This window comes from Manduca sexta, chromosome 28, assembly GCF_014839805.1.
Source record: "Manduca sexta isolate Smith_Timp_Sample1 chromosome 28, JHU_Msex_v1.0, whole genome shotgun sequence".
Lineage (NCBI taxonomy): Eukaryota > Metazoa > Arthropoda > Insecta > Lepidoptera > Sphingidae > Manduca > Manduca sexta.
The window spans coordinates 7,026,747-7,170,925 of NC_051142.1; the positions used below are offsets into that span (position 1 = coordinate 7,026,747).

Here is a 144,179-nt window from a genome sequence, read left to right on the forward strand (position 1 = left end):
CTCTCTGAGCCGATTTATGTGTAAGGATTAAAGAACCTTAGGGGTGAAAAAAAATTACGGTAATTCTCAGAGAAAAATAAACTATATTCTTGATAACTGCGTTTTTTGCGGTGCGTTCCAATATACTATGTAGCAATAATGATATTTCAAAAATAAAATAAAATCTCGAAATCGGAAATCTTAAATTTTTTTATTATTTCAATAAGAACGTTCTAGAAATCTAAATGCCAAGCAACCAAATCCTAGTTTATTTATAAACCTGTTTATTAGCTAAGTAGCCATTACTGTCGTGGAAATGTCAAATGAATACGTAAGACGGTACGACTAGACCGTATGGTCAAAAGACTATAGCCTGTCCTTTGGACGCTTTAAAAAAAAAGAAAATAATGTCAAATGTATTATTTTAGTTTGACAGTAGCAAAATAAAAAAATATATTTTAGGATTTGTAAGGAAAGGAAAAATTTTACATAGTATAATTGTAAATGGGTTGCAATTCATGCGAACTGCATTCACATTACAATGACAAAAATTTATTAAAATTATTTTACCGCTAAGTCTACAACAATTTAGTAAACAAAATAATTTCTTAAGTGTGAAATTAGTTCATTAGAAGTTGCATTGATTATAAAAAATGGGGGATCTTCACACATCTTTGGATCAATATCAAGACCAGGTTATTGTTTTAAATGTTAGCAGCATAATACAATATACTTAATGTTTTATAAATATAATATACCTATTTAAGTTATAGGCATATACTAGAAGGTTAAAACGCCTCAAATTGACATTATTACTGTAAAATAGAATACAATGCTCTTTGCTTAATATGTATATAAAGTATCAAAATATTTCTTTACTTATTAAATTTATATTTATTGCAGTTGTCAATGGTAAATCAAGCCTTAGAAAACACGAAAGATGGGGACGAACGAGAATCGCTTTTAACATTAAAAGCAAATTTGCAACAACTTATTCAATTGACGAAAGAAAGCTTGGATACTATGTGCATAAACTCTAAGCCAGTGGAATCATCAGATAGTAATGCAACACAAAATAAAAATGATTTGGATGATGAATATGCATTGTTTATGGTATCTATTCAAGATTGTTTTATATTATTTAAAAGAAATAAGAAATCAATAAAAAAGTATTACATATCAGTAATAGAACAAATTGGTCAAATTCAATGAATACTTGTAATTTTCCTGTCGTAGGTTGTACTGGCTATTGGTACTATTTTTTTTTTATTTCCAATGACATTAAATGATATTGCTTCATTGAATTTCAGCAAGAAATGGCTGAAACAGATGCTTACAATTCCAAAGACACACAGGAGCAATCAGAATCTGCAGATAATAGTGATATTGAGGTATGTGTTACTGTCATGGTTATCTTCATGCTTACATGTCCTATTGAGCCCATTGTATTTTGGAATGTGTTAAATACCACAACATGAAATAGATGAGCATTTAAGTGAATTTTTGTAGGACTAAAATAACTGAAAATATCAGAAATATGTTTCTCATGAACCAAGTTCGTATCCACTGTGTTAAATAAGACAATGTTGTGCAATGCTTAGACTTACCATACACTTTAATTCAAATGGTAAAAATAATAATATCCTTCAAGGATGAACTTTCAAGTCTGCCTGGGATGAAATGTGCTGTGTACTACACTCACAAGTGGGGTGGCCAGGCAAGCCTACATAATGCTATGGTCAGTGCCATTGTACCACGTCAAGATGATGACCAATTTACAGATCTTCAGGTTAGTAAATTTAAAACTTGTTACATTATTCACTAATATGTTTTACATTGTTGCTTTTTTATTAATACTCCAAGTTTGGCACACACACACACACACACACACACACGCACACGCACACGCACACGCACACGCACACGCACACGCACACGCACACGCACACGCACACGCACACGCACACGCACACGCACACGCACACGCACACACACACACACACACACACACACACACACACACACACACACAAATTCCACACTCTGGGCTAATAGTTAGCAGAAATATCTGGTATCACTTTGTCTAAACTATGTGTAACTTAAAACCTATGAGAAATCCTGATGAAACTATTATTCATAACTGTCTGCCCTAGTGGCATATTGTGTATGTGGTACAAACAGTGCCCTGAGGTTCTGGGTTCAAAGCCTGGGTTGGGCGAACTGATTTTGAGTTTTTCTGCCCAATATGGCGATAGAGTCGCACATATGTCATTTTTGTCGAAAAATAGGTGCACCTTGGTTGCACCTCTGTCTATTAAGGCAAGATGTGTGTTTGGTTTTTTTTTGTTATTTATAACAATCCTAATGTTAGAAATAGTATAAAGGTTGGCTTGTTATTTTAGGTTTGTGTGTTGTTCACGCATCCTACCCACGCCGAGATGTTGCCTTGTCCCTTTTTCTTAAATGGTGAATGCAGATTCGACAATGAACAATGTAGGTTAGTGAAACCAAGATTTATGTTTCAAACAAGCCATATGGACAAAAACTTACAAAATATTCATTATTCTTTCAGATATTCTCATGGCTATGTGACTCCATTGTCAGCTTTGAAAGAAGCTATTGAACCTAATTTTGCATCAGTTAAAGTTGGTAGCAGAGTGTTAATAAAGTTGAGGCCACCAGATGATGAAGTAAGTAAATATATTTCAAACTATAATATTTCAAGGCCTATCCAATAATACTTATAAAGAGTTTATTGACAACATTTAACTAGCAAACGGGCAGCATTTACAACGTTAGCCTCTAAATAATCAAAAAAATAATTAAACTGTAATGCTCTTTTACACAGAAAAGGTATAAACAAAATGAGTTTATTTAAAAGAATTGTACTTCAGATACATTTTTTTTTTGAGTTGTCATTTCAATCAAAATCTTATTTCCTTTCACATTTCAAGTCCTCTTTGCCCAATTTACCTATGGTATTTATGCTTTAATAGTGGTTATCCTATAGTGATAATACCATTTTTTATCTGTGTTCATTACATCAAGATTGAAATATTCATACAGGATATTAATTTAACAAAAAAGGCTTCAGAGAAATACCATTTATGGCACAGAGCTGTAATAAAAAGTATAAATTCAGAAAACAATACTTGTATAGTGAAATTAGAGCAGCGGCTCACAACTGGTGAAAAAAGGAAAGTGGATTCTAATGAGTATAATGTTCGTATAGAAGACATCTATCCATTATCCGGTATGTATTTAACTCCATAAACTGTAAAGTAATATGTAATAAAACTCAAAATAAATTATAACACCATCAGTATAACGTCATGATACACAGAACCCAAATACTAGCAGCTAGGAACCAGATACCTATCCTATATGGCTAAACTTTATTAAGAAACTACTCTAATATGAGAATGTGTTTTTGAGTTTGCCGCGCCATTCGCACATATCGTTTTCACCGACAACGCCCGAACCATGATGCTGGTACGATCTTAGAACGCTTCTTGCGAAAGGATCTTTGCATCTGGTCATAAAGAATTTTCCCTGGCTCCGATCCTTTCTACAATACATTCCATTCATTCTAATTCAAAATTACGTTAGACTGTCGCGTGAAAAATACACAAGGAATGTTCGAAAAGAAAACAACATGGGTACCAATCAACAAAGTAAACCATGTTTAGATGATGAACGAAGAGAAGATGTAATGTAGCTATTATAATTATTGCTGAATAGAATAAGGAAACCTGGGTCCATGACATTAGCAAAAAAAGGATTTCGTGAATATCATCATTTAGTTGAAGATTTGCAAGATCGTTTTTACACCTACTTTTTAAATCTAATCCGATTAAAACTAATCAAGTTTTATACAACACTGTATAGTGATCGCGGCGTCAAATAAAACTTCAGTATAATAAAGCGCCATATTGCCACGGCGATCACGCGATCACCGGCACCGGTGACAGAAATCGCAGGAGTTCGATCACTTGAACGCGATGGGAAGCACAAACGGGAAGCCATTGATTACAGAAAACGCATTCGTTCAGATCGTATTGGCGGCACGGATAGGGCGCTGTGGGTAAAGGCCCTTAATGCGTTAAGGGCATAGTAAAGGCGCCTTCAAAAGACCGCTAAGTGCAGCGTAGATCCAGCGCGCGCTCGGACACCACTGCACTCGCTGCGCCGCGGCCTCGTAGCAAAAGCATTCTACCTCGTAACCACGCTTTCACTCTGGACATACTAGATCTGTCCTGCGTACATATACTCTCGTATAGTGCCTTGTACGGACTTATATTTAAATTTGGTCAAGATCCCAGTAGTAATTAATTATTATTAATGTCGAATCTGTTTGTTTACCTCTCCAGAGAATCCATTATATTATATCTTGCTTGCATTTCATTGCGATCCACTTTGTTCTGTAAAATAACTACAATTTTTTTTTGTGCATTGTGTAATTGATAAATTTATGTATATTTTGCTATATTTTCAGTTGAAAATGAAGCGGATAGTGATTCCAGCGACGATCTATCCGATACCGAGTACCCTGATACGAAAACAGCACGAACCGGTGCGGATCAACGAGCTGCACTTGTTCAAAAGAGTCTACAAAACAATTCTCCCGCCATGGGAGAGTGGGAGCGTCATACTAGAGTGAGTATGTATTACATTGTTTGTCTGTATAACTTTATTTTATATAATTCACTTGATGGACTCACTTGCCGAATGATAAAGATAACAAAAGCAACACTCGACCTTTGAATTACCAACCTTTCTACGGCATCGGCCCTAACGTAGCTTCATCTTGACATGAGGTGTTAATGTCTCATACTAATATGTAATGTCCTGCAGCACAGAATATAACAATACTTGCAAACTGCAGCTTACGCAAGTTACGATGGAACTTAATACTACCTAACTTGTTTCCCGCATGTAGACAAACCTACCATGTAGTGACAAACGTCACACCTAGGAGATTCTGATGATGCTTTCACACCACCGGTCATACGTCACGATAAACCATCTCAAACAACAAACAGTAACTTTCCTATTTATATTTGAACCACATGTGGCCGCGACCTTTTATTTTAATAAAACTTGAACAAAACACATGTTATAACTTTTTATGCAGGGTATTGGCTCAAAGTTGATGCTGGCGATGGGTTACGTACCTGGTACGGGATTAGGTGCAAGTGGAGAGGGCCGCGTGCAGCCGGTTGAAGCTCGAGTGCTGCCCGTCGGCAAGAGTCTTGATCAATGTATGGCGATCTCAGAAAAAAATTCTGCGCAAGATCCGTTGAAGGTAAAAACTTTAGAATTCTTACATTTAAAACTTTTCCCTGTGATGCGTCCGCTATTTGCTACATTATTAATGTGTTTAATAATTATATTTCATATATTTGTCGTCGTATCGTTATAATTAATTTAATATTCTTTCCATATAAAAGGTGGAACAGAGGTTAAAGAGGCTTCAGAAGAGAGAAGAAGATCGAAATAAGAGAGCTTACGAAAGAGAAAAAGAGAGGGAGAGAAGAAACGTTTTTAATTTTATTAATAAAACACTAGGGGATAAACCTGATCAGGAGTCACCAGCTGTAGCCGCAGCCGCAGCCGCCGACGTAAAACAATCTTCAAGCAAAGATTTAAATATAGAACAATTTAAAATAACGGAAGACACGAAAAAAATTGAACGTGATATTATAAAACTTAATAATTCGTTGATTAAGTACCCGCCAGGTACCAACGGACATCGCAGTATAAACTTGAAAATTTCGGAAAAAACTAAAGAGCTTAGTGCTTTACAAAACCGCGAGCGGGATATTGTAAAAGAACAGAGACAACGGAAAGACAAACATAAGATGACAGTTTTTTAACAATGCCTTGAGTGCAAGTTTCTGTTTATTTGTTAATAGAAAATATTACTTTTATGAAACTATGCTGTTTCAACTAATAGATAAATACCTTTAGTAGACTAGATCCCAGGTAATTTGCGTAAGAAAACCATTCACCGAGTGTTGACCAAACTGACATTAGAACTCGGGACCTCACAACCTATATACAGGCAACATATTTTTCTCGCTGCTAATGTGTAAAATAAATTATTAATGATTAAATTTTGCATTACATTGTGCTAAGTCATCTCCCCTGGCGTTGATAGATTTAACTGCAAACACACTTAATAATTTATATTTTTTGGGCGGCTAGTTCCGGTTGGTATAAAAAAAGAAAAAAACAGACCCTCACAATCCCCTTCAAACGAAAAAATAATTTAATTTTATACCACTAGAAATATCCAAACGTTATCTCGTTCGTTTTGGAAGATACAGGACTCCAAATTTCCCTCAGAATGACTGCCAAAAATCGGCCTGATCTAACGTAATTATCGAAACTATTAATTATGATTTAGGACCAACGATAAAACGAATTCTGATTTTGTAATCATAAATTTAGGTTACAGAGCTAACATTGAAGCAAAAGAGTTGATGTTCGTCATGGGGGTATTTAATAATAAAACCTTTGAATAATTATATTTTTTATTTACATGTGTGATGTTTTAGTTTAAAATAAGCGTACATGGCATAAAATTATAATATATGAAATATTTTTCTATAAATTAGATATTTGTACTATCAATCGATATAAACAAAGTACTGATACATGTAAATGAGAGTGTGACTAGCAAATCCCATTTGCTTAATTTAATATAAAAATGAAATATTTCCGTGACAGTGGGTCGACCAGTATACCCAGTTATAATCCTATGCTTAATTAAATTATGGAATCGCGGCTACAAAAGCCCTGTTTGTGATTATTTGTTTGCAAGCATTAATTTTGATCACTATAATAAGAAAATTTAGTGTTGATCATATGAATTTATTACAACTATAATAAAATGAGTATAAGTTGTTAATTTAATATTAAAATTTGCATTACCATTACATTCCTCATAAAATTACTAAATCTCTTAAAATTGCTACGTGAGCAAGATATTTGTACTTTTTCTAAATTGATTCAGTAGAAATATATCTAAACCAAATCGATAAAAGCGCTAAGCCAATAAATTAGTACCTAATTTGAGAGAATTGGCTAAAAGAGACCCACTGTAAGTACATAGTAAATGACTCTCGTTATGTACCAATGTCGTAATCAGTGAATCGGCATTCGCTATGAGCTGTAACAGTTTAGTCACTGTGCCGCCCTGCTGGTCACTAGTCACTGCACACTGCACAGTACACACTCTCGCGTCTGCCGCTCGGACGCACTCGCCCACCACTACCCACTATACTTATTCACTGAACATCAAAATTCACAAAACAATTTCCTAAACGTCTTCATCACAGAGATTTGTTATATTCAATATTGAGACAAACTTGTTGCCTTCACCATACGTTCTCTTTCATATACCCTCATAAGACTTTTTTACAATTTAGTATCTACACAATACAATTATATTTATAGAGAGTGATGAATTAAAAGAGAGACAATCTTTGTACTAAACTAAACGTCTTGAAATTAATAAGTACACGCATTATATGAGACTCTTTGCCACGCAAATAAAGTATATCATGTTCTAAATGTTATGATGTATAAGAGTTGTGATGTCTTTATTACGTAGATTGTGATCGAGGCCGCTTCCCCGAGGTCGAATTATCAAATATAGAAAACAACGAGAGATCCTTTAATTTTTGCCAACTTTTCAAGGCGTCCAACAGTCGTGATTAACGTAGACTTATGTATAACGTGAGTGCGCAATCTACCCCTGTGTCGGGTATAAATTATAGCAAATGAGATTCCTCTTTATTTAGTCGTTCAAGTTATATTTCATCGCAGTGGTGGAAGCGGCCGATTACTGTATTATTTTGTAGGCATTATTACGGGTGTCAGACATTTGCACCGCGCCGTGCCGCGGTGCTCTGTAATTGTTTACTAGACATATTGAAATAAATAATTGATATAACATGTAGCGAGCAGGGCCGGCCGGCGCTGGAGCGTGCGCTGGAGCGTGCGCTGGAGCGTGCGCTGGAGCGGGCGCTAGAGCGGGCGCAGGCGCGCGAGCACGCAGGCGAGCGCCGCGTCGGGCGAGTCGAACACCGGCACGCGCGAGCGCCGCGCCAGGTCCGACAGGTAGTGCCGCCCGCGGTTGTAGTCCTTCACGGCCGCCTCGCTGTACTGTAAACAACACGCACGTTACACCCGTTACATCGCTGCTGGATCACAACGTCAATAAATAATTGACACGTATTATCTACCGTATCATTACTTTATATAAAAATATATAAATAGCTTTTTCTGTTAGCTTTGAAATATAATAACACAAAAACCTAAACAGATAGGACGATGAAGAAAATTCGACCTTAAAACCGCTTGTTTCAACAAACTTGGACGTATGTATATAATTGTTACGACAAATAAAGTTTGCATCCATACATTAATGCCTACTTTCATAACCTGTTATTCGAGCGTGTCAATATCCTTGGGACGTAGACATATCAATAAAAAACACACTTCGGTTCCTCACATTATTAATTCCAAACAAGTCAATTTTAAAATTAGAGCCAAGAAGCTAATAAATATGTAATTAATGCAAGATAAAACTGTCTTTTACATTACATTATTTCTTTTCTTGCCAATTCGCAAAAAAATCCTTATTTTTGAAATTAAGTCTCATTTTTGTCTAATACGATATTATAATATGTGCTGTGAAGAGGGGAGGATCTGCGAAATCCTTTAAGTGTGTTTCATAATATTTATATTACATAATATTCAGTCTAAAATTTATATTTCAATTTATCTTAATGTATTTCTACTTTATTATAATCCCCGGTAGTTTAGTTGCTTATGAGGGGCGGTAGTCACGACCATCAACGATTGATGAACAGACGAAAGATATTTTTGTGCCATTAGGATTCATAGATTGTATTTGCGGCTGGCACAATCTCTCGTCACAATATACCCACCCCGGTAGCCTTATTCGGGTCCATGGGCTGCACGATGAGCACGGTGTTGTCGGGCCGCAGCCCCATGTAGTGCGCCGCCAGCACCATGGCCGCGAAGCACGGCGCCTCCGCGCTCAGCGAGAACACCAGCACGCGCGACCCCAGCAGCAGGTCCTCGTCGTACGTTCCTGCAAAACAAATAATACCTTATCAATTTATGTTATACTAGCTTTTGCCCGCGGCTCCGCTCGCGTTATAAAGTTTTTCAGGCTAAAGTTTACCGTTATAAAAGTAGTAGTTTCCCGGGAGCCTATGTTCTTCCCAGGGTCCCAAACTGTCTCCATACCAAATTTCCTCTTAATACGTTGGGTAGTTTTTGAGTTTAACACGTTCAGGCAGACAGATGCAGCGGGGGACTTTTGTTTTATAATATATTTTTTAGAACTTTTTAAGAGGAACAATCCCGTCATACATCATTGTTGCATAACTTTAACCGTTTACGCAGCGCACGCAACGGAAGCTTTCATAACTAATAAATTGTCCCCGTTTTTGCAACATGTTTCATTACTGCTCCGCTCCTATTGGTCATAGCGTGATGATATATAGCCTATATCACTCCACAAACAAAGGACTATCCAACGCAAAAAGAATTTTTCAGTTTCGCCCGGTAGTTCCTGATATTAGCCATTACTGCTCCGCTCCTATTGGGTATAGCGTGATGATATATAGCCTATAGCACTCCACGAACAAAGGGCTATCCAACGCAAAAAAAAAATTTCAGTTTGGACCGGTAGTTCCTGAGATTAGCCATTACTGCTCCGCTCCTATTGGGTATAGCGTGATGATATATAGCCTATAGCACTCCACGAACAAAGGGCTATCCAACGCAAAAAGAATTTTTCAGTTTGGACCGGTAGTTCCTGAGATTAGCGCGTTCAAACAAACAAACAAACAAACTCTTCAGCTTTATATAATAGTATAGATTATTGTACAACAAAAAATTGTAAGCAATTCAAAAGAATCAGTGCAATCAATTTTAACTATGATCGCATAAACAGGTCGCTTCGACAAAGCAGTGCCATTGTAAGACTTAAATAGGGTGTTTGACTGGTATAACCAAAAAATATAAAACTGCTCCGGGAGAAAGAATAGTGAGCTAAAATATTTATCAAATACATATTTTCATTTTAAATGTATTGTAAATATGTTATTTTCGTAAATAAAAGTTAGAATTTTTAATCTGTAACCCTCGGGGCCTTAAACGTAGCGATGCCGGGCTCCATTGCTAATGACGTTATCGCACATAAACACTGCATCATAACTTCTCGAAGTGATTTACGTTATTCGAACTGTAAATTGTCATAACTGTCACGAATGTTTGGATATGTGCGATGACGTCACACAGGGATAATGTCACGTCACAACGCGTTTTAGCGTGAAATGATAAACGAAAAAAGAAAATCACGGATTTTTAATAAATTACAACATTGGACGCTATAAAGAAATAATCCTTTATCGTTGTACACACATTTAAAAAAAAGTCATAGAACCTATTATAAAACAGATATAAAGTATTAACTTTGGTTGCATTGTTGACATTTAAATAAATGTGTTGAAGGATATTATCACCTTTGAAGGGTTGTGGCGTGTGGTCCTCCGACACAGCGTAGAAGTCGGATGCGCTGAGGCGGTCGGCGCGGTCGGTGCGGTCGGCGCGGTCGGCGGGCGCGCGGTCGCGCAGCTGCACGTCGTCGGCGCGCTCGGGCCGCGGCTTCTTGTCGCGGCGCGGCGACTCGGCAGGCGCGGGGGCGGCGCGCCGGCTGCCCCCGCCGCCGCCGCTGCCCCCGCCGCCCGCGCCGCTCGCGCTCGAGAACATGCGCGTGTAATCGTTCGCGCGCGGCACCACGCACGTGAACCCCTCTCGCCGGATGATATCCTCGGGCCGCGGTGCCTCGCTCTAAACAAAACAACATCAATATTAGATACTACGACGCCAGGGTCGATGATTAATTGTTCGTTTGAAGATATTTCTGATTAAGTTTCCATATTGATAAAAGCACATTTTGATAAGAGTATGAAATTGATGATCTGGTAAAATCAAGAATGCAATGCATATTATTGTGCTCACCGGGAAGGCGCCGGCGAGGTAGACGTCGTGCATTGGCGCGCCGAGCATAGCGGGCAGCCGCTCGAGTCGGCGCTCCGTGCCCGGCGTGAACACGCCGTCGCTGCTCTCCGCCGAGCCGGGCGCACCCGGGGACTCGCACGACACGCGACTGCCACCGTTCTAAACATAACGATGACAAATATACATATTGTGATTATATTATAAAAGAAAAAGATTTATTTGCGCCAAAAGTAAATAAGAGAAGTATCTGAATTGCTTTTAAAATAAAAGGGGTTATAAGATAAATGATTTAACGAACCTTAGGAATGAATAAACCCAGCTTGCGTCCGTACGCTCTGAGACGAGCGTTGTACACGTGCCGCCCGTTGGAGTCGCGCGCACTCGAGTCGGACACACGCTCGGACCCGCTCCGAGCTCCACTCATATCCTCACCACCCTCCACGTTCTCCGAACCCATGCGACTTTGCCATTCTACAAAGAATATGTAAATTATAAGTACTATAGTTTATTTAATAATAAGTCGTCAAGAAAACATGATATCCAGCCTTAATTTTACAGCTAAAAAAATATTAGTCAAGAAAAAGAGCAAAAAAAAAAACGGACGCTGCACACCAAAAATACAATCAATAACACCATTAAAAAATGGGTGAACGATTAAACAATTCGATGAAGTTTCGATGGAAGTGTTATCAATGAAGTTACGTTTGACGCAGACCTTTCTCGCTTTCGCGCCGATGAAAACAAGCATAATCAACGATGAAAATGGAAATTGGAAACAAAAATAAATTTGAGTAATCATCGATTGATGGAAGGAGCAATCCGCTCACGCACCGGTGGCGGGCGGGGTGAACAAGTCCCGCAGCGTCCTGAACGCGCGGCGCACGCGCGACGCCATGCCGCGCCCCGCGTCCTCTGCTTGGGGCGACGGTGACCCTTCAACAAACACTGACCTCACCGCGAGCCCCACACTGAACCGTCGCCATTCACTCATATATTTATGTAATATAATGGAATATGCTCAGTGAGGTAAACGGCATAATGTGTAGTACCGTCGAAGGTGATGTCCATAATAATATGAGAACACTCAATCTTACCAGCATCGACTGCGAGTTCCGCCACCGCCGCGCAAAAGGTTTCAAAGTCGACGGTATCAAGAACTTGAGGTAGACATCGGTCTGCTAGTTCGCGCGGCGCCCTGGTGACGTCACGCAGCGCTTCCACAGCCCTCATGCGCGAGAGTGGAGCGTTCCTGCCGCCGGCAGCATCATACGCGCGCTTCAGTCGCAAGATGGTGTGGCCGAGCGAGTGTCGTGGATGCGTGCGGGCGCCGCGCAGCACAGCGCGTGCGCATCGCAGCGCTGCCGGAATGTCCGTGAAGGCGGGCAGGCCGCGCCGCTCTACTGCTTCCTGTAGCGTGGCGCGTGCTCGTGACAACTCCACATACTCGCTAGAAGAATTATGGAGAAATTCATAATTAGTCAATGCGACGAACAATATTAACATTTATATAAGGCTTGAGTAACAGATTACTGAAAAATTAAATAATACCTACGTTACTCGGTCCCACTATGCACCAGTATAGGGATGCCGTTTTGGTTTACTTCAAGAAAAAATATTATTAATCTAAACTGTAGTTGATTTTAATATTAAATATTAAAACGAATAGATACTGACTGGTCAGAGATGGTTTCATTCCCGATGGTCTGGTGGCGCGTGTAGGGCCTGAGCACAAGCAGCAGGTCTCGCGGCGCGGCGGCGAGGTTTGCGGCCTCCACGCTGGCGGCGACAGCGCGCGTCTCGCTGTCCAGTACGAACAACAGAGCACGCGCGGCGGCCTTCGCGCGGTGTTCCACCTCTATCAATTCTGTAGACCAGTCCTCCACTTGCTGTAGCAAACAATAATATTTTACTTTAGTTTCAGTGCATAAATATGCAAATCTATACACAGAATAATAAACTTAATGCATATTGGAGGAAAAAAAACCTTAATGTAAACAAGTGTCTACTGACTTTTCAATAACTATTAGTATGGTGTGTGCTTTAGGAGACGCAAGGAATCAACAGTTATACTGGTGTTGGGTTTGTAATTCACGAAAGAAGAACTTGCTAGTGCTAGTGACTGCATACCTATTTAGTTAGTCATTTGCTAATGCGTTTCATATAAATTCCTTACACATAGATTTATCGCGGTATCAATACTACTGTGACGTTATTTTTGCCTCGATAAACTAATCGATAGATAACATTCAAGACTTTCAATTGCTAGGCAACATTGAAAATATGGCCTATATTCCTAATATGGTATGGTCGATATTAAAAAATTGTATCTGTCTAGATAGCGACCTCCGTACATAAGGTGTTAAACTAGCCATGATCGTTCATGTCTGTCGCGCATTCCGAGATCAGCCTAACCATATCCGGTTTTGAACAAGTCAACAAAATTGTGTAGACTGGCGACAGATAACTATCTCTCATCAATTTATATTCTATTTGGTCGCCACTCTACTTACCATCAGATGCAGCGGAGTCACTATTTATGTATAATATTATTAATTATAATTATAAAGAGACAATGAAGGGTGGTATGCAAATGCAATTTATACGATCACCTTGACAAAACTGAATAAGAGAGAATTCATAATTTAAAATTATTTTCAAGGTTTTCATTGGTCATAGATGCTTGTACAAAATTTTGATTATTTTCTTATAAATTTATATGCTGATTTATTATACAGATTGATATGAAATAGTTTTTGAAACGTGTTGAAACACCATATCTAGAAAGAATAAATTGTGAACACGTTCCGTTCAAAGACACACATAATCTGACACGCATTATCGCGAACACTTTATCTGGCCGCAGATAATCAAGAAAAAAATAATTAAACGTTCAATGAGTTTAAAATTGTTATCATCTATCCTTTTACGACAAGCTATAAAACGCGACAGCAATCGTGTAGCGCCATAAAAATCTAAACTAATACATAAACTAAAAATGCAAGTTAGAAAATGGTATCATTGATTAAAATCATGATACGATAGGAGAACAAGGCAATATATCCAATGGACGACATCTTAAACTGAAATGACTTTATTTGAATCTGTAAAAATCTACCACCAGTTCGGAAAGCAGTTCTCACCAGAGAAGAAAGGGCAAGAAACTCTGGTGCTCTTTTCAAAATCAGTTTAGTCTTCATTGTATTCTAATTTTACGAAATCTCTCTGGCTTGGATTTCCGGCAGGCGAACAAAAACGGATGTTACCAATAACCACTTTTAAAAAGTACATTCTAAGTATGTATTGCCCATTTTTATCCAAAGAATCTATACCCTGAGACTGCGGAAGAAATAACGTAAGGAAGTCAAACATTCCTGAATATCAGTAATGCACGACTTGTTTATGTAAGTATTCTAAATATTTTTTTATTAAAAACAATAACATCTACTTGTCAGAGGAACTGAAGCCCTAGTTTATAATACATTTACATATCGTACGTACGAGCATCACGAACTAAACGATTGGAACGTGTACAGGCAATCAAAGTGCAAAACAATTGTTTCCTCTATTTGTTGAAATTAAAGAGTTAATAATAACTATTACATCAACTCATAGTAAAAATGTAGAATGCTTTGTGTAAAACATAAGTGCCAAGAGATATATACATATATATCAATAATTGCAAGATGATAATGAAGAGTGATACAATCGTACAATTTCACACATATTATGTTTCAATAATCTCAGGTACAATGTAGAGAACATGAAAATACCTACTCTGAAAAACTTATAGTTATCGTTACAGTACTGAAGATGACAAGTTAATATCACTTTATACAAGATACCTACTCTTGTAAAAACGTCTCCCGATACAGGCGTAGTCTAGTGACTAATGTAAGACGTTTAGAGCAAAACCAAACTGAAAACTGTGGAGAAGTAAGTATACAAATATGAAGAAGTAAAAAAAATAATTATAAATATATAGAGAACTAAAACTCTTCGTCAAAATATTTTATGGGTATATAGCTGCTCTTAGAGACTAAAAATGGTGTTTTTAAATTGTATGTAATTATATCATATTAAATCTATTATATATCGACGGTTGAAAGGCAAATTGATTTAAGCGATTTTTTTTTCTATGTTATGTAAAAACGTGCTGATTTTAAATAGGTATGAAACTTAGTGTCACAAAAACATGTTGCTTAAGTCAATCAATCACCAATATCAGTAATCTATTATAAACGATAATGAAACAATGATTTAAAAATCTATTCATACAGGATAATATTGACATTGCGTTATTAAATGATATAACATAACACTCTATATCTAGAAAATAACACACAATAAGTTCTCGAACAGTAAATGTAAAATAAAACTTTATAAATTTCGAACAATATAAATGTCAATAAAAAGTACCTACTTTATTTTAATTTTACAGGCCCTAATGCCACTACAAAGAGAATGCTTTACAGCGACATCACCCTTTTAGTCAGAAATACGCATGTGCCGTATTGGCCCTCAACTAAATAATGATAAAAATAAAACATAAGAGTAAAATTGGGATGTTTGATCAATCAGATGATGGAAAATCATATGATTTTTGGCGCAATGTTAGCAGAGATTAAGATGAGTATGTGGTTCTACTTACCGGATTAAAATATGTGATGCCCATTTTCTTCAGCATCGGAATGGCTATGTCTGATCTCCAGGTGGTCGGGTTGCAGGAACCGCCCAAGAACACCTCGCAAGGCGGCGGCGACGCCTCGCTGCCTGCGCAACGTCATACATTATAAATTGCCACAACATTTTAATGCTTAAACCTCAACATCGTCACAGCGCTCATGTAGCTACGAAAGGATAGGCACATATTGACATTACAATTAGACTAACACTTTTTTGGCTATAACCAATTTGTAAATTGATCACAATATAAATATTGTCTAACATATCCAAATGGTCTTATTTTGAGAACAAATTCACGTACTCCATTTTTACTAAATATGTAATAACTTATCATATTATTCTTAATACATCGCAATTAAGTAATAGTATTTATAAATAATAGAACCCAAGACACAATGACTTTTTTGCATACGCCCGCAAGTGACCATGTGATACCGTCTATAAACACATTTTAATATGATTCCAATAGAAACATAGATACGTTGCTATCTATAGAGAAAGGAATAGAGATTGGGAAGGCTGGAATTATTTGGGCTTTCCTACAAATCCATTACTACCTATATGAAGCGCTATCATCTAACTTTTTTTTTTTTTTATGAAAGGTGGACCCTTGCGTTCAATACGTTTCTCAATTATAGTGGAATTTGCTATTATGGAACTAATAAGTGGAACTCAACCAAGATATGACTCCAGACGAGTCGCTCTTTACGTGCTGAAACAAATATAATTTTAGTGTGATTTGAACGCTTCAGAAAATCACGAATAGTTACGTGATGAAGATAACAGGATTAACCGTCTCGTGAACATTGTATCAATTATAAAGAACAGGCTGAAAGTGACTGTTCAAAATGACTTTTGTTTGGAAGTGAGCGCTGACTGAGTTCCATACATGCTTCGGTTATCACGTGTTCGCGAGCGACACCCACGCTTTTCAATACAAACACCATATGCGTCTAACGTACTGACTACGTCATCTTGTTACGAAAAATTCCATAGACGATTCAATGAAAACAGAAAGTTATGTAGTTACTCCAGTCTAGGCGTTTATTTAACATTACGGCAATGTCGAGGCACAGACTCATTTGTAAAAGTGTTACTTGCTTTTAGCGCGCATAAAGTTCTATTTTCTCAATAGTCTTTAAATGTTTTAAGTTTAAGTTGATATAATGTAATACATAATCCAATGATATCTAACATTATAATAGATAAACTTTTGATAGGTTAATATAAATGTAGACTTTATGCAAATGCGTTTCCTTTCATAGTAGCAGCGATTATAACAAAATTCAAATATTAAAATCCCTTTAACTTGTAGGTTACCTTGCTGGCGACAACAGATAAGGAATCATGTCACACACACACTCATTTCGGATAGTATTATTAACTAGGTATACACTTAGGTTGAATCAGGGGCAAGGTCGGTCTTTTATAAAGATGGTTACAAGCAAAACCAATGTAAATGTTCTCGTATTGTAAAAGGCCATGATTGCTATGTGTACGTAAGAGGATCCGTTGACCCTATTTGCGCGATAGGCTGGAGGCACGCAAAAGAAGTACTGCTAATTGTTAACAATTGTACTTCAACACGCAATCCGACCGAATAACTAGAAGGACATTGCTTTAGCAAAAATAGTAAAAACACTTATTATCTTACGCTTTATGTTTAAACATTCACTTATTCGTGTTTGTACAAAACAAACGTATAGCAATAATTATATTGATCAGTAGAGTCGTGATACGAAAGTAATTTGCACGAAACAATGCCTGACATTGACGCTTAAGAAATTCAGTAGTTAAAAGTGTGCTATTTGTGTAGAAGATACAGCTAAAAACTACAAATCATCTGTTTTTGTAAACAATTTATAGACTCAATTACTTTAATTAATTGCTTCAAATATTTCAACAGTTTCTTTTTAATATAATATTTCAGTAAATATAATATTCTAGTAAATAATAATCTCAACATAAATGTGCCGAGCTCAATGGGGTGGTAACAATGATCCGAAGAAGGAAATTAGACCAAAGTAACAGCTTGACAGGGGCTTTTTAATAACGAAAATTATAATACTCTAATGTTATGGATTTAAAATTTCAATGATACTGGCATGATTGTGACTATCAAAACAAGGTATGCTCCCAGCAATCAGCTTGCATATTATAAATATTGGGTGTCACATCTCAGTTTTGTATTTGCGAATCAATCTAATGGAGAGCTCAATACCGCACAGCCCAATCCCTGTATTGTGAGGTTTACCATCAAGTGCCCCATATACGCGTATACCTGGCACTCTATTTTTTTTTTTGTCAACTATCATAGATTTCAAACAGATTTTAGCGTATTATCACGTACGAATTTTAACGTATTAATAGATATTTCAATCAAATAAAGAACCAAGCATCCATTTAGTTCGAGTGTCGTATGAAACATTTACACACCATAACAGTTTAACTACACATAAAATAACGATAATCACGTGTTTTAACTACTGTATTGTGTAGTGCAATATGTTTTACGTGTTAAAGTGAATGGTTTGTATGAGTATGGCACCTCGTGTAGTGCGGCATCGATGGTGGCGCTGGGCCGGCTCGGTCGCGGCGGAGTGCGCCGGCCGCGGCCGCGACGTGCTCTCAGCGGGCGCTACTCATAGCTAATGATTGATGAGTATCGACTGCGTGGGTTGCCACATCTAGGCCGATTGCCTTACTACTTATACACCCACTTGGATATTAACAGTTCCCCATAAATGGCAAACAATTCGTATCGTTCAAACAAATACATACATCACTTTAAATATAAACAATCTAAAGGACACACTCGGTGATGTTGTTGTTTGACTACAAACACGTTCACTGTGAAATGTAATGAACTGTTATTTGGACCGTAATGAAACATTATATCATTCGTTTACAATTTACACTAATACTATCTGTCCGCACTAGCTAGACTATCACAAGACATTTTTTGTAACAGATGTGAGCAAACATATTATAAGAATTAAAATGATATCACAAACGTGCGAGCCTCATTCACATTTCCACTGCAGCTCATAAACGTAGCAAACTAACACATCAATCCAATTCGGGAACCTCGTTCAATGCCAAGACTAAAACGTAAACACGGCGGCTGGTCAACAAACGCACTGAGCATCCCTTGCCACCGCGCGCACAAGGTGCCTCTGAATCACAGTCACCAGAGGAACTCGATGAATTGTCACAACTTGTAAGTGAACATTTACATGTGTCAAAATCCTTCAATATACGCATTCACGCCGTCCAATATAAAACATGAGATTGAACACATTGTGGGCGAAATATAAATTTTGTATAAATTTAACGTGGAAAATATATTATATATTTGCGTTGTAGTTGTAATATAGTTTCAGTTTACGTGTTACATGTGTGAACGAGTGGTATTGAGAACGCACAGGGCACTATCATCGTGGTCGGCGGCATGTCTGCAGTGTGGTGCAGGCGTGCAGACGCGCAGGCGTGCAGCACTGACAACACTCGCGGCGCGCGCTGTCCACCCGCGAGCGGTCGGCGGCCAACTGGCGGCGTTCGCGCTACTCAGCTCTACGCCCAAGTACTAGCCAATTCCGCATTTTAAATATTCCGTTATTTCTATAGCACTACAAAGACATGACACAAAGGCTTATGGTGATGCTTAATGCTTACAACTCATCTACAAACCAGTTATTCTATTTAATCCATAAACCACACGACGCGACGTTTATGTCATGCGCTGAGGCAACACTCCATAACTAATGAATGACGATATGGCCCATCTTCATGTATAGTCGTTGGTCATGACAAGATGCCCGTCGCTCATAGTACTACATTCAAAACTGAACACATACCTACTTTAAATAATTTTCAGTCATGAGACTTTAAAAGAGACAACGTTTGATAAAGTGTTTGTTTAAAAAAATATAAAGAAAATAAATGGCATTGCATGGTGATAAATTGAATCACGTTAAGTCTATTGCGCATATCGCCTACGTAATGTACACAGTAAAAGTAAATATGAGTTAGAGTTGCCTCAGTATTGGAGTTGTCATTTAACAGAATAAATCTTCCGGGAGATAAGGAAGGTGATGCGCGCGTTTGTTTACGTTGTGGAAGTGTTCGTGACATGTGTATTGTGTGCTATGTTTTGGTGTTCTTGGGTCGATCGCTGCGCAATAATAGCCCCGAGGAGCTCATATCTAAAGTTATACTTCCGTACTCCATTTATAGTTCGAGCGGAAGAGCCTGGAAGGTCGCGCGTTATCTTAAATTCTAGTTTTTTTGTTCCTTTATGTGGCTTTATTTAAAAAGATATTGCTTTTGTTGCTGAGACAATGTTTACTTTATGCCGCCGACGGCACTGAACATCATTTTGTTATATTCTCTCGTTGACGTTTAAAACAAAGAGCTAAGTATATGATGATTGTGAACAAATGAATGAAACGTGTCACTCTTTACATAAGTATCGTAAAGACTGCCATATCAAACGGGTGCTGACTGGTGTATAGTAACATATCTCTAATATTACACGTTAGTCAGATATGCGCTGCGAGATTGACGCAAATCCGACGCATCACGGCCATGCAGTACAAAATACACGATCGGCCACGACGGTTACATAAGTAGGTAACAATTAAACACAAACGCAATAAGCGATGATCTTACGCCCTGCGTATGTCGCGTGGAGTGTCGGTACATCCGTGTCTCTTGTTTATTTGGTGATCGAAGCCGGCAGTGATAAGCTTTCCAATGATAAGCTGCCAGACGATCAATACTGTATCCATTACATTACCTAATGACGTCAGTGTTTTACGGCGTCCAAATGTGATATAATTACTTTATGCTATTTATTGTGCAGCCCTGCAGTGACTATTCGTACAATGATAAATGACAACGGCTAATTAATTTTGTAAATTTATTTCAAACTGTGGACTATCATACATTATTTTATGTTTTTAAATACTGATATGTAGGAAATTTTAGAGATAGTCGTAACAAGATTGTAATGCTTTAGATTCATCAAATCAATCGGATGTGTCACAGAAAACGTAAACGAGGAAATTTGTTGTTTTTGCATATTATGAAATAATTTATTCTTTCAATCTGTTATGCCCGAACTTATTGATTACAATTCCATTACAAGTATATGTTTTCAGTTTTCACGTTTGCTTATTTTCCGTCACATATAAAAACTAATTTTACCTAGCGGTTTTTCTACCTAAGAGTTCGTTTCCAAAATAAAGAAATAGCCTAAAGCGTTCACGGATAATGTAGGTAGCTTAATAAATAACAATATAAGTGAAATGATTCTCAAGATTGTCAAATTGTTGTGAGAGATTATCAAACAACAAACAAAACAGTTTTATAATATTTGTATCTGATATGATGAAAGATCGATATTGTTATCACCAAGGTGTTTTTTTGTTTACTGAACACTTCATTCAATAATTTAAATAAAGATAAACAATATTAAACAATAGGTATAATACGTAACATTTAAACTTTGGACAGCAGCTAAGTTACTTTTTTTAACACTGACCTATTATATTCATAAATTCCGTTTTCGCATTATAAAAGTGATGTAAATCAACACAAATTTTCATCGCTAAAATAATGGTGAATGACTTGTGATAGACAGGCACAGCGTAGGAAGTTTACAAAGCCGACGCGATGTCTACTTATATTGCTTATGCGAGGTGGCTACAGTGGCAGCCCGGCAGACATAGGGACTACCGGCGGAGTATTTCTGGATTAGTACCGTGTGGAAAAATTAGTCACCATTTGTTTCATCGCGGCTCTGTGTCTCTGATCGACCTTCCGTAACGAAAGACTGAGGAAATATGATGTGAGCGCACTCGATTTACAACGCGCACGCCTCACGTTTTAGAGGCAGTTAAGACGTTTATCGTCAATTTAAGTGAACCACGACGGGACTGTACTTGGAAGGTCATCGTGGACATGTGCTATGAACAAACTATTTGACTTGTGGAATCTTACCGTTTACATGTCGACATATGGTGTCCTTATCCCGTAACTCCCGCAGCTCTTTGTCGACATTCCACAGCGGTGACTCGGGCTTGTTCGATACCCTGCAAATGAAAACACAAAATTAGAAATAAAATACACTCAATCATTATGAAGCTCACGTGAGTAACTCGCTTTGTCGGGGTAAACAGGATGTATTTTTCAAGGGGCAAGTAATTCATTTCGAGGAGTAAAATTAGGTGTTGTCATTGTTATGATTCAGTGCGTGACAAATACCTTATTGTTTGGCATTCAAGGGTCGATGCACGCGTCAGTAGCAGCAAGCGGTCCTCGGTTCAAGATCGGGTAAACGGCGGTTGATCATTTTTAACGTCATCCGTAAAATTATAATGATTCACTACGCACTCAGACGGAACGGACATGTGAACTTGGTCAAAACATTACCTACTGACCGATTAATAAGCTAGTCACACTGGTGAACAACTGTTTTCATTAATCGGGCTGCTTCAATGTCTGCGCGTTAGTAAAACCACGAAAGTTGGCTTCAAAACTCAAATAATAAAATATAAAAGTTATATAAACAGAAGTCGCGTCAGAAAGTATTGTTGGGCCCAAGAAAGCAAAGCAATCATTTAGAATTAGCCAATTTTTTCTGCCCTTTAATCACCATTAGACATTCGTTTTGTAATCTTATTATGAGTGACGTTGGACTGATCAGCTAATGTGAGATTACGATTTGAACCAATTTCAGGCCTAAAATCTATTAATGGCGTCTTAAGAGAAGTAGGTACTGCTATTTAATATTTAACTTATTTCAAGTGAAGATGTTCCACTTACTTTACTGCTACTATCATGCTGGATTATTTTAAATTATGCCTACGGTCAATTTCATAATTCGCAGGAAGATATACTATTGCACATTTTTATACATTCAATTATTATTCCCTTTTAGTACTTGATATTATAAATTTAGTCTAAAATATTATATTAACTTGTAGAATGAATCCTCGCCTATTTCCCCAGATAGTAGGTACTGCGTCAAGCGGTTTTTCGAAATGGAAGTAAAGCATTTGCAAGCAGAATTATTACATAATTCCTGGAAGTAATGATTTCACTGAGTTTTAGAAATGAGTATAATAGTATGGTGTATAGTAAAATTTAATTATTAATAAAATAAACAAAACAACTTTCGATTATAATCTTATTACCTATACAAAAATTTAAAAGTTCATAGAGATCTACAATTAGCGATGTCAAGTGTATAAACAAATTATTTGCAAGAAGTATCAATTATTATATTGTGTATATTGATTATTGTAGCAGTTCGTCATACGACTATGTTAAAAGAATAATCATTACATTTTCTTAGAAATATATCTAGTACCGAAGTCCAAACTAAGACACAAGTCCATATTCCAGAAATGGAACTCGGTACCGCGCCGGAAAGATATTGAGGTCAGTTAATAAATATTAAGAAAAATCTGATTAACCTGACTGACTAATGCGACACACAAGCCATAATATTGAGTTACCAATAAAAGTGTGTAATTATATACTCGCCACGCACTATATGTAAATAGTGAGCATAGTTTTGTACTTACTGCCTCGCTTGCCTCGAACATCGACGCAGCTCCGCGGCGAACACGCAGAATTCTCCGAAGGTGAGAGTGAGAGACTTGCGGCGCGCGCACTGCCGCGCACATACCAGCATTTCGAAAACTACAACAACAATATTATTGTAATAAATACAACAAGTTCATTATAAAAGCGACCGGAATCCCGACAAGGCAGCCCGACCGACCTGTATTTAAAATTACTTTGCGACCAAATTTGGACTTCACGTTGTGTTCGTACAGCGCGTATACCACGTGTCCAATCGACGTGTATGCTAAGTATTTCCGCTACTGTAATTGATTTAATCCTTCGCAATTGCATACTGTCTAGCCGTATAATTTAAAATGTGAAATCACACAGGTAAAGAATTTCACATATTAATATAAATTTAACTTAATTTAAGATATATAGTTTTTATTTTAGAGAAACAATCTCACTTCTCACTAACATTATAAATGCAAAAGTTTGTGAAAATGTTTAAATATTTGTTAGAAATAAACGCAGAAAGAGCTAAACAGATTTGGGCAAAATTTTGCATACGGCTATACCATGTCCTGGATTATCACATGGGTTATTTTTTATCCAGGTAATTGGCTCCAATGGGAAATAATGGCTTTCTGTAGGTGGAGCTATGAACAGTGTCTTACGGACTTTTGTAACGGGAATGGCTTTTCACGCGGCCGAAGCCCAAATCAAAACCTAGTTCATTATATGACTTGATGCGTGAATTTCGCAAGTATATATTTACAACTAGCTTCCGCCCGCAGCTTCGCCCGCGTGGATTTCGGGTTTCAAAAATGGAGAAGGTGCTCAATTTGTCGGGATGTTTTTTTTAATTTATGGTGGTATGCAGGTGGTCCGATTGTCCGGTCAGGGTCTGATGATGGGATCCTGGTGAAATCGAAGGAACTTTTAACCATTATGGTTGCACACGAAATGACGGAAGCTTAAAAATGGAGTAACTTCTCCCGTTTTCCCAACATTTCCCTTCACTGCTCTGCTCCTATTAATTGTAGCATGATGAAAAGTATACTATAACCAGCACAGGAGTATGACAAATAATTGTACCAAGTTTCGTTAAAATCCGTCGAGTAGTTTTTGTTTCTATAACGTTTATACAGACAGACAGACAAAAATTTTACTAATTGCATTTTTGGCATCAGTATCGATCCCTAATCACCCCCAGTTATTTTGGAAATATATTTCATGTACAGAATTGACCTCTCTACGAAAACATGCATTTTAAAGTAAAACAAAGAAAGAAATAATATCGTGAAGCCAACCAAATAACTAATGATATATTAAATTTTGTGACTGTTCAATTTAGTCGGGTCCGCGATATCACTTTTGTTGAGTTTCAGAACGCGACATTACATTATTATATTCTGTGCTCCAACGCACACTGCTTTGATGTTAGGAACACACCTACATTGCTTAGACAACAGTGAACTTTATACAATAGCAATAAAGCTCAAATTGACTCTACGTATTAGTTAGAAAACGTTTGTATGGGAAATAGAAAAATGCTGTTTTGAGGATTTTCCCGACAATTATTCGAATTTTTCTCACCTTTTAAACCTTCCCTAGACCTCCACGAATAATTCAAGACCAAGATAAGATAAATCCGTTCAGCCGTTCTCGAGTTTTAGCGAGACTAACGAACAGCAATTCATTTTTATATATATAGATAAGTAAGCATGTATTCGAATTTATAATAGTCATAAATAAAACAAAAGAAAAGTGGTGTGTACACTCGGGGAAAGCCAATCCAACCATATTAGCTACATAAAAAGGGAAACGAAATGACTATTCATACTTAGTTCGATAATTTCCATGTTTATGTATGTCAGGAACGTCACCAGGAAATGGTTAGAGAAGGCCGAATGTAATTATAATGACTAACGTATCGATCATAACGAGAGTAAGAATTCTTAGAAGCCGGCCATAGAGGCGTTGAACGCTTTGAGCACCAGTTGCCTACATTCTTTAAGTCGAAACGCGCGTTCGGCATACGAACACCATTATATGTTTAGTAGTCAACGCCGATCGTCTGTTATCTGAACGGAGAATCCTTATTTTAAATATGTTATTTAGAAATTACGTGTCTGCAACGTTCATTTACTTTATTGACACCAGGAACAAGCTTCGTAATATCCGCCATAAACTCAGTGAGCGTTGTAATGTATCAAGTATGAAGTACAGACCGGAACAACGTTTGTTTGTGAATGGTATAAAGGTCTAAATAACGGGCAATAAACAGTGCGGCCTGTGAACTCATTCGCTGGTAATTGGTCATCAGTGAGCAATAACGGTGAGATCACTCTACATGCGCAGCGCTCACACCTGCTCGCAATAACAATAGCTCGCGGATACGTAGCGGTAATTAAACAGCTACTATCTTATGCGAATTATATACGATCACACCTCTAATTGCCACGATCAGCATTGAACCTACGAATGTATCGACAAGTAGTAATATGCTTATTGTTTGTTACTTCCGCGTTCGATCTCTATTGTGTTGTTCGTGTATGATTCTTATTAAAAATATGTACGTTTTAAAACTTTAAAAAATTAACAGTTGTTAATCTTCGATTACCATTACGGCATAATTATTAACGATCTGATAAATGAATAAACTAAATTACATTTTACAAAGTTTTCGTAAACTATTATTTGTTGATCTATCACCTCCACTGACACACAGGTGGAAATATTCAAATTGTTTTTTCTATCCATTCTATCCTTAATTACATTATGACTGATACGTGGTGAACTCATCCTACCATGTGATCAGCTGCGTAGTCCGCAGTACGGGTGCAACTGACCCAATGACATTGGACATTGGCAGCTTACTTTGTTACTTCAATGATTTGAAATCGGGCGCGCAATTCGGAGGGATTATAAAATATCATGAATGTAGATGAGTGACGTGAAACATGTTATCAAAAATGTTTTAACCAAACGTCACGATATAATTAAGTAATTAGTTGTGATAAAAACAACATATTAATTACAAAAATTAAAAGACATTGTAAAAACGTTATTGTTTACATAATCATTATTATAATTTGATTTTTGTTGATGACAATTACATATTTAATATTGCTAGTGATATCCGAAACACTTCATACAAAATATTTATCATCTGGAAATATTTTAGGCGTTATAAGTTCTGCGCTATAATTATTATAATTAATACCAAAGAAGAGCGAGGCTCTACGTATCTTTTCTCGAAGAATTTCGTAATATTTTCAAATCGTCAAAGCTTAGGTCAAGATAATACTAGAGAAGTAGTTTATTTTTTCCTGGCTTTTATTTAGATTTATTAATACATTAAATATATAAATGTATCACTGTCTGATTTACATTTAAAATCACGATGAACAAAACCTTAAGGCTACTGCCTGGCGTCCTTAGAAACTGAAATTTATAAGCTCGAATTTCCACACTAATAAGAAGAAATTAAAAACCTTGTGACTAGCGCAATTTAAACTCCCATAAAAAGGATTATTTGTAAGTTGTAAATGATTAATTACTAGTTACTACCAGAGAATACAGAATATTCCTACGTAGTAATATACCGCCCTGATATACCTAAGAATCATTCGTTTCAAGTTATAATAAGCCCACAGCGATGAGAAAAACAGAATGTGGCTTATAGCAAGAAATAGAGGCGAAAAAACTAAATACAACTAGGACATCTTACAACAAAATTAATTCCTATAAATAATTGGCGAAATCGCTCAAGCTCGAGTGAATAAACCCTATATCTACTAACTCTACATCTTGATGGAAAAGTATAGTTACTTTAAAATATGGAATACTGATGGTGTGATCACACTATACACATGATAATACGAGCACGTATTGTGCAAAGCATTGCGCAAGTTACACAACATGCCTTCGTTAAATTAATGCTAGTGGTTATTAACTAAGTGATCTGTTTGTTAATTGAAAACGTGAGATTTATTGACGATAAACAAACAAAAGGGACGAAGCTTAACATACTAGGACCGTAAATTGTTTTATGTGACACGTACTCGTACATATTAATCGTGCGATAGACTCGTCACTTTGAGATACGATCGCCGCTTACTCGAGACTGCGTGGAACTCTGATTGAAACAATTTTTGCTTTATGTATTTTATGACTAGCTTTTGTTCGCGACCTTTCCCACGTCAACGCTCTTTCCCATAATAAAAGTGTAAACGCGTACTTTTCAAATAAAACCAAGGTCAATCCAGAATTTGGTATAACCCAAATTCATTCAGTGGCTGATGCGTTAATTTTATCACACGTTTTAACATCTTAACAACCATTAAATTGATTTTATAAAAATATTTAGGTTCCTATCTGTAATACGAAAGAAATACTCATCAATCGTTAACAATTCACAATATACTTACATAACTTGTTATTCTTTTAATTTTATTCAAACTGTGTACGTCGCCGTTAGTCACAACACTCCAAGTCACAAACAATTAAAATTATGATGGCGTTAACATTTCCTCATAAGTTATATACTACAATCACTACAGGCTGACGCGTAGTCAGAAAATTCTCGAAACTCTCCTAACTTCAAGCTTGGTAATGCAAACGCGACGGTTACCGACATGCGTTTTTGTTTATGTTCTTTTTAGTAAGTAATCACAGACAAATCATCACTTTTTTATTTTATCCGAATCCGTTAAAATTATAAACATGTCACAAAACTTAATGTCGAATGGGAATGAATACTTTGTTCGGCCAAGAAAAGGTATTTAATAATGCAACACGCAAATATTCAAACTCTGTATAACCGACGAATAAAATATAAAATCTAAACAAAATCAAAGAGTTTCCGTGATTTAGTAATAAAAAAATTTTAAGACTAAAAAGTAGCCGTACGACAATGCTTCCGTGGGTGGCTTGAATGTACTAAGCCCACCAATAGGTGGTTTTACGACAGAGTAGGCAACAACAAACACAAGGACTGTATAATATCGATCAAGAATAAAACTTTCAATGCCGTTGCGGTTTGAGGCTTTGAAGAGCCAAAGCTTTTCAGAAAGCTTACTACATTAAAACGTATGAATTGTGCGTAATTTGAGGTAATTCCAAGTGTCGATTATTCGTTCCTATATTCAATAATTTAAAACGCAATATTAGTATGATTGTTGTAATGTATCATATACCTTTTAACAGGAAACGTGTATCGAATAGCGACTCACTCTTGCAACACGGTGAAAATTAGTAATATATATTATATATGTAATATGTATGTATGTATGAGAAGCATATTGTTTTCATGAATCTTAGAGGGTGCCTGTCGCGCGTACTGTATTATATAGATTATAAGAAGAGCAATAAAATAGTTTAAACACGATATTCGCATCGGTATTTTTGGTCTTTATCACATTTCCAACTCGCTATTAAATTAATTTAGTAACATTACAATCGTATCGTAGGTACTTACTTGATTCTGCAACGACGCAAAAGCAAAAATGTATTTATTGATTGAAAACCGCTAGCAGTCCAATATTCCTTTAACAGAAATTGTGCCACAGCCGTGGATATAGACTGTTGTACGCCCAATAGCATCTGCATGAACTCTGCATCACAACTACTTAAATGCAGAAAAGACTACAGAATTGTGGTTAGATAGACGAACGTATACAAACTGCGACAAAATTGGGACCGTATCGTGTTATACTTGCGATCGCTTCGCTATTCAAGCGACCTTCCAAGTATAGTTCTTTATTAGAGCAATTATACTATCAAGTGCCCTTGAAAGCTCATTTATGTATTCATGTTAAAACGACTTTTTAATATCATGTTATTAACACAAACATAAAAATCCACGTTAGATTCTTATTTTCCTGGTTGTTACGAACTGGTCACTTCACGTTATATACCATAACATGATATTTTTGAGGTGCTGTGTTTTATAATGCTTTCACAATAAATACTAGTAAACAAACAACATGCAATCAAATAATATCTAATCAATGTGTACGTAATCAAATATTTTTTTAAAATAAGTATATCTACCAAATAAACATGAAATCATAAAACCAATCGTATTATTTTAAAATTTACTAATATGCGTTACCTACCCATGCGTTAAAAATTGTACTTTCTTAAATAATTACGTGATATTTCGACAGGCAACCAAATATTCCCGTCAATGAGTGAAGATGTCCATTCCGCCAGAATAACTCTTGTGAGTTAGGAAATTTATCGCATACTCAAAGTAAAAGACACACCTCTAATTTTCTAAAAAATATTTGTGCATTCTTTGTGAATTATCGCTTGCTTTAACAGTGACGGAAAACATCGCGAGGAAACCTGCATACCTGAGAAATTCTCTATAGGAATTTTCGAGGGTGTATGAAGTCTACCAATCAGCACTAGGCCAGCGTGGTGGACTAAGACCTAATCCCTCTCAATCGTAGAGGAGGCCGTGCCCAACAGTGGGACAGTATATAATACAGGGCTGATATTATTATATATAAATAAAAGATAAAGCATCACATGCTTACCCTGAGTCTTAGTTGGATAGAGCTCGATGTCGTTGAAGAGGCTCTGCACTCGGTCGGCGGACGCCGGATGGTCGGCCGGACCTACCCGACACTCCCACGCACTCGTCACCTCCCTGCAACAACGGAACAACAAACGTTTTATATTACAAATTGACTATACCACACATATTATGACATCACTTATAATATTAAATGTGTTTATATTGCTTACTGAATGTAATAACAATACTTATTTATATGTCAATGAGTTCAATGTAAACAATCTAATGACGTAATTTGTTTCCGCAATCAGTCGAATATTTTGTGTGATATTAGAACGATATACCCAATGTTTATTTTTAATAACAACGATCTTACATGAAACAAAAGCTTAATAATCACTTTAAATAACATACAATGAACGGGAAAATTCTAAACACCACGGTGTTATTGACGATGCAAGCATCATATTTAGAGCTGATTCAATAAATGAAAAACACCGATAAGACGGACTCCTTAAATACCGTCACAACATACAAGTTACCTAACTTCTAATCTAATGTCACACATGACATTATACCTACCGTTTAATCAGAGCGCCCTATATATATTCCTACGTTCTTAAGTCTTCATTTCAATTCCAGTTGCAATGCGCGTATGTGATAATTACATTTAGATTTAAAGCTTAATATTACATTGCAATTAATTCCCCTCGGGATTGCAGCTGCTTATACTCGATTGATATCGTTTACCATCTCGTGACCCAATTAAAAAATAGCCTACGTTTTTACTAAAAATATTGTATTGTCATAATATTAACTAAGTAACAGTTACAGCACATTGATCTACGCCATTCCATTGTTTACTATAAAAGGTAGTAAAGCTAGTTTCAATAAATGAATACTCATTTCACAATTAGATATTGTACATATTTCGGCCTCTAAAGTTTCACATAATAATATGTATTTCTACGAAAGTATTACACAGTACATGTTAAAGGAATGTGCAGTACGTGTCGACACACCTTATGTATCTACAGTAGACTAAATAAACATTGCGGAGTCGAGTTACCCGTGCTGGCGTTATCCCGCAGATAAAGACCTTTCCCACGTGAACTATTACACCGTGCCGGCTTACTTTCACTACATCACCATTCACCGCTGATAATCATCAAACTTGCAACACTTACTTGAATGATTGTAACCAACAAAGTGTACATTCGCATTTGGACGGAGAACTAATCGCAGTGTATATTAGAACAAAACTAAGAATAATTAATAAATTCATTACTTTTTATGCAAACTACGATCATTATAGAGTTACTTAACGTGAAGTTGTTATTACACTGCAAAATAAACAGGCAGTAACGATCGGCTTTGTAATTGGATACGGCACAGCATGACGTGAGTGACAAGTGACAGACTGCTTTTCGATCTTGACCCAAACGATAACCGTCTGACTTGCGATACTTTATTTGCTGTTTCATTCAACAACATTATCTAAAACATTTTCCATGCCAAAGAACAAAAAAAACAGGCTGAGAATATTATTTTAAAGGGGATCAATTTAAATGTGGAGTTCGGTAGCTGTTACGACAAATAGAAAAAATGTGTTTAGTCTTAATTTTTGCGAAAACGTTTACTTTCAAGTTTTTGGGAACTTATAAGTCGTAAATTATATAGTTAACACTTGTAAGTCACGCTATTTTGATAATCAATTCTAACTTCATTGGAAATTCTAGTTTTGAAATAACAAACAATCACCTGTTGTATTATAATCCTAGATTTCACCTATAAAACCCAAACAAATGAGTCACACGTTCAATTCATGCAACCTCAATGTGTTTAAGCGTAAGTAATTAACAACTTACGTGAGCTAAATGTTTATAATAATTGTTAAATGTGGATAGTTTTGCGTAGGTAAGCTATATGTTTGCACGCTTTTTCTTAATTAAATATAAAAGTGCCTAACACAACATTGTTTTAACTCATTAATAGTACTAGTGGACGTCCGGTGGTCAAAATTCAAGAGACGGCTTATATATATTTGTACCACATATTATACATAAATTAAATTTTCTGCACTTTTGTATAAGAACTTTAGATGATGTCAAGTCACACACTTCTCCCTGCGCGTAATGTGCTCATAGTGGGGTACACGTTTTCTCTTCGCGGATATATTATAGATTTGGGTTTTGCAAATTTACATAATTAGGTATACGTATAAGCATTATTTAGGGTAGGAATATATATATTGTCTGCCGGCACAATAATTAATATTTAGAAAAAAGATGCCGCAAAACAATGTTTTGCTAGTTAAATTAATATAAAAATCGATTTTTTGCATGAATACAAAAGATCCGTTATCGCTGAATAGGTATGATGTATTAAAGACGGACCTCATGAAAAGAACAAATAAATTGATTCACGACCGTGTCTATCAGTCTTAAACAACTCTAAACGATGAGCAATTCAAGCGATTCCAATCCATTAATCTTCTGACATGGCTTACGTATTGACATTAGTTACATTGATAAACCGCCAACCGACTATGTCATCGTCCATCCAATTTGGTGATCTCCTTAACCTGCTCAGTGCTCTTATACGGGTATGCTTGCTGCGCATATTTCCAGATAAATCCATGTGAATAATAAATTGGAGTACCTAGAATCCACAGCTGACCGTTAGTCACCTAACATTACCTCTTAGTCCCTTCAAATGAAACGATTACAAGGTGACTAACACTAATCATCGTAGGGGTGACATTCTTAGAAGATAACTTTGATAACATCTATTTCAAATGTTCCCCTCGTGTGATGTCGAGTGCCGGTTATTTTTGTTACTTTGTTTTTGATATGGTAGGCGTTACTGATAAAAATAGTCTCGATTCAACAAATCTCAACAATAGTGTTCTAAAAATGTGTCTTATTATTTGTTTATTTTGATGCGGTTGCGGCTTGCCGTAGTATGTAATCGAAACATTATTACGACAAAATAACATCACCTTTGCTTTTTTTTTGTTGCTTTGCAGTACCGAATATTCAAATCTGATTAACCGAGTGAACAATACGTAATGGTATTTAATTATGATTTCAGGATTATGTAAAAAAAATAACCAATGATAAGTCAAGACATGCTATAAACATCTATAATTCCAAAATAGAAAAGTTTAGAGAATAGATGTAGAATGCGGTATATGTGGTCCTAATTATATATACATTATATTATAATTGTACTAATCTTAAAAATATTCGAAACTGACGAAAAGAAGTGGTTAATATAAAGAGTTTCACCATATACTGGATGCCAACATGTAGTACCTGCCTAGGGACCCGAATATATCCTTCCTTTAACAATATCGGGTTAGTATGGCAAATATCTTAAAACATTTACAAATTCCACTAAGTACCTAATTAATACCTAATAAATTTCAATCTATTCATTTTTTATTGACCGTGATTACAAATATCCTCAATTCGATAAACTTAACATTATAAATCAAATTGATTAGAAAACGCAAGTGATAGTATATGTACATTTTTATTTCTTTATCTTGATTCTACGTCTGAAAATTTTAATGCGATGTGATCGTCTACGAATTACGCGAGAGAGGGTGGCGGAGAGGGACAAAGGTTGCGTAAACATGTTAAATGCTTTACAATGGCAATTATTTATAATCTCTGAGGTTATTAATATAAATAGTTTGTCAATTGATTTAAATAGATTTATAGATTTTGAAATTAAACTAATTTTCGGATTCTATCGCGGTGCTAGTATTTTATTTTCTCCCGACGTTTCGAAGACTTTGCAGCCTTCATGGTCACGGGGGGGACTGAGGTGTTGTTCATCCGTAAAGTCAAAGTTACAATATCTACCTACATTTTACAATTATACAACTTTTTAAATTTTTTAAATTTTAGCTGTTGGTAGTCCGATCTACGCAGAATGAGCTCACAGTGTCTTGAAGTCTGGCAGCCGGTCTTTTGGGTTCCGATTTAATTAAATGTAGAACTGGATCCCAGGCTTGTGCAAGCTTCCAACCATCTTCCCTATTGAAATTAGGATGTTTTTTAATTTCAATAGCCTCGCGAATCATCCTAGGCAGGAATCGGTGTTCTTTGGCGAGGATTTGTGGCTTGTCTAGTCGCAGATAATGATTGGCGCCTCCCTCAGAGTGTTCAGCGACTGCAGACTTCGTCGAGCGTCGGTGTTTCACGTCAGCTATATGTTCTTTTACGCGGGTCCCTATATTTCTTTTGTTTGCCCGATATAAGAGAGGCCACAGTTGCAATCTATTTTGTATACTCCCGGTTCTTGTAGAGGTATGTGACACTTGACAGGTGGTAAAAATTGACTAATCTTCTTAGGCGGCTTAAAATAAGTTTTTATGGAAGCACGCTTCAGGATGTAGCCAATCTTGTCGGTGACTCCTCTTACATATGGTAATACAACCGGAACACGTTCAACTGTGGCTGGTTTCACTCGGTTTCTGTGACGGCGGCGTGGAATTTGGAGCTTGTTGTCTCGCAGTACTTGCTTGACATGTTGCAGCTCAGCGGCCAAGTGTTTCTCGTCACAGATTCCTTGTGCTCTCTGAAACAAAGATTTGCCCACGGTAGCTAACTGTTTTGGGTGGTGATGAGATTCACCGTTCAGATATTTATCAGTATGGGTCTGTTTCCGATATACAGTATGACTTAAGGTCTGATTAGGATTACGGATGATTAAAACATCTAAGAAAGCAAGAGATTTATTGTGTTCTAACTCCATAGTAAATTGGATTTTATTGTTGATGGAGTTAAGGTGATTTAAAAATGCAGTTACTTTTTTTGTGTGACGAAGTCTGCAGTCGCTGAACACTCTGAGGGAGGCGCCAATCATTATCTGCGACTAGACAAGCCACAAATCCTCGCCAAAGAACACCGATTCCTGCCTAGGATGATTCGCGAGGCTATTGAAATAAAAAACATCCTAATTTCAATAGGGAAGATGGTTGGAAGCTTGCACAAGCCTGGGATCCAGTTCTACATTTAATTAAATCGGAACCCAAAAGACCGGCTGCCAGACTTCAAGACACTGTGAGCTCATTCTGCGTAGATCGGACTACCAACAGCTAAAATTTAAAAAATTTAAAAAGTTGTATAATTGTAAAATGTAGGTAGATATTGTAACTTTGACTTTACGGATGAACAACACCTCAGTCCCCCCCGTGACCATGAAGGCTGCAAAGTCTTCGAAACGTCGGGAGAAAATAAAATACTAGCACCGCGATAGAATCCGAAAATTAGTTTAATTTCAATGTCTAACATTCGCGTAAACATAAGAAATCATTATAGATTTATAGGTTGACAAACCACGGGAAATTGGATAATATGAAGTGTCCCTGGTATAAAGTAGTTTATATATTGCAATTATTCTAGGTGGCAGGTCTTTCGTATCCTCCGCCCTGTGGAATGGGGGCGTTTGAAGAATTCCACAACGGTATCCCCTGCCTGTCGTAAGAGGCGACTAATAGGGGCCACGAAGGGGGTCGTCGGCGGGCAGCAGGGGGCTGTCCGCCCTAGTGCATTTTTGTGCATCCTTGCACATTTTTCGGTTGACCCCGGGATGGACGGCAGTGTGTAGTTGGCCTCATGCTGCCGTAGACGCCGAGGGCGTCCTTCGGTGCGTGGGGGCTTCTGAGCCCCCCCACCCCCACCCCATAGGAGACGGGCCGCAAGGCGGCACCGCGCAGGGGCGGCTGCGGACGAATACTTAGACACTTCCGTCAGAGGAAGCCCGCAGCCGTCCCTAATGCGCCGAAGGGGGCCACCGCGGAGTTTTAGCTGGTAGGCCGTGCATAGGTTAATTGTACTCGGGTTAGGGACTCGGCCCGGCGGTCGCCCGAAGGTCGTCATCAAATCCGGGCGGCTCAACGCCGGGCCGTAAGGCACGGTTACCCCAGCATAACCGCTCAGTCGCCCCCCACGAAGGCTGGGCGGTAGTAATAAGGGACTTTCTCCGCGAAACAAAAAAAAAAAAAAAAAGGTCTTTCGTATCCTAGCGCAGTGAAGTGCCACGCAGTGCTTAGTTCAAGCCTCTAATGGTGTTTATATTGACCATGAGCAAACGTGGCGTTTATCAATCGAGTCACTTCCTTTCATTAATTTCTATAAACAATATATTATTTTATACCTTACGCATATTATATACAGTATAAACGATAAGCCTATCCGAAAATCCAGCAATAATATGACTTCCTAGCTACACGAGCTAATTGTATCCATTACATTGTCCCAGATAGACAGTCGAACCACCACGTTGATTGAGGTGGATAGATACCAATGTATGGTGACAATACTAGTATAATTTGTCGTGTTTAGCTATCGTATAAATAAAAGTTATTTATATGTATACACTTCATTAAATATTTCCATAATCAACACTAGAATAACCCGAATCGTCAAATTATCATTTAAAGTGTCTTGCTTTTAAATGATGATCAAGATACAAAATAAATATTCACAAGTTTTTCTCATCTACGTTATCAATGTCGTCACCGATACAAAAATAAAAATGATTCGTAAAACAATAAAAGAAGTAAAAATTGCGTAAGAAGTGAAACCGTACTTACATTCTTCAGTATAAGAGCACAGCATTGATATGAGAGATAATCTAACCCAGCGGTATTCAAACTTTTTTATATGGGCCACAAAGGCGTCTTAGTTATGCTACTCTGGGAAATATACACAACGTAAATTCATTGACCTACTTAGTGTCTAAAGAGGTAATTAAAATAAAAAGTTACATTGACTAACAAAATATATTTTTAGGTTAGCATTGAGAAAAGATTTTTCAGTTTTCGAGTTTTTTTAAGTCAAATGGGCCATTTGCAAAAGCTCTGCGGGTCCCACGTTGAGTATAGCCGATATAATGATAACTCATAAGTTAAGTGATTAGCTCAGTTCGCTATCATTATCTAATTTAGCGAGTAGGACTTCCCAATAACTTTCTAGCTCTCCCGTAAGCTTCTCTAACGCTCTGGTGTAGTAACATGTCGCTGGCTCACTATTACAAGGTGCTATGTTATATTTTATGTGTAATTTGTATTATATGTATTACATGATTCTGAGTCTGTTTCAGTGATTATTCTAATAGTCCCGAAATAAAATGGGAAGCGTGAATTATTGTGTTTTCTACTTTTTACCAACATCATTTTTTTATCTAATTTTTGCAAAATAAAGAACAAAACTAGGACAATGTACTAGTAAGCCAGCGATGTGTTATTTTAATAGAATTATAGTTACAATTCGAGGATTCTTTAAAAAAAAAATACGAGACTCATCACGATCTCAGATAACTTCGAAGTGCGTAGTTCCTAATTAATCATACACAAAAGTGCAAGAAATCTAGCCGGCGCCTCCATAATGGCTAATTAGCAATAATACACAGAAAAAATATAAATTGTTTTATATACCCTCAGTCGTTTATCAAGACAAGACACACGTCATCGGAACTCCGGTGCTTGGCAGTAAGTTATCTCTTATTAGTCACCGTTAATAAAATGATTTAGCCAAGTCCGAACCGGACGTCTCGACAGCGCACTGTGCAACTGTCACTCGGATCCTGGCTCTGCGCGGCACTTTGTAGTCAAATATTATGTTCGTGTGTTTTAAATGACACATTTTAATATTTATTTAAATTTTGTTAAAGGTAAAATTTTCAATAATCCTAACTAAATATCAATGTCCAAATGGTGACATTATTTATTCAATAAGCGGTACTTTTCATTTTTGGCGTTGTATCTTAATATATGAATAGCTTCTTTCGAATAATCGAATACCAACCTAAAAGACTTTCCACTATTCTTACAAGTATGTATAACAATTTTTTTTGTCGCAGAAACAAATATTAAGATAACCAATTTTATTTGCGTATTATGAATACACATATTATACAAATATTTTCTTTGTCTTAAAAATATAATATTATCATGAATAAACACATAAACGATAGTATATTTCCTTTTGATAAAGCATCTATAATCTTCAGTATCCGAATGAACTGCCATAGGCGATAAAAATCCTCGGAAATATCATATCAATTTCAGAGCTTATTAACATAATAAGCCTTAATATTTTAAGGATGAGCGTCACACACAAATCACATTTGCATAGAATTCGAGTCATCATTCTCAGAATACTATCAGACAAGAGGATATGAGGTACAATCACACGCAATAAAGGCGAGATGACTGGCCGATCGAAGCTTCATGTCTTCCGGTTGCTTCGTAAATATTTTAGCAAATAATTAACTTGGCCGCTTGAATCTGTGCCAACCTTATCTCATCACTCATTTTACGCTACAGAACAATGGGTTTATTGTACAGAGTACACACGCCTACTGCCTGTGTTTACAGTTTACACAGAACAGAAAAAATTTAAACATTTTTGTAATTTGGGTTCCATACCTCAAATAGAACAAGAGGAGAATATTATTTTCAGTTGGTGCAATAACTGTGTTTAGGAATCGAACTGAAAAATCAAGTTTGGCAAATTTCAAATTATATATTAAGCTGTACCTTAACCTTGGTGCACGAGTCCAGCTCGCAATGTCCGGTTTTTTATGGGACCACATTAAATCTCAAATTGTTTTATTCAGTATTATTAACTAAATAATTTCTGATATTCTTAATTATGTACTCCCAAAACTTCGCGGTAAGGTTATTTTTTTTTTATTTTAATGCGCGTATTAATTGTTTCAAAACTACGTGTATTATAATTAAAGACCTATATTATATCCTTAATATACACACACGACTTTTATCCCCGAAGGGTTAGGCAGAAGCGTAACTGGGAAACCCACATTCCGCCGTGTGTATTCGGTCCCATGATGTGATAGAGGGCAAATCTATCGCCATATCATCCACAAATTTCAGTATTCTGGCTGATACTGAGTAGGAAAACCCAATATAACTCAGCCCGACCCGGGATCGAATTGGACACCTCAGCACCGCAGTCCTACCGTAATACAACTACGCCACCGAGGCATTCTTAATATAGATAAAATAACGTAGGTACATTAAATTATATTATTATTTAAAAAACAGATAATAATTTATTATTATCTCAATATAATTCAATGCAGCTACTCATTTAACCAATATAACTAAATATATAATATGTATATAACTCGCATTGAAAAGACATGTTATACTTGAAGATCATACCAGAAAGTCGAAAGTGTAGTTAACCTCTCGCGTGTGAGTAAAACTGTTTACATCTTACTGCGTATATTTTTAAACACTACCTTTTGGATAGAGTTTATGTTTGAGTTGTTATAACAATTCATTCGACTATAACTGCAAAAAACGAAAATGCAACTCATTATTTGAAGTTGACTAATACTCTAGGCCAAAAGTCCTTTGTAATTCCTAATACTTTATACACCAGACTCGTTACAATTATTCACATGGACAGAATTATATGTGACTGCATAATTTATTTGTTTTTATTCATAAATTCCTGCAATTCGATATTAATTACTTCATCACTAAAGAATTCTTATTCACATTTCATAACTTGTCACCAACAATGTTTGTCTACAATTTGTAGTAATCAACTGCCCATCAATTTGTGTACTACAATGTCGTATACATCCTGGTATGGTTAATGACGAATACATTAAGCCTACCAGCAATACCAAGCAACTAAAACGGAACAATTAAACTATTATTTATACGTACGTTTTTGCTGATTAACTTTAACAATATAGTACTTATAGTGTATCTAAAAGAATACAATCTAATTTGTAAGCACGTCACAAACAATACAACATTTTTAGAAATGCAATATAATTATAATATAATCCTTATATGACACCATGTGCTTGCGAGGAGTACTAAAGTATTTCAGTTACACCCAGAAAGGACGGACATAATCTCGAAGAACTAATCGTTAATGCCAAAGTTGAGGGTAATCGATCGAGATATTAAAGTCCCATAAGATAGTTGCAAATTGCTCTATGTTTAGTACTAAACTAAAAAAAAGCGGCGATAGCCTAGTTGGGTGTGGAACGGACTGCCAAGACGAATGTCCGCAGGTTCAAATCCCAAGGGCACACACCTCTGACTTTTCTAAAATCATGTGTGTATTCTTTGTGAATTTATCGTTCGCTTTAACGGTGAAGGAAAACATCGTGAGGAAACCTGCACATTGAGAAGTTCTCTATAGGAATTTCGAAGGTGTGTGAAGTCTACCAATCCGCACTAGGCCAGCGTGGTGGACTAAGGTCTAATCCCTCTCAGTAGTAGAGGAGGCCCGTGCTCAGCAGTGAGCAAGTATATAATACAGGGCTGATATTATTATTAGTACTAATATTATTATTAGATCATGTTGGGCTTCACGATGCCAAAGATAGGAACAAGTAGCGCAACTTTATGAATACAAAGACTACTACATGTTCAGGGGATCACGACCCTTAGCAATGGGAAAAACGAAGTGAGGAAATATCCTTAACACCGATAATATTCGTGTAATAACACCTACTTTTTGCCAAGAAGTAATAATGTTTTTAGAAAAGATCTATGTATTAGTTCCAAGAATTTATCAGCATGGTGTCCGGTAGAGTAGAACAGCTTCTTTCTCCGTGGTAACGAAATGTTGTAGAAAGCGACTTAGAACTATTGACGTCAACGACTCAGGTATAGTGCACTATCATCTTTAAATGTAAATATTTGTTTTCCTCCTGAGCGTTATGTAATTGAACACGTGGTTCCGGATGCCTAATCTGTGTTTGTGCGTTGTTGTTGAGTATGTATTTATATATTTTTCTTTTGTATTCGTTTCCAGAGACTCGTCCCAGCTGTCGCCAACTACACTATTTTCCAGACGACGTACCATGCTTTTAGTCAGGCTACTTCACGCGGTAAAGCTGTTTAATTATATATCTATACGCTGCAATGAAACCTTCCGTAGTTCTGGAAATTACTCAAAATATAGCTAAATCACTTTCGTTCTTCAACTGGGCCAAGACCGTTATATTTACTATCCAATGCGATATTACTGTGGTGGTTTTTACCTGGCATTTCTAGAACTAAATTCACTTAAATTTGAAGAAATTACTTTATCATATTCATTTTTATAAAACTTATAATTTGTATAAATTTAAACCACGTAATAATATTTTCAGATACTTTAAGTAGGGACTGTGGATAGCCAATGTGCAGTTTTAGGACATATTTACACTTTTGCTTTGTCTACATTTATTGATCTGCGCAACAGCTACTTGCTAGAGTCATATTAATAAACTTCTAACCTGCACCATGATTATTTATGTCAATTGTCTGAACCCTTAAGGTTAAGATCAGGAAAATTTCATGGCTCGCTAAGCATCAAGAGAATGGAGTACACTAAATATTTTTTTATTATTATTTGCTTAAGTATAACATAAATAATATAGTATGTATAAGTGCCATATACGCTTTATAATATAAATCACTTGAAGAATTTAGTTTATAATTGAGAATACAAAACCTATCCATAAGTCGGATTATACTGTGTTTAACGGAAACTATAATATATGTACATTGTGTACTCAACATTTGTATAGATTTCCGATTACAAATTATCATAATAATTTGTATCTAATTTACCATAGTATATTAGAACCAGTAAGTAGTTTCGATCTCCATTAAAAGTACCGATATATCTATAGACCCGTTTAATCATAATATAACTTACTTCAAGGGTTTCGAGCGCCTAAATCGCTGATCCAAATGTCTGGTGTGTTTGTATAAGTCGGCCCTAACCCAAGTATTACAAGTACAAAAAGGGAAAATAAATATATAACATAAAAATGTAAAGTACTAGCTTTTGCACGCGGCTCCGCCCGCGTGACAAAGTTCTCCGGGATAAAATTTGCCTAAAGCAATCAGAAATAATGTAGATTCCTATTACTAAAAGAATTATCAGAATAGATTCCATAGTTACAGAAATTAGTCGCTATAAACCTTCCTCTTTATTATATAACATAGATATATCTTTAGTTTAAAATGGTTTTTATAGTGAGTACAGCTTTATATTCATTATCCTCGTTAAAAACGCCATTATGTTTATTAACCTTATGTTATCTCATAGCATGTTTGTTTATAACAAAAGAATGAGTATAACTAAATTATTTAATTGATTAAACTTAATTTTCAAGCAAAGAAATAGTTTACTTGCCTACATAATAAGAAAGAAATAGCATAAAATTATATCTACATTTTATCTAGCGAAAAAAGTACAACGATATTCATCTTTGGTAAAATAACATACATACCAAAAATATTAGTTATATAACACGTTTAAATCCATTTACATTTTATAAAAAGTATTAAACAGTACCTATTTGCATCAGTCAAAAAATAAGACAACTTTGCCATTTTCATAAACGATAATAATACAATCGTCTCTACATAGGTGACAATAAGATTCTACATTACGGTACTCAAAGCAAAACGTTGGCGTCCCACGAACGCGAATACATAACTAAATTTGATTAAAGGTTTCCGATACGTAAATGATAGTAAAACTACGAACGAAAAGCGCGTGCGACCTAAGCCATTAAGACTCTACGAAAATATACCATGACATCATGGTGTGCGAGCGAGCGCGCGAGACTCGTTTCTGCGTTCCCTTTCGCGCACGGGGCACGACTCGTTTATAAATATGCAAGTGCATTTACTTCATTCCTACTTTGATTATGTATCTATTTAGCAATAATGGGAATTTTCTTTTACAAGTCTGCACATTGTAAAACTCCACTTATTTTCTTAACACAAGAAGGCTCGGAAAATTAGTCCATTGATATTTTATCAGTGGACTAATAGCACAGAGTGGTTAAGCGATTAAGAAAAACTGCTTACCATAAATTATTGTATTTTTCATGATAAATTAAAACAGATTTAAATAACTAGCATATCCGTGTACATAAATGGTCGTGCTCTATTTCCGCATGGTGTTTAGTGTTTACGATTCCTTGTTATTTTGGTCGACTACCAAATGTGAGGTCATGCGCGCCAAATTAGATATTATAATGAACACCTATACTTAACATTGACATAATTTTGCATTAAAAGTTTTTATTAAATAATAATAAAGTTGGATTTGATATTTAGGCGTCGTATTAACAATGACTGCGACTTCACGTTTGACAAAATGTCTGTGTGATTCTAATAATATACTATTTTTAAAATGTATGTATTGGTTGTATCCATTGAACTTTACTTATTTTTCTAATTAGTTTATTCTTAAAAATGGAATTAATTAAAAAATAATCCAGTAAGTATCATCAACTAAAAAATCAATGGAATTAACCTTACATACGATAAAGCAAAATCCCCCGCGGCGCCTGTCTGAACGCAATAAACTCAAAAACTACCGAACAGATTTTGATAAAATGTGGTATGGAGATAATTTGAGACCATGGGAAGAACATAAGCTACTTTTTATCCTGGCAAATACATATATCGGAACATAATATGTCCCGGAAAAGCTGTTCCACGCGGGTGTAGCTGCGATATTTTTTTTTCTAAAAAAAAGGAAATCGCCTTGTTTACTTATACCGAGAATATAACTAACTTAAAAGATGAAATTATTCTTACACCCACGTTCCATAGTTCTAATGATTTATAAACATTAATAAATCATTACAAAAATATACATAAATATTAGTGGTCGTAAATTGATACGTGTACGATTATAATAAATAATGACATCAGCGGACAACAAAAATGTATGTCGTCTCATTAAATTTCATGCTTCAGATCTATAAAAGGGGATCCTCGTTGGGTATATGTATTTCGTGTTGAAAACAATAAACCGAGAAGAAGCCCAAAGTGGAGGCTCTATTTTAAGAGCATCAATCGACGCGCGTGAAAATATATTAAGTACTAATCCGAGATTTTATACAGATGTGTATGAAACGATGTCGTAAAACACACAAATTATATCCAAGCAAAAAATTATAACCACTAGCGTATATACTTAATTAATCAGCCATCACCAACCCGCGACCTGGGGAAACAGTCAACATGATGTCATGCTGATGTTATTGACCCAACGACAAGCTATATGGGCGTGAGGCGTCTGTCTCTCGTTACCAAACATGTGCTTGTGCTGCGAATTGCGACAAAAGAGCAAGGTTGGCGGATTTGCTAATCAATAATAAACATCATTATAAACAAATTTAGATGCACACAACCCACGTTAAACAAACTAAGACGGCAAAATATATTATAATAACGATGACACATTACGCTTTATAGACAACACGACCGGTACAAAATTACGAAAATTTCTTACCTGGCTAAAGTCCCTTTGAGCTTGAGTTTGTTGGACTTTTTGGTGGTGTGAGTGTCCGTGAGAGCGCAGGTGACCGGCTCGGGCGAGTCGTATGCCGTGGCGTGGTGCGGCACGGGACACATGAGCGGTTCCATCCGGCAGGAGATGGACGCCCGCTTGGGTGGCGTCGCTCTAGGGTACGTATGGTGGCGAGAGCTACTCGTTGCGGCCGGATCATTGCGCCTCTGCTTGGGCAGCGTCCGCGCGCAAATAGCACTAGCTGCGTTTTTAAGGTGCGTTCTGAATCGGTTATTGTTGCTTGTCACGCTGAGGACGGCGCCCTCCATCTTCATCTCATTGGCCGCGTGTCACCTCCACCTCAATGTATGTTCGAATCCATTTTTAACACTTCACCTGGTCACCGTAACATTTTTGTTGTGTTGAAATTTGTATTAATAATAATTACACTTTAACAATTTAACAAATGATACAATATTTCCATTTTTGTATTATTGTTAAAAACTCCCGGAACCTATTTTTGTATCACTTATATTGTGTTCGGCATATTTTGTTTTCATTTCACTCTTTAGCACAAGTAGCACCTACATTAGGAATGATGATAATTTATAAATAACACAGGTGAATAAAACCAGTTTAGAAAACTTTTGTCTGGCATAGTTTTTATTTTATTTCGCTAGCTCCTAAATAAAATAGAAACAATATTCTGCTCTACATTTAAAATGGTTTCTCATCAATCCAATAGTGAAACGAGGAAACTATAAGATTGAACCACAGCTATAGCTTACAGAAATTCCAACACAAAGGATTTCAGATTGTGCTACAATTTGAATTAAAACTTAATATACTACGTATTTTGCAAGGCACCTGAAAACTCCGCTTTATACCTAGTTAATTTATTATCTTGTGTAACTTGACCTTAATTTTAATAACTAAAAGGTAATGCAATTATATTCCAGGCCAAGAACTTTATAATATATGAATCGATTAAATGTATCAGCCCACCTAGTACCGACTATAAAGGGTAAAGAATATAATAAATAAACTTTAAATTATTAGCATCGGGGCCGAGACGACAGAACGCCACTCAAGTACATAATAACAAGAAATATTAGTGTTTTTATATTGTAGACTCTACATTGACGAATAACGACGAGAGTAAATTTGATTATAATATGAAACGGTTCAAAACTTAGATATATCAGTATCTTATGGCTTTTTATGGTATTTACATTTAAAAACGTAATGTTTTGAGCCAGTGTTTTCGTAAATATATTATGCGTGGAACGCAGGCTTGCGGAAGGCTTTGCCGTGGCAGGTCAGATGCGGGGAGGCGGGGGCGCGGCGTGGGTGCGCTGACATCACCGCCAGAGCCAGCCGCTCTTACATCACCGGTGACTGCCTCCCACCGACGGAATACCGCCTGCGTGGTCGCATTTACCGCTCCCCTCAACCCGCGCCGCGGCCCCGCCACCCCCACACACGTACCCGTACACTTCACCCCTCCAGCTGCTCACTACATATCAAAAACAACGACGCACACGCACAACGCTTACCAGTGAATTAATTACATTATAATGTCAAATTTAATTTACTTAATATAATATTAACTTTTTGTGGGGCTTTTTGACCACTTCACAGATTAACCATAATTAACAAATCTAACTAAATGAAATGAGATATAAGAATAAGCCCCAAATAATAAAGTATTATTAAAGCTACGTAATTCTCTTATTCTTACGAGGCTAAAGCCGTCATGACCGAACGACGAATCCTCTCTACTGAATAACAATTTTTATACAAATAACATTTTATTTTTTTATTTTGATTTCATTTGGAAGTCAGAAAAGTGCTTACTTAATTAACAATATCACTTTACAGATGGTTAATTTAAAATAAAGAATTTGCAGAATCGGAACAATACTTATTGAGTTTTACGAGAATTTATATATTATAATACTTGTATATATTTAAAATTAAATCAAATTATAAATAAATAATATAGTAAATAGAATAGTAGTATTGATGTAGATTCACTGCATTTTATTATTAAATTAATTTTAATTTTAAGAGATGCTATTATTACAAAATATTATATCTGAACAAATTCAGGAAGTGGAAAAGAATACAAGAGCCCAAAGTGATACCTCTGAGTGGCATGAAAGATCATGCAGGATTACTGCCAGTATGTTTCATTTAGTGTGTCACAGTAAAACATATAAGTACCAAAAATATATGTAATCGATATGATTTTGGTCCCCAAAGCTGTGCAGACTATGTCAGTTGTGCATGGTAAAATCCAAGAAACTATTGCCATTGCCAAATATGATAGAGATTATGGACTAAAAATAAAAAAAAGTGGATTCATTATATCATTTGAATATTCTTTTCTGGCTGTTTCTCCAGACGGTATATTAATTCAAAGATAGAGGCAAGCTTTAAGCCTATTTGTCTCTTAAAATATACAGCATGTATGAGATTTATAAGATTGGTGTTATAACTAAAGTTACTGCAAATAAATGTGATGTGGCAGTTTTGTTATTCCGTTTCAAAGTGACAGCTTTTTATCTGATGCCCAACAAAACTTCTATCATCCTTAATACCTATTCTATTCATAAAATATCAGCAGCGCCCCCGTGATTCATCAGGCATCTTATGTACTCGTATTATTTTCATGATAACTTATCATCAAGTGATAAATTTACTTGCTTGCTTTCCCTGAGCTATAAAAAGTTTCCTCCGCTTTGACTATACCAATAGAAAATTAAAGAACACTATATCCGAACAATCCGATTGCAGTAATTTACAATATGAGCTGTTTACATGCGCAAAAACGATTTAAATCGTAACCTGTTTATAAGAGTGTTTGTCGGGGCACAATGCGCTCTCTAGGCCACATTTCCCACGGCAATGATGTCAAATTGGTTTATCAATCACGGCAGGACGGATGCGATGCGGTGTCGGCGGCCGGCTGCCGAACGTGGGCGGTGTGTTGTATGGCAACCGTTGAGTTCATAACGAGATGTTAATCGACCGGCGGGATGTGCCGAGCAATTCAATACAACTACTACAGACAACGGCATACATTCACGCTGGAAATACGACACAAGTTTGCTACATTTACGTACGTAAGTATCTGAAATAATCGCCATTCCTCATCGACGCGACCGAATGCCACTATCAACTTGTGTTTGTACGTTGTGTAAGTACTTACGAATATTATTTGTGAGTGGAGAGCGGTCACTTGATGCGTAATGTTGAAATACATTAAGAAAGTACCTACTTCAAAATCAAAGTAACTAGACGTTCACCGTTAGGTGTTAACAATAGTTATAATAGTCGAAACAGGTTTAACGGCATCTCGTGACGTGTAGACGGATGTGGATGGCAAATTTTGAGAGCGACTGTAGCCGTCGGTACTTGGCCGTTGTTCAGTTGGTGTATTGTCCGTTTATTGCTAACGAGATCTGGCGAGGTCAGCCTTTTGTACATCGATTGTATTCTCGTCTAGAGAACGGGTTCAAGAATCTTCGTAATTTCGTAATTTCAGCTAACAAGAGCGCATCCATTTATTTATATCGTTCAAGTCTATGCAATAAAATCGTGCTGATTTCGCTACTGGGCGAATACCCGATAGTAATCTACGTATCTGATTAGTTAATAGCCTCATTATAAATAGTGAAAAAATTGCCGTAGTGTCGTTGTTCTGTGGTCGGCTATGTATATGAGGAATCAGAATAATTATAGCAACCGTTAAGATACGAAACGTCTACCATACGTCTGCACAAAAAAAATAACCTCTATCACAGGTAAAAATGTCAAACAATTAATTTTGATTTTGTCAATAAAAATATTTTTTTTGTCAAATATTATAAGTATTATGAATTCAGTTCAAATCAACATATATTTTAATTTGAATATATTTTTAAAAATAATATTTTCGTTTAACATTTATCTACATTGTGTACCAAAACAAACTGACTAATATGGAAATATTTTACGTAATTAAACATTAAAATTAAATTTAACATTAAAATTTTAGTGCATAATAATTACGTTGTAGTATAGTTACGGTTGCAAAGCTTGGGCGACTAAAGGTGTACAATGTAATCCAGCAAAAGATGTAGTACATAGATACCTATATGGAATGTTTTCGGTGGGTGTTTATTTATTGAAATGTTTATCAAATGTATGTCAGGCCCTTGAAGTGTTTAATCAACACACAAGACACATAAGGCAACAATCTGCCCTATTTAACAATCATACCCGAAACCGACGTAATGGTTAAGTATAATGTAATATCCATACTAAAATATAAAGCTAAAAAGTTTGTTTGTACGCACTAATCTCATGAATGACTGGTCCGAATTGAAAAATTATTTTAGCGCTGGATAGCCCATTTATAAAGTTAGGCTATAGGATATACAATAACATCACACTATGACCAATAGAAGAGGAGCATCAATGACATGTGCAAAAATGGGGAAAATTCCTTTTGAGTACTTCTGTTGCGTGCGCTGCGTAAATGTTTAAAATTACGCAACAATAATCTATGACGGAATTATTCCCGCTAAAAAGTTAAAAAAATATATTATAAAACAAAGTTCCCTACCGCACTATCCCATCCCTATCCTATGTCTGCCTGTCTTAATACTGTAAACTCAAAAAATACCCAACAGATTTCGATAAAATTGAGCATGGAGATAGTTTCAGACCTTGGGAAGAACATAGGCTGCTATTCCGGGAAAATATTAAACGGGACTTTTTACCGCAAAACTTTTTCACGCGGGCAAAGCTAGGATCAAAAGCTGATAATATAATAATTATTATATTAATTATAAGAAGATTCCTCAATTAGAATCCCTTAGCACCGGTGTCGTAGGTCGTCAGTCTCGCCATCGGAGGGTGAGTCAGTTATTTAATAATTTGATATGCATTTATATTTTAAAGATATATATAAAATGTAAAAAAATACTATCAAAATAAAGATAAATAATAATGTTAATATCAATTATAATAACGCTGTTCCAGGTGAGTTACGTAATGCCACGGACTTATTATTTAACATTTTAAGTCATCTATAACCAAATCGCAATATGCCATAGGATCACTTCAGCTGATGACATAAAAATGCTTACTTTTTTATAGTGCCGCATTCACAGTTGTTCTCGAAACCAACTATTCCGGATGTTACATGTGACCATATTAAGATATTTTTATTAGTCAGGGCGTGTGATGTGATTCAAACAATATATTCGTATTAGTTTACAAGCAGGAAGTTGTTGTCAACATTAAGCTAACGTTAGACATTATTAAAACGTTTTTTTCCTAAGAATACATAATAAGTTATGTTTTCATACGAATCACATTTCAATAATTTAGTGTATTCAGCTCATCAAACTATATACGTCACAAAATTTTATTTAGAATCAATGGCTAATACGATGAATATGAAAAACTAAACACTGACCTCGAAGTTATAAAACACGCTTTTGTACATTAAGAAGCTAGTGTTACCTACTACTAGTATAATAGTAGCATACATACATTAATACATTATACCAGTGATCGTCCCCTGGTCGAAATTAGATCGTCGATTTTAATATATTTGTAACACAGTTTATACATAAATGTAATTTTTTTGCACTCCTCTAAATGAACTTTCATCACGCCAAATTTCACACTGCTCTGTGCGCGCAATGTGCTTAAAAAGAGAGATAAACGTAAACGTTATTATGTACCCATATAAACAATATTATCATTTTCCCGACACGGAATCGAACCCGAGACCTCAGTACTGCAGTCATACCGTAACTTAACAACACCACCGACAGTCATTGCATGTTTATATACTTGTAATATAAACAAATTCTATGCTCATGTGCTAAAAATATACATTATCTCAAATGTAAGCACAGTTGTGTAGAAACATAATAGATTTAAGTGCTTCGGTGCCCCTTCAGAGGTTACTCAAATGGTCATACACAATATTTAATCTAGTACGTGTAAATATGTCATAGATCTGTTAAACTTGATAATACATTTTATTTTCCAAAGCGTTTACGCATTGAATACAGATGTGGCTAGACGGTGTTTAATAAAAGCGTTACTAAAGATGTGAATGTCCTACTACGTTTAGGTCAACAGCGCAAAACTACTGAATGGATTTGGATGAGACACACCGATAGACTAAGTTCCAAATTAACCTAGGGACTAATTATGTCCCGCAAAATTTGATCACCAGCGGAGCTATGAACAAAAGCTTGTTTTTATACAAATTAACAATGCAGAATAATCATTAATGTTTTTAGTAAAATAATATAATCTACTTTAATAATATGAATGATTTTTAGAATATCGTTACGGCAAGCTTTAATTTCTTTAATATTATATAAAATATGCAATGTAGGCACGTAACTACTCCATTTTAACAAGATAAAGGAGCCGTTTCAAAAGACACGGTAATACTTATAATTATAGGCGTGATGGATCTTCGCTTGCGTAAGTTTAGTTTGCTTGCTTAGGTGGAAAATTGTTTTAATATAATCATACTTATAACCATCTAAATGTTTGAATTATTAAAGTATTTATCATTTACATTTCCAGAATAATTCTTTAATATATAGTTTTTAGCAGATAAAATAAAACTACAAAATATTAAGAATATTAAGACCTTTAACAATTTTCCCGAGTTGTTAGATATTTAAGTATGTAATTGGTTACTTATTATTCAAGTATATATACGTAAAGCTAAAAATTCTTATTTAAAATAATAATGTTCTTAAAAACTGGCACTATATGTATTTACAAAATACCTTTGCAGTAGTTGGGTTACTAGATAGCCGAGTAGATGTTACATATGCCGATTATGGGAACTCTTCTAAAATATTGATGAAAAAAAATATTAAATATTATGTTTTCCCCATAAGGAGCAAAATGTCCTCCTTTAGGTCGAGTTTCTAGTACCATTTAGGTTTTAACATAGATTATAGACAGCAAACAGACGTTCTCTAAATGTGACCTAGAGCTAGCTAATAGTGTTATGAGTTGTTACATCTAGGTATAAATAATTAGACAAATTCTTCGCATTGTATTAACGATAGCTTACCAAAAGTGGCTAAGTCAAATATAATAGACCTTGTTCTATATCTACAATAGAACTGTGATTGCTGTGGTTCATTACAATTTACCCACGATACAACATAGTACAACCTTAATAAACAAAGGATTATAAATCCACAACCGTTCGTTACTTTCTACTATCATAATAATGAAAAAAAAAAAGGATAATATATTGCAAATGATCGTTTTTAACTTAGTTATAATTTATCAATAAACGTATTTTAAACAAAAACCTGTATGAGTAGTTTTTATAAGAATATTATAAATACATCATCTCTGTATTTGGCGGTGTAGGGTACAATAAAAGAATTGCACCTGAAATAATAACTTTTGAAATAAAAACTAAAAACTATTTAAACGGATTTTATCGCGGTTTTTTTTATATTATTATTTTCTCCCGACGTTTCGAAGACTTTGCAGCCTTCATGGTCACGGGGAAACGTCGGGAGAAAATAATAATATAAAAAAAAACCGCGATAAAATCCGTTTAAATAGTTTTTAGTTTTTATTTCAATGTCTAACATTCGCGTAAACATAAGAAATCATAATAACTTTTGTCAATTGAAAAGCTTTTGCTCGGTGAGCAGTAGTTCACACTAATAACCGAATGCTACTTGAGGACGCGAACGTTAAATGGAATTAGCATAACATAGAGCGCCAATTATAATTGTTGACATGTAGATAACTTTAACGGTACTAATTTAACAATAGTAATACTATGAATGTGGATTGCGGAGGAATGATTTGATTATTCAAACATACATTCCCGTATACCCTCTATGTCCGTGGTCACATGGTCTAATTTTTTTTACTATTATAATACCCGACACCTTGATCATATGCCAATCTTATGATGCATAATGTCTGTCAGTGGCCAATTAGCAAATGAAATATCAGTTTTTCAGTCACCTACTACCTGAGTACTTCAAATTGTTGTAAACACCTAAATTAAATGAAAAGTCCGCGACAAGAGCACAATATAATTCTCATAAACAGCTTACGTACAGAATATCCTTCAACACTGATCGATAACGTTTGGAAAACGGGGATCGATGAGAATGTAACTGCGATCCAAAGCCGATATATTGCTGGCCGTATTCTATTCACCTGTGTTATATTAGAAACCCATACGTTGTTTCCCACCAATGTATTTCTATAAATCAGTTTCACACAACGTCACTGTAAGTAAACTGGCATGTTTGTTCAATTAGCGAAACTAAAATAGTTTTGCGTCGTGTAACCGCACATGTACCACGCGCCTGAGCTGATCGCGCAGCACTGGTGACCGGTGAACGATAGCGACCGAACGACCCTACACCCGCTACCACCAACTCGCTTACGACGCGCACTAACGTATGTTTATCGCTAATGTATGAGTGAGCACCGAGCTGTGAGAGCTCCTCCGGCCACTAGTACGTTGGAACTACTACCTATATAACAAAAACGACACGACGCGACGCTACGAGAGCGTGGTGAGGAACAAGCTTTGTTGCCTCCACGTTGATAACAGTATACATGCTCGCCACATCATTCACACATGACACACACACACTCATACGAAATCTAGACCATACAAACACTAGGTAACTTCATAATGCCATTTTTTTTGATATAAGTATATATTGATCTCTGACATATAATACACATACCTGTAGATCATTATAAAAATCTTCCATATCACATCATATTGAATTAAAGAAATATTACCCGTTCCATCGTTATTTCCATTTAAGTGATGGTTACTTTCACATCAGGCATTGGTTTTATAAACAAAGTAACAACCAATAAGTATGTATATAGATTAATACATCATCAAAAACACTGAGCAACCAAATGGATCTTTCTTACAGAAAATAGCAACATTGTCGACAGGGACAAACAACATGAAGCACGTCATGTTCAGCATCATCATCTAGCAACCTCGCTTACTGACAACATAGTTGTCGCACACGTTGAATGTCACGTGTCGCATTTCAATGGTTGTCTAGTGAATTCGTTAGCATAGCATCGCGTAATCCATAGAAGTATTTATAGCATAAATACGAAATATTTCTCAAAATATTTTTTAAGCATTGAATTAAGGTGGTAGCTCAAGGTCCATTTTCATACATTTTGTTTCGGCTTTAATCTGGGTAACTAAACAAGTATTGGCAAGTAAAGAATTTAAATTCACGTCTAGTTAGTGATTAGTTCTCGCAGTTGAAAGAAAAACGTAAAAATAATTAATAATCATGGATATTTCGGCCTTTAAAATTTAATATGACGAAATTTTAAAGGCAGAAATATCCAGGATTATTAATTATTTTTACATTTTTCTTTCAACTGCGAGAACTAATCACTAACTAGACGTGAATTTAAATTCTTTACTTGCCAATACTTGTTTAGTTACCCAGATTAAAGCCGAAACAAAATGTATGAAAATGGACCTTGAGCTACCACCTTAACTCACAGTATTTCAAAAGACAAAAATACTGTCTGAGCATTTTTTTAGTTTAGTGTAACAAATTTACTAGGGTTGCGAACTTCGTAGCTTACATTCATTTTACTGTGCCAATGTGCAATACGGAATCAGCTTTATTTTTAATAAATAATGTCAGATATTGAAATTAAACTAATTTTCCGGATTCTATCGCGGTTTTCTGTTTTTTTATTTTTCTCCCGACGTTTCGAAGACTGCAGAAAAATAAAAAACAAAAAACCGCGATAGAATCCGGAAAATTAGTTTAATTTCAAATAATGTCAGATTAGAATTTCAAACCACGCATATTATGATGGAGGGAATTCTGGAGCAGCAGCCGCAGATTGTCAAATTCAGATTATATTAGTAGTTAGAATGTCCTAGCTGTGAATTAAAACAAAACAATATTAAGGAATATTTTTTTCCTCAGTCAACGTTTTATAGGGATTATTTATAGGATGTTTTGTTTACTGGATCAAACCCCATGCAAAACTTAATCCAGACTCTACCACTGAAACATTAGTTTGGAATAGAGTGTTTCCATATATCAATACTATTGGTGCTACTTTGTACAATACATTTATTTATCGCGACTCCGTCGAAAATACTGGTCATACGATTTATGTCAAATAAAGTGATTTTTTTTCCAATTCCTGAATCGTAAGTAAAATTGTGTCACTTATCAAATTGGCTAAATAGGTAATGAATTTGTTGAAATATATAACAAGACAAATAACGCTAACATTGAAATAAATAAGCAGTCATTCAAGCCCGGTGCCGCAAAAGCAATCAAATGCTTGTAATTCCTGCACAAAGTCTTCTTTACTGTACAAGTGAATAAGATCGATTTCGAGATAGGACTGTACGGGTGGGCAGCAGCCTCTAAAACGTTCCTAAAAGGCAATACCTACATTTTAAAGATATTCTAGATGCTCAGATTCTGAAAAATGTAGTCAACAAGAAAATGGGCAATTTAACCAAAACTTCGACGACGATTTATTAAAATGCGCTTACAACTCATTAAAGTAATTTTAATAGTATACTAAAACTACAAATGAACTACGTTGAACTTTGTATTACTCATAACAGATTTAAAACAATTTACATAACTACATATTTTCAATATTTTTGACAGGTACGTAATAAATATAGAATATTAAATAAGTCCTTACAAGCAAATAAAAAATGTTATTTAAAAAATACTGATCTAAGCATAGGCTTCAGATAGTTGTCAATGAAACAAGCCGATGTAAACTATGATGTGAAAGCAGTGAGCGTACGATACTGCATGGCGCTCTTGTGCTGATGCTATCACAACTTCAGCTAGCGAACAATGACCAAAATAAAGTTGACCGCGGCCGGCATGGAGGCGCAGAGGCGCCGCGACGGCCGCTGCACGACGTGTGGAGCGTGCTGCGATATTTTGGCAAGTCGACCGGTGCGTGTCGCGGCCGACCGATGGCATCATCGCCGTGGAGGATCGTGACGTCATCGCGCCTTTTCCAAACGTGGCCGCGAGACGAAAATAGTCCCCGCCCCACCAACCGCGGCCCCTCGCACCGTCACCGACAGATTTAGCGAACTGAGCGGTGGTCACCAGCGACACCTCACCTCATATCTAACTCGCCTCGCTTTTGTAGCCCGGTGATGAACTGTAACCAGGTCGCCTTAACACAATTCCTGACATACTTAACCAGTTTCAAATTAAAACTATTTTACTACAGGTCACATCATACAAAGTCCATTTCCTTACAAACACAGAACCTATTCTAGTGTTAAATTACAAGCCCGTCAAATGTTTAGAGTGTTTTATGCTATTTATTTAACATTTAAAAATTTATATTAAATTTTACTATAATGTAGATTATAAGTATATTTTATATTGCGAACGCTCGTAAAGTAATTTACAATGATCTGAAAATAAAAATATGATTTATTTATTTTTATATTTATCATTTTATTTAAGTTAAATTTCAACATTAGGTCATAACTCATGAGGAAGTTAGGTATGATTGATTGATATATAATGTATCGATATTCATTTTCGAAGAAACATATTTTTATTGCGTCACAGTGGAAAAATGTTTATCTTTGCCGAAGCATGAACCTATGAAAACGTTTACCATATTATCATAGGTTTCGACGTCATCTTGACATTTCAAACCGTTTGAAAAGAAGAAATGCGCAATGATACGTTTGGGTTGTAATAATTTTAAATTTATCAATTTATATTTATAAATAATATTTTATTTTGTATGTTGTTCTTCTTTGTCATAAGACCTTCCTTCGTGCCAAAATTCAATATTGTACGTCACCAGGAAGTACGTTTTTATCTCAATACTGTCTATCTGTCTATCTATCTTAACACTACTGCAACTCCCTTAAGTCAGAATAGAAATTCCAATTATGTATGCATTTCCCTACGAGATCGAATCAGAAATGAGGAGATCCGTAGGAGAACAAAGGTTACCGACATAGCCCATAGGATTAGCAAGTTGAAGTGGCAGTGGGTCGGGCACATAGCTCGAAGAACCGATGGCCGTTGGGGTCGAAAGGTTCTAGAGTGGAGGCCACGTACAGGCAAGCGAAATGTCGGACGCCCGCCTACAAGGTGGACGGACGACCTGGCTATGGTCACAGGAAGTCGCTGGATGCCGGCCGCTTCCAACAGGTCGACGTGGAGATCCTTGGGAGACGCCTATATTCAGCAGTGGACTTCCTGTGGCTGAGATGATGATGATGCATTTAGATAAACCTAACCACTACTCCATCTTTAACTTGAAATGTTACTAATCAAATTAAAGGCAGGAAGAACTTGAAACTTTAAATATTTTATTCATTTTCCGTATTAGTGCAACGCGGGAGACAAAGTAATGAGATCAAGAGCTAATAAACCCCAAACATGGAGACATTTAAAACTGGAAAAGCCAGATGCAAAACACGACGCGCAAAGTTTATAGAGTTCTATTATTCGGATCGTTAAACTAGATCCCAATATTAATGACGTCTGTCATATTATTCAGTGTCAGATTCTTAAATTTTTATAAAACCGCTATTTTTATTTCCTTTCAGGTTATGTCAAAACACTTACATTCAAAATGATGTTCTATTTCTTCCTTAATAAAAACTTCTTTCGTTTTTTACTGTATACAAAAAAATGTAGTTACACCAAAAAGCGGCTAAGTGTGAGTCGAATTCGCGGATATAAGTTCCGTACTTAGAAGGCTTTTTGCCTTTTTTATTATTAATAAATGATATTGACCGCAAAATTCGGGAAATATAAATGCAACTCACTTCCACGATTAATTTAAAACGAAAGTTTTTTTTTTAGAAAACCGAAAAAAATTAAATGTTTTTGGGGCAATAAATCCGTTGGCTAATTTTCAAAATCTTCGGCAACTATATAGATGACAACATTAGGCATCAATATTATATATTGATGCAGATGTAGATTAAATATATATAAGTAATTAAAATATTTAAAATGTTTAGTTTTGTAATACGTGAGTCAAATTGAATGAGATATTAATTATTTTTTTCATTGCTTGAGCAGGCAGACCAACGCGTAGGTACCGGGTAACCTGACGTCAAGTGATCTCCACCATCCATTTATTTACTTTTAATTCTGTAAGTAAATATTTTTTGAATAAGGTGCTGACTCCAAAAAAACATTTGCATATGTACATAATATCTAAACATAAAAAAAACATTCACATCGAATTGGTAACCTCCTCCTTTTTTTGAAGTTGGTTAAAAACACGCATTGCAGCAAACAAGATTACATTTCTTGTATTTTTATGTCTCTTTTTCGTTTTTTTTTTAATGGTTTTACGGTTTTATATTTTGTTATAAATCTTTTATTTTGTGCTATTAAGTTAGTTAAAAAATCGATTTAATTGTACCCTACACAAATATAATCATAATAATTCTTTTTGATTTTGAGTTCCCTTCAGGATCTCCGAAGGTCAAGGTTCATGTCAATGAAATTAAAACAAGTTCATTCCGAAGCTATAGAAAATCTATTGCATAAAAAACATGTAAATGGAACCACGGGCGTAAAAATTGTCGCGGAGCAAACATAAAAAAAAAAATGCGATGGATTAAGTAACTTAGAAGTATGTCGAAAACAGTACTGTCAAAAATGAATGCGCGAAAATAAGTGTATAATTTTCTTCATAAATACATTTTTTGTACGTTGTACGAATAATGGTAATACAAGTAATATATTTTACTCTTGCGACGGTTCAAGAGCCCAAATAATGTAATAGCCAAAGAATAAATGCTGTCGGTCAATTAATTAATGACAACACCTACACAACGAACAGCGAGGCTACCACAGTGATAAGATAATATGGTCGAGCGAGGTGAAACTTGGAAAGAAATAAAAATATTTGTAATGTTGCATCGGTCGGCCATTCATTGCTGAAAACGCGCGCGACAGTCAATCGGTTCTGAGAAAACTACTCGCGTTTCCTGGAACTGCTACTATGAACACTCACACGCGCGCGCACAATCCACTGCGTCTGTGTGGCACACATACTCGCCCACGGCCCTGATAACGCAAAGCCGTGACGGCGAGGCGTATCGGTGCTCTCATATTCAACCAACTCATATTGCGTGCCCAGCTTAGCTTACATACAATCAAACAATTTACCATGAGTGCTACCAAACGGCAGCACGCTAATAAGCATCCCTACTTGCATTACTACCATCACGAGAAAAACGAAAATAAGCGTAATTTACGTGGCATATTGTGGGTTATAAAGTAAACAATTACTTGCGTTCATATACGCGTCATTATTGAAAATGAAAAAGAACGAGCGAGTCACCTGCCTACTTCCTACTTCAATGCCAATTATACTTGCAAATTGTTTAATAAACAACGCTATCACCTAGTCGTCATCAAAATATATTTTCGGCTTAATATGATTAGATCAGTTATTTAACAACCTATCAATAGTTTAATAGAACGATCGCAAGAGCATCGGGGTCGGCTGCGCAATGCCAACGGTCAATAACGATGGCTTGACATGTGAACTGAAGAGCAATGAATCAATTAAAAACTCTTATTTTGCTGCCAAGAAATAAGTACTTTGTTTGCATGCGTTTGGTAGTGATTATTGTAAAATGCTACTTTATCGCCGATATAAAGTGCAGGTGGAGTCATTAATAAATAATTTGTTTTGACAACTGCTTTTGGAAGTAAATGCGAGTGCTGTAATGACAAATGAAAAAAAGATTACGCGATAAGATTAGTCATAGCTGTGGTAGACAATAAAGACATTATATAAACACAGAGTGAATTTTAATTGGCAAAAGCAGATGATTACTCACTTGGTGAGGCTGAAAGTAGCATCGCAGACCGCGGCAGCGGCAGCGGCCCGGCGCTCCGCAGCCGCGTCTACCATGCCTCTGCATCACCGCGACGGGCATAACTCGCGAGTCGCGCCACCTCGCCCCGTCACCTCGCCACCACCCACTACACCACTATCATCTATCACAATCACAACGTAAGTACCTACAACCCTCACAGAGTCACAGCCTCCTTGTCCGACACTTAATCACCCGAGGTTGTAATTAGATATTGATACGTGTGCGGTTACAACTTTTCTGCGAACTGGTAATATTAAACAAGTTTATAAACACGCGGCCGGACTAATTACAATATCTGAAACAAACAAAACCTTCCATATAACACGCCATTATTTTGTTCAAATGTGGATGCATGCCTTAAAAAAATAACATATAGCTCCCGATATCCATGCAAACGTGTATTATTAATTTACATTGTTCGTGCACTGCCAATTTACCGATAAACAAAGTATGTAAGCAATAAAGTATTTCATTATAATGGATTTTAGGTACTACCTAAGATTAGTAATGTAGTTTAATTAAGAAATATAAGACCGCAAAGGCATTTATGTAGACAATACATGCAGCTGTAAGATTTGTTCATAATTACGCAGTATTTAATAAGTATGGGAAAGTCATTCGCTTTAAAGAACTAAAGAGTGCATCTGGTGTACAAAATATTATGACCGACAAAGTAACGTGAAAGTGTACTACATTTTTACGCGCCTATCTATTCGTTTTTTCCTGCTATCGGTGCCATATTATCAAGATCGACATTATTGAGTGCAAATGTAAATACACACTAATTGATCACATTCTGGCCAATCAAAACCGCCTATATGCTTTTTATAATAACAAGTAATCACCTGTCTGTCACCGGGGAACTAGTCAGTTCCCTTGCGATTCTATGTTAAATTTTCTACTCCAACTGATAACAATGTAGGTAATTTGGAATATATTATTGTTATGAATGATCTCTATAGATGGTATTTCTTGACGCTACAATTTTCAAACGTTTATTTAATTTGGGGGTATTTTAGAGTTCTCCCACTAAAAGTCCGGCACCGCAAGATTCCTCTAGCATTATAGATGTTTGTGGACGGCGGTGATCATTTACAATTAGTTTACAAAATTGCTCATTAGCGCCGCCTCTATACACAAGAAAACGAAAAGGCAGAAAACAAAATATTGGCACTTTAATGTATTTTATCCATCGATGTACATGTACTACGCCCTATACATACTTTCGACAGATCCGTCTAGAAATCTTTGATGGAAGCCTATGTTTAGCAGTGGACTTTATGTGGCTGATCATGACTGACTGACTATACGTCAAAGATTTCGATCATATTTTTATGATATTTAATATATTACTTTTTGCCTCTACTCCTTGATAAATCCGACCATATTTTTTACCGTGTCAAAATAATAATTAGGATTTATGTAGGTAATGTAATTAAAAAAGCGGGGAAGTCGACCGCTTTTAGCACACACTAAGCTCTACTTTTAACAAAGAAAGATATGAAATAGAACTGAATAAACCTCCTTATTTTACTGAAATATTTGTGTTCCCGTAACTGGAGTCGGTGATCAGAATAATTACAGATTCACTCGAGGTACACATGAATATTTCGATGGAAATCGCATATAAAATCGGTAAATGCAGGTTGTTGACACCGACAATATTTGCATTTTTTATTTATCAATGCAATGCCAGCGGAAAAAACACTAGACCTTTATAATTATACACTACTGCAATAGTTACATACACAATGTTTAACGGGAGCCTCATAACATGGGGACGAGAGGTTTACCACGTGATGTATTTCTCGTACGCCGGGCTTCATCTGGATAGATGCTGTCACTGAGTTTGTACCGTCGAACAGCAGAGTACAAGTACTAATGTTTTCCGGTTTGAAGAACATTGTAGTCTCTATTGACTCCGGGTGTCACGAACAGTGGGATGCCACACAATACTTTATAATCCAACATTACGTTTTTTTGCTTACTATCAGGTTAGCGGCTTGTTCGTTCGTAGTTCAGTTGTAAAGAAAAATAGTTGCGGTCCACTGACATCGCTAATATGAGAGCGCACATAGGGCAGCAAAATTGCTTTAAAACATCTACAATTTGCTTGAAAGAATAGCATGAATCGCACTGTACCAACTCATCCAGATTATATGCACGAAACTTCTTTGGTTAACGGGATGCTGTCATGAAAATTAGATAGCGATATTATGCATACTATAAACCACACAATGTTTCGCCACGCGCCTAAGCAATCTAGAACATACGCAAGAGGGTTTTCGAATATAAAAAAAACTGACTGGCTAAATTTAAATTTAGTTATTTAATTTATTTCGATATATCTCAAAGATTAGAACATTTTTTGTTGACATACTTACAAATGACTTATTTTGATTCGTTGATTCTCTGAATCTGATTAAAGATGGAAATCGGGATCTTTTATTGATAACTGCTGTAAGATTTCTAATTATTGAATCAATTCGCAATTCTTTAATCGCTGTCTTTTCAGTTGTTTTTTTTTTCATAACGTAGAACATAATATTATAAGACTTTCCTAAGCATATGCGTTTCGAAATCGGTATAAAATTTATCTTTATCATTTCATTGCGCCTACGGATAAACCGGAACCTGGACAAATTATAGTGAGAGGATCAAGGGGATTCTTGTAATGCGCTCTCGAATTTTTTTTCTAGGGAAAAAACGCAAACGCGTGCGATACCGTAAGCCAAATCTTCAACTTGATTATTAAGCTTATTATTGACAATTGCAGGTTTTAACGAGACTATTAAATATCAAACGTTTAGTTTTATAGAAGATGCGCAATCTAGCATCCTCTTCCGGACCGCTCCTGAAAGACAATGCAGACCTATGACATAGTAAACTGGCTTTTGCCCTCATGTAGCAGTGTTACGGTTTTTCAACAACCCGTTTTCTAACCCTACAGCTCTAATTTATTAGTTCTGCTTTTACTTTTAGCAACAGGTTTTATTTGACGTATTTGAACATTGTATTCTAACTTATCAGTTGTGTGGACAGAGGCGTTCAATAATTATGAGTGTAATATAGTTATTCGGAGCTTTCGCATATTATAATATGGTATGTGTTTAAGACTCAGGCACACAGATTTTTTGTTCGAGTTAGGCCCTCCGACACCTGGTATTATTGATGGTGTCCTCTGTGTAGCCTCCGCACAGACGTTTTTATAACACATATTTACATTTCCGACACTCGGCTTTATTGTTCGTGTTAAAACCTCGGATTTATAGATCGTGTTTGTGTCACTGACTTCCGACTTTATGGGCCGTGTATGATCCACCGACACCCGGTTTTACATGGCTAATGGCGTGATAGAGCCTTGTAGACACTGTCTTATCGGCCGTGTTTAGTCCTCTGACACAAAGTTTAATTGGCCATGTTTGAGCCTCGGAAACAATTTTTTTATAAGTATATCTTCTTTAATCATTCGACATCCTGTTTAACTGGCCGTTTTTGGGCCTTAAAGACACTGTTTTATTACTCGTATTTAAGCCTCAAAAAACTATGTTTATTGATTATGATTGGGCCTCCGCCCCTAAGTCTTCTTGTTTACGTCCTTGACACTCAGTTATAAATTATAATGGATGGTTTAGGTTTTCGGTAGATTAAGCTTGACGAATACCTTGATGACTTTCGTTATTTATGTTAATAACAATAGGTATACCTCCTATACAAATAGAGCCTATCTGAGTAATCATTTTAATAAGTATAGGATACTAATAATTCAAATGAATAAATCATCACTTAAGTATACAATCAGTACAAATAAATAATACACCAAAACTGTACAATTGTACCCATTAATCTATTTTATTTTATCTGACACAATATTCAAGCATTGTAAATGAATAGAAAGTAGGTAATGTAGCTTATAAGTAACATATAGGTACTTACCTACCTACATTCTATAATACATACCTACCGGTTATTGTTAAAAGCATAGTAAGCATAGCAATGATGTGTAAGCCCCTATTACAATTTTATGTATGAGATCATCGATAAGTATATACAGCAAATGTAATAAATATAAATATGACTCACCGGTTATGTACTTCGCTAAAGAGGGATCGTGTAGGTTATCATTATCACTATTGATGAACGTCATACATAGCACATACAACAAACGCGTTGTCACAAATTGCACACACTTTAGCATTTCAGTAAGATTACGATATGATAATGAAATAAGTTATAGAAATTTAATGTATTCATCGTTATAAACTAACATCTGTCAAGCAATATCGTACAATTTGTAAGAAAGAGAAACAAAGCAAAATTCTGCAAAATCCAGTATTGAATTTCTGTATATTTGCATAGTGCTGCCATCTCGCGCAACGTATTTGAAATTCGTAGTCGAGCAAAACAACTTTCCTTGACATTACAAACTATCTTTGAAATGCGGTATAACATTGCTTATAATTTAACAAAACTGTCTTTAAAACAATTTAAAGTTCATTATTTGGTCATTGTTTGTGATGAATATTTTTTATTTTAGATTTCCATTATTTTTATCCTGTTATTTCAACAAAAAATATGAGTCGCCTTTCATATTTTGTACGTCTATACAAAGTTACTGCATTCAGACAAGAGCAACTTTTTTGTGACAATGTCTGCATCTGTTGATTAAAATTTGAAACATAATAAGCTTCTAAACAAGGTCAACAGTTTTCATCAACTCATAGTGGACGAAAATAATCAAAAATAAGTGTGTATTATGTTCATAATTCAAAGTATTGCATATTTTATGTGTCATCACTGTACATTCAAGACCAAGTGTCCGCGAAAATGATCTGTACTTTGTTTTTCGCAATCACAACGTTACATGAACATGGATGACCTAAAATGCGAATATGTGAAGAAAAAAAGATGTTCGGGACTCACAAGAAGTGCAAATTAAAGAAATGATAATGTTTTACACATTGATTATTGGTAATCACTGACATATTCAGACCATCGCATAACGATCGGTGCATTGCTCGGTCACCAAAGTGAAAATGTGATGTGTCAAACTGATTGTTTACCTCGCGGACAGGTGAGTGGTTTGTAGAAGTGGTACGCGAGGGCGGCGGGAGGCGGGCGGCATGTCTGGTCGGTCGAGTCCCGTGAACGGCGCCTACGAGGCCGCGAGGCTCACCGTCCGCAAGGACCTCTTTCCTGATGCGCGAGTGCCCAAAGTGGCATCTGGTACCCCTGACGACGACGACGACGACTCGCCAGGTTCCGGTAGCGCAGTCTCCTGCATCAAACTCGAAACCGATTTTGAGCAGAGCATCGATGACATCGCCAATCAGAAGCTTCAGGTGGCAAACGGATCGTTGTCGTCCCCCGCAAGGTCACGCCACAGGAAGCACAAGCAGCACTCGCGACGTGACACCGACAGCTCAACAGTGAATGGTTGTCTTCCCCCAGAAACCAAACGGAAAAAACACCATCATAAAAGACGTTCAATGAACAGCAAGTCACAAGTGATAAGTGGTAAAAACTTATATTTAGTGAGTAGCAGTGAGTGCCAGAGTGATGGTGATAAAGAGGAACAGAAGCCAAGCGAGGAAGAGGAGGAGGAAGAGGAAGAAGAGGGCTCTGAGGAAAGTGAAAGTTCAGATGATGAAGTGCTCAAGTACAGTGTGAAGTTACCTTTAATTAATATGCAGCGCCAGAGTGGCAAACCTTATAGCCATGAACTTAGTCAATTATCAACTAAAAAGAGCAAAAAGAACTCAAAAGAGAAAAGGACTCATGCAGTCACCCCATGTAGTGGCAAACCTCGGTCTATGCTGGACATTTGTTCACGTAGTAAAAAGAAATCTAAGAAATCAGAGTGTACAGCCACATATCACAGCCAGATAGTGGACACAAATACCATAAAGATTAAAATAAGAAGAACAAGTGTTCACGATACTGTAAGTAACTTTTGAATGTTATCTAGTTTTATAATATTTTTATTGTACATACATGCTTTGCATTCAGGATATGGGTATATACTAGGGATATTTAAATAGTTCTCAATGAATATTTGTAAAGATTCAATAAATTGGAACATTTTTGAAATATAGAAACCTTAATTTATGTAATTGGCACACTTTAATACTCCTTTAACCTTAATGGTTGGGTAACAATTTTAACTTTATAATCATGAGATATTTTGTTTATTTACTTGACATGTATGCCACTAACCTGTTTCTTGTATGGCCTATATCTAGATGGTGAGTGGAAACTTCTACAAGTTTTATTGGAACTTTGGTCAACATTCCTATATTACATTGTAAAAGACAACTATTTGACTATAAATTTATTTAATCTCTTTCATTTACAAATGTATTTTTGACTGAATAAGGAAAAAGAAAGAAAGAAAAAATTATAAATTAAACTTAATTAAAATATCATGTTTAAAGACACAGTAGCACTTGTTTATAAATTTTTCCTTTATATGTATCAAAATTGCATTGACTAAGTTTTTGTAGAGTTGGTTAATTGATAAATATTTGTATTCTTCATCCTTTGGTAAAATACACAAGTGAGGTAGGTTGAGGCACAGATTTTTTTTAACCATATATAATAAACTCATTATAACTAGTCTAGTATATTCAATGTTGAGATCACCTTGACCTGCAAGGATAGCTTTAGCTTGAAGTTTACAGCTGTATTCATTACAAGGTTCATTTAATAGGACCTAACAAGTAATTATCCCAAAAGAACTCACAGTTATTTCAGTGTAGTAAAGGCAGGTTTATATAGAAATTAGTCTGTCATTTAAGAACTTTCATTTCATTTATCATTTCAAAGACATTACATGTCTACATTTGAAAGTTTCTGTCCTTATTATAGACAATTTAACCTTTATAATGCATCTTAATATTTAAATGCTTCATTTCGAAACACGAGGTTTAAAAAAATAATTCACAAATTTGAATATTTTATATTTAAATACCTATTAAGTCCGTCAATAGGATATGTGTGGCAAAGTATTTAATAGAAAAATAAACCATGGGTATACCTATTGCAATGAAATTCATGGTTCCAATGCATTAATATTTAATTCAAAAAGTATTATTTTAAGGTGATCAGTTTTAATAAGTATTATTCTTTTGGTAAATATTATAAATATTTTATGATATGACAGAAAAAGTTAATATTCTTTAAACAGGTCCCTTTTATAATCATCCTCTTCAAATTCTAATTATAGTGTGTGATGCTAATAAAGTATGTAATTTAGAGACCTGTGGACACTAAACATAGGTGTATTGATAGATATAAAGATGTTTATGTTTTTGGCAAATCAATACCATCATAATCCATTAAAGCTAGTAAATTCACAAAATATTTAATAATTATATTTTTTGTACATACAAAACCTTAGTAATTTGAATTTCTATCAAGCCACTATAGTAATTAAATCAAATGGTATATAAAATTATTATAACACAGTACAGATAATCCTTCTGAAAGAACTGATTTCCATATTAATTTCCCTATTTTTTGTTTTATTATACATTATTAAATGATGAGACATGCAAGTCTTTCATCTGATGGACAGTATCAAGTAGCACATATCCAGTACTTAATTACAAAGTACTGCATAGCATTGCACTAAACTCATCCTGAAACATGTATGTATGATGGTTTTAAGTATCACAATGCCCAGTAATTACAATGGCCACAACATTTTTCAAATATCCGCATTGTGCGTCTTAAGCTAAAGCTAGGTCCACTCCTGTAATGGATTATGTTACTACCAGCAGTAAGCAGGCCTACCTGCCATCTTTGACGGCGAAGGCGTTCTCTAGCTCCTTATAACAACAGCTTGTTTATGCGATAAAGTGGCTCCGCAGGTAGCCTTATGTTTCTTCTCATAACTGTCATCTTGACATTACATAGGTATAATTAGTGTCTTAAAGCAGGCTACCACGGATTTTTATGTTAGTATGCCGCCTTAGAATATTGGCTTATTCCAGTGTTAGACCACCAGGTTGGTTTGAGATATAAGAATGATTTTACCGTGAAATAAAGCTTTAAGTATTGTAGTAAATACAAATGAATAGGGAAGGATAAAATTAAATAAGTTCAAAAGAACAAATTTTTCATTTTTATTAGTCATAATAAGAAAAATTAAACAACAGAGATACCTAAAGAGTGGGTAGTTTGTTTTTCCTTTATTTCTTCCTTTTTAGTACATATATAGGTTCTAAATAACCAATTGGGTTACTACGGTACGTTATGTTTATTTTAAAAGAACTTTTGTAGTTTATAGGAATCTCTCATGAGATTAAAATTAGTGGAAAGGTCTATTAGCCACCTATCCTACCTTATATCTATTTATTTAATATGTGAAATTACCGGTATTTTCGACTTAAACAGCAGTTAGTACTCCATAGCTACTTATTTGCGTAGTGAGCCTCAATATTTTTTTCGACGAAACAATGTCCGTATCTTTAAATTCTCAGTATATTATTCTAATTTTATTACAAAAAAAAGTTAAGTACAATATAATGGAATTAGGAATTAATAATTCGTCCTATATGAACGGCTAATTCACTTATTGGCGACATAAACGTAATAAAAAATATCTGCATAGAATAAGAAGTACTTTTAATTGTATTTCATAATCACATAACATTCTGGAAAAAAATAAATATAGGTTATTTCTGTTGGGAAATATTGTAGAGTACATAATATCAACTTTTCAGATAACTCGCTTAAAGTAGCTTTAGGTGGAATATCAAAGGTAGAATACGAAAATCGCCAGAGTTGTCTCAATTAAGTACCGTAACCAACAACGTCGAAGCGTCAATATTTTTTTATTAACATTGAGGATATAAAAAATAATAAATATTTAATTATAGAAATCCTTACAATATTCCTACTCGAAATGATTCGGATAAGTACCTCTTATAGTGATTACTCACTTAACGTAATCCTTTCAATGCAGTATGACTCACTTAAAAAATAAAATGCTTACTTTAATGAAATTTTACTACCTTCAACATTTAAGGTTTTCTTTCCTTCCGGTGACCAAGCTTTGTCCACATGAAAATGTATATATATTATAAAACAAAGTCTCCTATTCTGTCTGTCTTGTATGTATGATAACTATTTTTACATAATCTACTAAACGGATTTTTATGAAATATGGTATGGAGATAGTTTAAGACCCTGGGAAGGTTATAGGCTACTTTCTATCACGGGAAAATATATAGCGGGAATTTTATCCCGGAAAACTACTTTACGCGGGCGAAGCCGCAAGCAAAAGCTAGTATTATACAAACTATGCACTAATATATCAAGGCACGTCCTAATGTGCACCATGAATATTATCGCAATTAGGGATGTTTTATAACTACCATCTGGTGCAAACGCAACACAGCGGCCATTAGCACAACAAAAGATCTATCGTAAGATACTATGGGGATTTGCTATACTACTAAACTCTAGGCGATTCGACCGTATCCTGAGAAAATCAAATGACTTACAACTTCTGTGTTTGATTTTCTATAGTAATTTTATAATTTATGATTTAGATCAGACATTTATAATTTCCATTTACGAATAGCAGGTACAACTCTGCTAATCTTCCGATTTCTTCATAGGTATGAGATGTTATGAAATGGTGGATTATAATTTAAAGATTTATGATTTATTGCACTAGATTATATTTTTTTTTTATATTTATGGTTAAATTTTATTAATTATTACATTTATATTCTTAATCTTATCGATAAATAACGAAAGCAGTCATTATTATGACGACTTCTTACTGTATAACACTATATTGAAACAAGTGTTATAAATTAATTGTTTCCTCTTCTACATACTTATTAAAAATTTAAACCTATAAGTAATACAAATAATAATGATGTGTGAGATGCAAATGTTGTAGAATTCGAACACACTTTTAGGATATTGTAAATGTGTTGCATTGATTTTATGTATGTATACAGTAATTTTACTTTACTCATTGTTATTAATTGTCTTCATTCGCAGATAACACCGACACCAACTTCAGTTGCTGACATCGGGCAAAGAAAATCGAAGAAGAAGCGAGCCGCATCGCCCGTGGCCAGCGAGAGTTCTGGTGAGGAGTACGACCCATCCCGCGGCGACACTGCAGCGGCCATCAGTGTCGCTGCGCCCAAGTCACGACACGCACGTCCCAAAACTCCCAAGACTCGTAAATCTAACAATACTAAAAATAAGGGTAATTATATATTTTATTATTATAATAACAGTTAATTAGTACTGGTACAAATTTTATTATATTCTAAATGTTATGACTATGTAGTAGGAACGTTTCTTATATTTAGTTGTCGTCCATAAATTGATAAAAGTGCAAATCGACTTCCTACTCCTTTCACCTTGGATTAAAATTACAGATATTATTTTTTTAGTGATAAGTAAACATCTATACAATTGGTTTTTAATATTTTGCGAGTAACGATGACTAAATTAGTGAGAATTGAATCAAACTTCATTGAACAATAATTAATAACAATTAACAATAATAAATAATATAAATAATATAAAAATAATAATAAGAATTAACGAAGTAAAATATAGTTATAATTGTATGTATATGTATATGTATGTATTTAGATTTTATTTTTCACTAGTCTTTGTAATAATAATAATATTGTTTTGACCACAGAAAAAAATGAAAAGACTGAAAGAAATAGAATTAGTGCAGCGGAAAATAAGAATACTGGACCGCAGAGTCCCTGGGCGGCGACAATACCGAAAGAGATACTTGAACAAATTTTCGAGTATGTTGTGGCTTCGCAGGGGACTTTGCCTGCAGTTATCAGGTAAATTCACATTTCATGATACTGATTTTTAATATATTTAAACTTTGTGTTTAAAATTTAGTTTGGTAATCACTTTTGGTTAATATTATGTTATCAAACTCGGTCAAATGAATTAAATGCCAATGGATATATAAAAGTCGTAAATAGTTGTCTCTTTAGTTTTGCCATGTCAGCTGGGATTTTGTATGTTTATGAAAGTGGTTTCCTACTAAAAAGAATGTTGCGTATTATATAACATGCACTTTGCACGGCGATGACATATTGCCTATTACGATTTAATATGTAATACTATACCCATATGTATAATGCAGATCCAGACATTGCCTAAATGCTCTTTTGGTGGTACACCTTGGCTGTTAAGCTTATGAGGCCTTGAACAAGGAAGGCTTGACAAAAGTAACCAGCCTGGGTGGTGTAATAATTCTGTCGACCTCTCAGATATACAAGCGTGATGATATAATATCCTAAAGCAATCACAATTATATTTCAGGTTAGGTAGAGTGTGCAAATTGTGGCACAGCGTTAGTTGCCGGCCGGAACTATGGAAGAACGTCGATCTTGCGCAATACACGAGTGAGAAATGCAAAACTGATTACAAGCTGGTTTGGTTACTCGAAAATCGCTTATCGCTATGTCAGGTTTTAAACATTGGTAAGTACATTTATGCATTTGTTTTGGTACATAGATACTATTTTTTGACTGATAATCTTGTTAGGATAATCTTTGATAATACAATTATTATAGTTCACGTTTATATTTATTTTATTATTGCGTAATTTGGGTCACTTATTTTACGTGTTGCTCGCGGCTTCGCCTCCGTGGTATATTTTTGCCGGTAAAAAGTTCCAATGTGTATTTTACACATTAAAAGTTAGAAAGCAAACCATAATATGTTGGCTCAAATAAATCACCATGAAATCGAGTGTAATCTACAAGACGTTAAGGCCATCTATTAAAAAAACGATACCCAATGTAAAATTTGCCAAGAGAGCAAATTAACAGGTTACAAAGTAGCCAATATGTTAATCCAGGACATAATCTGTCAGTGTCCCGAAGAAAAATACTCATCTGTGTATGGCAGTTTATCCCAAATAATTTATTTTTTACTATAGCGACAATTACACACTACACGGAAGGTATAACGTACGTCCTAATAAATCTTTCTTTTTTATGATGTTTTCGTACTATTAAATATTATCGTGTTTAATTTGAGGTAAGTTCTGAAGAAATGTAGGCTATCCCTAGGGATTAGCGATATGATGGTTATCGATATTGATGGTCAACGATCATCAGAATTATAAATAAAAACATCGCTATAGTAACATTTCGCTATAATAATAATATGATATTGTGTCAAATATCGGTAATGAACGCGGTAGTATAATAATAGCAAAATATATGCGTGTATTACTTTACAAAACCGTATCATACAAACCAATCTACATATATAATATTGCTCATTTATTAAAGTACTATTAATATTTTTAACGAACGCAAAAATTTAAATCCTTTTAATGAGTGTTATAAATTCAGGCATTCTTATTTAATTTTAATTTGTCAGTGTTTACTCCAAGCGTTACAAGAACTTTCATTTATAAAATGAAGATATTATAAAAAAGCAATAGCCCAACGCAAATCGTCTACGGAATCAGCGCTTGCGTACGGTTCTAAACGGTTGGCACTCGGCAGCATTTACAATTGCCATAATATGTTCGTTGCTTATGTAGAATAATGATTGTAATGTAATGGTTTGTGTGCGTGCGTTCAGCTCAGTGGAAGGTGTGCAACGTGTCGTGGGTGCTGGCGTGCGTGGCGGACTACTGCCCGGGGCTCGTGGAGCTGAGCGTGGCGGGCTGGAGCCGCATCACGCCCGACCAGCTGTTCGACCTCATTAAGGGACTCCCCAAACTGCAGCGCCTCGACCTCTCGCTCACGGTAACATTTATATCATTTTGTTATCATTGAAAACCGGCGATAGCCCAGTTGGGTGTGGAACGGACATATTTCATACCAATAAGGCAATTCTTGTCTTATTTTGTAGATTTTGAGTTTTTGCTTGAATTTTTAGATTACTTTATAAGCAACAGCGAATATTATGGCAAAATCCTGCTGTGGCAAAAAAATATCGCGATAATTTATGTCTTAGGTTTTGCATGTTTTATCACCTATCTTACGATGTAGACTTTGTAAAACGTCTTTTTTTAAATCAAATGACGGTTATTACTTGCTCACCTACTTACTAAAAGGTATAGTTCTTATAGAAGTATTCAAACGGTTCGAGTGGTCTCCTTATACATATAAACTTTGTTATTGCAGTCAGAGACGGGCGGTTCGAGCACGTGCCTGTCGGCGACGTCGATGGCGCGCATCGCAGAGAACTTCGGCGACCGTCTCACGCACTTGACGCTCGCAAACAATAAGTTCACTGCGTTACCCCAGATACTCACCTCGGTTGCGGTACGACGATACTACAGTCACTTGGCATCTTATTATACTATTGTACAACTATATTAATGCGAATTTGTACTTATAAAATGTTAAAAAGAGTTGGTTACATGGAATGTCATTCACGGACATTTTGACCAAAATCTATATGTATGACTACGTTATTTTTATCTGCAATATACGCTTAGTTCACTATGTTTATTTTAAAGATAGTATAACAGTTTAAAAGTCTTAGTTGTTAAAGTGCAACTTAGATTGTGATTGTTAACATTAGAACAAAATACTATTTGTGATATGTTTAGGAGGACATATTATGACAGAAAAACCCACACAAGCTCGCGCCTTTTATTCCGGGAGCAATTAGTGCACTTTTCGCCATTTTCATTTTGTTTCGTCAAGAGCAAATACAATTAAATTATAAATATATTTAACTATGCAAGAGATCCATGTTTATTACTATCTCTCATAGTATATATTATATTTTTACAGGCGCATTGTCAAAATCTAGAAGTGCTGGACATCTCCGGCGCGCTGGCCACGTCGCACCCCGCCGCCGTGCCGCTCGAGGCGCTGCAGAAGGGTTGCCCCAAGATGCGCGTGTTCCGGGCCGCCAACTCGCAACTCGTACTCGCTTCAGCCACCACTTCACAACAGGTTTGAAATTTGACATAGTTTGTGTTGATATAAGCTATCTCTTGCTTAACGACAAAATATGCATTTTAAGGACTTTCCATAAGAATAATATCCGAACATAACATGTATCGGGTAAAACGCCTATCATCTCATTAGCGGAGGAGAGTCGAGTCTAACAGTATGCGTTTGACGCGTTTGGTAAGAGATGAGTTATGTTGCGCAGATGGAGACGAGCGGATGGAGCATGCTGGAGGAGCTGTCGGTGGCGGGCGAGGCGGCGACGGAGCGCGTGGGCGTGGGCGAGTACCGGCTCGGCGACGAGGCGCTGGCGCGGCTGGTGCGCGGCGCCACGCGCCTGCGCCTGCTCGACCTGCGCGGCCTGCAGCGCCTCACCGACTCGGGGCTCGTGCGCGTGCCCGCCTGGGACCTGCAGCACCTCTTCCTAGGAGGTAAACGCGAACACCCGCGTTACACGTTTCTAGCCTAATATATATGTTCGCGGTGGCTTTCAATAAACGATTCCAATCTTAATCTTCGTTTGTAAGCATGTCATCAAAACTTTATTCTGATTAGTCCATTTTCGTAATCAATCGAAAAAGAGTATTTGGGTTCGTTTATTGAAACCGACGGTTAGTTGCATGCCCCAAATTGAGAGGGAAGCATACTTACACTATTTTACACTAATACAATTAAAGCTTTCCAGAAAAAACGCTATCATTTTTGGGATAAAAAATAGATTATAAATGTGATATGTGAGTGTTTGTGACTCACATATACTAAACTGATCATCATTCTTTAATCTTATATCAATGGCATATGCTATAGATTAAGAACATAATATGAGGACTATATCAAAATGATTTTTAGTTGTAACTATTAATAAAATAAACTTTTAGTTTTAATTGTAATTTGTTGCCAATGTGAATACTTTAGTGTAAATTAATGATGACGTGTGTAGGTTGCAACGTAACGCGTCAAAGTAACGCATGCTTAGAGCTGATCTGCGAGAAGTGGTCACACAGCCTGATAGAACTAGACCTGTCGTGGGCGTCGGCAGCTAGAGTACTAGACGATGCGGTGTCCGCGCTCGCCGACTCGCCCAACAGCAAGTTAAGGTAAGCAGATAACTTACAAAATACAATAATTTCAAAGAGCTGTAGTAATGCTAATAGGGTATTTTAATGTATGTGAGAAAATATCCAAAAATATATAAATAAGATAGTTGTAATCAAAAAGCAATCGGAAAATAGTAGTTTCAGTTCATAAAATTATAAATTAAATTCTTAAATTCAATTCAAAGTTTTGACTTTTTTATCTGTTTTACAAATATGTGAATCGAGTGCCGCCATGACATGACGTCATCAAGGCAGTAAACTGCCAAAGATAATATAACCATTACGTGTAAGTAGACTGCTTGAAGTGTCAATACGCGTTCACTATTTCTAAATTATCGAAATATACAAATTTTTCGGACAATAAATTTGGATCCCTTCTCGCAAGTTGTAACCAAGTTTTCCTCATAGTTATATCAGTTGGCACTTGAATACACAATTTGTTCAGCGTTTTTGCACTAGTATTCTTAGATTCAGGAACAACACACTAATGATAAGGATAGTAGCTCATTTTAATAGTAATAATTTCGTCTTTCCCTAAACGCACTAAGGCACAGCGTTGTTACTTTATGTTTACTGTCGAGATGACGTCAGCAACGTGGCCTCTAGCGCTTTTGTTTGTTTACGCGGGAAAATAAAATGTAATATTTAAATGTATTTTAATGGCATTTATTCATTGAATATTTTTTTTATAGAATTTCTAGTGGTATTTTATGACCTTAAGATTAATTTGAGACATTTTCCAAAAAAGAGTGTAATACCCTATTCATTGTGATGTTTTTTCCAGAATACTCAACTTGTGTGGTTCGTCTGTATCATTAGAGCCAGTGAAAAAAGTGCTTCTTAAGTGCCCACATGTAGAATCCATAAATCTGAGTTCATGTCGCGCTCTCCCGAGAGGCATGAAACGCTTGTATACTGGGAAAGAATTAGAAGATTTAAAAGACAGTTTCAATCCCGAAAAATTGAAAACCAAAGAAGAAAAGGAAAAAGAGAAAGGGAAATCGAAAAAAGCTACGAAAAAGACAGAAGCCGATTCGAAATCCGAAACTGTTACTAAAGATTCTTCGGCGAATACAGTTGCTACAGATGTCTCAGACACGGCCGACACCAAAGGAGAAACTAAAACTATAGACAAGTTACTGGCCTCCCCATTCCAAGAACCCAGAAGTGTCTCAGACGCCGGATCAAACTTATCAGATAAACTACCTTCACCAATCGATAGATTAACGAAATCATTACCAGATAGTAAATCAATCGAAAGGTGTTACAATAAGGACTCTGTTGATTCAATAACGTTATTGCAGGAAGGTAAACGATCGACTAGGGGCGCTACTCCCAAACTTTTAAGTCCCGCTTCTCAATCTAGACCAGATTCTTCTTCCACTCCTAGATCTGAACCGGCGAAGTCAGATTTTGGTAGTCCACATTTTAGTCCCGTTCCTAAACCCGATAGTCAAGTACAAAATAGCCCTGAAGTGCAAACAGATCTGTTAAAAAGCAATAATGCGTGGACTTTAGGACAGTTAAAAACTACACCGACGCATAAATCAGAAGCTAGTCCTTTAAACAAATTCGAAACCAATACTAAAATTAAACACAGTAAAATTATCGAACAATGTAGTCCAACTACCTCACACGAAAACAAACATAGCCCAGAAACCAATAGTATTAAACAAGATATAAAGAATCCCAATAGTTGGAATTATGACAGTTACAGTCCAATGACGCGACAAGAAAACATATTTTCTTCCCAGAGAAGTCCATATTCTGCTCAACCTAGCCCCGCCCAGCCTAGCCCTTACTCAACGCAGCCCAGTCCTTATTCGACACAACCCAGCCCCTACTCATCACAACCTAGTCCCTATTCCGCGCAACCAAGTCCAGATACTAGTCAAATAATTAAACCGGAACTGCCCAAGTCGTCTAGTTGGAATACTGGAAATTATAGCCCCATGACGAAACACCACGCACCATTTTCGCCTCACCCGTCCACACACCCGAGCCCTGACCCAGGATTAGGAATGAAAGCGGATGCATTAAGAAACAATGCAAGCAAGACTCCTGGCCAGTATAGTCCTATGTCGAGGCAGGATCGTATGCATCACAGTCCTTATTCGCCTAGGCCCAGCGTAGACAATGCTGTTTATAGCAACAAGAAAAGCCCCGGAATAGGCAACTACAGTCCAATGATGCGCCCAGATTACCATTTGCCGAGTCCTGACAGAGGGCCGGCATCGAGAGCGGCAACGCACGGCAGAACACCCGAATTATATGGAAGATCTATACCGAAAATGACAGATTTAATGCATAGTGTGCCACCGTCCGATATTTCGTGGGGAATGGATAAGTTTAATCAACTGTCCACTCCCACATCGACTATTGAGTCATTAGTATGGGGGACTACATCATTTACCGCAGAAACACCGACGATGTCCGCGAGAGTAGACAACATGTCTAATACTCCACTGCTAAATACTCCGCCGCCACAAACTTGGTCCGAGTTGCCTTCTTTCGAAAATAGTGCTCGTAGATCTAACGAAGAACTGAGTGATCCGTGGAACGTAGGTCAATTCCGAGTGGAGCAGCCGCACCACATGCACAATAACTTCGTGGAGCAGAACGTGAGTTTCGAGTCGCTGAGCTCGCGCCACGTGGAGCACGTGCCTCACGCCTTGCAGAACTATTTGGACGACGGGTTCACAGAGACCTCCCGCGTAGACTGACGTTCATGTTCACGATTGCCATCTTGTGTCTCGAATAAAGTTTGTGTCGATGGACAATTCCTATTGAGAAATTGTATTTTTTTTTACAGAAGAGAATTAGGATGACGTAATTTAAAACAGATAATTAATTACTAACTTTGTAAATAAGATTATGTAGTTAAATATTAAGAGTAATGGAGCTAGGAATGTATAATAAATCTATTTCGCAGCGGATTCTATAAGTGTTAAAGACAGTTTAAATTATTAAGAATAGTAAAATGTTCATTCATCGATGTAGTTTTCTTGGGTATAATCTGCATTAGATTTTCAAGTTGTTTATTTAAATGCCAAATTCTGTTACTAAGGCCAAAATGTGAAAATTTATTTCATTGTAAAGTATGGAATTTGTTGGATACAGTTGATTACATGCTTAGTGAGATATATTCTGTTTTGTTTCCAACAGATACGTTTCAATCACAATGTCGGACAAATCTTACAGTGAATACAAACATTCCTTATACATGTAGTTCATCAGTTTTGAATATATCATTGCATGTTACATTTTCTAAATCACTAAATACGCAACAAAATGTTGCTTTATACATAATTAGATGCTTTAGATACTGTTAACATTGAATGAACGGATATTATATTGTTGGCGATGTATTAGAGTAGGCAATGAATTTAGAAATATATATGTATCTGTAAAACTGTTATTTAAACGGTTGTAATCCAGCGCAAGCATTTTTATTACATAACAGAGGATATTCTACCGTTGACCCATAGTTGTGTTGATCACCGATTACTTATTTCTATTTGTGAATTGTGGACCAAATGATTAAGCAAACGATAAGTCGTAGCAAACCCAAGCATGCGAAATAATTACTTTGTTGTTAAATCTCATTATTTATACTATAATGTTGATAGGTGTCTGAAAGGTTATATAGACTTTCATTGATGTTAATTATCGGCTGTTTACACGGTTAAAAGTAAGATATTTAGAGAAAGAATTCACCAATTTGGAGATATACGAAGTCTAATTAGTAAATCTTAGACCAGCTTCCTTAACAATACTGAATGTGAGATCTATGGACACTGGCACAGTTTAAAAAACTGTATTGATATTCTTATATATGTGATAGGCATAATATATGAAGGCAGTAGAAATATTTTTATATGTTCCATTATTTTCTAATTAGCTTTTTTCCTTTATTTATCCTGCGAGGTAGTTAGGATGACATAAAACAGTTGTTCATTTTTATTTTACATATATTATGTAGATACTAAATAATCAAGGTAATACACCTTAAAGTAATTATAAAAATAAATTAAACAAAGGACAAAAAATCGTGGGAAAGAAGCCTATTTTGAAATTTAAATTCATATAATTAGATATATTTAGTGTTGTTACAAGGTTATGGAGCGTTACACAAAAATGTTTTACATTGAGTACAATTTATTATTAAGATTATTAAATTAAAATTCGTTCGATCCTATTCCGTAAGCAATAATGTATGGTCGTGCGATACTATATCTATGGTATAATTATAGTGACCATGTAGGACGTAACTAAAAATTATAATGAAATTAAATAGGCATCATGATGCTAATATGTAGATACCGTACATAACTAAAATGTCTGGATAATGAGAGTGTAGATACTGATCAACAAAGAACATTTATTAATTCTGTCAAAGATTTGCTAGAATTTTTTACAAGCAACAATTTGTTTATTGAAACTTGAATCTGTTTATATAATATACATTGCGAAGTGCTTAGTTAAAACAATATTTTATTTGCCAGCATTATTCGCATAGTTGTGAAATGCATACAATAATTAAACAAAAAAAACCATCGTAACAAATTGGAGAGTTGTTTCCATATCCTATTGATCATTTGGTTCACAACATATAAATAATCCATGGCAAATTTGTTTATAAATGACTAGTTATCTTTTATACTAAGGTATTGAATTGTAGATCATGATGAGCAATCGAAATTAAGATTTTTACTGTAATAATTTAAATTTATTAGTGAGGTATGTAATTTTTATAAAGCCATTGTGTCTTTTATTTGAATTTTATGACAATGAAATGTTTTTTTGCACGAAACTGTAATCGTATATGATTTTAAATTTACGCAAACACAGACGACTATCTTTGGTATTTTGATTTTGGTTTTATAGAATCTCACGCACATATACGTGTTATTTAAAACTAAATTAGTCTTCCGAATTATGGATGTGTAAATAAATCGCATACCAATTGGACTTCTATTATGTGTCGATTATAATTATTTTAATTTGAATGCATTTTGAATTTATCTTTTTTATATTTTTATATGTGTTTTCATTAAAACTATAGTGAATACTAATTAATTTTATCGTAGTCACACCTAAAACAAGATCAAAATTTGGAAATGAAAGCAAGTACAAAGTGCTTTGAGTAAATTATATATTATGTAATTTGCCTAAATAGGTACATAATTCATGTTGTATTTGAAACCGAAAACAACCAAATATTGTTTCCAATACCTGCATTAGCCTTATGAATTGCCTAATGTTTAACTGAAGAAATATTTTATAGTTTTATTAACTTATTACAAAATGAAAAATATTATCTTCTATACATAGAATGTATAAATATAATTATTAGGTAAGATAATATGTTAATTAATCGTGTATTATAGTATGTATAAAATAAAGTTGACTAATATCTTTAAGTTCTGTTATGTAGATTTTTGTTTGTAATATTGTTGCAGTGCTGCGTGGACTTCTCACATGTGGTCCAATTTTTATAATCTAACCAATAAAATATCGATGTGGTTGTACATTTACATTTTGAATAGAATGTATTTATTAAATTTCTTTTGTTGAAACCATTTTATCCCATCATTCAACTCATCTAAACCCTCCTTTTGCGATTAATGTATATATATCTATATACCTATCGTTGACAAGATAGCCACTGGGTTCATATTGACTTCTTATTCTTAAAATAGAACTGGCTATTCAAACTATTACTCCCTAATCATTAATTCAGACTGTGATAAAATACAATAGCATGTTTATTTGTATAAGAAATCATAGTTTCTTGTCATGGCTATACCTAATAAGTGTATTTTTACGAACTGTCAGTCGTAAAAAAGGATGATCAGTGCTTATGAATATCTAGTTAAGTACTGGCACCTCCGCGTTCTCTTGCCACTATCTTCGCCGGACAACATCGCAAAGAGGACGAACTGGGATTATTACGATGATTAAGCAGTGGTGCAAAGGAGCGTCGATTACAAATAAACAATCACAGCGGTAATACGGGTCACCGTCTAATGTGCGACGAATATAAAACTGAATTCTCCAGAGAGTTTCCCTCTTACACTATACATCCCTAAATTAGAGAACATAACGCATATGCGATGGTATTTCCTATTAAACTAGATAATCCCTGGATGCAGCTGTGCCTATGAAGGCGTGATCTTTGTGTCTATTATCTACTATTTAAAATGTTGGCGTCATACAATGCATTTATTCAAAATGTGTTGCAAATTCATAAAAATGTTTCTTTATATTTTCATCGAGTTGCAAAACAAAGTTAAGATTTGGTAGGTAGGTACTTATAAGGCGCGTTGGGGTAAGATCGCAGGAGGTATAACATCGTATAAATCAAATAACTCGTAATTTTGTTATAATTTTTGTTTTCGGACAACACTACCTGCGACCCCATCTTGTACCCTACGTTCCACTAGTTCACATGAGTGAATCCGTCAAGTAAATAATGTGTACGGTGCTAACAAACAGAATATCGGTGTTTTGTCGTTCCCTGGCAGATCCGGATTAACCCCATGCAAGAATTTGCCTAATTTTAATTGAGTATTTACTGTTTTCAATTAATTTTGTAGGTATATACTATCATAAAGGAAATAAATCTTGTGACTTGTTTATTCAAATTTGTCGAAACACGTATATTCCCTGAGATCCGATCTTTACACATACAATTATTTGTCGTTAAAGAACGCATAAAAATCGTTCGATCTAGCAGTTGTAAAATATTGCAAGTTTTTATCAAAATTTATACACGAAAACGTCTGAACTCACTAATTGTGTATTTTTTTTTAGCTCAGATGAATGGTCGATTTGGTTTATTTATTGTTTATTTACACGTGTATGTACTATTACTTCGAATATTTTTAAAAATATCTACAGTGTCACTCATGTGGGGTATGATCGTATGCCTAGAACTATTAAAAAAACAAAGTTCGCTTCTAAAAATATCTTACGAAATTTATAATTTTTTTTTGAATGTTTATAAATGAATATCTAGATCAGAATATGCTCTTTATATGGATTTTAGAATCCCTGTATCATAGACGATTTTAGATAGTAGTCCGAACTATACCTGTGACGGTCCTATCTTTCTCACACATATCTAAAAGTATGGTACTTTTTTAAAGCCCTATAAAACATTAACTGTTATATATAAGGGATTGAAAAAATATATACCATTTAGTATATTTAATAACGTATAGCTAAGTGAATGATTCATTATGATAGCTCCTATAGACTTATTGTAAAAAAATAATTCGAGAAGACTGTTTAACACGTCGAAAAAGCGTCCGATTTAACCCCAACGCACCTTAATAAACATAAGTTGGCGAAACATGTGACACATTGAGTGCCTACTCAATAAATTTTTATTACTCGTATTATTTGACTTGTTTTAGTAGTTTTATACTTACGCAGGCGTAAAGTACGGCGGTCCTTTATAAGTATATTCTTTATATTATTATAATATAAAGTATACTGAACACAGGGAAAACTAAATCAGTTATTTCAAAACATTATTTTATTAGCATTTAGCACAATAAGTAATCTCATTAGAAATATCTATTACATTTATAACGGTCGTAAACAAAATACATACCTATGTTTAAATTGTACAATAGTTTATCATAGCTTGATCAAGAAAGTTAAAAAACCTGCTTTGTTGCCGCCACCAGTGGCGAAGGGTGAAATTTTTCAAAGGTACCCCGTTGCAAAAAAGCAATCGCCTTAGTTAATGTATCGCTGCCCTTTTTAACAGAAAACAAACACTAAGACAGTAATAAATAAACCTAAAATCCCTTTTAGGCCGATAGGAATCGGGTTGTATGGACACTTCGCCACTGGCCGCCACTAATGTTTTTTTCTTTTAAAATTAAAATTGTCAGTACATGAAATTAGTGGCATATTTTAACAAAACATAGATTTTTGTTTTCCTATTCAGGCTATGACAATAAAATTTAATTTTGTAAAAAGAAAATATAACAACAAAAGCTTTATGAGGCGGGACAATAATAATATGTAATGTATATATAATAGTGATATATTTTCAATACTGGCAATGGAACAGACAATAGAAAGGAGGTAGGATATGTAAGTTAATTTGTCCTATCACTCATGTGCTGGCCGTGACTTGACTACCTCCATCTAAGTAAGTGTCCATGACACAGAAATGAATGAACATTAATAAGAGATTAAAAAAATCATTTACATGTGCCTAATGTAATACTTACAAATATCTTCATAATCGATCAAGATCTAATAAAAATAATATCCCATCACCAAGTACAATTAAGATGCTGTTTCCGTACAAGGTACCTACAAGATGTTCTTTTCGAACAGGACTGCGGACCGCAAACTTGCGGTATTTAGTAATTAATATCATAATTCATAATTTTTATAATAGTTCAATTATAAGTACGATAGAAAATAGATAACATTTGTTGGAAGTTATTAAATCATTGGTCAATACATATTTACAAAGGAATATAAAACAACTATATTGTCTGCATATTCCAGCGTTCTATGAAATAGAAATCATGAATCTCGAAACTATTTATTTGTACAGGGCTTCTCGAAAGTAATGTTCCAAAGGAAAGTCACTGATACAGTGGGTTATAGCCTAAAAGAAACACAAATTTTAATCATGCGAAAGTTATAACCTTTTGCACACAAAATTGTTTTTACTACTGTAGCACTGTAGTTACTTCGAATTTAATATTTTTTTATGGAAGTGGTTAACAGACGATGTTTCTTACTAATAATATTATTAATACTTATTTACAACCAATAAAAAGGCAATAAAATATGTGCAAATTCCAAATCATAAAAAATGTACTGGGGCTTTGTGGAAATTTATTAAAAAAAATCTGCAATTTGTAACGCATCCAAAAAGGTATAACAATGTGCTGTGATAATCGACGCAAGTAATAGTAACAGTAATAAAGTAATTTATGACCTATGTCTTCCTGAAAGTTGAATAAAGCACTTATATTCCCGTAAAATTACCGGGCGATATTGTTGTTTCCGGCCAGCAGTCCTGTACAAAATAGCATCGTTATAATAAAATCAATTGCATACTCATACGCTGAAATTTAGAAAGAAAACTCGGTACTAAAACCTTATCCATATATTATAATGCGAAAGTAACCCTGTTGGTCTGTTACGGTTTCATTGCTGAACCACTGAACCGATTTCGATAAAATTTAGTATGAAGTTAGTTTGAGAATCTGAGAAGGATAGATTACTTTTATCCTGGCACAATATATGGCAGGACTTTTCAACGCGAGCTCAACCGCGAGCAATAACTATCCCGAATAAAAAAATAATAATGTCTATGTAACTGCTAGATACCTACCATACACACGTTCTTTCTAAAATAAAGATTACATTAATAATATATAAGAAAGTTTATGACAGTAACATTTCGAAAATAAAACGAGAACTACACATTTGTTTACGATTTTTCACCTCAGTTTGCTTTAAAATACCAACCTGAATACAATTTTTATTAAAAAATCAAACAGATCTATTTTTACTTACATAACATATTATTATATCTATAAATTAGCAACAATTTTAATGTGCATTAGAATATTCGAGTAATTCATATTATAGAAAGCAGTCGCGAACTTCGGATTTCACTAGAGGACATGACTTTCCATATTAACATTAATCTCTCCTCTTGGGCAGGGAGGGCAAAAGGGTTCTTCTCAGGCCAGTGTGGCACATCAACATTTTTAAAGCAGAGAATAAAACGAGCGCCTGCTTAAAATAAAACCCTACCAGGAATATCGTGTTTAAATTACACATTATCTCCCGACCTGGGAGTCGAACACAGAGCTCCTAGCCAGTTTATAAACGCTGCCACTAGAACAACGGCGCGTTCTTATATTTTACATTTTTTAAGGCGAAAACCGACAATGATCATTTTATATACGATATAATTCAAATGTTTTTTCGTGACGGAGCCACGCTGTAGACAGTATTGTCTAGTGGCACTTATCGCATTCAGCCCTCCTAGCGCTTACAAATTTTTATACTGGTTATATCTTTATCCTTTTTTTATTCTGTTTTAAAAAATTTACCTCTGAATATTAAAACATTTATCCACTTACACTCTACTAAAAGCATTTATATACTCAATATTATATTGATGCTATATACAACCAGTAACATCATAAATATGCAAAATGCAGGTGGGTTTATTGTTGGCCGTTTTACATGACAACCATCCAAACATGGCCGACAACAGTGGAAATTCACCAGTCTTATTTTTTCTGTTCATTAGCATTTAGTGCGTGACTGCGCGATATGCTCATCGCTAGTATAATAATTTTAAAACTACACGACTATATAAGTTGCAATATATTTCCGCGCCGCATAGCATCATACATAGTTTCAATTCGAGTGCTAGCACGCATACTCCGTGTTCGGAGCGTACATACACTAACGTCCTATATCATTGACCAATAAGCAGTCTCTATAGTTTGTGTTGACATGGAATATTTTTTGTCGTTGAATTCCGCCGAACGCATCACGATGACGCGCGCGTGCGCACGGCGCGCCCGCCGCCGCCACGTCGCATAAGTAAGATGCGTGCGAATAGTTGCCATAACTGCTCAAAAGCAGCACGTTCATTATATTTCTACATACGTACCCTTAATTGCTGCATTTAATGATCAACTTTACTAATTTATTTAAATAATACAACAATCGTTTTTCATCAACATCTACACATAACCTTGTAACAAGGGTACAGTGATTAATAATTTCTTACATGTAAAAATTTAGTTACTTTGTTTTAAATTTCTCCTTACCAGCGGTCGTAACTCATACAGTACATATGTTAAAATTATGTAGGTAATTAAATAAATATCATATTTTCTCAGTCATACTATTTAGCCCACTTATGACAGATTTAGTTTAGTTTTCCTTTTTGGTGAAATTTACTAGAATATCAATAAAACAACAAAAATATAAAACTGAATAATGTGGGAAAAGCCATAGTGACAATAAATTCTTGAATAATAATGGATCCAGGAATGTCAAGAAAATTTTATAATCTAACTTATCCTTCAAATAACGACATGACTAGGTTAGTTTGATACTGTGTAAATAATAATATTTATGTATGTTCGACTGGTGAAATAAGTAATGGATTTAACAAACAAATTGTAGTCTTATACATAAATGGACTAACCCAATTACACTATGGAATGTTGATTATCATCTGTGGAAGCCTTCATAATCACAGTATAAAAATTCATTATGTTAAATACTGTCATATTCTTCATAGTTGAAGTTTGCAGTCGATGGCTCCAGCAAATCTTGTTGTGGGTTAGACGGCTTTTTATCACTTTTAGATTTTTTGTGCTTACTCTTTTTCTCTTTGCGGTCTGACTTACTGCTAAAGTCTCCTCTGTCCTTTTCTTTTGACTTCTTCTTTTTATGTTTTTTCTCGCTCTAAAAAAATAAAAGGAAGGTTGAGCCATTATTACCCTAAAATTCTCAATCTATGAACTATAATGGTTCATAACGCAGTTACAATTCTGTTTCAAAAATGATACATAATTTTCATTAATGATCCTCATGATTATGAATATGTCTTGCTCAAGCGAACGTGTGATAGCCACTAACGAATGTACGAATATTCAATAAACCAATTAGCCTATCAACGACCGCTGTTGAACGTAGGTATCCTCAAGTATGCGCCAACCATCCCGGCCCGCGGAATATTCTGCTAGATGGGAAATGGTAATTTTAGATAAGTTCATACACAAACCAACATACTAAGTGTAGGTGATTTATAGGTTTGGTGAAATGAAATTAAAACGTAGCGGACAAACATTACATTTACGAAAAACAAGGTCGCGGAAGAGTACGTACCCGAGCGCGTGCGCATTTATCGATGTTCATATTGTAATTATCGTGATAGTACGCGCCGCGGCATGGCTACACGGGTGCCTCGCCACGCGTTCGTTTTCATTCAACCAATTTTTAAGACATAATGTTTCTAAGAAGTAGAAAACCAAACAATTAGAAATAATTCTCTATAAAATACCTTTTCTTTTTCATCAGGTTCATTATTCAAATCAGGGTCTTCACCACCTGTAAACAACAAATATAATTAATTTTCGACTGTTGGATATGTTGAAGGGTGAGGACTACATACAGACGATATTTACATAATATGCCAAGGATTGTTATAATTTCCTACCTTCAGGCGATCGTCTTGCACTGGAGTCACCAACCCATAGCGTAAAGTCATTGTCCAAGCTCATTGGTTGAATATGATTGTTTTCAAATATTGACTCATCATCATCCGTTTCCTTAACGATATCTGAATCTCTTGCGATTGTAACTCTACTTAATAAACTATTTATTTGATTCTCATGTTCAGTTGATTTTAATATATCATGGTCAGAAGTAATTTTTATTTCTGATGGGATTTCCGAGGTTGGTGTGATATCAATGTCCAAATCATCTTGATCCACTGTTACCATTGGATTTCTTGTATCGTCTTCCTCACTGAAATATTAATATAAATATTATGTTGCTTAATTCACTATAATTCCTAGGTACAAGGTAAATATGTATTATTATAATAATTATAACTAGCTTTTGCTCGCATTCCGCCCGCATGAATTTTTTTCCAAGATAGAAGTCCTGTTTTAAAATTGTCCATGAAAAAAAAATGGAGCCTATATTTTGAGTTAGAGAAATACATCGCTGTAAATTGCACTTACGTTATTTACTGTCGAGATGACGTCAGCAACATGGCCTCTAGCTTTTTGTTTATTTACGCGGGAAATTTTAAAATGTAATATTTAAATGTACTTTAATGGCACTTACTGATTGAATATTTTTTTATAATTTTTCTAGTGGTATTTTTCACCTTAAGATTAATTTAATACACTTTTCAAAAAAGAGAGTTGGACGTCGAAAAACTCATGACACCACCATAATATTACTAATGCATTTTTAGGTAAAACTATATCAGTATGACACAAATGTTAATTTTTATTACCTTTCAGAATCATAGTTCTTTTCATGTGTCTCAGATGAAATGGGAGCTAGGTCCTCCAAGAAGCTGCTATCCAGTGTGCCTGCATAAAATTCTTCCAAAGTTCCAGCTGGCATGGAGGTGTTAACTTCTGAAGCTTGACTAACACTGCTGAAAAGATATAAAATATATTTGACTGAATGTTCTTTACAATATAAAATTATGACATAATACTAACAAGTGCTGGTTCTTTCAGCGATAAGAGCTGCATGCATGCATATTATTTGTTGATAAAAATATTTGCACTCATACATATGTATATTTGTTTATTATTTATTAATTAAATAATAATCCTTTGTTAAGAAGATAGTGTTTATATAAGTAGGTTCCAGGAGTGAAAGAAACATATTGTCATCATATGAAGTGCTAAAGTATGTATAGGACGAAAGCATTGTGACATTATGTTATACAATGTTTCTGCCACGCTCCACTAACGCGAGAACTTTATATGTTAAACGCTACCCCTATAGCATGCAAATTTTTATTTAATCATTACAATTTTAATATTATCAAAAGCTAACCTGTCATTATGTGATCCTCGAGAAGGAGTGGTCTCCATGCTCACTGTAGGCTTCACTTTCAACAAGTCCGGGCTTACATATTGGGTCTGTTTAATTTCTGGAGTAGACAATTTTGGCGTTGTATTTAGCGATTGGGCCAACTAAAACATAAAATATTTTTTTTTTAATTTTGCTTTAAAAAATTAGTTGCCAGTCATCAAAGTTTTGAACTTACAAATATTTGTGTTGGTGTTTACACTTACCAGAGGATTAACACTAGTTGGTACGATAGGTTTTCCAGCCCCGAGCACAATGCTTGGAGAATGATCATTGTTAGGCTTAGTTTCAGTCTGACTTTGTCGTCGTTTATTTGCCAAACGATCTAAGAATAAATTGTAGTGTGACTCCTCAGAATTCTGTTGATTTAAAAAAGTATTTTAGATATAAACACATATTTATGTATGGACAAGGGAGTATAATTGTATTTTTTCGATTTCTCTTATAATCTATTAATTAAATCTGTTTTATCAAAATACAAGCATGTTAATTTAATACCAATTGATCACTCAATAACGTCAACACTAGCAGATTGTGTTTGTAATGATTTAAAAAAATATTGATTTTTATTAAACTTATAGTTAGTTGCATTCTTTTTTGCATTGCATTATTGCTTGATTTTACGCACCTGAAAATCATCAAGTTCTTTTGCGACCTCTTCCATATCTTTCTGGTTTCTCTGCAGTTGCTCTAATAAGCTTGTTTTTTGAAGACGCAGGAAGGGTATACTGAGAAATTTGTGAAGCAATCGCAAACCAAAACCATTTCTCATTGAGGATTCAGCATAACGAATTGGTGCAGTTCTGTGGAATATACAAGTATTATTTAATTTTAATAAACTTCATTTATGTTGCATACTCTGATGCTTAAAATGCTATGAACTTTATTTACTAAGTAATAAAAAGTTATGATTTTTTTATGTTTTACCTATTCATCTTGGCTTGAATTAGTGCTGTCTCAATGTGGTGGGAATGTACTTGTCTGTGATGCTGCATGTCACAATGATTGCCAAGAACCACAACTGGCAAGTCAGCTGGCACTTGTGAAAGCTCCTTCACCACATACTCAAATGTCCTAAAATCATGAAAATTGTTATTACTTTTCAATTTTTTTTCACAATCATATTATAGTTTTGACTGCTTTGCAACTTTATTAGCATAAACAACAATAAACATTTAATGGCACTATTAAAAACATCTATCTTCTTAGCTAGCTAAGAAAGCAATTTGATAGACGATGGTCTCTTTCAAGTACAATTTTTTTTATTTATTTATTTGAACAGCCAACAAGACATACACCTTACATAGTTATTTGTTAAGAATGGAAGTGGGGCCAGTGCCCTTGAGCGTTGACCTTGGGCGCTACACCAAAGCTAACTAGATGGCGGTACGTGTAGCTACACGGTATTGTACAATTACATCCCTGATTATCAAAATATTAGGTATGTCAAAGTTACGTTTAAAAATATTATGTACTAGCTTTTGCCGCGGCTCCGCCCGCTTTATAAAGTTTTTCGGGCTTAAGTTTTCCGTTATAAAAGTCACGCTGTATATTTTCCCGGGAACCTATATTCTTCCCAGGGTCTCAAACTGTCTCCCGCCCTGTGGAATGGGGGCGTTTGGAGAATTCCACCACGGTATCCCCTGCCTGTCGTAAGAGGCGACTAATAGGAGCCACGAAGGGGGTCGTCGGCGGGCAGCAGGGGGCTGTCCGCCCTAGTGCATTTTTGTGCACTTTTGCACATGTTTCGCTTGACCCCGGGCTGGACGGCAGTGTGCAGTTGGCCTCATGCTGCCGTAGACGCCGGGGGCGTCCTTCGGTGCGCGGGGGCTTCTTAGACCCCCCCCCCCCATAGGAGACGGGCCGCAAGGCCGCACCGCGCAGGGGCGGCTGCAGACGAAGACTTAGACACTTCCGTCAGAGGAAGCCCGCAGTCGTCCCTAATGCGCCGAAGAGGGCTACCGCGGAGTTTTAGCTGGTAGGCCGTGCATAAGTTAGTTGTACATAGGGTTAGGGACTCGGCCCGGCGGTCGCCCGAAGGTCGTCATCAAATCCGGGCGGCTCAACGCCGGGCCGTAAGGCACGGTTACCCCAGCATAACCGCTCAGTCGCCCCCCACGAAGGCTGGGCGGTAGTAATCAGGGACTTTCACCGCGAAACAAAAAAAATAAAAAATATAAAAGGGTCTCAAACCGTCTCCATACCAAATTAAAAATCCCATTTGTATAAACTTATAAAAATATTTCCGCTAAGATAAACGTGTCTAAAAGTTCTTGTGCAATATAGTAAGTACTGCGAAAACTTGCTAGTCTAAAATCGGCTCTAGTGTGTACTCGACTCTCGTTTTGTGGTCCAAAACATGTCCAGGTATCGACTTTAAAACGGAGCCCAAAATAATAATATTCAAAATGGTGGCCAGCAATACCAAATCTAACATATTTTTCTGTCTAGTGACCATTGATCCATAATATCAATATTTGTAATAAAATAATTCAAACATCCACCCACACCCAAATTCCAATTATTGTAATATATCGCAACACCGAAAATTACTCATAGTAACCGAGTGACAAAATATACATAGTTACCTAAAAATATTGTAGATTGTCAAAAACCTTTAGTATGGAAGGGTAAGGCATTTAATATAAATTAGACGAAGTTCAAATCACATGTTAATATTTTTTAGTTCTTATTTGTGTTTTTTAATTTTACATAGAGTGTATACAGTATTTTAGAATATTTTATGTTACTTAGTACATAATATACACATCCAAGATGAAATGATGTCGACATCAATTTGTGAATGCGCCTGACTGCGCCTAACTGCAAATATTCCTGTTACTATAAGCTGTTGTTTGAATAGGCGTTTTTAAAAATAATTAAATATTTTGTTATATAACGGTATTAAAAAAAAATAAGATGAGTGTATTTAAAAATAGAATATAGTATTATTTCAGAATATAGTTAACTCAAGTAAATAAGAGAGATATCGAAATGTTAATGATGTAAAATTCTTACCGTTGAGCGAAGTTTGGCATATATTAATTATGATTTTATTCAAGGTATCGTGTTTAATAAAAAAAATACGCCGCTGTGCAAAAGACCACAAGACAAACTACTTATTTCTTGAAAAATATTTACAAAGAATGCTTACATTATTTTTTGCAGGACGCTCAAAGTGGGCATAAAATTTAGTTTTACATATCTTAACCCCTTAAAATCAGTTAGTAATCACTGCAGTACTGTTTTAGTTTTATGATTGTTTAACTAGTTGGAAATGTATTCTTTATGGGCTAACTAGCCACTAAGTGTAAAAAATATACTTGGCAACAATACCTAAGTTTAGTTTCAATAAAGTACCACTTTTCAATACAAGAATAGAAATAAACTGTAGGCAACCTATACTTGTTTGTGTAAGTCAGAAATAATTAATATATTTACAATGATAATCTAATCAAGCCTGTTATTAATCGCAGACATTATATTTCTTGTAAATCCATTTCCATTAATTATTAGTAGGAAAATTGTTCTAGTCAATTATCAAAATGTTATACAAAATTATGTCTTACCAAGGTTTTGTGATGTCCATCATCAATATGACACCACTAGCATTCTTATACACATCCAAAAATGTTGCATCTAGAACTGGAGTCTCATAACCATCATCTTGTGCTGCGGGTACAGACTGATTCTCAAGTTTCAGTCCTAGAGGTGGTTTCTTTTTTGTTCTCCCTTTATCCACCACCTCCCATACTTCAACCTGAATAATTTGATGTATTTTCATATTAAAATAAAATTCATTTGGGATATTTTGCAATAGACATTCCACTACTTACATTTATTGTATCATAGTCCGACAACAGACTAGACATAGTTGGTATCGAAAAATAATACTAACAAATCAACAAGATTATTTTCTTTCAGGAAATCTATTCTATGTGAGAGAAAGCACAATACATTAGTGGCTATGGTAAAAAAACAGAATAAAATTGGCGTTATACACAATGTTATAAAACCAGCTTGACTTACTTTGACTATGTAATCCGTGTTTTTATATGTCCAATGTATGGGCGCTACTTGAATCTGGTCGGTAGGTACATATTCCTCAATAAATGGACCGCCTTGCAATCGTTGTAGTAAACAAGATTTTCCTACGTTTCTATCGCCTTTTATGAGAATTTTCACTATAAAACAAGAATATATAAATAATGAAGGTTTTTAATATGTGTATATAAAATGGTAGATAAAATAATATCTACTGTTAAAATGAACTCCTCTTGAGAATTTCTTCTGTAAGGAGGAAGACATAGGCATCGGAGCAGTGCAGCGATCATCATTGCTTCTAGCCAACTTTTTGAGAGCAGAAAACATTGTTAGATTTATAATCAGTTGGACACGCAAATTATTGTATCAAAATTTGCATACAAATTCCATTAGATTTTTTTTTTTTTTTTTTTTTCTATTTTAATGGCTACAAGCACTGGGTTGCTGTGCTACGCCAATGACAACAAAGTTAAGGAAACGATTTTTTATACATATACAAACGTTACAAAGAGTATAAAGAATTTAGAATACAAGTCAGTTAAGCTGAAAAAATAAAATAAATTATTGTAAAGACTCTTTGATTGTAAAGTATATAATAAATGTGAAAGTAACTACTTGATACTTGAAATGAAATTATAGTTTTATGTCATTTTCTACAATGAAAGAAGATATAGCTTTGTAAATATCAATATTAAATACGAGTAAATTAGAAATACAAGTGGGAAGAGGAATATTATGGGATATGAGACGATTTATGAATGAAGAACGATCATAACGTGGACAAGAGAAGAAAATGTGATTAAGGTCTCCGACCTCCTCACCACATTCACAAGCACTACTGCCAATAATATGAAGCCTGGCAAGGTGAGCTGGCGAGCATACATGTCCCAAGCGCATTCTTATAATACAACTAGTAGATCGCTTACCAAGCTTCAATTTGCAAAACCACGGCTTATTAGGTATGCTTAGTTGAACATTTGCATAAAATTTTCCTTTCAACTGTCTGGTTTCTTCCCAATACTTGTCCCAAGATTCTCTCAGAGAAGTTGAGGGAAGCGTAGCCAGATCGCTACAGTAATTTATGTATGGATATACATCCCCATCCATAGTCGCTTCGTTAGCTAAACGGTCAGCTTTTATATTCCCACTTATACCTGAGTGACCAGGTATCCAAGCTAAAACTACAATTAAACCTTTAGAAAGGCATTCATATAGCATTTCTCTTATAGAAATAATTATACTAGATGAAGGCTTAGTTTTGAATGGGAATTTTTCAATGGCCTGAAGGGCGCTGTACGCATCCGAAAAATTACTGTTTTCCTAAGTTTCAGGAGAAGAATGTATTCTAATGCCTTATAAATTCCATAGCATTCTCCAGTAAATACAGAGCTTTCTGGTGGAAGTTTTATTTTCTGAATAACATTGTAACGAGGATGGTAAACCCCTACACCACAAAAATCTGAGGAAGAATGTTTGGATGCATCGGTGAATATTAGATGGAAATTAGGCCATTTTGTATCTACTATTTCGTTAAATTGAGCATTTGGATTAGGATAGTCTTTTCAATACCCAATGAGTAACAGATTTCGGGTTTAAGTAAAAGGGATTGAAAGCCATACATATAAAGAGGAAGAGATATAGAACGATATGTTGGAGCTTGAAGGTTAGAGAATTTACGAAAACTAACAACCAAAGGAGGAGTTGACTTATTACGCCAAAAAGGAGAAGTTATAATATATTCAGAAAGAGTTTGGAGTTTTTGAAAGAGAGCATGACCAGAAAATTGAAAAGCTCTAAACAAAAATTTGTCACTTAAAAACTGTCGTCTCAACTTAAGAGGAGGCTCTACACACTCGACTTGAAGGGCATTTATTGGACTCGATTTCATTGAACCCGAAATTATTCTTAGAGCCTTATTTTGAATCGAGTCAAGTCTTTTGAAAGCTGATAAATTACCCGGCTCTAAGATAAATGTCCCATAATCCAACTGGCTTCTAATCAGTGCATTATAAATAAGTTTTAATGAATATGGGTGAGCACCCCACCATACACCCGAAAGACATCTAAGGATATTAAGATTTCGTTCACATTTAATAACTACATAATCACAATGCGAAGAACCTGTGAGTTTGGAATCCAATATGAGACCAAGAAATTTCACTTCTTTTTAGAGGAATGGAACAGTTATTGTATTTTATATCAACGTTAGATGTTATATTTTTCCGACTAAATAACACTGTAGAGCTTTTAGAAGGTGAAAGCTCCAGTCCATTTGAAGTCATCCAAGACTCTAAGGAGGTCATTGCCAATGACATGGTAGAGCACAAGTCAGTATGGAATTTACCAGATGTATAAAGGAGAAGATCATCAGCATATTGTAGAATTTTAACTGATCCATTTAATGATGATTCCAGATCATATGTATAAATATTGTATAATAAGGGACTTAAAACAGATCCCTGGGGTAGGCCTTTTGATACTGTTCTTAAAAATTTGGTAGCATCATCAGAATCAACAGAAATATATCTTATTGTTATTAAATTAGAAATAAAGTTAGACAGCATGTCAGGAATTTTAAGATCACACATTTTTTTCGTTAGAACCGATGGAACCACGTTATCATATGCTGACTTAATATCTAAAAATACTGCAATTAATGAGTCATTTTGAGAAAATGCCAAACGGATATCAGACACAAAAATACTGATACTGTCTAAAGTACTTTTCCCTTTACGGAATCCGTATTGGCTATCAGATAGCAAACGGTTGCTTTCGATATACCACTCCAATCGGTTTTTAAAAGATGTTCAGCAAGCTTCAACAATACTGTTGATAGAGCTATAGGGCGATATGATGAGCTTTGGGAGGAATCATGCCCTGGCTTTAAAATAGGTAACACAATTTGGGATCTCCAAGAGTCAGGTATGTTACCAGTAATCATTACAGAATTAACTATATTTAAATAATAAAGAAGGACATTATCATTAAGGTTGCAAAAAAATGAATAGGGAATTCCGTCTTCACCTGGAGACGAATCTTTTACGCTGCTTAGGATTCCTTTAAGCTCTGATAGCGAAAACATGGAGTTTAAGTTATGTTTGTCATGTATTCTTGGGGTACTGTAAAGTGGAAAATTTTCTGGAACAGAAGGGGGAGCCAGTTTATCCAAAAAGATTTCCGTTAAAGAAGAAGAAAGGGTAGAAAATGATCTTTCCTTAAAAGCTGATCTAAACTTTCTAATATTACTCCAAACAATTGATGGACAGGTATCAGGGGAAATAGATGTACAAAATAATTTCCAGCTTTCGATTTTCTTCTTTTGAAATAAATTTTTGTCTGTTTAGAAACTAGGACATAGTTATCAAAATTTTCAGTTGTCATATTTTTACAATAAGCCCTTTCACTTTCTTTTCTATTTTTGGCAGCTTTTGAACACTCTCGGTCCCACCATGGAGGAGAGGGGATTTTGGAAGACCTGTTTTTTTTAATGGGAAAAACTATATCCGCAACTTCAATCATAGCTTTAGCAAGAGCCTCAGAACATATGGCTTCGTCATTACACTCAATATCCGGAAGCTGAGAAATTTTGTCATCTAATAATCGTTTATATACCACCCAGTCTGCATCCTTCAGCATGTATTTTAAGCGAGGCGATCGAGTTATATTAGGTTTATTATTTTGAGGAAACCGAATAACAATAGGAAAGTGGTCACTACCATACGAATGAGAAAGGATTTCCCAAGTAAGTGAAGTTGCTAAATTTGGTGTACTAATTGATAAATCAATGGCGCTAAGACCTTCGTTAGGATTAGTTCGACGAGTAGGAGCGCCTGAGTTTAAAACACATAAGTTATAACAATCTATAATATCCATTAGGCCTCTTCCACAATTTTTGTAGTTGAACAGCCCCAAAACTGATGATGTGAATTAAAAATCCCCCCAAAATTAAAAAGGTTTTGGTAATATAGAAATAATATTATCTACTTCTCGAAATATAGAAGGGCATGGGCGAGGAATGTAAATCGAAACGAAGCAAATATTATTAACAGAAGCAGCAACAATAGAAAAATCATTATGGTGAGAAGGTAAATTTAAGGGAGAAAAATGTTGGGAGTTTTTTATGAGTATAGCAACTCCACCATACCCATCTGATCTATCTTCTCGAATGCATGAATAACCAGGAATTCGAAAACAAAATCCCGGTCTAAGCCATGTCTCACTTAAAACTACTAAACTAGGGCTATATTTGTTTAATAAATAAATTAAATCTGATTTATTTTGAATTGCACTTCGGCAATTCCATTGTAGGATGTTGTTCAAGTGAGCCATTGTTACTGATTAATTGTGTTATCTTTTTAAATAATGGGGCAACGTAGGACGGTAAAGTGGTTTGTGACAATGATTCAATTAGAAAAATAACTAAATCAATCAAAGGCTGAGACTCTAACGAAGAAGAGTTGAGATCGTCTGCTTTGGAAGGAGAGCACATCCATTGGAATAAGAATGCGAGTTGTAGTCACTCACTAGAGCTTGATGAGCTGCGCGGTCATACCCTTTTCCTGGCTTCAGAGGAGGACGGGGCTTCTGGAAAACAGTTTTCTTATAAGATTTGTTATGTGGTGATTGAGTAAATGGATATTTAAAATCTTCAGTTCCCGCATTAAGAGAAGGTGGTTCAGACAATTTTAAAGTGTCAGCATATGATTTTACTACTGGTGGATGAATTTTAGACGCTTCAGAATATGACACACAATTTTGCGCCATGTATATTTTTATATTAGATTGTCTAGTTGCTTCAGGACAAGACTTGCTAATAGCAAAGTGCTGGCCACCACAAAGACAACAATAACTGTCATCCACCTCACAGCTACAAGATGAGCCATTATGCTCATGACCACATTTATAACACCTAGGCTTTGATCTACAACTAGTTTTAGTATGTCCATATCGACAACAATTAAAACATTGAATAGTTGGGTATATATATAAATCTACTTTAAGTGCATTATAACACATAAATATGCGCGTGGGAAGAACCTGGCCGTCAAAAGTTAACACCACTGTTTGTGAGGGTTTCCATGTCACAGTCCCATCAACAGTACTCTTATAATTAAGGCGTCGAACTTTAATAATTTCTCCACAACCTAAGGGAACTCTTATATTTTCTTTTACCTCACTTAGGGACATATCACATGGGATACCTCTTACAAGTCCCATTCTTGTGATATGAAATGTTGGGATATATGCCTCATAGCCCTTTTCGGTTAATGCAGTATGACTTAAAAATGTGTTAGCCGATGTACAATTGGAAAATGCCATGGATATTTTATTGCGTCCAATACGCTTTACACTGCCTAGGACAATATTGTCTATTTGATATTTGTGTAAAAGCGACCAAAGCATATTGGATGAAAACTAACATCTTTATTTGTGTCTTCAGAAGATTTTACAATATGAACTACAAAGGGTGCTGCATCTGAATTGGAATATTGCTTTCTTTTAACCTCACCTAAAGAGTCAGAAACGATTGGAAGCGAAGAAGGAACAACTGGGGTTGACTGCACTTGTGAATATGGAGATGGATCACCAGAGTTCTTCTCATCACTGTCCACACAACAACAACCATGTTTGCCAGATTCAATTGCCATTGGGTTATTTCGTTTTTTTGTTACAGATTTTACAAATTCTATGCAGACGTGCCCGTTTTCTTTTATTTACATTGGATGTTGAACAATCAGTATCCATACTAGAGGCAGTATCTACAGTTATGAACTGTGAAGGTTCAGGAACAACACCCCCAGGGTCTGGGGGCTCCTTCATCCTGCTCATAATATATTAAATTTTATTAAAAAAAAAAACTTACCAATAGTAGTGTTTCTATTTATACACAGTAAAAATGAAAAGAAATAAGTAAATATATATATACAATATACAACTTAACTGACTAATTTTATATACAAATATTTTTTTTTCCTTTAAGCCAAAATAAAACACCCGCCAAGTTCGAACGTTTCCCGCGCTTTTCTAAAGAGAATTCTCCATTAGATTTATCAGCAGTCAAAGAGTTTTTTTTTTTTATTTATTTATTATGGTTCTGGACACAAGTTCATTGAGCCCTTCCATATTATAATACAAATTCTTAAAATTATTCAAGTTACAAGGTTTCTAGTTTCAAACTAGAAATTACAATTCCTCGATCGTAGATCGCACATACTGGAACAGTGGTCGGTAAAATATCCTCTTCTTCAATAAGAGAATTATTCAAGCTGCAGGGCTACCAGCACTTTTTCATAATATCATCTCATATGTACCTCATATGTAATGCTCTTTGCCCCAATTCTTTTCTAGTAATATTAAAAAATCTGTAAGTTTTTGTATTAAGGCGAAACCTCAAGGTCCATTTTCATACATTTTGTTTCACCTTTAATCTGGGTAACTAAACAAGTATTGGCAAGTAAAGAATTTAAATGCACGTCTAGTTAGTGATTAGTTCTCGCAGTTGAAAGAAAAACGTAAAAATAATTAATAATCATGGATATTTCTGCCTTTAAAATTTCGTCATATTAAATTTTGATTTTGAACAATTGCTTCATCTGTGCCAAAGCGATTCAGGATCCAAGTAATTCGGGTACAAGCTGACAACCGCGGGTTTGTGTTGTACGTAATGAGAGTACAAAAAAAAGTATTATGAATCTTATAAACACACGTTCTAATGACGTTGCAATGGACATTGCTTAACATTGAATTTCTTAACATTTTCACTTATAACTTTTTTATTTATAGTTCTACGACAAAAAGTTACTGGACCAAAGTTGTGGAGAATTTAATTTGCAACAAAAAATTTTTATAATTTTTTTTTGTCAGATAAATAGTTTAAGAGATACATCGTAAAAACCATTTCAACCCCTATTTTCAAGATGGCAGCCGTGGGACAAGGGTGGCGACCCCACAAACTTGGTTTTAGCTTTACACTGACCCCCCCTACACTTCAAAAAAATAAAATTGCGTCCTTTAAAAAACGCAACCCCAAATGTAACTTTTCAATGGACTAATGTTGAAAAATGCCTTACACAAGACTAGGCAGTATGGTCGAAAGACATACAGCCTATCCTCTAAATGAATAAAAAAACATACATTGAAGTTCTCGTTGTAGTTCCCAATTTACAGGATTTCCCCTAAATTTAGGAGGATAATTAGTTGGATTGGCTTATTCAGCGACGAACTATTGTAAGGAGCATGGAGGTCGTTTTAATTTTTTATATTAATTTCTGCAATATTTTTTTTGTTGAACTAGCGTTAAAATAACTTCTAGTACAATATCTCGCTACAAGAATAAGGAGTTACATAAAAAAATTAATGTTATAATATTTGCACCATCAACTAAAATTGTATTTTGCATACCGAAATCTAGGCTTCAAAAGTAAGAACAAAAAGAAAATTATTTTATGGGTTTTTTGACTTAGCGTTAGTGGTAAATATTTTAGGGAATTGATAACCCTCGATTCTTGGGAGGAAGTATCATATGGAAGTTGGTGTCACAAATTTTGTCATTAGTGTGGGTGAATGTTTTGTTTATTTTGTAGAGTAGTTTATTACAATATGAAGTGTGATGTGACGTCACAAAGAGGACAAGTCACGTGCCCAAGTGTTTAGCGCGATTATTGTAAGGGCTCATATATACATACGGCAACGCCGCCGCGCCGACATCGCTTTACGAAACTATGTATATTGAACGCTGAAGCGCGGCACTCCCGCCGTGGCTTGCGACAATGAAATAACTAAATCATTCAAACAAAATTAGCGGTGTGTTGGCGTCGCAGTGGCTGGTTGGCAACGTTGCGTATACACGGCTTAGAGGCGCGGCGATGGCGCCCTAAGTGCGCGCTTTTTATTAAATTTATTCAATCGGAATTTTGAGATATTATTTAAAGAAAATTTCACCTTATAATTCAAATTTAAAACAAGTGTTTGAAAAATATTTTTTTTTAATATAATATGCTTTTCTTAAAAGATATTCTCAAATATTTCTATTTTCTACTATGAAAAACATTCTGTTGACATATGCTTTTAATATTCTGAATATTATATAGTGACTTATGAGGTCTAGTGACTGATCTATTGAATGCCTGACACATTTGCACAAAGAGAAAAATCATTAAACAGCTTTTTCAATCAGGTAACATGGTTTTAAAAAGATATGCCACCCAGTGACCCACTCTTATATTAAGATTGTTACTGATCAACTTACTGTATATTGTACTTATGCCCCACCTCCACTGTTATGGCCAGCATGTATTTATCTTTGTGTCGACTATACTTACAATGGCATACAGTTTATTTAAATAAGTAGGTACTAAAATAATTATCAAGTGGATACACTTTTGTTATGAGAAATAATCTCTGGATTTTTTTCTAATACCATAGGTAATTTTAATGGGTTATAACTTGTGAATTTTTCAACAGATTTTCATGATTTCTGTTTTAGATTTTATTTGACATACATATTTCATAAAAATTATAAACGCAAATAAATCAAATACCTTATTGGTCTATGTCACAGGCTTGCAGAAGCTCACTAATACCATACTATGAGTTTTTCTAAAAGGGAACAGCTACGGGCCATACAGTTATTTTGTCTCATTCCACAGACTGATAAATTTGTGACGGTTTTGTTTAGCCTAAATTCGTATGATGAACAATGAATCTTTATATAAAATAGTTCAATAAAATTAACATAATTGTAGAAAAATACAATATCTTTTTCCATACTATAATGTAAACTTTTTTCTATTTACACATAAATAACTGGCCTAAGAAATAATAAATTACTCAACATCAATCCCACTTTGACTTCTTTTTTTCAAATATTTCTTTACCATTTTCATCAACAGCTGCGTAATAACCCATTCCTTCATATTTTTTTCTCATATAAGCAATGTACCCAAGTGTCAGACCAAAGCATGCAAGACCAATGCTCATAATGACTATGTTCTGAAACAAAAATACATGCAACACTCATTTATGACAATAAACAACAAAATTGTATAATTTGTAGATCCAGCTTATAATTATTATAACTACTGATATTATTCTTAGCAAGAGAAAAACTAATGATTTTCAGTGTCAAATATATTATGTACCATGTATGTTTTATATATTATGTAAGCTTATCTTGCAATTTAAATTTCAGATATACTGGTACACAACAAATTAACTTATTTATTTATTATCACTGCCACATGGTACGTACTACATATATTAACAGGTCTGGTAATTATACTGGGATTAACAGGATGTCTCCACTGATGATAGATTGTAAAAGTAACCATGTATGGTGTACACCACATTTTCCATTATCATAACTAGCATATTGATGGTTTATTTTGATTACCTCACGTAAGATATTGAATACAAAATTTGCCAGTTTCATAATTTTAGTATGCAGGTAAAACTATACAACATTGTCAATTATATTTTCTAAATAGCACAAAATCATTTATTATTTATTATTTTAACTTACAGGCTTAGCGTATAATTCAAAATTTATTAGTCTGAAGGCTGTTGTTGAGCGCACTGATCTCAATCCATCCCCTGGTTTCTCATTGTTGGCCATTATTGACGGTTGTAATATTTATTTTTTAGTAAATTTTCGTGATATTAAATATAAGGATTAAGATTTTCGCAACAGATATAATGGGTAGTTTAAATAACCAATTCTATTTTCAATTTTACAAATTTCCGTGTTAAACTTATATGTCAAATGTCAACGTTAGCCAGTGTTGCTAACTCTCTTTTGGGAACCCCCAAAGAGAATTATAATTTAAATGATACCCCCCTTTGAAGTATTGGTCACCTTTGTTCAGACTTATAACAACCCAATGATAAAAACTATGTTAGATTTTCAGATGTTTTCTTTTTGCTCATTTGTGACCATTTTCCATGCCTTTTTCAGTTTTAGATTATTCCCATAAAATAAAGAAATATCAAAAAGTAGGTTAATTTTTCTCTGTAGATGTATATTCTATGTTTCCTTTGCTCGCTTTAATTTTCTATATTCAGAAAATAAATGAGACGCCAATATGTCACGGTGTTTTTAGATATGGCTGTCGTAATCTGTCAAAAGAGATAATTATTTTCTGATTTTTCTGAAAATGCCTTTTGTTGATACATAATTTCTTGTTAGAATTCAATGTTTATTCGTTATTAATCAAGTGGTAATAAATATTATTGGACGATGGAGTCAAATTCCTCTCTTCACAGTGATGAACACGATGGCGCGGAAGTGTCTCCTGTAACTGAAGATCAGGCTACGGATACAGTAGGAGAAATATCTGAAAACAATGTAACCAGTCAAGACGAAGCCGCTGCTGTCGAAGAGTCGCGTACGTATTTGTTTATTAGAATATAGCATCATCGTTATACGAAAGAACTGGTGTCGCGCCAATATACGCCTTTACCGTTATTTCGCCTTACATATAAGTATGTCGGTGCAGTATTTGTTAAAAAATCGTGTAAAATAATGTGTAAAGTGTCGTTGCTTTGAATGTTAATGTAAAACCCTTGCTAGTAATGAATTACTCGGTTTTCTTCAGCTGCTAATGGAGGCCCAACCAGCAGTAGTGATGCACTGGGTATAGAACCATCTGCACCGCATGTCGAGGAAGAGCAACCGGCAGTAGAGCAAGGTAAAACCTATTCATTACCCTATGTTATCCAAAGGACATAAGTAACTTCAAAATAATGAAAATGTTCATAATTTGTCTAAAATATTGATTTTGTGTACCTTTACCTAATATGGGTAACTGTAGCATACAATACATTTTTAACTTGTTGCTTTTAATATAAGGTTATTAGAATTTTTAAGCAACTTATCTAACAAGAGTTACTTGTGTCTTATACAAATACTGTGTTTTTAGTATTCTGCATACATATTTTTATTTACACATTTTATAGTTGATATTAGATATTATGCTAATGTTTAATGAAAACCTTGCATAGATCTTTTTTTCATTGTGCTCTATATCAACTCTATACAGTTATTACCAGTCTTTATATTGCGCTCTAAAGGTACTACTCTGAATACTGTGAGTAATTAATAAAATATATTAAAAATATTTGTGTGATATAAACAGTAGAAAATATAATGATTTCTTATGTGTATGCAAATGTTAGACATTGAAATTAAACTATTTTAGGGATTTTATCAGTCTGCCCCATGACCACAAAAGCTGTTAAGTCTTTGCTGTTAGATGTGAGAAAATTATAATATAAAAAACTGCAATAAAGTCTGTAAAATACTTATGTTTCAAAGTATCAAATATATTTTTTATTATTTAATCTTCCTCTAGGTAGACAATTAGAGCAATTAGGCATGCTGTGTAGTTGTATTTGTTTCTAATATATTTCATTCAAGTTTCTACTTTTGTGAACACTGTCATTCAACCTCAAATAAATAAATGATTTGAATTCAGCCAATGCAGATGCTGAGGAAGAAATGGATATAGATGATACTACTGCAGGTACTGCAGCTGACGAGTCTGCTTACATTGGTGATAACTGCTTGTCTACTCCCGTAAGTTATTTGTTATTTGGTGTATTTAGACTATGCAAGGATGCCTTACAAAGTAATAGTGCATGTAGCATGAGTTATCAACCTAAATAAACCTATACAGACCCTTTGCTATCAGACTTAATGTGTCTATAGATTATAAAGAAAGTAATATAAAAAATTTAAATGGTATCTATCGGTAAAAAAATAATACCATGATGTTTTTCAGGATACTGAGAGCCAACTGGATCCAATGATGAAAGACCAAGTCCTTGACGAGGCTGAGGGCATGGGTGCTGCTGCAGAGGAATCTCCTGATCAGTCAATCAGTTCTGCCATGCCCACTGATAGTGGTGTTGGTGAAGGTGGCGAAGCGCCAATGGTGCAAGATGGTGAGTTTCAAAAATTCTTAAAAGTGTATGTCTAATTGTAAAATATTTATATAAACTTCTTCATAGCTCCATCGATCCATTTCTCTTAACAATTTTTTTTTAAATACTCTGTCCATTGAACCTTGCTCAGCTAAAGTATTTAACTATTACTTAATTTATCACCGAGTAAACTTAAACTTCAATATAAAAGACTCAATATCAATTGACCTGTTATTTTTTTAAATAGTTACATTGTATTATGTTTAGTGCTTAAATTGCAACTATACAGTCATATAATTTTTCCTATAACTGTTAAACTTTATTAAATTTCACAATACTCATTTTCAAATGAAATCTAAATCAGTACTTGCTAATACAGTAAAAGTAAAAGCTTCAAAAGTGGCTACGATAGTGTAAATAAAGATTTATCTCTAGATGAGTCAAGCACAATGGACGAGGACATGGGCGGCGGCGAGGGTGTCGCCAGTAGCGATGACGTGAACGACATTAGCAGTGCCGCGCAAGAGGTGCTCAGCACGGGTATCAGGTACATTATGGGAGTTAGGTCATTTGTCATAAATATATTTTAATTTTTTGTCATTGGATCACTAATTTTATATACATAATATTTATTTTCCAGTTTATTATTGAAGAATCTAAATTAATCTAACTTACTTATATTGATTTAGTTCACTGTTTACTAATTATGTGGTTCGTAATAAACAATTAGGTATGTTTAAATTTTCCGATACATTTATAGTTCAAGTACAGCAGAAGGCGGCGCGGATATATCGAGCAGCGGCCAGTCGGAGACGCCGCTGATATCGTCCACTGCCAACGGGCCCGCGGTGTTGCACTCGTTCTCTCTCACGCCACAGCAACACACTGCCAACGAGTTAGTATCATTTGATTTATTAGCGACACATGAACAATATATTAAATTTCAATAGATATTTGAAATTCCTATCGACCAGGTTCAGTGACGCTGATACATCTGAGCTGGAGGGCGGCGCGGACACGATGCCTACTGTCAGCGAGTCTATGCCGCTGCTCACAATTGGATCAGATCGAACCAACGGTTCCGCATTACTTTCGCCTAATTTGTTGCAAGGTATATAACTTTTAAACTTATCCCAAAAAATATTTTTCCTGTCACAGACGCCGTGGACGACACGAAAAGTTTCTTGCAGCAGCCGCGTGCGAGCTCAGATCTCACGAATTTTACTTACCAGGCAACAACTTTCAAATTCCTCGCACTCACACTCGTGTTGCTTTGCTGCTGCTCGAGCGATACGCATTCAAATGTTTTTTGCGGTTGTGAAGTGTGATTAAGTGACTGTTGCTGTTTTTAAACATCAGTTCACTCGGAAAATCTCATCCCTATATCAAATGTCGCTGGAATATATAATTTCGTGTCTATTTTCGTGAGATAGTGGTGCTATCTGGCCGAGCCGACGCCGTAATCCAAGATGTGTACTGCATGCCTCTACGGTGGAAGTATCTATTCAGATAGTGCAGCGGGTCCGTGGGCGGGCGAGGAAGGCGGCGCGGGTGGCGTGTCTTCTTCGGTGGCGGCGGAGGCGGCGGAAGCGGGCGCGGATGCGGGCGCGGGGGCGGAGGCGGGCGCGGGCGCGGGCGGCGCCACCAGCGAGGGCGAGAGCGCAGTGAGCAGCTCGGTGGCGGGCGGCGGCGGGTCCAACGGCGCGCCGCCGCTGCCGCCCGCCGACGCCGCGCACGCACTCGCCACACTCGCCAGCGCCGCGCTACACCACCACGAGAAGGTCAGCATCTAATATCGCTTAAATTGTTTATGTTCGACAAAGTTTCTAAATATCCAGAAACTCTAAAATTCTGTTTTCTCTAAAGTGAAACACATTATATTTATAAATATTTCGCTATCGACGATAAAACCATAACAAAGTGTATAGTGTAGCCCTATATCTTGACATTTTGATATTAGGTACTCCACTCGTTAGTGTCCTAGTTAAAATGGCATTGTGTGTGATACACTTCTATCCAGCAGTGACCAAGCGACTGATTAATACAAAAAGCGCACTAAACAGAATGAGCGCGAACTGCCCACAAACAGTTGCATCACGAGACTATCCCGTACTCACACCCGCCAATGCATCTCCTGTTAAAGCCATTTATGTGTGGATAATATGAATATAAATATTCTATATTGTGATAAAAAGTTGGGTAATTTTTTCTAGACTGAGCCGGAAGAGCCTAAGCCGCACGACGAGGATGCTTGGTACACCGTCGGCATTGTGAAGGGCACTACCTATACGGTACACATAGTTTACTCATTTGTTGACTAACAGTAATATTTTTACATTGCAAAAACTTTAATGTACATTTTAATATACTTATTTCAGGTTCAAAATTATTTATCAGATCCGAATGTGGATTTGTCTAATCTATCATTGGACAACCTGCCCGACCTGTCTGGACTGCCGACGACTCCGTTGGAACACGGAACCGCGTACAAATTCCGAATAGCTGCCATCAATTCCTGTGGCAAGGGCGAGTTTAGCGAAGTATGTGGTATCTTGAAAATGTATGATAGAGATAAAATTATAATTTATAGACGCCAAATTGAGAAGCTTTTCTTTAAAAGATCTGTACTTCGTTGAAAATGAAACCATTACAGGTTCACTGTGCTTTTCACTTCTTTTCTCGTAAAGTGTGGTTAAAATTACTGTCTGGGTGCTTGTTACGGCTAATACGCCTTAGCATGATAGCTAAAATATACTTCTACTGTTTTAAACTATTTACAACACTTTTATAAAATAATTTTCATATCATTACTATTAATAATTGAGGTAGTCTTGACTGATCTATAGTATTGATGTTTGTTGCATAACATAATGTAAGTAAAAGAATAAAGAAATATATTTTTTTTTAACTTTCATCCCTAAATAATATTACTTGAGTGTGTGTTGTCACTAATTACGATTCTTTCTCATTTAAAGGAGTCTGCTTTTAAAACATGCCTCCCAGGATTTCCTGGTGCGCCATCGGCTATTAAAATATCTAAATCAGTGGAAGGTGCCCACTTGTCATGGGAGCCGCCACAAGTGGCTGCCGAAGGCATCTTCGAGTACTCAGTCTATCTCGCAGTGCGATCTAATACGCAACCAAAGGTAAATAAGCCTTTAATACACTCATAACTCGTATCATACATGTTTCTTCAGATTTTTTCTAAGTTTTAAATAAGATGGTTCAATTCTTTTTTCTCTTTCATAAGAAATGTGTTCAGCTGTTTTAGCGTCTACTTCTTTCAAACATCCCATAGTTTTATTTACAAACTTCGCATTTATAATATTAGTAAAATTATTTAAAAAGTATATCCGCGGCAATAGTGGAACATATTTGATGTGTGCCCACATTTATGTAAACATTCTCTATATTAATTTGTAGGAAGCATCAAAATCTCAGTTGGCATTTGTTCGCGTGTACTGCGGCAAGGCGAACACGTGCGTGGTGCCGCAGTCGTCGCTGGGCGCGGCGCACGTGGACTCCTCCACCAAGCCCGCCATCATCTTCCGCATCGCCGCGCGCAACGAGAAGGGCTACGGGCCCGCCACACAAGTCAGGTGGCTGCAAGGTTAGACACGCATTGCCTTATACAATTAGTCAGAACTGTCTCGCCAGATTCCATATACTGGCATTTATAGCCAATTATAATCAACTCTGGGTCAATTATTTGGATACTTTACTATTGATGCAATTAACGCATTCCTTAAATTTGCCCAAGTTACTTCTAATTTTATATTTTTTATCCTGAAATGTTATTGTACACCTGTAATGTATGGGTTTTCACCTTATTATTAGAGGGATCATTTCTAAAAGGTCCAGTATTAATTGCTTTAAATAATTAATAAAATAAAACGAGCAGAATATAGTGCGACCTGATGAAATACCAATTACATTGATTTTTAAATTCATCACTCAATCCTTTTTTATTTTTTGGAAGTAACCTGTGTTTTGTTGTAAAATTAGTTTTTTTTGCGAATGAGATGACTCTCTTGCAGACATCAAGTCGACCGGCGTCAAGAGGGCGGGAGAAGGGAGGTTACCCGGCGCGTCGCCCTCAAAGCAACCCAAACAAATTCTTCACTAAATGTTAATATTTCCGTGTATGCATAGCATTCAGTAATTACGAACAGATCTACAAATGACTACGCGCATAAAATTCGTATATAAACCTAAGCACACACCAGCTCTTTATAATTAATCATTACACTTTTTTATTGAATTGTGAATGATTCTGTTTCGTATATTTTGCCTCATTAAGAATAAATGTTGCACGCGAGTGGTTTAAAAACTATTGTAATATGTATGTGCCTGATTCCGTCACGAATGTATTTGACGGTAACAAATGACTGATTATAATGGAATGATGTAGATGGAATGAATAATGATATTGTTAAACATATCTACACGCATAAAATAAACTATTAATGATCCAATTAATTTTTTTGTGAGACTATACTCTGTAGTAATGAAAAACATATATTGTTATATTAAGATTCTATAGTTGTTATTGATGAGAAATAAAAAAGGTTAAAAGATAAAACAATCAAAATAATGTCAGGGTCGTCTGTAGGTGTTGAAGAAGAAAGCATAGAGGATTTCCATTTGGTTTTAATCCTTAATTATATTTTATTGAGTACACTATTAATTTGTTTCATTGCTATAAAATGCTATCTAATCAAAACTCCGGTAGGCATTCAAAAAGAAAAATACAAATCATTATTCTTTTCGTTTTATAGAAAATTTACTATATTTAAGATATTTTGCGTTTTATCATGATATTAAAGCAGTATCAATAAATGTTATTTGGACAAGTTTTTAAGGTGATATATTTTCATCATATAGCGCCGACACTGCCGCAGGAGTAGTTACTGAAAAAAAAAGTTCACGATTAGGTACTCTATTGTAGATAAACAACAAATTATAGTCAATATATTATTTTTGATTTTTAAAATTATAAGTATAAACAGAATTTGAAGTTGTCTGATCCAGTCATTTTTAATAGCGATACTTTTAACCTAGCATGTAAACTTTGTGGTCAGATTTAGGTTTTAAGATATGTTGTGCGTCCCTGACAGTTAGGATACTCAACAAATATGATTAATTAACGTACCAAAGACGTCGTCCCGAAGAGTTTGTACCATCCAATAACAATGTTGGATAGGTTTAGGTCATCGAGCATGATCTGTGCCACGCCCATGAATACCTTTTTCCCTTCAATGCGACCATAGTCACCCCACACTGTGACCTGAGAAAAATCGAAAATTGCTTGTTACGACTTATAACTTCAGTCAGCTTTTGATGTAGACATTGTGGTTGATTGCCCTTAATTTAATAATTTCGTACGTTTTTCGGGGAACACACTTTTATTTTCGTTTAAGTTTTTACTTACTTGTAGGACACATCCTTTGAAGTTTTCTCTAAAAGTAAGTGTCTGTTGGTAGAGCGGGTCGAGAGTGCGGCGCGCCGTACTCGTCTTGGCTTTAGCTATACAACGCTTGCCGCTGACGAGGTACACCTTAACATAAGGCGCCGGTAATGTCCGACTGCCTTGTCTAGCCTGCAACCCGCGTGCACGTATCACCTCCACCTATAAATTATAACAAAATGTTTTACAACCTATTCCAAAACAATTCAAAATGCTAACTTCAGATGCATATTGAAAATGGACCAATCTAAGTATTTTTGAGTAACTAACGGAAGCCTTTAGACTGGTTTTTTCTAAATGTTCGTTCAAAGTTCGGGATAGACGTTCATTATTAACGCCCGAAATTAATAATGTATCTACTATCCAAGACTGAAACCTATCTTAGATTGCCGACTATCTTTCGATTGGTCTCCTATCGGCATGCCAATATCTTAACTCGCCTATCCGTGCTTGCCTTCAACGATAGATCGCTGGCAATCCTTTCAAGATGCGTTCCCTCCTGACCATGGCATTTTATGCAGAATAGTCCATTCGTAAAAAAATACTTCTTGTATTTTCCATACAAACTATTCGTTTCAATATTTGCCTAATTGCGAAAAATAAGAATTGGAGCAATAAAAAATATTTTATGTATTTTAGCCCTCAATAGAAACAATTAACAATTAGTACATGTCATATTTAAGATACAAACTTTTTAATTACTTTCAAAATGGAACGTGAGTAATGTGGTTGCTAACATATTTTGACACTGAAGTTTAATAACATTGTTCATAATATATTAATAAATCTTTAAAGGATTTAGTTTTAGTATGAAGTACGCAGTAAACTCGGTGCCATATAATAATAATTGGACTCTGTACACATTATCCAGTGTTATGTAACAAATTACAATTCCGTTATACATAATTGTTGCATAACTTTAACCGTTTATGCAGCGCACGTAACGGAAGCTCTCAAAAGTAATCAATTTTAGCCGTTTTGGTCCCATTGGTCATAGTGTGATGATATACATATACCCTATAATAGCCATCCTCAATAAATGGGCTATCCAATACTACAAGAATTTTCAATTCGAACCGGAAGTTCCTGAGACCAGCGCGTTCAAACGAACATACTCTTCAGCTTTATATAATAGTATAGATAATGTATGGAAATTTTGTCTGTTTCTATGTTTTAACTTTCAACTAATAAAACTATGTTAATTTGTAATTATTATTTTGAATTACACATGTAGATAAGCAATAAAATAAATAGCAGTGATTGTAAAGGTATTTTATTTTACTAAGTAAAGAAGTTATTTGTTAATGCTGTTCTTTCTCCAACATCTTGATTCTCTATATTGTTCTCATAATTAATAATATCAGCAGTTGATAATTCCACTTCAGTTGGAATTTCCTCTAGCCTGTGATTCCGACAAATATTGTGCAAAACTGCAGTTACAATTATTATTGTTTGAACTTAAGGTAAAGATAAACGCAATGTCAATGCAATCACAGGGAAGCGACGTTTCCATGTACCAAATGTCCTGAAAAAGATAATATAAATATTTCCTATTCCTCAGCAAAAGTTGATGGAATGGAGAAACACCATAGTTCCTGAAAAAACGAAACAATTGTCCCTTGTTTGTACCTATCTAATAGTTCGGTAGGTACGGTATTTTTTGTAAATAATGTCAAAAATTATTTACCTTGTACATAGAAGTAACACGAATATACGAGATCAGTTTAACTAACACTGATTGGCAAGCAGATTTCGAAAGCCTAATCCAAACGTGAAATCAAACTCATCCAGGGTCTGCATGTAGTTAACTCTTTTCATTACCCGTGATGAACCGCGACTTCAGTTTCGCTATCAGTATCGCTAGTCCCTCCAAATCACTGTCGTCACTGTCACTAGAGAATATGGATATTTCCATTGCCTTTTCGTTTCCCTTAAAATCAGTGTAATCGATATTCAAAACATATGGAGTAAACTGAGGAATTGGTCCGATTGGAAAATGCGATTGTTTACAACAATCAAATCAAATGTCAAAACGGGTAGATAGAGTATTGGCAAGCGTAAACTGTCATTTTCAAACAGAGGGTAATCTATGATCTGTAATCCGTCCTCTCAAAGATTGATTATTGTTAGAGATAGCTTACTCAATCTATGGATTGGTTATTGGCATGCTTTATCCATAAAAACGAATGAATTATCAATCTTAGATGGCATACATTGGATTAGGATTGGTTATTAATTTCGGGCGTAAATCGGCCGTTAGGCGTCTGTCAGATGTTTCTATTGTTCCATATATTATTTCCGAATGCTTATAAATAATCTGTGTTTGTTAGTATAGTAGATGATAATAATATGCTGCCTGGGCTAAGTTACAATGTTACAAATTAAAAATTATTTAATTGAAAACGGAATATTTTGGTTCGAAAATAGAATAGAATATTTGAAGGCAGATAAATTAGTTTTGTGTAATATTTCAATTAGTATAAATATAAAGTTGTAACCTCTAAGAATCCTTTTTGATAGCACATAGAGAGCTGTACGTCTCCCAAGGTAGGGGCGCCGAGTAACTGTCTGCCCACAAGTTGTCCCGGACCTAAGCCGTCGATAAAGTCCGAGAGTCCGCCGCCGTCGGAAGAACCCGAGCCGCGCATTCCAGGCGACCATCTGATATTAAAATTATTAACATTTTCTTAATATTCATGGGGAAATTTAAAAAAAATAATTGTAAGTTTATAAATTTTCTTATTAAATACGAGAATATTAAGTCCAGACGCTGGTTTGTTTCTAGTTGATTAAAGGAAAAGTATATTTGAGTTATGTTGATTTCCTTTAAATTTTAATTTGAAAAAAGATGAATGAGAATAATTTATAAATAATGTGCACGGCATTTAATAACCTATATTATATTAAGCATGTAACAGGTTTCTTACTTAAATAATAATATTATTTGTCTCTAAGAGAATTCTATGGGTATTTATGATACTGATTAATGATAGTATATAAAATACAGAATTATATACTTATTATCTAAGGTATTCTATTTTCTTTAAATTAAAAAGTAAGGGAGAAATTTAAAAGTGATCAAGGGTGATTATCAAATAAATGGATCTATAGTTAACAGCATAACATAATTCACAATTTCTTAATATTCGCAACTACAATAGATGGCCATAAATACAACTATGTTATAACAACATTGATACAATAGTGAAAAAGGGCGGTAGTCTTCGGATGTATAAAGTAGTAAGTTGGATAGTAAGGTAATAAACATACGTGGATTCAGTTGCTATGTACTATAGTAGAATCATATAAATTCTTTTGACTGTAAAAGGTGCTAGAGAAACACTACAGAATGATATTCTGCGTCTAATTTAGAAGTTTTGTATTACACAGTGTGGTGCTAATTGTATATAGTCGACAGTTTCGTTATTTTGAAAATTGTTAGTTTATATTTGGTATAAGAAGTACATCACTCACTATGCCCATTTAATATATAACTTTTGTAGTAATAATTATTATTGGTGGTAGAGTTAGGGTGCTCAGTTTTACCCATTAGTTAGGTGGCTGGTTACATAATATAATATCAGAGTTAAATAATGTTATGATGAATGTGTTGTTAAAAAACATTAAGTTATTTACTTAATATGGGTAAACTAGAACATAACTTGTTACATTTAGAAAATAAATTATGGTCATTAATTTTTATTATTACATTTTCATCCAATTGTATGTTCATAGGGAAATTTTAAATTCTGTTGTGTTTCACTAGTTCAAAATATTATGATTAATTAGTTGCTAAAGAAAGCTCTAGGTTTTATTCCTGGAGATCAATATTATTACATTACATACTTTGTGCAGTACAAATATTGACCCGGCGATTAAGTAACAAATTAAAATACTGTAAAGGCAAGTATGGTTTTTAAGTTATTAGGCGACATATTTATATCATAAAAAATGTAACAGCTTACAAATTATGAAAAATCGTCTCGATCCCCATATCTAGAACACCAGTATAAGACATTGGCTTCACTTTGATCTGTAAAAATGCCTAACTTCATGTGTTAAGGTTTTTTTAAACATTGGACTGCATACTGTCAAATATTTTGTAATGTATAATATTACTGCGATAAGCAGATAATTATTATATTCTCTGTATTTTTTTTATGGAACGTATAATTTTGTGAATCTATGTCTGTGGGTGTGAAACATGCAATATGGCAATTGTGTACGATGTGTCCGTAATGTGTAACATCGATTAGACAAATGTATATTGACCAAATAATCCAAATAACAAAAATGTGCAAAACATCGCAATCTTCCAGGCAACATTTATCGTCCAATCATACTGATTAATATGTCTTTGCTAAAGCGTTCCCTGAATACGACATCGACCTGTGAACTTCATGTAGCCCATAGGTTATTGAAAACTTTAACAAAGTAGATATCGTTGGAATGTACCCGGAGATAAATGTAGCTTTTGTAATGCATGGCAGTCGAGAGGGTGCTTTGCCTATGCTGTTACCGTTGCGTGCTCAACAGAAAAGAGAATGAGTGAGATACATCAATACAGACCGTCATGCGTTTAAAGACGAAAGGCAAACAGAGAGGAGAAGATAAAAAGACAAGAGCAACATCGATGCGCACATAGAGGATTCGAGTCGAGGTTGTCGACGAACGGAGCGGACGAGCGAGCGACTTACGAAGATCCCTCCGAGCTAGATATGGAGACGAGGCTGGCGGCGCACACCTCGTGCGAGCGTTGGAAGCTCGTGGTGGCGGGCCCCGACCGCTTGCGTCTCGCGCCGCTGCCGCCTTCCACGCGACTCGCGCGCGCTGTCGCCGCCACACGCCACACATCACCGCAATGTACATTCAGTATACACCAAACAGATATACCCTATGTCATACAACTATATACACCTTACGCAATTACTTCAGTTCCGTTCATGTACACTGATGTCTGATACACGGACCTTGTGTTCACATCCTATAGTCTGTGTATAGTTTCACATATATTATAAGTTTTTGCTATCAAATAATACGAAATACAGCTCGAGAAACCTTTTTTAGTTTTGTTTGATGACAACTTAAAAATGATATAAGATGGTCCAAAATTAAAAACGAATGGAAAAAACTGACGTAGAATCCTAATTTTAGAAATTGGAATGTGGATTGAATTTATTTGCAACATCAATGCACTGCTCATTTATAAAAAATAGTGATTCAATTAATTTAAACGTTGTATGTAAAAATTAAGTTTCACATGAGAGTCTATTGTGGATTGCGTTCTGCTTTCATTTACAATAATTATGTATGAACGTGTTGTTAGAACGCCTATCCTACCTATCTAAAGAAACTGCTGTTGTCATTTAATTACTTGTTCAATTACCAATATCGACAAGTAAAGCTGACTACATAGCTAACTATACAAAGCAACATTCCACATACAAATTAATATGCCTTATTTGACCGGCATGCTTTACTCTTCCGTATGAGTTTTTCATGCAAATCCTCTCGCCTCTATTTCATTTTGGATACGAGGGGTGTGTCGATTATGGTTATGAGACCGCGTGATCTACCGCCCGGCCGCCGAGTGCACTATTGTTTCAATGTCGCCTGTTTGTATTTGTACAGAGTGCACCGCGAACCTGTCATCGTCGTTTTCGCTTGAGGCGGACGACGCCCGCGAAACTCCAGCGCCTCCTCGCATTTCGCCGGGTACCACTTCTTCGCTGCGTTGCACCGTAAAGGAATTTTTGCCACGTTTACCGAAACCTAACCTCCGCTTTCGTCCTGTCGATGATTTTATTTACAATATACTTAGTTTATTCTTAGAATTGTTATGAACATATTGACTTCATTCTAGATATCACGAACGCAGTCACTGACGGTGTGTTGCAGCAGTGCTTAAAACATGTACGTAAATGTGGGGATAAAAAATAATCAAGTGTAGGTAATATTAATGTCGGTAGTGTAGAGTTCACCTGTGGCTGAAAGCTGCGAAGTAGAATTACTCTTCTTGCCCATCCCGGGACCGAAGTAATCACGCGGTTCGGCCTTGAGAAGCACGTCGTCGCTGGCGGGCTCCAACTCGCTGGTTCCGCCTAGAGCCGTGTCACTTAGACTTCCATCTTTAAAAATGTAATAACACATAGCACATTATATTTTGTAGTATCTACAAATTGTAAAGGAAGAATAATCTAATTATAACCCACTTACATTTACAAAAATAATTTTACCTGCTTTCTCATCAGGTGGCACGTCGGCATTGCTGAGACTGCGCGTGAATTGCCCGCGTCTAGACTCGCGCCTTTCCAATGGTTGTTGCTGATTGTTACGTCCATTTTCCCGACCACCGTAATCGTTGCTGTGGTTTGATTTCCGTCGCCTCATCGATTTGTCGCATTGTTTCATTGATGATATCGGCGAAAGTTGATTATTATAATACCCATCACGTTGGTTGTATTTCGTTGGCGACATTGGTGGCGATTGAGCATTATAGTATGTGGTCGATTGTTCCGGAGAAGGCGGTGTCGTTGCCTCGTGATTATAGTGATGAGTGTCGTCAAGTGGCAGGTATGAGGCGGTGGGAGTGAGCGCACGACGTTGACGCGAGCCAGGGGTCGAGGGAGAAAGAGCAACAGACAAAGAATTAGCTATTATACGAAATTCATGATCTAATTGATTACTTGACGCTAAAGATCGTGAACGAATCCGAGCTTTTTTTATAATGGACGGTAATGGTTTTCGTAATGATAAATCTATGCTAGGTTGAGGTGATTGAGAATCGGGTGAGTAATATTCTTGGAAGGTTGGGACTTCGTTTATACTAACAGAATGGCCATGTTTTTTCTTTTCGATACCATCTTGATTAGACGTATCCTTTTTAGACATATGAGTCATTTTTTTAAATATATCTTTAATATCATCTTGTGTTGTTAAGGCAGGAGAGCCTTTTAATACGAGTAATGAATCTGAATATCGTCTTTGGGAATCAACTTTGCGAATAAGCTGTGGGCTATTTTGCGATTCAATTGATTTTTTAAGAGACGGTGTATCTTTTTCTATACTCTTTTGTATTTCTGTAGGATGTGCAGCATCATCCGATTCGTATGAACTTTTTATATCCAATGATAAATACTTTTTCCTATTGTTATGTTCTATTTCCAACTCATTTTGATATTCAGCTTGCGTATCATCAATAACTACTGTTGTTTCGCAAGGTTCCTCGGTGTCCGTGTTACTTTTATTGTCGTAAATACCATGTTCGGATAATATTTCGTTATCTTTGCTATTGTAAAATATATCAGATTGTGGATTCGGATCCGTGGCTTGAACTAAGTCTACACATTTATTAATGCTCATTTCAGTATTATCATCGATTTTATGATTTTTTACCGTATTGATAACCTCATTGAAAGAAGGAATTTTAGGAAGAGACCGTACTATAGATTTACGAAAACTTTCTACGTTAGGTAGTCTTCGCTGTGTTTCATATAATTTTTGGAATTGGTTACTATGAGGATTTGTTGTTAGTGGATGTTTGAAACTGTACGATATTCCGTTTGGTAAAGTATGGATCCTATTTCTCAAACTGTGCTGCCGGGATTTTATTTGACTTATTGGTGGATCATGATACGTATTTTTTGTTTGAAATGTATCTTCAAAATCTAAAGAATTAAAATAGTCGTAATTGATATTTTGATTTTTGTGTGACATTTGGAATACACAATCTTTTCTGTTTTCTGCAATTTTATGCGTATTGTTATACATGGGGTTTTCAGGACAACTATTACTTCGTTCATAAGCGTGACGATAAGAGCATTCTCTACAGGCGCCAGCAGAACGGCTGCGGGCGAGTATGCGCCGTAATCGGCGGGTGGGGCGACCGCGGTACGACATCGGCATTGACACCATATTGATATCTCTTCGAGATCTTAGTCGTCGTCGGATCACGCGTTCCCCGCCAGCCGACATGCACACGTGAGGCAACATACGTGGGGATATTCTATCAAAATGATGAAATGTATCAGGGACGGGAGTAGCGCTATCGCACGAGGAAGACGTGCTATTGGGAGGGAGAATTCGTCTGTGGCTGTAAAATTACGTGAATAATCAATGAACACATAGTAAATATTCTGATAAGTACCTTAGAAAGCTATCATGCCTTAGGTATTTTAATATTTGTTATGTACCTTACTTAATGTTACATGGCGTTGCAAGAGGTAGGTAATTTTCAACCGTTTATTGATTTCATCAATTGTTGTGTATATAGTTTTAGATATAGCCTACCTGAGCATGCGAGTTGGACGTGGTCGTTCCGATTGTGTGCTGAAGGCGCTGGAAGTGACGGAGGCGACTGATTCCAGGTCGGAATCGGCGGCGGCAGCGTCAGGGGAGAGCCGTCGACGCGGAGCCCACGCACCGCCACTGCGCGCTGCTAGTTCAGAGTCTGACAAACCAGCATAGTGACGCTCCCAACCTGCACCGCCAATCACCGTCACATTCTCGTTGCTTAAAGATCCCGAATTTTTATTATAAACTATTTTCTGAATAAAACTGTGTATTGGATGGAACAGAAACAAACATAAGTAGGCATCTTCTACTCACCACTAGTTTTTTCTTTCCCTTATGGCAAATGATTTTTTTTTGGAAATAATTATTTTTGCGTTCATACCGTTCACAATATTTTATTATATTAATTTTAATAGTATATCTTTGTTTACACTAAGATTTACTATAAAAATAAATATATAAAAAGGCCACACAACGTATCAGAACTCTTGTGTGTGACATGAGCATCCATGTTGATTTTGATCTTTTTCTTACTCTAAATTAGAAGCCAACTGTGGTACAAAACGTTTTTACTTTTCATGAAGGTCATTGTTGCCTTATTCCACCCAATACTTATTTAGAGGCGTGTGGATACGAGGGTTTTTTCCGTGTAGTTGGGGCTTGGGATTTACTAAGTATTCTAAAAGCTGGGCAATGTTTATTTGAGAGTGATGTGTATTCACAGGTAAGGCTATGCGTGTATTGACCTTGCGGGGTGCTGCGGTACGTGAGAGTGGCGCCAATGTGGTGCGGGGCGATCCACTTACGTTCTTCAAGGTCCGCCGACACCTGAGCTCGCACCGCTCTTTGGGCATTCTGTTTTAACATTAGAAAATATTATATTTACACTGCAGCTTAAACTTTTGCCTATAGTATTAGTTCGGTGAGCGTATTTGTTTAGTACCTGATGCGGAATTTGTGGCAGCTGACGTTTCTTAGGGCTAGTGGTCGGCGTCGCGGTGGCGGATCGAGACTGGAATCGTGGCGTGTACGCGTGTGTCGGGAGGCGCGCGGTGTCATTACCACGTTCTTCAGTTGCTGCAATATTTCCATTCTCCTTTTTATCTTAAGAAGTGTAATGTGGTAAACTATCGACATAAGATACCACAGTGACAAACATGAAAAAGATATCAAGTAGAAACGATGCTTCAACAGCTGCTGTATAAGATGAGCCAAAAGGTAAATCATCTTGAACAAGGTCACATGCATAACGAGTATAATATGGAATGAAAAAGTAATGGAAATGTCGACATATAGTATTCGTGGACAATTTGTCAATATGTATAATAAAACTCTACATAAATGGCAAAGTGAACACCTAAAAAGAATAGCGTGCTCTTATCTGGTAGATAAGGATGAGGTTAGTGGAAAATGCGTGAAATATATGTGAAACAGAACGAGGAAGTCAAACAGTAAGTGGTAGAGTGAAGTGGTGATGAGCAAACGCGACGAAAATGTGCACGTTTCAACAGTGTTCCGTGCGGGGTCGGAGCCCGCTATCAACTTCGACGTCCACGGACCAATCTGGAATTGGTCAAAACGCCGATGTGATCTCATCGCTCATTGGCGTTTCGTATAGGGATTGGTTGGTAGAGTCGAATCGGCGCCGGGTGCGGCACCTGTGTAGCGCCAGGCGTCGCGGTCGGCCGGCGGCGACAGCGAGCGGCGCGGCGACTTGCTGCGCGCGCGCGCCGGCCGCGCCACGCCCGCCGCCGACTGCGACCGCGCCACGCTGTACCCCGCGCTCTGCCACACACATCATATTACTATTATAAACTAGTCCTATGTATCAACTATTTTTAAATGTTATTGTTTTTTTTTTAATATTTGGTAGCTAGCTATTAGGTAGGTGTTAATTATATTTTATAGATCCTGCAATAAACTATGTATATTGTATATACATAATATATTTTTTTCATTAAGTGGGTAAGTATCGATACAGGAAACAAATGGATGATTTTAATCTAATAATTATGCTACGGGGGTAGTCACAGCCGTTAACTCAGCACTACAGCTGTTGTTTAGTCTTAGGTATGTTGCAAACATTACCAGTAAGTATATAGTAACTAACCCTTTCTCTAGTCATGCCAGCTACACGCACGCGGCCTGCTGGAGACATGTCCCGGCGGCTACATCGCACTCCTTCCATTTCTATTCGCTGCAAAGAAAGAGATAGAGATGAAAATGGATTAATTGATATAAGTACATATACGTATGTTAATTTTTCATAAATATTTGTCATGGGTTTATAATTTAATTTAACTTGAAATTTCTTTTACTCTCACTTCGTTTGAAGGTGGAGGACTGGAACTTGAAGCAAGACTTGAAAGCGAATGGTGCCGTCGTAAATCGCACTCGCTGGGCGTATCCGAGTCCGAGAGTCTCGATGTAGAAGTGGAAGGTGGCGATAAATGTTCACCGTCCGCTTCCTCCTCACGGTACCTCTGTGTATTTGAATACCATTAGAATACAGAGAAAATAGAAAACTATTAATTTTTTTACATATCGTCCAAACTTACACTATAACCTGACGCCTCTTCGTGTGGTTTGAGTGTGTACCAGTTCGGCTCATGGTTAACGACAACACTGTCAAGATCCAGTAAAACCTCGCCCAGAAAATCATTTGGACCGTAGCGGTTTAAGTCCCACACAGTAACCTAAAAAAATACACCTATAGTAAGAGTAACATACCCAAACACAGTTACATTATAAAATATAATAGCAGTTACCTCTAATGTTCTTTTCTTTATGTCAGTAATACGTATACCGCAATAAACAAAAGTTTGATTCCATCTGGGCTCTAGAGTGCTGGCTAATGTTTTCGTTCTCCGTTTACTTTTTTCACTTTTGTCTGGTAATAAAAATATTTTGGCATATGGACATCTCGGGGAGCCGTCAGGGCGTGGGTTAAGACCGCTGGCGCAAACAACCGTCACCAGGAGTTGCAGAGCAGTAATATCGAAGTATATTTTCAGCTGCGTAAGAAATGTCGATGATTAAATTTATAAAAATTATAAACCTCTATCGTGTGGCCGAGTGGTAATAACGTAATGTAGAGATAGCTACGGATAGATATATTTTACAGGAGAGTTTTGATACAAATATACATACTTTATAAACCTGATCTAGATAATTTTTAAACCTCTTAAAAAAGTTGAGTTTTCATCTCAATGTCATTTTGAACAGATCATGCTTATCAAATGTAGTCATCGGTTTGCACTTTATCTATCGGTTCGTGTTCAGAATGTAATATAAATAGATGAATTCAAACTTCGTACTTGTATGCGTCCAGCCACATTGGCGTTGTGGTGATTGTGTCGCGCCATTCGACGACGGGAGTGCACATCGGGGGAGCCTGGAGATGTCACAAGTACACTCGGTTTTTCGCCACACCCGCCTATAACTTCCGTGTATACTTCTGTCCGAACATATCATAAATGCGTTATTGGAATTTACAGTTTATTGTAATTATAACAGAACAATGCGGCACCTTTGTGAGTTCTCCAGGGCTGCGCCGGCGGCCGGTTGGGCGGGAGTGGCCGAGACACTACCAGCTCTACGTGAGAGTCGTGCTTACTGTCCGCTACCACAGCAGCAACTTCTTCTGCACTTCGGTTTTGCAACGGCACCCCGTTCCATTGTAACACTTCATCACCTGCGAAACAAGATAATATGAAATAAAATCAAATTGATTCACTAAGAAAACAAAATTACTCACGAGTTATGACTAGTAACTACCGTCATGTGTATAAAGATCTGAAATTATTGTAACGAAATATCAATATAATCTCTCGAGTTTTAAAATCCAACAATTTTGTGTCCTTGCAAATTTACAACTCCTCAAGGAATTGGTGCACTGTAACTGCAAAAACTTAATTATATTCCTTACATTCTTCATGTTCTCATTATTGTTAATTTATAAAACAAAAAATAATATTGTTGATTTTGTCGCAACTCTTAATAGAATAAAGGAGATACTCCGCAATCTCGTCTGTTTAGAACTGTATTAAGGAAGAATTTATCATATTGCCAATATTAACCCAGACTGGCTCTACCACAACTGCAAAGTCGCAAGGAATTTTGCCATCAACGACTGAAACATAATATTAAGTGCTTCCATTTAACTAATCTTTCATTGCGTTTCTAAATTATTTTTTTATTTAATAGACATATTTTTGATGTTATTTCTTGAGAAATATGTTTTAATGCATTTTATAAGTATATTGTAATGTAAGTGTAAGTCAGTGTGACCGATGAAAGCCCGGTTTCTAACAACCGCAACCATCCATGATATTTTTTTGTGCTGTTAACTTATTTTTAATTAGGAGTTCTAAACAATCTGATTGGAATTTAACTCTCGAGAGTTTATTAATAGGATCCGTACTTACTAATTCTCAGTTGTCCCTCTAAATCAGCTATAGATCCTTTTTTGACTTTTTCAACCACTGCCCCACGTGTGCCGTCGGGTAACAGTTTACCTCCTACGACCTTAAGTCCCAGGATTGCCGCTGAAGAATGGGAACTACCTTCCACCACACTTTTTCGGAGCACCATGTGACCAATCATGCGTGTCCCGTCAACAGACATTTGCCAGCTCAGCGGAAACTGTTTAATGGTAATAAATATTAATTTATAGTCTGTAGTAAGGCAGCTAAATTAATCAGAATGTGATTTTATATCCACGGTAAATATAAAATTGATCAGAAATATCAAACCGTTTAATACACGTACGTCATTGCAACAGTTCCATATAAGTTTATAGCATCCACATATTTTAGTGAAAAATACACAGGTGCACATTCAGAAGTAGGCAGCCAGAGCATGCTTAATGCTATCATGCTTCAGCCAAACGCAAACACATTTACTGTATACATACTTATTGGGTTATTACCGTATACATAGTTATAAATGATATTGAAGACTATAAAAATAAATGTATATATATCGCTATAGACACTATACAAATGTTTACGCCTACACTTTTGTAAAATCATTTAGCTATTTAGATTTTTTTTAAGATTTTTTTAAAGATGAAAAGATACAATATTCATCAATTATAGACATAATGCACATAAAATTATTAGGTAATATGTATGTAGGCCTATACCTAGACTATAACAATGTTTATAAAGCAGGAATATTATTTTACTATGACATGCGAATACAATAGATATTCATGACGGTTAGTGCCATTACATTAAATTACTTTTGAGACTAACCGTAAAACTTATTATGTAAGAGTAGGCAATCATTGCAATATGAGTTGTATACCTTTGGGCAATCGCCTCTGTTCGAGTCTTCACTGGAGGTGAAGGTGCTAGAGGTATCAATACCCGAGTCTTTGGTCGCAGAGTCTTGGCTGGTCTGTCGTTCGGACTCCCAGCGCAAAGACGCCCAGTCATGGGGGGCGCCTGACGCATCGCGTCCGCCGCGTGGAAATGTCGCAGCGCCTTCGTGTCCATCGAAACGAACAGTTTTTTTTCTTCTCTCCGTAAAACGTCTATTGTCTGCGGAGTCTTCCCACAAATAGGCACTCTTATACACGGTTCTATCAGGGCGCGGTCCCAAATCTGGTGCGTATGGGCGTAGATACGCGCCCTCACTATCGTCGCGAGCTCTCCATCGACAATCAGTCACTGAATCAAAACTGCGTCCCCCCGTGGGAGCTCTTGCTTCAAAATGACTGCGCGGCTCCGTTTCGTAACCGACCGGCGAATGATTAGTCAAATTGTAATAATTATTGGCAGCCACGTTGGCGCTGCGAAGATGCGGGTGCCGAAGAGAAGCACACGCCTCTAGTTGTCCTAAGAACGATATTCTATATATAGCCAAAAGTTTTGCATATGTCTAAAGGTTCACGTAACGAATTGCTTTAATTATTTGTTTGCTATGTTTATTATCCCGTTTTTACGCGCCCGGAACCGTTTTTTTAAAGATAATATGTATTTATATTCATATTCACTGTATGTCTCGAAATCCGTCATGCAACGAGATAGACTAAACACGGCTTACGTACTAATGCATAAACATTTTTGGGAAGATGTTCTTACCGTACCGTGGCGAAGGGTGATCAACTATAAACGTATAATCCAGTGCAATAAGGTTTAGTTAAGCATACCACGGAACACAGTCAAATTAAATGGATATATATATATATATATATATATATATATATATATATATATATATATATATATATATATATATATATATTAGGTAAGTACATGTAATATATATTCAAAATTTCAATCTAGTCTCCGTCTGAAATCTTACGAAATATACGAAAACAGTGTTTAATTTTTATTAGTGACCGACTACAAAATTGGTAACCAGTAGACAAATATTTTTTTGGTTTTAATTAAGTGGTTTTTGAACGCGGTATAATTTTTTATTAAAAAGTTTTTAATTTTTTGGTTTTTTTGTTAGTAAAAATCAGTACTTATGCGTTGACGATATTATAGTGAACGACATAATTTTAGGAAGTTTTCTGATGTGTCTCTGAAGTCAAGGGTCCAACAACAGTGAAATTTATATGGGACCCACAGGAAGAACTACTTAGATTTGAAATAAAAAAGAATTAAAAAAAATAATTCATAAAGTTTATTTAAAAGATAAACCCTATATGGAAGATTAAAAACCTATAAATGTTATAGTGTTTAAGTATAAGATTAAAAATACGTTTAAATATCTATTTTAGTAGCCGAATCACGTTGTAGATGGCATAAATAAAACCGAACTGGCTGGTGACAATGCATTTATAAAGTTGTGTAGAGTCCCTGAGATGGCAGGAATCGTTCATTGTCATGAAAAAAAAAATACAGTTGTGTAAATCAGACATAGTCCGTCGTTTGAGCTTCAATCCTGGTGACTAGTCAGTAAATCCGCAATTGCCATAGGTTAAAAGAGACGAGGCTATGTGCCCACTGATGTTTTCTGGGGATATTTTCAGTACAGCGTACTGTCCTGCCATCGATTGGATTCTTCAAAGATGTGATTTGGAACTTTAAAATTCGTTCACTATAACTGTGTTCCGTCATTTTGCATTTTAGAATATTATTGCACATGATTATGAATGAAGGTTCGGAAAATATTTAAGTAATAGGTATTGATTGTTAACACAGTAAAATGTCACGTTTGTTCTAAACAAAGTTGAAGCGGTGATCACGCACAAGCGGAAAGAATGTGTCAGCTTATCCAAGAAACATAGACAACCACCATAAAATTAATAGAAATATGCATTCACAAATCTAACAGTTTATAATAGACATATTAACAAGTAAGTACACTTCTTTTCGCCCAAGCATGCGTTTCATGTTTGAACCATAAATATCGTGCTTTTACTGCTTGGTTGGTGTAACTTGTATAGAACCCATAAATATAATGTGGTTAAAATAAATAGTTCTGAAGATAATAATGTACAAAGTAATCAATTTCTGAGAGGATAGATTTGGTTCAAACTTCAAATTAGAAGTACATTCACTATTCACTTTAAAGATATTAAAATTATGTCGATGGAGTAAGTAGTAAGAAATGTTAAAGTGTATTTTTAGATACCTAATTAGTGAATATTGTAAATGTACTCTATATAATATAAAAAATATGAGGGCTTGTAGCCTTCCAAAATTATTTTCAATTAGATAAGAGCCATCACAATTTTCAGAGGAAGAGAGATTTTGCGAAAACAGTAATATAATAGTTAATACTGACATCTAAAAACCAGCAATATACTTAATTACAAGTAATTAATACAACGCATAAATACATATTAATATGTTCCCGAAAAAACACGCCCTCTCAGTCTCTCACCGATAAAAACTTATTCATTTTGTCGTTTAACATCGCCTGACGTTGACTTCGGGAGCTGTCGGAACTGCTCCTATCTCTACTAGGACCTGTAAACAGGGGACGGTCAGGTGAAGTTCTGGGAATCCGTGGTAAACTCTAGACAGTGTAGGTACAGAGCAGCGCGCTGCGCGGCTACCGGGCGCGTAACTCGGTCATGTAAAGCAACACGTACGCACCAACACACATTATTTGGAAAATGTAGGAACTTTCTTAATATATTATGTTTTATTTAATATTATTTAAAAATAGATTTGAATATCTTAGTGGTTGAGTGTCTGAAAAACTGATTAACAATGTAGGTACAGAGGGCTATCTTAATATAAAGTCACAAAACAAGTGGACTGACGCTACATGGACTGATATGAAACGAAACTAAGCTACGTGCTTTATATATCTTTTAGTGAATGACGAAATTAGATGACCTGAAAAAAATCTGAAACTATTACTAGTGTCAGTAATACCTCGCACGGAACACCGTAATTTTACCATTTAATACCTACTTGAAATGTGATTGATGTGCCATTGTACGCATATTGTGATACACCTTGCCATTACTCTAAATAGATTACATTAAATATTGTTTTTGTATTTTATGTGTTTATGCCTGTCTGTGTTGAGTGTATGCTGTTTTTGTTTGTGTTTACTTTAACTTGTGTTTGTGTAAAAGGATCAGAACCAAAAAAATTATCGGGTGGGTAGGATTTTAGTATTATAAGTGGCAGGATTGGACCATGGGTGATCGGCAAGCGTGCGTAGGTACTTACCGCGGTCTCGATATTCGTCGTTTTCGTCAGATACACACTCTGGAACCTCGTCATCTGACGAAGACGACCGAGGAGGTAGAGTGGGATGTGTGACAGGTCCGTGCGGAAGAAGCTGCGTCGATGGTGGAGGAGGTGCGTTGGCGTCAGCTACTCCGTACGCTGCCTTTTGTCTCGGATGTACCAAATGCGGGTGTGTCCGAGCCAGGCCTTCCAGTTCCCCGTAGCATCTCGGCTCCTGTTGACTGTACTGACGACGGAGAGCACTACCTGATCTTTGAAATGGCTGGTTTTCCTTTTCGGCAGCGCTGTGTGCTCTTTCCAACTTTGGCCTTTTGTCAAGAGAACCGTCGGGCTGCGGTGGTAAGCCGCGCATATCAGATTCCATACGCCATAACATTGAATCTTGACCGGCACTTTTATGTATCCACTGTCCAGTTTTAGATAATAATTCTTGTTTTTTACGGCACAATATGCACACCCATATAACCTGTAAATATATTGAAATTAATGTTGCAATTAAACTGATGATTTCTTAAAAGCCAATGTTACACCATTAGAAAAAATAAATAGGGAATTGGATAATAATTAATAGGTTGCTTGCATCACTTCACAAAAATATTATTAATATATTGAAACCAACCTTGTTAGAACGTAAAGTGACTTTCCCACCACACCGAGCGCAACACCTCACCCTGCAGTAATGGCAAGAGTGACCAACCCCGTCTGCAAACTTGGTCTTCAGACAAATGTGGCACGTTGCAGCTAATTCGACGCCTGCAGCGCGATGCATCTCGTTCCTCGTACGAATCGTCTGTTCTAGTACAGCGACTTCGTCTTGCTTGCGCCTGTCAATGAGTACTTTAATAGCTCTTTATTTCTGTAGATATTCCAGACTCTAAACTAGAAATAATAATCTCGGGGTAATCTATGCTGAAAACTCTCTAAGTATCTCTCTATCACTTTTTTGTACAAGTGATTTTGTATTTCATTTCTCAATAAAAGAATAATGAGGAATCTAATAAAAATTAATACTTATATATAATACAAAACTTTCCTTTTGCTTATAAAAATTCGCATTGTAAGTATGTAAATTGTATATACTTGTTTAATATTACATAACAATAATAATACTATAAGTATTCTCTAATGATCTAATTAAAATTAAGTAATAAGTATATCATCACATTCTATTATGCTGAATGCTGATGTTAAATATATTATTGCCTATATTTGATATAATGTCTATCAAAGTAGGCACTTATGTAATAAAATGGTGATTTTCTTTAGATACTTTGGTATTACGCTACATTTTAGCCCTTCACGTTATATTAATATTTATATTTAGAATCCCCATTTGTACTGGACACTTCTTATTTCAGTAAAAGTTTAATATACCGCAAAAAATGATTATTAATTACACATATAAAAAGTTTTGTTTGTCGCTATATATATTTTACGCAGAGGTTTTCCATAAGAAGAGATTTATGCGCTGTCTAATTAAATTATTATGCAGCAATGTATGTACGTCATCAGAAATGACATTTTCTATCATGACTCATCCGATACCCTCTTTGTAAATTATTGATCTTGCTATACAAAACATAGCTTATTATCTACTGCAACAGATTACGACAATTGGAGAATGCGCAGAAGGAAAAATGATTGTTTTGTCAGTTACGACAATATGGACGAGATTTCTTTTGTAGGCAACTTTAAACCGGTCCATAACTTTACCGAGCTGCACTAGACGCTACATTATGTCTTATGGAAAATATTTTTTGTGAAATTTAATCTTTCTTGCCTTGTACTCGGTGTACAACTGATTTTCAGTAACGGGCGATAACACGAAATAGCGTTTTGTTGCATACGTGTAACTAGAGAGAGGGCGAGGCTGAAGCACTAGGGGCGATGTCTGTTGGCGCACCTCATGATTTCGTGTTCGCGCTGCTCCTCTTGCCGTTGACGCATAATGACTCCCTCGATGATGGCGCGCTCTTCGGGCGTGAGGTGCGACAGGTCCGGCATGTCGGCCATGGCGTGCGGCGGCGAGCCGCGAGCGGTGCGCGGTGCGCGGAGCCCGGTGCGCGGGCTCGCCGCGTCGCGCGTGCTGCGGTGCTGTGCCCGCCACTCCGACGGAGGTTTATTTAATAATGCCGCTCGAGCCAATGGCGCGCGCTGACCTGCTGACGTCAGCGCCTTTATTGATCTCTGTGTTGGTGGACTGCCCGCCCTGACGCGCCGCCGCGCTGTGCTCCTTATCGCATGCGTGCGCATATCCAGTGCTTATTTATGTGAACTCTTTATGTAAGTATCTATCTATACTAATAATATGTCGCTCAACACAATTAGGTATATCATTTTAAATACCTAACAATAAACATTTTTTTTTAATTTGGTTGAACTTAGATACAGTGTAGATCTTAGAGGTCGATAATACGTAGGTATTATGGGCGTACTAGCCTTTGAAAGAGAGCATAATTATAATTTATTTCATTACTAATATCAAACCCGGAGTAGATAAGTATAGGTAATCATCTCTACTCTGGGAGAAAAGGGATAATTGATTTTTTCCAAGCAGACGTCTTTAAAGTAGGTAGGTACCCACAGGTACCTAATTATAAACTTAAGACTTAGGAATTCACAAAGGATTGCCCGTACCTGCACTTCGTCGCGTCGAAAATGATTTCGTAATATAAATAAATTATTGCTTACAACCTGTAGGTATTATGTACATATGTCGAATTCTTCGACTAAGACTTTAATGACAAAGCCATAATGGAAGAAACCCAAGATCATTAGCAATACATATTATATTTAAAATTAGAACCTCATCAATCAAAACCTACAGGGTACTTTCCGTGAACTCAGAATCTTGAAATTTGGTATGAAGCAACGTCTTATAGTACAGATAAAAGAAAAATTGCGGAACCGTACATTTTTAATTACATCATATAATAAAAATATTTATAATAATTTTAAAATTACTACCCCGTTCCTCATGAACGCGTAGAGGTATAAAATTGAAATTCATATCAAATACTCAAGTCTATAATATCTTTATGCTGTAACAAAATCAAACTTTTATGTCAACGCAATCAAAAGGAACAGCAACTTAAGCCGCATATTTTCAAACTCGCAACTAATCGCAAGGGAATCAAAACCTATAGGTTACTCCCAGTCGACCTAGAATCTTGATATTTGGCATGAAGCCGTGTTTTATAGCACATATAAAGGAAAAACTCCGAAAACCTCGTTTTTGTAGATTTTTGTCTTTACTTTATGCTTTCCATATATGACTTGATTGTCGTGATGGGTGAACTTTTAGTTATATACTTATATACCTACAGGTTAGTATGGAACCCTCGGTGCGCGAGTCCGACTCGCACTTGGCCGGTTTTTAGACCTTTGTCTTTAATATATGCTTTTCCAGCTTTCCATATTGCAATGTTATGGATTTCATTTTTTATTGTACCAAGTGATTTTTGTAGTCCGTTTTTTGTATTTTCCCTTTTCTGTTATTTATAAAACACATAGAAGTTAATTGATTCCAGTATAAAAAAATATTCTCATCTTACTTGATTTGGAGGAGTTCTCCTCTGCATCTTCGAAGTCCAAGGTCCAGTATACCAATAAAACTAAAATGAGACCATTCCGGACCTATACGAAATCCAACGCAAAAAAATATTTTACTTTTAGTTTATTTAATTATTTATTTTGGTTGCGCCTCTGCATACCCCTTCTGAGATAAATACGTGATTTGTTTTGTTTAAATATTAATTACATTAAATATATTTTAAAATAATTTATAAAAAAACAGTTTGTTATTTATTGAGATATGCTTAAAAGACAACCGAAAGACTGCGTGGTGCAACTTTGCGAACCGTCTCAAATGTTATAGGCAGCGATCAGAAGCCCTCGCGTGCCAAATGATGCCCTCGACGTCAAGAGCATTGAGACTAAGCATTTTCACTACCAACTAATCCGGAGCGCACAAAACATCCTTACGACGATTAGGTCGTTGTACTTAGGAGGTTGTAACTTCCTCCAATAAAGTGCCTCCTAATCGGATCCCCTGACGGAGAATATTATTTTCTCTTACGATACACTGAAGACGATATGAATTCTAAAAAGCCCTCAATTCACAGGGCGAGAGACGCTGTTTAATCGACCAAATTGGGCCAGTTACTACTCTTCTGGTGGAGAAAGGAACTGGTACGCCGCTAATACCTATCTCTTAATACTTTGTTTTTGGAGAGAACCATCTCTGACTGAGACCACGCCCAGTAGCGATCAGGATCTGACAACCTAAACTATATTTGTGATGCCTTCCCGACTCATTTCACTGTAGCAGTCTAAAAAATCGACGCTGAAACTTCAAAAAGTTCGTCGTCTGGTGTACCTGATAGTATTTATTGACTACTACGGGGCCTCAAGGCTTTGTCCGGGTACAAAGTTTCTAAGTCGCTGTAAGGATCCACAGCGACTTCTGTACGTCATGTACGCAATTTATTTAAATAATTATTAGACAAAAAAAACGCAAATATTTCCTACGGGAGCAAATTACCGGAATAAAAAGTAGCCTCCTATAATATGATGTTTCCAGGACTTTGTATGTAAAATTTCATCCACATTTGTTCTTATAATTTATAAATATCCAAATATTTTTGCAAACACTTAAGTATATAGATTACTTGAAATCCTGGGTATAATGTTTAACTCTATAAATAATTGCCATCTGCAAAGAGCTTTCAGAAACTTATGATTTTTTTATTCACATTAGGTAGGTCTACCAACTGAACAGAAAAAATGTAAAGTTTTATTTACGTCTTAGTTCTCATTGATATAGCAGGCCAACAAAAGTAAAACTTTTTGATACTAGTAGGTAGGTACCTACTCGTAATATCAATAAGTTGGTGCAAAGATATAGTGCAGCCTTAATAAAACTTTCAAAGGCCTTTTCGGCCCTCTAACAATTACCATGTTTAATTTCCGTTACAATCAACAGTTTCTCTGCGCTTGGTCAGATTGTTAAATAAGGTACCTATTTACCTAATTTATACTTATTCCACGATAGCCACACTTTACAACAATATTAAGATACTTAGTACTTAAATAGTGGATTATAATCATTTAAGTAGGTAAATTCCTACCTAAATAGATATGATTAATACAAATTATTTAACGTTCAGGTCACTTTATTGCACGTATCAAGACTACATGGTCGAATATTTACCAATATCCGAAATCATTAGTCGCAGTCGAGTGGCGGAAGCTCACAATCTCCTGGTAAATGATTTACGCGGTCATTGTGGAAAAAAGTTTTAATTCCATCCCCCCACGGAAACCGCTTCGTTCGTATACGCATGTACTCATAATCACGACACTCTGTTTTAGATGGCACTTCATGATTAAATGCGTAGAAAGCTTGTATTATGATGAGTGGAAAGAACAAAAAGAATGTCAAATTTCTGTATTTCTTCCATGTATCCTTTCCGTGGTGGAAGCGAGGCACGCAGGGATTGGGCGGAATGGGTCCAGGCCTGCAATCAGCTGGTGGCACGATCTTACGACCACCCCCCGGGACTTGTGGTGGACAGTCGCTCTGCCCCGGTGGATGTCGCGGTGGGCAACAAAGGCTATAATGTTGTCCCCCGTCATTTCGCCCTACAACTTTTAGTACAGGGCGAATGCTCAATATCTTAATGGACATTTTACTTTGTACTTTTTTTGTTGTTTTCGGAGTGTGTTGTTACATTTTTCTGTTTTTGCTGAATGAGTATTATGTCACAATGACTAAAGGTAATGACATGTACAATTTCACAATAGATTTTCCAACAAATTTTCAGTCAAGTATTTTCAATTTAATATAGCTCGATCCAGAAATGTGAATAATACCCATATTTTAATATAATTAATTCTTATTTATAACTAGGTGGATACCAATTATTTTTGCAATTTTTAAACACGTTTATAGATGTGATTATGTAAACACAAAGATATTAAACAGTATTTATAATCTTAGAACTCTTTATCTAAACATGATGCCACGGTGCAGAAGCTCTTGGACTAATACCTAGCATGCGGGAATGCGTGTGTTTATTAAAGATCCTAAGCTGCGATAAAGTAGGTCTTTACCTACTAAGACTAACTATAAAAGTGAGCAAACTGAATAATCTTATGTGCTTTATACATTCGATAAACGAAAAAGAAAACAAGTTCTTCAGCTTTATATAGTAGTATAGACCCCGGGAAAAAATTCCCGCTATATATTTTCCCGGGATAGCAAGTAGCTTATGTTCTTCCTAAAGTCTCAAACTATCACCGTACCAAATTTTATCGAAATCCGTTGAGTAATTATTGAGTTTATCCCGTTCAGTCAGACAGACAGAAGTTGCTGGAGTCTTCGTTTTACAACATATATTTTTGATTTTTTTAAGAGGAACAATTCCGTCACCCATTGTTGTAGCATAACTGTAACTGTTTACGCAGCGTACGCAATTTAAGCTCACAAAAGTAATAAATTTTCCCCGTTTTTGCAATATTTTTATTACCACTCCGCTCCTATTGGTCATAGCGTGATGATATATAGCCTATATAGCCTTCCACGATAAAAGAGCTATCCAACACCAAAAGATTTTTTCTGTTCGAAGTAGTTCCTGAGATTAGCGCGTTCAAACAAACAATCTCTTCAGCTTTATATAATAGTATAGATATAGATTATATTTTAATTTGATCACTATTTCAATATTGATCTTAAGGGCTCCAGACTGATTTAATATTAATAGAAAAATTCTTTGTAACGTGTTGCGTTTGTTGATTAAAGGTGTATTTTATGTAGAAAATAATCTCTTTTCATCATTCAACTTTAACAACTAAGCTTTCATTACAATTTGACATTTAATTACTAAATACTAACTCATTGGCGATATCCATTTGAATATGTCCGATTTTTCTAATATATCTTCAAATAACAGAAATATCAAAAATACCGGAATACCGGAATTTATTTTAGGTCAATTCCGAAAATACCGGTTTTGAATAGTCCGGTATTGCGACCCGTAGTAATAATGCTGCCTCGCGGCCGAGACATCAAAGTAACAGTGTAGCAACTAGCAACTTTGTAATAGCTTAGTTTAAGTTTCTGCCTACCCCGCTTTGTAAACGGGGACATGTTATTCATAGTAGAATTTTAGATAATAGCGAAATAATGGCCTTTATACAACGTTTGTTAAGGTAATTTGTTATTTAGATGGAAATAACTGTTTTTGTATCGCACATAGGCTTATTGTTTGTGTGTTAAATTAAACTATTTCTTTTACCTATAAAATGATGTATAAATAAATAATAATAGCGGACTAGAAAAGTCCTGGTTTTAATTGTAAAAACGATAGAATAGAAAGTGAAAGTTAGCCTTCAAAAACGCTCTATTTTTTTAGGCTCTCTATGGGATAGCTCCGGAGTATTTAAGCAATCCCGAATTTCAAGCCAACGTAGGTCCAGCCAGCAGCGCTAGAAAGAAAAGGAAAATCAACAAGAAAAGGAAAACATCAAGAAAGGAAGCCCAGCCAGTGCGAGGGAGAGAGCGACGTGCATGCCGCACCGCTCACACCGTGCTACTGTGACTACGCCTCTACGGTGCCTGCAATTAAGGCGCTACGAAGATAGTGTTACGTATATTGTAACTAATAACAATATAAGTTTTTATACAGCTTTTCAAGACTTTGTTAATTGGCATTGCCACCTTCCCTCACGCAATCCAGCACTCCTTAAGTGAAGGGTGAAAAGTGCATCGGTGCGATCCTAGCCTTCACACAGGCGCTTCACTAATAAGTGAGTGATGAGTGGGATTATTTATATGCATAATGTTTTAAGTAGGTTTGATAAATAGTCAGTATGAGACAAACTCATAGGCTATGAACTATATTATTGACTGTGTGGAGGACACCAATACATTTTCCAATTAGAAGACATCATCCATAAGTCTTATATAAATTCATCAAGACTCCAAGAAGATTAAGTTAATTACAGAAAGTGTAAACTTTGTCAAATTTGTTAGAAAATTTAGCTTTTTATATTGCAAAATTACAAAAACAAGGATTTAATTTGAAAAGGTACCAAATACAGTTCACTTAAAGATAGGTTACTAACTTACTTTCATCCCTGCACTTCATGAGGATCTAGTTAGGTAAATATGTACACTCAATTAAAGATGTTGATGAAACTTTGGTTGTGATAGAGTTTATTAAGTGTACGTAATAAAACTACCTGCTGTGTTCTGCTACCTGCTCTCATCCCAATCCAATTTAGGGTTGGTGCGACACCTTTCTAAGTACAATCCACTAATAATTGAACTTAATTTTTTAACTCGCCATCTGCTTGACATAAACACTCTTTTGAGGAATAGCCAAGGGTATAATTTTCTTGGCCGGCACTCTGCCATGGAAGTAGGATGTCAAACACCTCACATCAGTATTGTTCTGGCAGGAAAAAGTATTCCATTTCGGGTGGAGACTGATCCCGGGGGAGGTTACGGCTGAATTGGCCTCTATATGCCGTCTATCTAACGCCGCACTGTAATAATGGCATACCAGACCAGTGAGTCCGAGTACAGACCTGTGGGACCGTTGAGGCAGTGCGGCCTGTCTTTTTAAACTGAATTGAAAGACGTCACCGTGCGCCGAGTCCGTCATTCTGTGTCACTCAGGTTAATTGACAGGCCTCAGGTGTTTCGGCTCGTTTCTCGGTCGGATTGAATAAGAGGACTCCGGCTCATGGCCTTACTATAGCAACGATCGTGGGGACATTGTCCAATAGTCTCGCAAGGTGTACCAATATATGGATCTACTCCGTAGTGCTCTTAAAGCATTCGTCGCTAGAGATATTTCGCCGATCGTTGTGTTCGTCATGGTCGGCGGTTGGAATTCATAGAGAGCGCCGGTCTCCTTCTTCGATTGCGTCATTCCGTGGAAGGAGAACGGCGAGCGGGATCATGAGCTGATCAATCCCATCCACAGCCGCAGGAGACCTAGAAGGTGCCAAGAGGACGACTGCCCGATGCTTTGTGCCCGTGGTCCGAGTGCATCTAGAGAATTCCGCCACGACATCCCGTGTCTTGTCGTAACAGGGGAGTAATTAGCGGTTAGAAGCAATCGCAATGCGAGCATTGGGGAGCTGCTTGCTCGACTACTTCTATTAAGTGTCTCTGCGGTCGACAATACGGGTCCTATAATCGCAAAGGGCAAAGGCCCTCTTCAGCGATCCAGGGCTCTTTTGAACCCCCTCATAGAGAGGGACCATAATGCGGCAAGGTGCAAGAAAAGTCCCGCGCAACTATCTTATTATAACACGATACCCAGGGGTCTATTGTGTTAAAAACATTAAAAAAATATTGTCCAATCCGGAATTCCAATCCCGTATCTCTAGACCATGAGTGCTATTGTATTATACAAATATAAACCCATATGTGCAGAGTCCATTATAAGCATATATCCATAATACATCACACTAAAATAATGACTTTACCTTCTGCCGCTCACCAAATGCTCATGGGCGTACTTAGTCAATATCCAAGGGGGCGGCTATATTCTAAAAAAAACTGCGTATATTTATAGTAGAAGTAATCTGCCTCAAAATGTTTTTAATAGGAACTTCTGAGGTGTGCACAGAACTCCCTCCTCTATACATTCCTGAGCATATGCCAGGCGTATTTGTCTGCGCTCACGTAGAGATAAAGAGCGCTACGAACATGTGAGTTGCGACCACCTAAACAGTGTGTCCATCGCCTACACAAAACACAGCATATGTATTTCGCCGCACTGGTGAAGCGCTCATTTTGACACGCTTTGTGTGCGCTTCCGCAATGTTTCGGAGTTTTTCACATTTCACACTTAAGTTTCATTACATACTCTAATCTATGGGATGATCCCAAACAGTAGTTATAAAAAGAATAAGATTTTTTTTTCATAATTAATGATACACACATATGCATTACACACTGACGCGTTTTATTCCCGAAGTGTTATGTCATCTGGGGGACGCGAAAAACAAATGAAAAAAAATATGAAAAAACTATAAACATGGATAGAATAGACTTGGCCACCGATATAGACTCTTGCTTAGATATCAATTGCAAAACTATTTCACCAGAAACATGTTCTGAAGTAATAACAGAACTACATGGCTTTAAATTATTAACACTCAATATTAGAAGCATAGAAAAAAACTTTGACGCATTTATGGTCCTATTACAACGACTAAACACAGTTTTCGACGCAATAATACTAACTGAATGTCGTTTAAACGATTCCACAATTATCGGTCATTTACTTAGCTATTCATGTTACTCTACCTTTAATAACATAAACCAAAATGGCGGAGTAGTGGCATATGTTAAAGATACTTGGACTGCTAATGTCTCAGAACCTACTTTCTGTGATGCGTGCTGTTTATTAATAGATATTCCGAATGTAATCGCGATCCTTGGGATCTACAGATCCCCTTCAGTCAGATGTTTAAACAACTTTCTAAACTCTTTAGATAATATCCTTAACCAACTTCAGAACAAACCCTGTCTAGCTATTGCAGGCGACATTAATATAGATATCTTACCCTCTAACAAAGTTGGTATAGACAAAATAACTTTAAATAATAGACAATTTAAAGTTATTTTGTCTATCTAGTGGTAGATAGGATATAATATTTTGTATGCGTCAGGATAGCGACCACCGTACACTTAAGTGTTCAAAACCCGCTACAGTGGCCCAAGTTAGTTGAGACAGAGTTTATTTTATTAAACATACAGGGTAAGTTGAAAACAGCAGTCCACAGTCCACATGGAGGAGAAGGGCAACACGCGTCCCGCGGGCTCTGTGTTATGCAGATGTGTACCGGGAGGTATACAAAAGAGTCGTGATAGATCTAAGTGCACGCAGATGAAGTTTTAGCCAAACCAAGTGTATCATAAATGTCTTAGCGGCGTAGTTTTATTGCGGAACGATTGGTCTCGGGTTTGATCGCTAAAACTATATTAAGTTTTTCCACTAAGCATCAGCTAGGAGTCTAGAACTTGTACCAGATGTGGCAATAGGCTTCCCTAGCATAGCATTTGATAGAATACACATGATGAAAAGTGATGACGAAAAAAAATTAACTCGGGTTGAAAATTTTCGTTTAAGATCGAATATAGAAAACGGCAAATAATAGAACGATATTTAGACTATCAGCCCCGGTAACGCATTCTTGTGAATTTGTGATTCACAAAACATAGCGCGTACCGGTATTGTGTAGTTGCTAGTTTGGCGTCGGTGGGCGATGCAATGTCATGAAATAAATATTCAATTGCGATAATTTTTTCCTGTATAAGTTTATTTCTGTTATTAGGGTCGTCTTAATAAGGTTGCAACAAGATATGTGTTTTCCGTCCTCGATACCTAGTCGAAGAGGTCTAATTATACTTATTGTGTTGTTCACAGTTCCATTACTCTTAATACAGTTGAACAGTTCAGCCGCAAACATGAACGCTAAAGCACTCTCGTCTGCAGTTGCCAAATTTTCTGCGAAGTTCTGTAATGTAAGTATTTATATTTCTTAAATTTTAATCATTGTTTTGTGGATCTTTGCTTGCTCAACAATTGACAATAAAGCATTAACAAAAAATAAAATTATAAACATTAAAACTCTAGGTTCTTACCATAAAATTATTCTTTTGAATTTAAACACTTATCTTGCTTTTGCTCAGTGCTCACGACTCCGCCGTAACGTGAGTGCAGCTAAGAGTCAATTTCCAATGTGCTTCAGGAAATACGGTTGCCTTACTCGTCGTTATCGTAGTACATTTGATAATTTATGGATAAAAAAAAATTACATATTACGTGTTTCATAATGTATAATAGGATATAAAAAGTTTCAAATGCCACCGTACAAATGGCTAATATAAGAAATTTTGTGTTCGAATCTTCGTTCGCATGAAAGAGGGTTGCGTCCTATTGTGTACTTTCCCGGGTTAAAAAAAAGTTGCATTCTTATTAAATGCTAACCCAACTAACCCACCGTAGTGTTCCATTGCGCCTTGTAGCTCAATAATATAAAAATCAGAAGAAAAATCCAAATACTTCCAACGCAAGCTAATTTGTAGGTAACAAAAAAGGAAGCCTGTTTGTTAGTATGGGAAATGATCTATATGTGTGCCAAATTTCATATAATCCGTTCAGCGGTTATTGTTGTATTCATTCTAACAAATATCTAATAATTTTGACAAACATTCGCACTTCAAAGACACTAAGATTTTTATGTAACACTAGCTTTTGCTCGCAGCTTCGCTCGCGTGAAGGGATTTTCCGGAATAAAAGTCCCCTGTTTGATCAAAGTCCCGCTACATATTTTCCCAGGATAGAAAAAAGCCTATACCCTTCCCAGGGTCAACTATCTCCATACGAAACTTAAAAATCCATTCATTAGATTTTGAGAAAATCGATTATCTTTATGGCGGTCCATTCAAGTCAATCGTATTATCGTGATAACTTTTAAACTCATCATTTCAGCCCTTGAATCGTCCACTGCTGGACATAGGCCTCCCCCATTGAGCGCCACAGGGACCGGTTCTGGGCCGCCCTCATCCATCGGACTCCGGCGACCCTGACCAGATCGTCGGTCCATCTCGTGGGGGGCCTGCCTACGCTGCGTCTCCCGGTTCGTGGTCGCCACTCCAGAACTTTTCTGCCCCAACGGCCATCAGTTCTACGAGCTATGTGCCCTGCCCACTGCCACTTGAGTTTCGCAACTCTAAGGGCTATTTCGGTTACTTTGGTTTTCCTGCGGATCACCTCGTTTGTGATTCGATCCCGCAAGGAAACTCCGAGCATAGCCCTCTCCATTGCCCTCTGAGTGACTTTCAACCTTCTGACAAGGCCCATAGTGAGCGACCACGTCTCACTTCCATATGTCATCACTGGCAACACACACTGGTCAAAGACTTTCGTCTTGAGACACTGCGGTATTCGGGACGAGAAGATGTGTCGGAGCCTCCCGAACGCTGCCCAGCCGAGTTGGATTCGACGAGTGACCTCTTTCTCGAAGTTGGACCTACCTAATTGGACTGTTTGTCCCAGGTAGACGTACTCGTCGACAACTTCAAGTGTAGCGTCTCCTATCTTGACAGGGGTGGGTCTGACATGGTGGTTAGACATGACTTTTGTCTTATCCATGTTCATTCTGAGACCCACTTGTTGGGAAACGCTATTGAGGTCATCGAGCATTGCGCTAAGGTCTTCTAGGGTCTCAGCCATGACTACGATATCGTCGGCAAATCGAAGGTGAGTCAAATACTCGCCGTTGATGTTGATGCCGAGTCCTCTCCAGTCCAGAAGCTTGAAGACATCTTCCAGTGCAGCGGTGAACAGTTTCGGAGATATTATATCTCCCTGTCTCACGCCACGCTGTAGCTGGATAGGTTTCGAGTACTGATCCTGGAGGCGGACTGACATGGTGGCGTTTTCGTATAGGCACTTCAACACTTCAATATACCGATAGTCAATTTGGCACCTCTGGAGAGACTGAAGCACTGCCCAGGTCTCGATCGAATCGAAGGCTTTCTCATAGTCCACAAACGCTAGACAGAGGGGCCGGTTATACTCCTCGGACTTCTGTATAACCTGCCGCAGCGTGTGTATATGGTCTATGGTACTATAGCCTTTTCGGAATCCGGCTTGTTCGTGAGGCTGGAAGTCATCGAGACTGTTAGCAAGACGATTCGTGATGACTCTCGAGAACAGCTTGTAGACGTGACTCAGGAGCGAGATGGGTCTGTAATTCTTTAAAAGGGTTTTATCGCCCTTTTAAAGAAGAGCACCACCACGCTCCTGTGCCATGCCTGGGGCGTGGTACCCTCGTGAATGACGGAATTGAATAGTTTTTGGAGAGCCTCTAATATTGGCTGTCCGCCCGCTTTTAGAAGCTCTGCTGTTATTCCGTCATCACCCGGAGCCTTGTTGTTTTTCAGCTGCCCGAGAGCCATACTAATCTCGCACAGGTCGATGTCCGGGATGTCTTCGGTATAGTGTCGGATTAGTGGGGCTCTTGGATCTGTGGCCGCACTGCAAACAGGTCGTCGTGTTGACGTGTATAACTGTCCGTAGAACTTCTCTACCTCACCCATGAGCTCCGGTCGGGAAGATATAATCCTGCCGTCCTCGGTCTTCAGTTTGGTCAGCAGGCTTTGCCCAATGGACAGATCCCTGGCGAACACCTTAGAGCCCCTGTTCCGCTCAATAGCCTCTTCAACACATTTAGTGTTGAATTGGCGTATATCACGTTTCAGGGACTTACAGATCTGTCGATTGAGCCTCCGGCAGACTGTCACGTCACCAGAAGACTGCAGGACCATCTTGCGTCTTTCTACCATGAGCTGTAGGGTGGGATCTGAGATCTTTTGAGTTCTTTTTGGACGCTGGGTCTTAAAGAACTTAGACCCAGTCGTCTGGACAGTTTTCACGAGCCTGTTGCTATACTCATCCACATCTACGCACTCACCTAAGCACTCGAAGCGGTTCCGGAGTTCGAGCTGAAAGCTCTCGGGGTTTTTGATATGGGCAGATGCTGGTCGGAGCATGGACTTCATCAGTCGAGACCTCTCAAGCGATACGTTAAGATTCAATGTGCCTCTTACCATTCGGTGATCACTCCCGGTTTTCACCGCATTGATCACAGAGACATCATTGAATATACGCCGTTTGGTCGACATGATGAAGTCAATCTCATTTCTGGTAGCACCCTTGGGACTCAGCCAGGTCCACTTGCGCTGACTACGCTTTTTGAAGAAGGAGTTCATCATAAAGAGTCCCTCCCTCTCCATGTAGTCGGCCAGCAGCTGACCCCGCGCGTTCCGTTGCCCATACCCAAATTTCCCCATTTTCAGCTCGTTGCCGCTACGTGTGCCCAGTTTCGCGTTGAAGTCCCCCATAACAACGGTGAAGTAGGTCTGGGAGCTATGTATAGCCCGAGATATATCCTCGTACATAGCCTCCACCTCATCATCGGAGTGTGCCGAGGTCGGGGCGTAGACCTGAATAACCTTCAGCGAATACCGTTTGGTGATTCTGAGTATCAGGTACGCCACCCTTGCCGACACACTCTCGATCTTCACGACGTTGTTTACGAGGGACTTGTGGATGATAAACCCGACACCACCTTGGGACTGCTGGTCGCCCTCCCGGAAATAGAACAGGTTACCTGACTTGAGGATTATCGAGTCCTCCCCCCTGCCTTCGGACTTCAGATAATCCTATAACGTCCCACCGTAACCTGCTCACTTCTTCCTCCAGTTCGACTAACTTCTCGTCGGTCCGCAGTGTGCGCGTGTTATATGTTGCCAGGGCCAGTTTTCGTCGGTTGTGGTAGCCTGGTCTCTGCCGGGGATTCTTAGCACCCCTTGCCCCGCCGTTACCATGACCGCTACCGTAGCCAGGAATAGCGGGGCCGCCGGGGACTAGGGGCCGGTTTTTATGTGGCCTTACCATAGGGGGGTTTTGCCGTAATCGCCACGCTTGGCAGGCGGGTTGGCGATCGCAGTGGCGGAAGTCTCATCGCAAGACGCTGCTGCCCGTCTTGTGTCTTGTCACTTCCTTCCGCCGTGTTGGAATGGTTTTACCGCCATTAGTCGGTGGACTACTTGCACTAGTGGTAGTGAGCACCACTAGTGGGCGGTGGGGGTCGTCACGCCCCTACGCCAAATACGTATACGTAACTTTTAAACTATTCGGCCAAATTACTTAGTGTAAAAGACAAAGTTTATCTATATTAAATACTCGATGAGATGAATGTATTTTTTTTTGATAAATATTTTAAAATGTGTATTGTGAATAAAATATCCGTTTTAATCTGTCTATATATATAAAAATTAATCCCTATTTCCCTTGGTCACGCCATCATGCGTGAACGGCTGGAACGATTTCACTATTTTTTTGTTGTTGTGTTTGTTATTGTCAGGAGTAGGTTCTTATGAAAGAAAAAAATCAAAAAATTGCGCATTATTAGAAAATTTAAGAAACTTAACGATAATATTAATTTTATATAACTGTCAATTGTAAGAAATAACTGTCAGCGACTGACAGAATGGACGCTGAAAATTCATAGTTAAGACGGGACAACGTTTGTCGGGTCAGCTCGTTATACATATTTATGGCTCATTCTTTTGGTCATAGTGGCTTCCACATAAAAGGTAGATATATGCTGTCGCGGACTTTGTTTGTCTTAAATAGTTCTAAATAAAAGTAAATCCTACGCTACATTATCTTCGTTTAACTCCAACGGTTTAAGCAGCGTACACCAAGATGGCAATTTTTTTTCTGATTTATTTGATATGTATCGTTATATTATACCAAATTACTCAAAATCATTATAAATTGTAGCCTATGTGTTATTCTGATATATAACCAATATTATTGTAAAGTTTCATCCAAATCCTTTCAGTAGTTTTTTTGTGAAAGAGGAACAAACATACATACATACATCCATACATCAAGTCATCCATCCTCACAAACTTTCGCATCTATGATACCTATAAGTAGGATAGAACTCATTCTTATAAAGTGTGTTTGTTGTTGGATATATATAAAATGGTATAGGTAACTCTTGCAAAGTACAATACTTATTGTATGTAGTTTTTGCGAGGTTTAAATGCAAAAGATACCTAATTCTATTTTTTTATTTTCTTGCACCTTTATAGTAAGTATTAAACCTCGAGCAAACGGATTTGAACATCCGTTTAATACATTTATGGTGCATGAGTTAGGGCGGGAATATGCAAATATTTACGAATCATTTGAAAAAAAAAACAATTGCTATTTGTCTGTATCTGTGGTTCAGAAACATTCTTTAGATGTAAAGAAATTCTTAGAATAGAAAATTATTGAATAGAATAGAATAGAATCTCTAATACTCTTCGGATACAAACCGAGGCAGATTGAACGTTAATGATTCAGAACAGGATACTTCTTTGTAATCAAACGTCAACTGAATTAAATTTAATAGTAGGTATTGCAGTCGTTTCGCAAGCCCATAAGTATGTTGCTATCGAATAATATTTGAGCACGAGTTCTACAGGTACTTGCTCCGCTTTAACTGACGGAGTTGGTGTGAGTTATGCAAGTAAAGCTAGATTTATAGCTTGTTTCTATGAAATAGTATTATCATTATAATAATACTTATATTATTTATCGTTCAGCTAATTAGGTATTTAAGGTATATTTTTGGATTAAAAAGCATAAGTAAGTAACTCATGAATTATGCTAAATAATAATAAAGACTGTAATTTTTATAATGAAAATTTAAAAGTTAAGTAATAAAAATTTGATATAATTATTTTCAGGAACTAGATAAATCGAAGAGTGTGGTATCTTCGCCTCTGTCTGCTGAATACTTGCTGGCTTTGCTAGCTCTTGGCGCTATGGAGCCTGCCCATAGCGAACTGCTCACGGCCCTCGACATCCCTGATAATGATAGCGTAAGTCAATTTTAATGGTATCGTATATAGAAACAGTCTACACCTATACGATATACCGATATCTGAAGGATAAATTATAATGAGTTAAATGTAACAAGGTAAGTTATTATCGTTTGCTTTAACGGTTGAGGAAAATATCGTGAGGAAACCTGCATACCTGAGAAGTTCTCTACAGCGATTTTGAGGGTGTATTAATCCGAACTATGCCAGCTTGGTGGACTAAGGCCTAATCCCTCACAGCAGTAGAGGAGGCCGTGACCAGCTGTGGGACAGTATATTATACAGGGCTGATATTATATTATTATAACAAGGTGAGTACATGTACTTCACCAGTGAATACAATGGCATAGTGACTTTGAAAATTTATGATGTTGCAGGATGCTTTGGGGATCTTTTGAGATCTTTCTCAGGCATTTGAAAGCTTCACTATTATAGCATTAGGGGAATAGGAAACTTAAACTCATATTTATCAGGTCCAAATCAAAAAGTATTTATCGACAACGTCTCCTCTGCCGGATCCACAGTTAGAATCG

General features: G+C 36.2%; 8 protein-coding genes and 1 long non-coding RNA gene across 25 annotated transcripts in view; 5 read left to right on the forward strand and 4 right to left on the reverse strand.

Annotated features, from left to right (window-relative positions):
* The first annotated feature begins 386 nt into the window (after positions 1–386).
* LOC115445780 (zinc finger CCCH-type with G patch domain-containing protein) lies at positions 387–6,506 on the forward strand. Of its 2 annotated transcripts, none has more exons than XM_037444333.1 (10): positions 387–689; positions 883–1,092; positions 1,290–1,370; positions 1,631–1,768; positions 2,382–2,476; positions 2,552–2,669; positions 3,046–3,232; positions 4,475–4,635; positions 5,114–5,284; positions 5,430–6,506. In XM_037444333.1, exons 1-10 carry the CDS (start codon positions 633–635, stop codon positions 5,853–5,855), a joined length of 1,644 nt encoding a protein of 547 aa, XP_037300230.1. In that variant the 5' UTR covers positions 387–632; the 3' UTR covers positions 5,856–6,506. The 2 variants fall into 2 exon arrangements, with proteins under 2 accessions (XP_037300230.1, XP_037300231.1); XM_037444334.1 differs by having other exon boundaries at positions 387–674; positions 5,430–5,915.
* A 77-nt stretch (positions 6,507–6,583) lies between these two features.
* Positions 6,584–63,472, reverse strand: LOC115445777. 9 transcript variants are annotated; one of them, XM_037444325.1, is made up of 15 exons: positions 63,191–63,472; positions 59,069–59,402; positions 44,158–44,550; positions 29,856–29,968; positions 23,322–23,439; positions 21,733–21,824; positions 15,695–15,816; positions 12,721–12,932; positions 12,141–12,493; positions 11,878–11,979; positions 11,345–11,517; positions 11,047–11,205; positions 10,548–10,875; positions 8,940–9,106; positions 6,584–8,151 (listed from the first exon to the last, which is right to left on the reverse strand). In XM_037444325.1, the coding sequence occupies exons 3-15, from the start codon at positions 44,487–44,489 to the stop codon at positions 8,014–8,016; spliced, it is 2,409 nt and encodes an 802-aa protein (XP_037300222.1). In that variant the 5' UTR covers positions 44,490–44,550; positions 59,069–59,402; positions 63,191–63,472; the 3' UTR covers positions 6,584–8,013. The 9 variants fall into 9 exon arrangements, with proteins under 9 accessions (XP_037300222.1, XP_037300225.1, XP_037300228.1 ...); XM_037444328.1 differs by lacking the exon at positions 59,069–59,402; XM_037444331.1 differs by lacking the exon at positions 44,158–44,550.
* Positions 63,473–63,710: 238 nt separating this feature from the next.
* LOC115445776 lies at positions 63,711–79,720 on the forward strand. Its single transcript, XM_030172199.2, has 10 exons — positions 63,711–65,049; positions 69,128–69,341; positions 69,789–69,945; positions 70,436–70,596; positions 71,714–71,880; positions 72,262–72,402; positions 72,880–73,044; positions 73,247–73,472; positions 73,982–74,138; positions 74,923–79,720. The coding sequence occupies exons 1-10, from the start codon at positions 64,231–64,233 to the stop codon at positions 76,859–76,861; spliced, it is 4,146 nt and encodes a 1,381-aa protein (XP_030028059.2). The 5' UTR covers positions 63,711–64,230; the 3' UTR covers positions 76,862–79,720.
* Positions 79,721–81,663: 1,943 nt separating this feature from the next.
* On the reverse strand, positions 81,664–92,244 carry LOC115445778 (rab-like protein 6). 2 transcript variants are annotated; one of them, XM_037444435.1, is made up of 11 exons: positions 92,039–92,244; positions 91,809–91,963; positions 91,349–91,539; positions 88,707–88,853; positions 88,408–88,582; positions 87,986–88,138; positions 87,744–87,883; positions 87,187–87,330; positions 86,377–86,687; positions 86,221–86,267; positions 81,664–85,622 (listed from the first exon to the last, which is right to left on the reverse strand). In XM_037444435.1, exons 1-11 carry the CDS (start codon positions 92,148–92,150, stop codon positions 85,431–85,433), a joined length of 1,767 nt encoding a protein of 588 aa, XP_037300332.1. In that variant the 5' UTR covers positions 92,151–92,244; the 3' UTR covers positions 81,664–85,430. The 2 variants fall into 2 exon arrangements, with proteins under 2 accessions (XP_037300332.1, XP_030028063.2); XM_030172203.2 differs by having other exon boundaries at positions 87,187–87,333.
* Positions 92,245–92,276: 32 nt separating this feature from the next.
* LOC119190934 lies at positions 92,277–97,689 on the forward strand. The gene is made up of 2 exons (XR_005113289.1): positions 92,277–92,687; positions 97,498–97,689. It is a non-coding gene; the product is annotated as an uncharacterized LOC119190934 (long non-coding RNA).
* Positions 97,690–100,289: 2,600 nt separating this feature from the next.
* On the reverse strand, positions 100,290–101,615 carry LOC115445788 (small integral membrane protein 8). The gene is made up of 2 exons (XM_030172219.2): positions 101,344–101,615; positions 100,290–100,814 (listed from the first exon to the last, which is right to left on the reverse strand). The coding sequence occupies exons 1-2, from the start codon at positions 101,434–101,436 to the stop codon at positions 100,659–100,661; spliced, it is 249 nt and encodes an 82-aa protein (XP_030028079.1). The 5' UTR covers positions 101,437–101,615; the 3' UTR covers positions 100,290–100,658.
* A 278-nt stretch (positions 101,616–101,893) lies between these two features.
* Positions 101,894–108,425, forward strand: LOC115445758 (host cell factor 1). Of its 4 annotated transcripts, none has more exons than XM_030172160.2 (13): positions 101,894–102,205; positions 102,416–102,508; positions 103,295–103,395; positions 103,601–103,763; positions 104,166–104,289; positions 104,503–104,637; positions 104,693–104,853; positions 105,252–105,523; positions 105,956–106,033; positions 106,121–106,282; positions 106,718–106,888; positions 107,166–107,352; positions 107,780–108,425. In XM_030172160.2, exons 1-13 carry the CDS (start codon positions 102,058–102,060, stop codon positions 107,866–107,868), a joined length of 1,884 nt encoding a protein of 627 aa, XP_030028020.2. In that variant the 5' UTR covers positions 101,894–102,057; the 3' UTR covers positions 107,869–108,425. The 4 variants fall into 4 exon arrangements, with proteins under 4 accessions (XP_030028020.2, XP_030028022.2, XP_030028021.2 ...); XM_030172162.2 differs by having other exon boundaries at positions 104,717–104,853; XM_030172161.2 differs by having other exon boundaries at positions 104,178–104,289.
* A 117-nt stretch (positions 108,426–108,542) lies between these two features.
* LOC115445757 (regulating synaptic membrane exocytosis protein 2) lies at positions 108,543–128,272 on the reverse strand. Of its 4 annotated transcripts, none has more exons than XM_037444343.1 (22): positions 128,074–128,272; positions 126,790–126,994; positions 126,150–126,636; positions 122,812–123,344; positions 121,929–122,145; positions 121,031–121,195; positions 120,819–120,958; positions 120,270–120,515; positions 120,060–120,197; positions 119,826–119,984; positions 119,612–119,698; positions 119,160–119,286; positions 118,445–118,578; positions 118,248–118,356; positions 117,499–117,688; positions 115,446–117,301; positions 115,191–115,337; positions 114,855–114,999; positions 111,708–111,870; positions 109,174–109,371; positions 108,895–109,029; positions 108,543–108,652 (listed from the first exon to the last, which is right to left on the reverse strand). In XM_037444343.1, the coding sequence occupies exons 1-22, from the start codon at positions 128,181–128,183 to the stop codon at positions 108,650–108,652; spliced, it is 5,694 nt and encodes a 1,897-aa protein (XP_037300240.1). In that variant the 5' UTR covers positions 128,184–128,272; the 3' UTR covers positions 108,543–108,649. The 4 variants fall into 4 exon arrangements, with proteins under 4 accessions (XP_037300240.1, XP_030028019.2, XP_037300241.1 ...); XM_030172159.2 differs by having other exon boundaries at positions 115,446–115,573; positions 128,074–128,270; XM_037444344.1 differs by lacking the exons at positions 122,812–123,344; positions 126,790–126,994; positions 128,074–128,272 and having other exon boundaries at positions 126,150–126,336.
* Positions 128,273–137,603: 9,331 nt separating this feature from the next.
* Positions 137,604–144,179, forward strand: part of LOC115445759 (serine protease inhibitor 3/4) — a 14,670-nt gene continuing 8,094 nt past the window's right edge. The window contains exons 1-2 of the mRNA XM_030172164.2: positions 137,604–137,718; positions 143,512–143,646. Coding sequence (XP_030028024.2) covers positions 137,662–137,718; positions 143,512–143,646 — 192 coding nt within the window. The 5' untranslated portion in view covers positions 137,604–137,661. The remainder of the gene's footprint in view (positions 137,719–143,511; positions 143,647–144,179) is intronic.

Bases quoted from the DNA above. Each gene is read 5' to 3' on its own strand.
- LOC115445780 (XM_037444333.1), top strand. From the start codon at position 633: ATGGGGGATCTTCACACATCTTTGGATCAATATCAAGACCAGGTTATT. The intron at 2,477-2,551 runs GTTAGTGAAACC...TTATTCTTTCAG, and splicing joins TTCGACAATGAACAATGTAG to ATATTCTCATGGCTATGTGA. The intron at 4,636-5,113 runs GTGAGTATGTAT...CTTTTTATGCAG, and splicing joins AGTGGGAGCGTCATACTAGA to GGTATTGGCTCAAAGTTGAT.
- LOC115445777 (XM_037444328.1), bottom strand. From the start codon at position 44,489: ATGAAGATGGAGGGCGCCGTCCTCAGCGTGACAAGCAACAATAACCGA. The intron at 23,440-29,855 runs GTAAGCATGTGA...TTGTTGTTGTAG, and splicing joins CTATCCAACTAAGACTCAGG to TTTTCGAAATGCTGGTATGT. The intron at 11,980-12,140 runs GTAAGATTGAGT...TGTTTGTTGAAG, and splicing joins GGAACTCGCAGTCGATGCTG to GGTCACCGTCGCCCCAAGCA.
- LOC115445776 (XM_030172199.2), top strand. From the start codon at position 64,231: ATGTCTGGTCGGTCGAGTCCCGTGAACGGCGCCTACGAGGCCGCGAGG. The intron at 65,050-69,127 runs GTAAGTAACTTT...CTTCATTCGCAG, and splicing joins GAACAAGTGTTCACGATACT to ATAACACCGACACCAACTTC. The intron at 74,139-74,922 runs GTAAGCAGATAA...TGTTTTTTCCAG, and splicing joins TCGCCCAACAGCAAGTTAAG to AATACTCAACTTGTGTGGTT.
- LOC115445778 (XM_030172203.2), bottom strand. From the start codon at position 92,150: ATGTTTTCTGCTCTCAAAAAGTTGGCTAGAAGCAATGATGATCGCTGC. The intron at 91,964-92,038 runs GTAGATATTATT...CTTGTTTTATAG, and splicing joins AAGAGGAGTTCATTTTAACA to TGAAAATTCTCATAAAAGGC. The intron at 85,623-86,220 runs GTATTTTATAGA...TTATTTTTTTAG, and splicing joins AACCTGATGAAAAAGAAAAG to AGCGAGAAAAAACATAAAAA.
- LOC115445788 (XM_030172219.2), bottom strand. From the start codon at position 101,436: ATGGCCAACAATGAGAAACCAGGGGATGGATTGAGATCAGTGCGCTCA. The intron at 100,815-101,343 runs GTAAGTTAAAAT...TTTTTGTTTCAG, and splicing joins TTGAATTATACGCTAAGCCT to AACATAGTCATTATGAGCAT.
- LOC115445758 (XM_030172160.2), top strand. From the start codon at position 102,058: ATGGAGTCAAATTCCTCTCTTCACAGTGATGAACACGATGGCGCGGAA. The intron at 103,764-104,165 runs GTGAGTTTCAAA...GTGTAAATAAAG, and splicing joins AGCGCCAATGGTGCAAGATG to ATTTATCTCTAGATGAGTCA. The intron at 104,638-104,692 runs GTTAGTATCATT...AAATTTCAATAG, and splicing joins CAGCAACACACTGCCAACGA to ATATTTGAAATTCCTATCGA.
- LOC115445757 (XM_037444343.1), bottom strand. From the start codon at position 128,183: ATGGCCGACATGCCGGACCTGTCGCACCTCACGCCCGAAGAGCGCGCC. The intron at 119,985-120,059 runs GTAAGTTTGGAC...TCAAATACACAG, and splicing joins AAGAGGCGTCAGGTTATAGT to AGGTACCGTGAGGAGGAAGC. The intron at 109,030-109,173 runs GTAAGTAAAAAC...GATTTTTCTCAG, and splicing joins TCAAAGGATGTGTCCTACAA to GTCACAGTGTGGGGTGACTA.